The sequence below is a fragment of the Clupea harengus genome, chromosome 2, assembly GCF_900700415.2.
Source record: "Clupea harengus chromosome 2, Ch_v2.0.2, whole genome shotgun sequence".
Classification (NCBI taxonomy): Eukaryota; Metazoa; Chordata; class Actinopteri; order Clupeiformes; family Clupeidae; genus Clupea; species Clupea harengus.
Window position 1 is genome coordinate 16,805,829 of NC_045153.1, and position 141,774 is coordinate 16,947,602.

At 42.1% G+C, this 141,774-nt stretch overlaps 3 protein-coding genes across 3 annotated transcripts in view; 1 reads left to right on the forward strand and 2 right to left on the reverse strand.

Moving 5' to 3' along the window:
• uxs1 (UDP-glucuronate decarboxylase 1) overlaps positions 1 to 14,377 on the reverse strand; it is a 50,313-nt gene extending 35,936 nt beyond the window's left edge. The window contains exons 1-3 of the mRNA XM_012819727.3: positions 13,297 to 14,377; positions 4,648 to 4,675; positions 3,842 to 3,890 (exon numbers count right to left, since the gene is read on the reverse strand). Coding sequence (XP_012675181.1) covers positions 3,842 to 3,890; positions 4,648 to 4,675; positions 13,297 to 13,387 — 168 coding nt within the window. The 5' untranslated portion in view covers positions 13,388 to 14,377. The remainder of the gene's footprint in view (positions 1 to 3,841; positions 3,891 to 4,647; positions 4,676 to 13,296) is intronic.
• A 33,343-nt stretch (positions 14,378 to 47,720) lies between these two features.
• Positions 47,721 to 83,359, forward strand: tmtops2b (teleost multiple tissue opsin 2b). The gene is made up of 4 exons (XM_031584852.2): positions 47,721 to 48,840; positions 64,485 to 64,810; positions 73,906 to 74,139; positions 80,146 to 83,359. The coding sequence occupies exons 1-4, from the start codon at positions 48,462 to 48,464 to the stop codon at positions 80,365 to 80,367; spliced, it is 1,161 nt and encodes a 386-aa protein (XP_031440712.1). The 5' UTR covers positions 47,721 to 48,461; the 3' UTR covers positions 80,368 to 83,359.
• st6gal2a (ST6 beta-galactosamide alpha-2,6-sialyltranferase 2a) lies at positions 75,610 to 121,646 on the reverse strand. Its single transcript, XM_031584848.1, has 7 exons — positions 120,824 to 121,646; positions 101,826 to 101,882; positions 99,844 to 100,930; positions 91,660 to 91,757; positions 89,032 to 89,133; positions 84,838 to 85,012; positions 75,610 to 79,067 (listed from the first exon to the last, which is right to left on the reverse strand). Exons 3-7 carry the CDS (start codon positions 100,901 to 100,903, stop codon positions 78,820 to 78,822), a joined length of 1,683 nt encoding a protein of 560 aa, XP_031440708.1. The 5' UTR covers positions 100,904 to 100,930; positions 101,826 to 101,882; positions 120,824 to 121,646; the 3' UTR covers positions 75,610 to 78,819.
• Positions 121,647 to 141,774: the final 20,128 nt, after the last annotated feature.

Genomic DNA, 141,774 nt, shown 5'->3' on the forward strand with positions numbered 1-141,774 from the left:
TGACTGGTGGACAGAAACTTCATTACAAACAAGGAACAAATGTTGAGGAGGGAAAACCATGAGGGGATACAGATCGAACTGCAATATTGTGTTTGAGAAAAACAAACGGAAGGGAAAAAGAAAGAACGACGTGCAAATGAACATGAAATGAAAAAAGGTGAAATCAGGGAATAGAAGATTTAAACAACATGAGAGGGGCCTGCTTGAGACTCATGAGAAGAGTCACATGGGGCTTCCTCTGAAAAGACCTATTCAAAATCACAACATATACTTCAGCCTGCAACAATTTTCAACCTCCCAAAACTCAGCTTAGAGAGGAAAAAATTAAGCAATTGAGAGGGAGAGGCACAGAAAAGACACAAGGATGAATGGAGCCTTTCACCAAGCGCTGAGAAGAAACACAGCACAGCACAGTTCGCACTGACAATTTAGACTGTACTGAAAGTAAGCAGCTTTGCAACGAGGCAAACACAACAACACTTAAATCACTCAATATGATGGCATAAATAATAAACAAAACATGCCAAATCTTTGATAGACACGCAGTCAAACGAGGCCAGCAGAGAAAAAAAAAAACACACTCTCTTGAGCAGAGATACCTTGACAACATCCCAAACATTTGGTGCTTTTTGACACTGGTTAATGAAATATCAAATGTCTGTGGTAGGAAAGGAAGACAAATGTCACCGCATTCCCTCAAACCTTCCTTAGGTGCCTGCAAATAAACCTCAGAATGTTCCGACATACTTTCAACCATAAGGTCATAGAGATAGTGGTAAAGGCTGGGTCTAATGAGTTTTTGGCTCTATTGATAAGCAGGTGTTTGGTCTTGGGTAATGAGCTGATAATCACCAATGATGAGGCTTTTCATCTAACTGTACATGTGTGTGTTTGCATGTTTGTGTGTGTGTGTGTGTGTGTGTGTGTGTGTGTGTGTGTGTGTGTGTGTGTGTGTGTGTGTGTGTGTGTGTGTGTGTGTATGTATATGTGTGTATCAGGGTTTCTGCTAGGAGTTTTTCTTTACGGTTCAGAAATAATGTATTTTACCAGACACATCTGAAACGTAATGGTCATGTTTCAATAGCAGTCTATGTAACAAACGCAAAATTTAACATACCTCTAAGTTAACGAAAAAGGATGACAACGGCATAGGTACTTTGTCATATTTGACTTGAGTATTTCCATTTTATGCAACTTCATACTTCCAGTCCGCTACATTTCAAAGGGAATTATTATACCTTCCACTCCACATTTATTTGACAGCTTCAGGTACTAATTTATTTTAAGATGAAGATTTTACACAATGGATGATATAACAACCTTTTGAAACACAATTCTTTGTTAAAGATTAAACCAGAGGTTTACAAACTTTTTGGCTTCTGACATCTTACAAAAAGCTGTGTGTAGTTGGGGTCACATTTCAGATGTCTGAGTTATTAACAGCTCCCCGAAATAGTGATTTTCCCTCTAAAAGTGTTCAAGTGATCCAATACCTCACTAAAAATCATATTAGAGGAAAGAATTCAAATTCAGATTTGCGATTTGTTTTTTCATCTTTCCTCTCCCATTAATCATCTCACAACCCCTCAGATTAATCTGTTGTCCCTGTATATATAACTGTAAATTAAGTAGTTCAAACTAGCTCCACCTCCAGCAGTAACATACTTTTTTTTTCAATACATTTTTACTTCAATACATTCAATACTACATTTTGCTGTAAGTACTTTTACTGAAGTAGAATGTTTCACGAGGGACTTTTACTTTTATTGGAGCATTTTCATATTGCTGTATTGGTACTTTTACTTAAATAAAGGATTTGAATACTTCTGCCACCACTAATATTTTAGTTTCTCCTTTTCATTGTGGTAAAGTCCTCTGCCACTGACTTGAAATCAAATGTGTCCAACATGTATTTTCAACCTGCAATGTGCATTAGCTGCATCACTCCTACAAGGACTTTGCAGTGTCGTCTTGATTTAGTTCTGCAGAGAGGAGCCATCCTGCTGGTGTGCTTGTCATGGGCAGAACACAGGAGACTTTAGCCAGTGTAGCCCAGTGGAGGTACAGCTTGTCATGGGCAGAACACAGGAGACTTTAGCCAGTGTAGCCCAGTGGAGGTACAGCTTGTCATGGGCAGAACACAGGAGACTTTAGCCTGTGTAGCCCAGTGGAGGTACAGCTTGCTGAACTCATAAATAAGCACTTGAGAGGTGTGGCTGCTGAATAAGTCGCACCCCTTTGGGGGAAAAACATACTTTAGGCTGCTAATAGTCTGTTTCGCTGTTGTTACGCCTCTCTACACCCTCACTGGCTTTGCAGTGCAACAGCCTTTGGGTGGTGAATGGGCATAATCAGCTTGATTGTCCACACCTGAGGAGATGTGGATACAAGCCATGCTGTTTGTCCTCAGGAGGCTGGCATTCTCACCATGCTTTGGAGGCTGGTGAACAACATGAGTTTGATTAGCTGGAGTTACGCATTCACTATTTTATCCACTATTTTTGTGTTATAGAAATAAATACTATTTTTGTACATTCTGTGGTCTGTCTCCAATTTATGTTGCGGCTCACGAGCCGGGTCGTCAAAACACAAATGGTCCATATTTTTGGATAATCTTGGCTACGTTTAGTTTTTTGCATTATTACCAGACATTTTGACCGACAAGTTTTAAATGTACTGTTTTTATTTTATTTTACCAGGCAAAACCCCGTTAATACCAGCTGTGTACTAGATGTGTTTGCATGTTTGTGTGCGTGCCTGTACATGTGACTGTGTGAAGGACATAAAAGATTAATTTCGAACTAACTGGGTAATGCATCCTATGCATTCATTCGACTGCATGAGACTAAATTAACATTTTCCTAATTAAAACTCCAGCAGAGGGTCTTGGAGCTTTGGGTGTGTGTGTACATACTAAAAGAAAGAACACAGTCCATGTTTTTTTTTTCCGCTGCTGGTACCGCTCTCTGAGTTGTGGGCACCCTGCCACGTCTTTTAATAGTTTTGACATAAAAAGAAAAGAAAAAAGTGACAACAATTACTAAAAAGAAATACACAACCGTGCAACCAAAAAAAAAAACCATAGTAAGAAAAAAAACGTATCTGCTATTCTGGAGTCCTGGCCCCGACTGTGAGTCTTAATTAGTGAGAAGTAATTATATTGAGCTCCCGGGCTGTCATGGCGTAGGCTGGGGAAACAGAGTGCGTCCACTATGAGCGAGCGAACAACGAGACTGGTTAGTAGACTCTCGGAGGAGATGAGAGAAGTAGAGATTGGGAGGAGATGAGGAAGCGAGAGAGGATGCAAAGAGGAAAAAAAAAATAATAAAAAAAAATGTTGGTTGAGTGGTCGAATGACAGACAGACCGAGCGACAGGGAGGGAGAGAGATGTGTGTGACGACCCCGCCTCTATGGTTGCTGGGAGAGCTACTTGTCTTTGTCAGTGTCTTTGTATTACAGATGCCCCGCAGGTGTGGCCAGCTCATTCGTTATTGGGAACACCTGGGTCTGCTACTATAAGAGCACCGCCCACGGATTTCATGGTAGATTCGGAGAGAGAGAGAGATCGCGTGGAAACCTTGCTCCCTACTGCTCGTCTTGCGCAATGATCATCGCTCCGTACCTGCTGAGATACAACATTCCATCTACTGCCCTAGCATGCACACCTACACTACAACCTTACTGACTCACTGACTGCCCCATCTCACCGTAGTCTGGCCTGGTACTATACCCTAGTCGCTAAATAAAAGCATACTGTTTGGCGTTAAATCCTGTGTGACTCTTTTATTTGGCGTGCCTGTGAGCCGGGCATGACATGTGCGAAATGCATGTTCCACCAACCTCATCAATCTTCTCCTTAATCCGCACCTCTCCTTGCTCCTGTATGGACCTGCAAGCAGCAGAAGGTAAAAGACAGAGGATGAGAGGGGGGGTATGGGCAGAGTGTGAGGGGATGAAGAGCAGAGGAAGAAGAGGATGGAGCGAGACAGCTGATGGCTTTAGCTGGAGTGCGCATGGACACTACCACGCTCTTCCAGAGCAAACAACATGGCAGACGGCTTCAGGGACAAGTCAACAAGCACCACATGTTGCCATGTTGACAGAGGAGCTGTAGCCGTGACGGCACGCATCCTCTCCCCGGTGACAGATCACACCCAAACTCTTCTCTTCCAACTGCCAACCACCGACCCCCCCACAACCACCACCACACACACACACACAGAGCTCCCAACGTATAGGCAGAAAAAATGGCTCCTAATCCTCTATTCAACATACACAAAGCAGAACAACATTTGCTAAACACACAACAAACAAACTCATGGCTGGAAGCAAGATTAAACCAGCACGGGTCTGTCAAAACTCTCCTGCTAAAAAAATTTGAACAAACCGCTTTTATGCGGTAATACAGATGGTGACGCACAGCAAAAACACACTGGCACCCTGTGTCTATCAAAACAAATGGACATCAGTTGGTATTGTGTTTATGTCTGAATAATTAATATGTCCAAGTCACAGCCAACTACCCCTGTGGAGATAGAGATATATGTATAATATATCTGCGTCAAGGTCTAAAACATGCTAATGACGCAACTGGATGAAAAAGAAAAAAACCTATAAAAAGAATAAATAAATAAATCATACTCTACCTCATATTTGTGTAGGTTCCCCAGACAGCTGAAAGAGAGATGAGAGAATGTGAGCACAAATGTCTCAATGCTGTTACGTACTCTAGTCCCTACAGAGCAGGAGGTCATCCTCTGGCTGATGAAAATGCTCAACTCTATTAACTTGTTTTGGGAACAAGCAACTGGGGTGGTGACTTTGTAAGAGAGGATAGAAAACGTGTGGCTCATGTTACCATACATCTCCATTTGGGAATAAGGATGCAGCTCAATACATCTCCAAGGCAACAAGTAAAAGGTCAATGTCAATCATGTTACATGTTGAGGAATTTGCAGAAAGTGGGATTTCAAGTGGCATTATGTTTAGATCTGAAGAAACTCGATTTTCCTTCCACTATCCTGCATGGTGTACCCTGTGTTATGTCCAATACACACCTATTATGAGCTGTGGAACATGGTGCGAGGAGGAGCAATGTATAGCATTCCTTTGACCTTGTACTACACTGCTAGTTCACCGTGTTCCGGAAAAGGTTTCCACCACAGTGACGCACTTGACAACTTTCTGGCCTTCCTGACTGATACCATGAGCGTCTATGATCTTCGCCCCCACATGGACATACATACTAGAGGGAACGGAAATGTTTTTTTTTTATGAGCATGAGAAAAATGGAAGGACACTAACGTAAACAACAATAAAATAATCCGTCCTGGAAAAGAGAATTAGGACTCTGCGTATTATCCACTGTCCTGAAATATGGAGTCCACTTCATTCAAATTCATGGGCAGGAATTCTGTGGCTTGTTAGCTGGAGCATCTAAAGGTGGCCCTCTAAAGTTACCAAGGAAACAGCACCTCATCATCATTCAGGACCGTGGAGGCCAAATGCCTGTGGGAAATCCGCTCAGAAAAAAATGTAAAGGACTTTGTTGACTCACTGATCACAGGCCTTCACCAACAAGCCATCTGCAGCAGGGCAACTCACCATGCAGCCTGCATTGCTTTTTCAGCAGCACTTGGATCAGGTTTCTGTTATGGTCTTCGTTGCAGTTGCACGCAATACTCTAGCGACAACAACAGATGCTCAGAGCCTTTCTACAGGTTGTGCAACAAATCAACACAAATCAAATCTTCATCCAAAAAAGAACAATTATTTTCTTTGGTTTACTTGCGTTCAAAAATGTAATGATAACTTGTGCCCTTCTTATTTGCATACACCAAATTGAAGTGATGCCCAGTTCTGTACTGTATCTCTGTTCCTTTTGCCTTGGTTTAATTTTTTTAGCCTATAAGTTTCATTTTTATAATGACAATAAATAAATAAATGAACAAATAGGAAGTTATGCAACATTTCCCTTAGACAAGAAAAGGTTAATTTTTTAAATTGTAAAGATTTTTTTAAGGGAAAAATAAGCCTGTGTGTCTTATGAACCTGCATGATGCAATACTGACTTAAATATACATTTTGATTTAGACCTCAAATTTGTGAGCCTAGCAAACAGTCTTGCATATAAGATACAAACAAACTGTGAACTTTCAAACACCTAAGAAAATGGAAATTCTCATGGATCATAATCCAGATCCTTGGAAATTCTCATGGATCATAATCCAGATCCTTTGGCCTTTGTCCCGAGTGAATAGCTGTCCAGCAGGCAGTCCAGTTCTCAGGGGCAGCTGTCAACACATACTCAGCCACAGTCCGCTTGCCAAGGATGGGTCTTAACACGTAAGCTAGCACACAAGCTACATGTGGCAAACAACCATTGATCTAATTTGGTAACCCTTTTAAAATCATTTAAAATCAATACGTCCCAGGTGAGTTCCTGTGTATACACATTGATTAGATCCATGTTAAATAAAGAATTAGTATTTTACCATTACTGTCAATAATGGTGATTTCACATATGGATAGCCTATTTCATGAATGAAGCACAGTGCACATATCAGTCTCATATATAAGGGTGAGGGTGTCATGGGAGTTTTGTTTTGATGTCAGGGCTTTCATGGGCAGCCTTTGTCTTCATCTTTGACATAGGGGGGGGGGGAAAGTGTGTGCCTAAAGTGTTAGTCTAAAAATGTCAAGGTTAGAGATGAAGGAGCTGAAAACCATCAAATCCACCCGTCACACACACATATAGACAGACAGGCACAGACAGGCACACGCATGCACACACACACACACACACACACACACACACACACACACACACACACACACACACACACACACACACAACACACACACACGGACCTCTCATCTGGAAATTGTGCTTTGAATCAAAGAAACAGGGAGTGAGATAGGGAGCGAGGAAGCAAACAAGCGGGTAAAGGAAGGTAGGCAGAGACGGAGGAAGAGATGCACTAAAGAGGTCAAGGCTGAGTGTTTCCTGAACTCCCCCCGGTGTAAACGACAGCAGGGTTGGTGTGTGTGCATGTGTGCGTGTGTGCATGTGTGTGTGCGTGTGTGTGTGCGTGTGTTGTGGTTATGCAAATCAGCTTGTTCCCAATCTGTCTCTCTCCTCCACAGGTGTTGCCGCAGCAGCAGCCTATTCCTGTACCTGAGAGACACCCCGAGAGCCTTTCTCCCTCTTTCCATCTGCAAATGAATTCATGTGCTGGGAAATGCATTCTGAAGGCACTTTCTATGTACAGCACCACTGTTCTATGTACTGACACACTACCACCGTATCCCTCTGTTTCTATGTTATGTTGGTATCTAAACACACACAACTAAGGCTACATATGATCGTCTTTGTGCTTATTTGTGAGCAAACTGACTACCGACACCTTGGCCTGAGACTTGTTGATATCATAAAAGCTGGAGGCTTTGTTATGTTCTTCATTGTGTTCTTCACACCACCACCATGCCGTAGTCTAGGCACCACAGCGGCTGCTATTATTACATTATGTGACATTCCTTGTGCTCTGAAGCGGCTTGGGAATCCACCACCAAGGTCACTCGCTCAACATGTTCTCACTCGGAGAGCCTGGGGGGGCTTTAGGGACCACCAACAGAATTGGGACGCCCCTTTATCTTGCAGAAACCACCCCCTTACCCAAATAAAAATCTTTTGTTCGCTCGATCTAGCAAAGCCACTCCGCAATGTCGCCCCAATTCTTCATCTCCTTATCACCCCTCCACAGCTTTGTGTGTTTGTGTGTGTGTGTGCGTTCTCAGTTCTCCAAAGGCTGAAAGTCTGGTGCTCGACTTCAACTAGGCCAAGTGGTGCATCTATACTATATATAAAGGGTGTGGTGGTTGGGTGCTTTTAAAGGCCAAACTTCATCACTACTGATGTGGGGGGCTAAAAGATGGCAACCTCAGTAGATGTGCAACCTCAATAAATGTACAACCTCAGTAGATGTACACAAAGTAACACCTTGATGGGCAACCGTGAGCATGGACCATCAGCAGTGGCTCTAAAATCAGACCAATTGCACCTTGCTTGGCCTTAGCATTTAGTGTCATGACAAGTTACTTAGATAAATGTGTGGTCTGATTTCTTAATCCGTGAGGGGAGAGTTTTTTTTCCTCCCTCTGTGGAGGACATGGCATCGATGGACAGACATAAGCTGCAATCGGCTTTAGATTCCTGTGATGGTCCATTTGGTAATTAAAGCCAACACTCATGGTAATTAGTAGATATTGGACCTTGGCGTCGATTCAGGCCACATCAGAGAGGATTATCTAGGGAGAAACACGGGGGGCTATAGAGTGGCAGCCAAAGGCCACATCATCCTGAGAGAGACTAAGCCGAGACTTGCGTGTCTATGCGTGTCACATATTTGTGTAATTGCTGGTAGCGCCGATTAACAATTAATCAGATAAATTACATAATTAGAAAATCCTGCTACACCAGGACACATGAAAGAAGAGGCAAAACAAATATTTCTCAACAGCCTCTCCTGCTCTGGACAGTACATTTTTGAGAACATTTGGATGGTCCACACAATTCAGGTGTTCTTAAAAGAACAGCGGCAGCCACCGTAATTCACTGATGTCAATACCACCTCAATCTCTGACCTGTCGGAATGCAAAGATAATGCTCCACAATTTGTATCCAAACAAGACATTGCAGCATGATTGGTTTTTCTCTCGCCGTTTCTCTGGCTGTGGCTATAAATCATGATTGATTCTCACTGAGCTGCTCAGTCGGAGGATCCCAGTTTTAATCCCGCCTGTTCTCTCTATGGATGCCTGCCACCTATATCTACGCCCGACTCTCTCTGTTCCACTTACACATCGCTCTCAGGACGAAATAATCAGGCTGCAACACATCTCTAGTGTTCTCTGGTGTTCATAGGCTATTCCCTGTGAACTGTGGACATTACTGTTGGATGTCTCATACTAGACCGTCTTGATGCATGCTGAAGGCATTCTCTGACCGGTTGGCAAAGGTGCAGTCAGGAACAAATACGATACATTTGTTCCAAGCATCTTGCTATCCCTACTCCTCATTTCAGCGTTGTTGTGGTCACTGTGAACGACTCCACACTGTAGATGACAACAGGATTTTGCTGGCTTTCGTGGTTGCCACAAAACAAAACGACAGAGATTATTCTTATGCTTTCTATTCCAATCAGCATCTTTCAACTACGGCACAGCACATGCCAGATGGGCGAGACCTACACAGGATACACCAGACCTAATTGTGTGAGGAATGCCAAGTGTGGGAGCATGTTAATCACAAAAAAATGTGACAGACACGAATCTGACTGTCCATGTGTCCTATTTCAGCGAAGAAACCTCTGACTTGTTACATATGTTCTTGTGATGAAACACACTGCACTGTTACTCTGCCTTATAACTTTTAATTAACGTGACTGAGGTTTGGGGATTCAGAATCCTGACCATCAATGAGGACAGTGTAACTAAGTATATGATTATGCCATCTGAAAGCTATAAATGGGGGGGGGGGGGTGTCCCATCAACAAGTGTCTGTTGAGGCAACAGAAGAAGCAAGCGGTTAGTCTACAATTTATTACTAAAATAATATTTAAATAAATGTAAAAAGACATAACATAAAAAATGAATATTAGGGCAGCGACAATAACTCCATCACCACCATACCGCAGTATCAGGAGGTGTACCACAGTGTTGAGCCATCACCACCATTACCATCATAAAAGCTTTTTTTCCCCCCCACCTTATCTGAGAGTGTGGCCATCCTCATGTAGCCCTTGGCTTGGCCTATGGCCTTATCTACACATCTGCGGATAGAGATGGAGAAAACCATTCTAAAACGCCCAGACCTCTGCACTGAGCATACACTTCAGCAAGCCCATCACGCCATTGTAACCTTCTGATCGACACCTAAATCATTCACAAATTATGTAAATATTGTTTTCAAATCAATGTGAATATGACATGACATGTAACTAAGTGGCCACTACGCTAGTAACCCTATTGGGACATTATTGTAGCAGAATGATTTGCAAATGTGTGTGGAGAGTTGTGTAACTGCATCTCAATCTGTGAGTGTCAGTCAGTAAAAGTGTGAAGAAATCTCTAAATGTGTAATGAGATTTGAAAGTGTATTGGGATTTGTACATGTGTAGACAAATCTTTAAATGCTTACATATATTAATGGCTAAAAAAACGTATTTTGCTCCAAGAGCTAGAAATACAGACAAGTCTCAGGTGGGCCTCTCAATTGTCTATTGTGATTTTTGCTACACTTCTGCCGAGGTTTACCATGTTTATTGGTATTGCTTTGTTCTGAAAAATGCATCAGAAAAGAAGTGCCCATTTGGCTATGTACTCCATTCAGCTTCCAAAAAGATGGAGAGAAAAAAGTCTCTTCCAAAAAAGCACCTCCAATCAAAATACTGCCTATGACCATGTCTAACTGCTTTTGAGCTATATGACGATAACCGCATTACCACAATACTGCGGTCATGGGATGCCTACAACAGGGTTGAGCTCTGTACTGTCAGCACCGCAATTTTTATATCGTTTATTTTTTGGTATTTCATAATTTTTTTGCTGGTGAAAGTGACAGGAGGGCATGTGGTGTGTAATATGAAATATAAACACAATAATCAGAGTTTAGTAGTCATCATTGACTGTCACTAGCCGTGATTCTTCTTTCGGCCGTTAGTAGCAGTTGAGTTAGGCATCATCAGTAGTACTTTCATTATATTGTGAATGTTTGGGTAGATGTCCACTGTCTCCCTTAGGATGGTGCAAAGATCAGAATCAGTTCCCAGCTGCAAGGTTATGCAGTTGTTGTCCAGACTGGGCATCACTATGGTAACTCAGTGATGGCCAAGTTAGGCTCCACCGTCTGCTTGTTTTTTGCATTAAAAAGTTAAATTAAACTACATTGCTTTCCTTTTTGTATTTTAAACATTTCAACGTTATTTCAATTTACTTTCATGTTATTACATTTTGCTTCTACCAATTCTGCTTCAAGACCACTGCCTTCAATATGCTACTAATCAAAACAAAACTGCCAGCCCGTCCTGTGCCACTTCTAGGGTACGCAGTGTTTCAATTTTGATATTCCTCTCGCCAGCAACTGACCACAATTGGTTAGGCAGGAGAACTTGTCCCTCTGATTGTATCCTGATTAGCAGAGTGGGATTGATTGGAACATTCTCTATATTCCAAAGCAACTGTTCTGAACATCTAAGCTGCTGATTGGAGTGGCCTAGAAGCGCCTGCACAGGATTGGTTATGCACAAGTGGGACTACAGGCCATATCTTCCCCTGATAGTCTTGCCTGTCAAACTAGGCTGCCTCATCAAGCTACCTTGAACGTGAAATTCTGAAATGTTCTGATTCTGAAGATTATATTGACACAACAACTTTTTTTTAAAGAAAAATTATTTCGTGCACAGTACACAGTCTGGCATTAGATTTGCCTGTATTTGGACCACTGCTTCCTCACACATATTCTGAAAAGTTCTTTATAACATGTAAGATAGGCCTAAAAAATTGAATTCCAATTCCTGTTTACTGGAAATTAACTTTTTTGCTCCGCTTAATTATCTCTTGGTTAATGGTTAATTGGTTCAGTATTAATACCATTTTGTTGTTAATGGGACAACAAAGTAAAAACTCCTAAGACTCAATCTAAACGAACGGCGCGCAAAAGACGACAACCCAAAATGTTTAAAGCCCTGCAGTGACGTAACACAAATAACCATTAAAACGGCAAAATGAGCTCAAATGCACATGCACAAAGACGGACAATAATAGCCTATATTGTCACACTACCATAATACCCAGACTATTTAATCTATCTCTTTTAAACTAGGCCAAATAATGAGTTTACGTGTTCAGTGGCACAAGTTCATACCATACTGGAATATGCTTTTGTTGAGGTAATCATTTTCTTTACAATAGCTGTAATTAGGGTTATTAGGGAGACAAAACCCTTCAGAGAATGCTGTTGGCTGAAAAGGTCATATGGATAACTGGAAAACAGCAACTGCCTGAGCAAATGGAGGGGCTGTTGTGATGAGTCAGTCAACCCCCCCCAACACAAACTCTGCTCTTCTGCACTTAGTATTTAACCATGACTCACCACTCATAGTCACATGTCTCAGAAACACAGCCAGTCTGACAGTTAACACTAGCTGTACACGACTCTGTAGTACATCACATATGACACTGGTGGCCAGCTTCTATATGTTTGACTTCTTATAACGGCAGAGCCAGGATTAATCATATATGCTGGTTCAGGTGTTTTTTGGCGGGAAGAATGTACCAAAGCGTGTGTGTTGTTGGGGAGTTAGCAATTGCATTGCATTAGATTTGATCAACTATTTCTAGGCCAATAGTATACCATTTCTGGGTATTAAAAGGATAAAACAGCTAGCTGGACTTTGTGAGGCATACATCGTGATTTACACTCACTCAGTTTCTGCGGAAGTGGAAGCACTGGAAAGTTTTATACAAGAGGCACGAGGTCTCATATCTCCCCTGTCCTCTGTGAACTGCACTTAAGTAGCCTACAAGGTTACACTGATCATGTTAAAAGTGCTTCTTGCCCCATCTTGCTGATGTGCTTTAGACAAATCTCAGGCCCACCTCAGCTGATCCTTGTGGTTCCTGTAACTATACTTTCTCAGAGTTTATCCTGAAGCAATGGAACTCTTCCCCCTCTCTCTGTAATACAGAATTATATATACCTGCTGGCTTCACCTTAAAAAAAAACCTCTGAAACATTAGTCACCTTATTTTCCATCCATCTAATCATCATTTCCCTTCTGATATAGCTTTAAACACGGTACCACAAGCGCAATTGCCGACATGCTAAATGTTTACATGAGATCAAGAACTTCATCTTTGGACCTACAAACATTATTTTTTGAACTGACAACATGAATCATATTTTCTGGACACCAAGGCCAGTGGAGGTTAAAGTCATTCAGATAATACCATGTTGTAAACAATTTAACCAATTCGAGATGTAGACTATTTTGTCAACAAGTTCTACACAACACGTTGCTGAATTTGTTTGTGATGCACTGCAACTGGCCTTATCCTGGGCAACAAAATGCATCAGAGGGGACTGCTTTGCAACATTACATGAAGGTGGGCGGGTACACAGGGGTATTCTATTTAAAGATGGGTATCAAGAAAATGTTGGCTGGTTATACACAACATGATACTACAGTGCATTTTGACATTTAAGCTTTCACATCTGAGGCTATGTTTGTACTCACAGGCAATGTAGGCAATCAAGGCAAGGGCGACAAGGAGTTTCATCATTCGTCGATTAATTCCTGATATCAGCCAGGTCAACCGCATCATCATCCACAGAACAGCAACATCGAACCCGGAAGCACATGTGCTCCGTTATAGCCGCATCGTTAATGAGAATCAATGTGCAACTTCTAGAAGCGATTTTGGCACTTTAAAATGTTATCTGACATATAAATGAAATTTGTAAAAGTCTCAACAACACGCCAAAGAAACTATGTCTGAAGTTCAAAGTGCAAAAATGAAAGTCCATATGGTAACTGGCAGTTCAGGATTAGCTAATTGAGATACGTCGTTTTGATAAACGCTTACGTAACAAACAACCTGCTGGTAAGCATAAAAAAAGTGGCAGTGTATATTGGTTGGCTAACTTAGTACGAGCAAACTTGCAGAGGTTACAATAGTGTCGGTGAACTCCTAAGCTTCCCGGCTAGGTAATGTTAGCAAAAGGGCTAACATGAAAGTACCTAACGTTAGCTACACAGCTCCTTATTTTCTACTAAAATAAAACACGTAGGGCCTATCGTTCACACTCTTGGTTTACGACGCCCTGTTTTTTAAGCACATTAAAGACAAATATTGGCATTGATCGACTGCAACGATTGACAAGTCATGCTTGCCATCTTCCTGAAGGCCAGGTAACGTTAACTAGCTTGCTAGCTAACTATCAGCTTACGTTAGCTGAGAAATGGTCAGGCACAATCGTTCCAGTTTATGGACATCATTATGTTCACTAGCTACCGGCCGTCTATAAACAAATAAGTCATTGTACGAAAAATAACCTAGGCTAGTTCCACATTCATCTTAAAGTCAAAATAAAACAAGCAAACACTCATCCGAGTCACATTCCTCTCATTACACCCATAGAAAACAAAAGCGAGTATATCTGTTATCAATTGAGAAGCCTGCCGCGATTGCAAAAATACAGAGGATTCCGACTCATCTAGTAAAATGCAACCCATAACCTACACAGAAAGTAAATAAAACCCACACAAACTAATATGACGTTTTAATAATCAACTTAACTCTTTGATAAAAATGAAAAGGGGATACATATAACACTTTTATAATGAACCTGAACCCAATGCGTTAAGAAGCCTAAGTTAATCGATGCTAGATACGTTAACCATCAGAACAGACAGTCATTCATTCAACGCTGGGAAAACAGAACAGAGCTTGCACTATGTGATCATTCTGTGAATTTCCACTGGACATCACTGCCCCTTCTGTCTGTATTCTCTGCCCGAGTAGTCTCCTTTGTATCGCACCCTTTTCTGTCTATCATTGGATTTAATATGGTGAGCACCACAGTTTAGTAGCTTATTAGTCAATTGGCAATTGTGAAACAATTTCACTGATGTTTCACAATTGCCTAACCATGGATAACCCACACATCCAGGTGGAATACAGGTTACTCCATCTCCTTGAACCAATAGAAAAGCTACTGTAATGATTCATCTTACTTTTTCTACTTTCAATTCAACAAAATGGGCCTCCATGACATCAAATTCTTACAGTGTGTTTAGACACAGTGTTTACAAGAAATTGTATTGCGTTTAATTTGGGATCATATGGCTGTGTGTATGACATCTGTTAAAATCAGTGAGTTTATTTGAAAAGATCTTAGCTCCCACATGTTATATACTGGTTTATTTTACCATCTCCTTTGTGCCAAACATCTTTTGTTTCCTCTCTAATGTATGGCTAGCATCCTAAAGTCAAAGCTGTCAGCCTTGTCTAGACGTTCAGTTAATTTTTTAACAAATGGGTCACCTTGTTGAAAACTACATTGGTAAGTCCACGTTACACTACTAAAGAACTGGACACGGGTGGATTTTTTGGCATATATTTAGTAATGTATCAGTACCATCACACATCAATTGGCTGTAAGCAGCAACAAAACTATCCATATTGGATTTTGGAATGTTGAGAAGTAAAAAAGGTAAGAGGATGTTGTAGGCAGGTGTGGTTGGTACTGTCGAATTCATTTCATCGGATATCTAACTTGGCTTCTGAAAATTGCTTATGCTTATGTATATAATGTAAGGCTTTGTTGGTCACTAGAATCATATCTGAGGTGAAAAGTAGTTTCAGCCTTGATGCAATGATATAGATAGAAAGACAGTCTTTATTGCCCTAGAGGGATATTTGTGTTCACAAATCTGTGCATGCATGTTCCATGCATATGACGTATAACATGAATGCCCTACCCCAACAGGTGTACATGTCCCATACAAAACACATGGATAATCACGTCACATCAAATAACATACAACAATAATGCAAGTGATTCTGGATCTTTCCATCAGTGCGATGGCAGAGGGGACAAAACTTCTGCTAAAATGAGCTCCTTTCCGTCTTAATACCCTGGGTCTGCAACCAGATGGAAGCAGTGTGAAGAATTGATTTAGAATGTTATGAACACAATGGGGCACATGTGAAGAATTATTCTGTCCAATTCTGTGTTTAGTATGAGTTGTTGAAGACATCTGGAGTTAGAAAAAAATGAAACTCTTGTCATTCATTGAAACGAATGTCCCTGAAGCCTTAATCACATTACCTCTTCTGCCTTGACTGTAATACATTATAGTGTTCATGAATCATTCAATGAATGTATGGTTAATTTGATCATGTCTACTGTTCATTACAGTAAGAATATCTTCTTAAAATGTTTTCAGCTGTTTACTTCACATAATTTTGCAAAAGTTTTAGCCAGTGCATACCCCGCCCCCTAACAGATTGGTGTGTGCATCCAGTTAAGGAATTTGTAGTTAGAGCTCTGTAAAATAGAATTACTGAATCCTTTAACTGCCCATAGTGGGGAGGAGAGCTAACATTTACTTAAGCAGCATAGACTTCAACAGAGATGTTTTACAACTTGTTCTCAGTTTATTCCTCTCATCTCTCACAGCAGTTATTTAGTCACAAGACGTGGTCAAATACAAGAGGGCTACACTGTTGGGATAGTACCGGACTGTTTTTTGCTTAAATCTGTATATTTCTTAAAATTCAACAAGGTAACAAATCCTTTTATTTCATTTCATTCAGTTCATTTTCCAGGCCACCTCAATGTGGGTCTTGGCTGTTGTTACTGAGGTGAATGATTTGAGATTTATGGGATGCCTATATAAGAGGGTGTTTGGAGATCATTCATACCTACGATAATTGGCTTTCATAAATCCATAGAACTGGGATCAAGCCCCAGCTTTGCCAGTACCGCAATCAAATACTGCAGGAAATGAAGTGAGCGCAGATGAAACGGAGGGTTTGACTCTCAGCATCCTCTGCCTCTGTGTTTGGGAGCATGCTGTATTTGTGCTTTTGCCAGACAAAACAGCAAATCTGTCACTGCCGCAGACAGCCAACCTGCATCCCTTTGCACAGAGTCCAGCTGTGACTGAGTGCAAAATGACTTGGAATGATCAATGAGTTTTCTCCACGGTTAGCCATGGATTTGAACTTGAACTTTGGATGAAACTCGGTATCCTGCTATTTGTATGGTTATCGCACATTTTGTTGAGTCCATGTAAAATATATAAAATAATATCAATTATATGTAAAATATCTATTTAGCAGTTGGTCTTTATCTATTGTCCTATGCAATCTTTTATTTGGTTTGCTGGAGTCACTTGTAGAGACTGCACAACCGAGAAAAGATCCATGTTAGGTTTTGTGGCCAGAGTTTAGAGGGTAAAATATAGAAGTCAGATCAAAGAAACAAGCTATGCTTACAAGAGGCCAAGAAGTTTGCTGTCATTTTTCCGCTAGGGTTAGGGTTAGGGTTACTGACACATATCTGGGGCTCTCAAAACGGACACACTCAGTCATTATCAGTTTCTGTTAATTGCCCCCTGGTGGTTGAGGAGATATCGGTTTCAGCTTGGTGAATAGATCCATATCAGTTTCTGTTTGCTTCATTGTTAGCCTGTGCTCATGCCTGTCTGGGCAGACTTACTAATATCATCAGTAGAGGGTCAAAATTGGCCACACGTTAGCTATGGGCCTGGAACCTTGTCTTACAGGATAGGAGATGGTTATAAGGATAAGGATAACCCCCAATGCTTGCAAGTGGGAGCTGAGGTTCTCAAGGATAATAGGAAATTGATGATAAAAGTTGATTAGCATGACCTGGCCAACCACCACAAGTAGGATACAGCAAAGGTCAAGTGTAATGAAACAATGGCAAAGTCTCAGCCAAGAGAATTTAAAGTTAATTTGCATGTAATCCCAAACTAATTAGAGTGGGGGTGACTGAATAAAGGTGTCAGAACATCCAATAGCACTGTCTGCATGCACACAATACTCTGAACTCTCATTATCATCAGGTAGGTGTTACACTTGAAGACACTTGAAAATCTGTGGGTGTTATCCCAAACACAGTTTCTGATTCAAACTTAAGTCACATCTTGTGTTGTACATGCTAGCAAGGTACAGTAGATGACGTACAACTTTGCCTTGGTCATATTTTTAACTAATGTGGTATACATTTTAATGGTGTACAAATAACTTTGTCTGTGAAGTGTTGTCATGGAGATAGGGAGGGGAGGTTTTTGAGATTTTGACTGTGTGTTTATTAGCTGTATGTAGTTATTTTATATGTTTTGTTGTCAAATCTTTAAAATACTTCTGGACCAACAACAATTATATAATTTTAAATGAACAGTAAAATGTCCATATGTTCAGTAATAGCTCCATGCATTCTGTACATCCTAATCAGTTTTTCAGTCATGCCTGCAGAACTGTATCATCATGATTGAGCTGGATGTATTTTCATGTTTGACAGACGGTTCCAACTGGATCATTAGTTGAAAGAGCCACGGCATGTTACTGTTGTGTTTTAATGCTGTATTTTTCAGTCACAATGATGCACTGAGATTAGCATGTCTATAAAGCCATTTTGAATCTCAAAGCAGTAGTCAGTGAATATCAGTGCTAAGGCAGTTTCCTCCGATGACTCATATCTTTCTTGAATTCTACCAAGCTACTAATTGGACAATTTTCTCATCACTTCTGTCTTTCTCATTTATTATTATCACTATTATTATTCATGACTGGTCGTCAAGTGACATCTCTGTTCCGTGGAAGAGCTTTTAATCAGAATAAGAGTCAAATTTGTGCATTCAGTATTTAAGAATGATACATTTTTGAAATATTTAATGTCCATGCAAAACAATTGAAGAGTGTAGAATGGTGACAGTGTTGAATTCTTCACTGATTATTTCCCCAGAGCACAGAAACGTTAATATTTAACTTGTTTAGTGCCTCAAATTCATCTAAATGCGTTTGTGCTCTTTGCATCTATTTAATGTCTTTGATACCAGGTCTATACAGGACTGCATGCATTTTAATGTTTCTGTAACGCACCCTAAAAGGGGCTGTACAGGCTCGGACGTAAAGACCAGAGTAACTAACGTGCAAGAGAAACCACAACACCGTGTTTATCACAAAAATATATTTATTTATAGCTACTCCATGGACAAGTGATAGAAAACATTTAAAATGCGCTTAAGTTAATATAAAAGTAGTGCCAGCACTCATCAATTCAAGGGTCTGTCTGGGGTGTCAAAGTAGGTCCGTCATGTTCAAGTGCTGTGTGCGTCAGTCCTGTTCCCTCGGGACACGGACAGGCAGGGCACTCTTCTGCCTCTCTGGTCAGTCACCCACAGCTTGGTCAGGGTCAATGGCCTGCAGTCACCAAGCAACCCTCTCGTACTGGACCCATAGGCAAGGATCCCAGGGGGGACGTGGCCCTGCATGTGAAAAATATGTCAAAGCTAGGAACAATGTGAGAGGAACAACCTAGAGAGAGGAGTGGCATAGTACTATATTTAAGACCTTTGTCAGGCTTTTAATGGCACACACGACACACTGGAACACACACGTGCATATATGGAGGCGACACAGGACACACACACACACACGCAGGTAGGCCTGAGGTCGCGGTGAATTTATGAATTTATGAATTTATGAATTTACTACGCACCTGTGATATATTAGTGATTATGCTACACGCGTGCGGCAGAAAAGGTTTGTGTCAAGTGCTCATTAAGAGTGTGCCAATTACCACTACAATCACTGTGAAACACCACACGTCACTCAGAACATACTGTGAACCACTGCAAGCCACCCTCAGGCCAAAAATACCATGTCACATTTCCATTTAAAAAGGGTAATGCTCACAAAATGGATCCTTATTTTGTGCACTCACTTTTATTGCGTAACACAAATATGTATTTTATTGTGTCAAAAAATTACGTTAGTTATTCTGGCACCATTTCATTTGTCCACTTATATTATTCACACACATGTTGCTTAAGGCCACCGAAGATACAATATATATTTTTTCGATATCAAAGGAGCACTTACCAGTTTTTATTCTGTAGTGTGAACAACACAACTGCATATTCTTCAGATGTTACCTGTTCAGCATGTGCATGATGTGCAGCTTCAAACAGCACAACTCTTGACTAGCATGTCTTTTGAAAATGTGATGTAATACCCCGTTTACATCACTTCGTATAATCTCCTTCATAGTCCAACCATCTCCCTTGACTGTCTCTGATCTGAACTTTGATTGACATTCTCTTTGATAAAGCCTGTGCTAATTATTTATTTATTTTAAGACAGATTTCATGTTTACTAGGTTCTATCATATTTATAAATCAATAATTCCTCTTTAAGCCAAGAATGTTTATAACATTACCATAGTTTTCATCTCTTGGAACTTCCCAACCATGCTGTTCATGGTAAACTTTAGTATGTATTATGCTTTTGTCACTTCCCATGCTGCTTTGTAAAGCATTGCCTGTTAGATATAACAAAATGGCATGAATCATAAAATCATTTCCTCATTCATAGTCTTTGGCCAGTAGTGTTGATATGATGACAGTATCACTAGGAGTAAACAAAACTGATATCTTCCTAGATACAGAAATGGTAGCGTAACCTGTGAAGGAGGAGAAATGTGGATATATACACTTGACTGACACTCTGTTGTTTTATACCAAGCAAAGAAAAATAGCCACAGTCAGAGCAAAACGTAAAATCAACTGTGCTTAAACAGTACAGATATTAAGTGAGATTTAATATGATATATGTAAGACAACAGAGTGAGGGAAGTCTATATTTTCTTCCTAATAAAACATACAAGCACCAAGTCTGTGAAAATGATCAACCCTGGTGTTTTAACTTTACAGACTGAATCATATCTTATATATAAGTATCAGACAGTGAATATGTAACAAAAAAATCCATTGGAAAATTCACACATTGGACTTTTTGTTAACCGGTCTGAAATGAGAAAACATTTCTTTGCTCTAGAAGCAACACCCAGCCAGGGACCCTAGAGATCACCAGTGGAAGCAATTTATAGCTGGACTATATTTCTCCCAAGAGACACAGCACCCTTCAGGCACTGCTTTTAAAGACCCAGGGGGATTACGCATAATGAATCCTGAAATCTTTTAAAGTGGACTCAGGCCTTGAAATCCTTTCAAATGTAGAGGAAATGCTTTTGCACCACTTAAATCTCATTTTAAAGGCATGTTTATAGTTTGATGTGTTTAGAGAGGCCTAATACCAAATAGCTAATTCCATGTGATATGTGCATTTGTATGGACGAGGTCAGATCTTTATATCTCAATGTGTTTTCATCATTATGAAAAGAGATAGGTATATTTGGCCTTTAAAGAAGCCCAGTCGATTGCATTGTCCTGTTCTGAGTCATTCAACACTTCCTAAAATATATTTGTATTCTCTATTACAGAAAGTAAATTCTCATCATACCCAATGTGGGTACAGTGACAATTTCAAATAACTGCTGTAGAATGATGAATGCAGATCTATACAGAACAAGAAACATAACAGAAGATAGCATATGGCACCCCATGTTTAAACTGATTGAACTGCTGCAGCAGCTGAAATCTTCATAGGAAGAACATGAATACTATGCATACCTGTAAGCGTATAAACTCAAACTACTGAATACAAAATACACAATCCCTTACTGGGAGCACATTATGTTGGACAATTTTAGCAATAAGGCCTTAGAGACCAGACAAAAACATGATGTACACCAAATTAAATTATTTGTTTGTCCTGATGTAAAAAAGGGCAGTTTAAACCTATATCATCATAGTCATGTCATCCACACATTCTTTCCATATCCTGCTTTTTTAGATCAGAAGTTAAAATGTTAAATGTTAAACAGGATATTTTTGCTATATATTTGCTTTTCATTTTGTCAGGCTTGTCAGAGCAGGTGTTTATGTTTAGTCCAAACGGAATATATCTCAAGCCAAGGACATCTTTAGTAAGCTTGTCTATGAACCAAATGCGAAGGTAGTGTATGAGGCAGAAATATATTGAGTAGCCCTAGGCTACTTCCCAGGAAAGTGCTAGACACTACGGATGTTGGATATATTATATTATATTCAGTGCCTACATAAGGAAAGGAGAGATGACGTTTTCCTGACAGACTATTTTTAAGTCATTGAAAAACTTCATGCTGAATGTCAACTGGTCTGTATAATGCATTATGTAGTTACATGATGCTTTTCCAAAACGTGTGCCACAAACCCATTTCATGTCTCATGTCATTCATTTATTATACATGGATCCCATTAACAGTTTTAACTGCTATTCATGTAAGCACAATATTATTTGAAACAGACAGAAAATATTCCATGGGAGGATGCCTCGACAATAGCAGGGTTAGCTTTGGGACACAGGAATGACAATAACATAAGTAACAATAACAAGAAAATCTTCTGTTTGTGAATGAAGAATGTGTTATAGACAACAGAGAACTAAATCAATCCTTAAGATATGATGGCATATGGCCAGGCACGTGCACAGACATTTTGGGGGGCAGGTGCTCAAACCAAAAAAAGGGCACCCATCGCCAAAATTATTAATGAAATTAAAACAAATAATAATACATAAATAAATAAAAAAACACAGTAGGATATTCTCAACTTAAATATTTCTTTTTGTTAACAAACTAACTCAAATTATCTCCTGAACATAACTCAGTCCTACACTCATCCATGATGGGCTCCTCTGAACCAGGTAGGATTACTGATTCTCCCTTATTTGTTTTACTAGTTGATGGCCTGATCCAAGATAAAAGAGAGCTGCTACCCTGAGCTGCTTGCTGCAGTTCGCTGTCCTTCTACTTTTGGAGTCTCTCTTTTCTTGGCATTATGCTGCACATTTTGTAAATGAGATAAATCAATGTTGTGCATAATGATCAAGAGTGACTTACATTAACTCTCTAAAGCTGACAACACAGTACACACACATTTTGTTTCATTTTTTACTGTTTTCTGACTGATTTGAAGCATAAGCAGCATTACACTAATAATATACCACAATATACCTCACCAGACTGTCATGAACCTCAACTTAAGACCTACCTTTCATTTCAATATTACGATTTTAAATGAAACAAAACTAGTGAACTTGTCTAATTTGTAGAACCGTAAAGCTGCCTTTAAATTATCTCCCTGTCTGTCTGTCTGCCTGCCTGTATCTCTCTCCCTCTCTCTCTTCATTAAACATGACAAACGTCACTAAACAGCTGGACAAGGCTTGTTTGTTTATTTTTTTAGGAAACGTCGGACCAGTTGCGACGTAATGTTTTCAGCGGCACTAATGTTGTGGTTCATTTATCACCAAACAATGTCGGGGGATTGCACGAACACCGTCATTACCTGTTTGTCTGATGCTGCGGGTCAGAGAAGAAGTAGGGCTGAAACACACAAAACGCGTTTTTAAAACGGCAGACGCTTCAAAAACGTCTTGGCAAAGTGCGGCGGGCAAAACAGCCGCAGGGGCACCAGGCTGTTTTGCCCGGCGCCTGGGAAGCGGAGCTGCGTGCGCAACCTGCCTGGGCCGAGTGTGACATTGATGAGCGGTGCGCCTCCGCGCCTTGCGCTGGAAAGTTAAGAATAGTTCAACTTTTAAGCGCTTCTAAAAAACGCCTCTCAAAGTCCAACCCTAACGTCCTTGTCGTGAGAGGTGGAAACAGGTAATGCTGGCCAATAGGGCACTGGTGAAGCTCATAGGCCAATCCCCTGTGAAGTGGATAAAAATGATTACTGAAACATTGATGAAGAAAAAGAAACCCCGCAACCTGGGAGATGAAGACTCTCCAACCATACAGGCTGAAGAGGAAATGAAGACGCATTTCGAAAACCACACGGAGAGGGTGCGTCAGAATCTTCTATCTCCCAGGCAACCCACTAACATTGCAACCTGGAACATCAGGACCATGTACACAGCAGGAAAAACGTCAGTCATAGCAAGTGAGATGAGGAGATACAAGATCTCTATCCTCGGTCTGTGCGAAACCAGATGGCTCCAGACAGGAGAGGTGAAACTGGCCAGCGGTGAGTCCATACTCTATTCTGGACATCCGGATGATAAAGCACCACATACAGAGGGAGTGGCCTTTATGCTCTCCAAAGAAGCACAGAGGGCCCTCATCAGCTGGGAACCCATTAATTCCAGGCTTATTACAGCAAGATTCAAAACTACCCATAAAAGAATCAACCTACAACTCATACAGTGTTATGCACCCACCAACAACACAGAAGAGGAAACGAAAGACATTTTCTATAACCAACTACAACAGCTGCTCCAGGCCAGGAAAGAAAAAGACATCACTATACTCATGGGCGACATGAACGCAAAGGTGGGAAACGACAACAGTGGATACCAACTGGTGATGGGGAAACATGGAATCGGCTGCATGAATGAAAACGGCGAGAGATTTGCAGACACCTGTGCTGACTACAATCTGGTCATAGGAGGGACAGTCTTTCCACATAAAACCATCCACAAAGCCACCTGGATGTCACCTGATCACACTATCGAAAATCAAATCGACCACATATGCATAAACAGGAAGTTCAGGCGCTCTCTCCTAGATGTCCGTGTGAAGAGGGGGGCAGACGCTGGGTCAGACCACCACCTACTGGCTGCAAAACTCCAGCTCAAGCTGAAGCGATGCAACAACCCCACCAACACAAGAACAAAGTTCAACACCCAGCTCTTCCAGGACATAGGAACAACTGAACTGTACCAAACCACCTTACAGAACAGGTTCCAAGCCCTGCAAGAAGAACAACACAAATCAGTGGAAGAGCACTGGAGCAACCTGAAAAACATATGGAAGGAGGCGTGCCTAGAAGTAGTGGGGAGAAAAGCAACAAACCATAAACCTTGGTTGTCAACAAACACACTGAAGAAAATTGAAGAAAGGAGGACAAAAAAAGACACACTAAACAAAAGCAAAACCCGAGCAAAAAAGGCAGCAGCTCACAAAGAATATGAAACAGCAAATAAAGAAGTGAAGAAAAGTGCAAAATGTGACAAGCGGAATTACATTGAGAATTTGGCACGGGAAGCAGAGGAAGCAGCTGGAAAAAACAACATCAAAGAACTCTACATGACCACCAAGAAACTAGCTGGTAAGTTTAGACAGACAAACACCCAGATCAGGGATAAACAGGGACGACTTCTCACCACCAAAGAAGAACAACATCGAAGGTGGACAGAACACTTTAAGGAGCTGCTCAACAGACAGCCCCCTGCCCAAAAGGTAGAGATCCCACCAGCCACACACACGCTGGACATCAACTGTGGCCCCCCAACAAGATCTGAGGTGAGGAAGGCCATCAAGGAATTGCGACGTGGCAAAGCAGCAGGGCCAGATGACATCCCATCAGAGGCTCTACAAGCAGATCTCGACACCTCAACTACCATGCTCCACCAGCTAATAAAGACCATATGGTTGGAAGAAGGAAACATACCAACAGACTGGAAGGACGGGCTCATTGCTGTCATACCAAAGAAAGGAAACCTCAGGGATTGCAACAGCTACCGAGGGATCATGTTGCTATCAACACCAGGCAAAGTGTTCAGCCGCATCATCTTGGAGAGACTTCGTAAGGGGGTTGATGATGAACTGAGAGAAAACCAAGCTGGTTTCAGGAACAAAAGATCGTGCACCGACCAAATTGCTAGCCTCAGGATCATCATTGAGCAGTCTATAGAATGGCGAACACCTGTTCATGTCAATTTCATAGACTTTGCAAAGGCATTTGACAGTGTAGACCGTGAAATGCTATGGAAACTCATGGCACACTATGGAATCCCCACAAAGTATACCAACATCATCAAGAACATGTACTGGGACATGCAATGCAACGTACTCTTCCAGGGATGCGCACAAGAAAAATTCAAAGTACTCACTGGCGTGAAACAGGGCTGCCTGCTTTCCCCTTTCCTCTTCCTTCTGTGCATTGACTGGATCATGGTACAATCAACCCACAATAAAAAGACTGGCATCCAGTGGAGTCTAACAGAACATCTGGAGGACCTCGACTTTGCGGATGACATCGCACTACTCTCCCATAGCCACCAACAGATGCAGGACAAATCCGAACTGCTAGAAAAAACAGCAGCTGGACTTGGACTCAAAATAAATGGTCCAAAAACCAAAGTAATGCGGATAAACACCAAGAACACGGACCCAATAACCATCGGGGACCAGACGCTGGAAGATGTCGACAAATTCACCTACCTGGGAAGTGTGATAGCTGTTGATGGTGGGACAGAGGATGACGTGAAGACAAGAATTGGGAAAGCAAGAACAGCATTTAACATCTTAAACAAAATTTGGAAAAGTAAAAACATCTCCCTCAAGACGAAGCTTCAAATCTTCAACTCCAACATCAAAACCGTGCTGCTCTATGGCTCCGAAACCTGGAGAACTACCACCAACATCACAAACAAACTACAAACCTTCATAAACCACTGTCTAAGACGCATCCTTGGAGTCTTCTGGCCAAACACAATAAGCAACATCAACCTATGGGAATGCACAAAACAAGAAACAGTAGATATACAGCTGTTAAGGAGAAAATGGAGCTGGATTGGACACACACTACGAAGAAACACAACAGCAATAACAAAACAGGCACTGACATGGAACCCACAAGGCAAACGGGGTAGAGGACGACCCAAAAACACCTGGAGAAGGAGCACAGAGCAGGAATTCAAGAAGAAGGGGCTGACGTGGAAACAGCTGGAGAGGATGGCTCAGGACAGACGAGGGTGGAAACAATTCATCAATGGCCTATGTTCCGAGAGGAATACAAAGGCTTAACTAAAAAACGCTAGAAAGACGCAAGAAAAGGAGAAAAGGCGCACACGCAAGGCGCGCCGTACCATAGGAAACAATGCATTTGCTAGCGTCCCGTTTTTAAAAACGCGTTTGGTGTGTTTCGGCCCGTAGGCTGCAGGCGTTTGGCCTGGCGCTCAGCACTGCATGGAGTGGAGGAGGAGGAGGAGGAGGAGGGAGGGGCGCGTGGGGCTTGTGAGCGCCGCGGAGCATGTCGGGGCGAAATAAATGCCCCGTCATATATCAAAACACATTTGGGGGGAATTGATGACAGAGTAATTTTTATTCTTAAATATTGATGAATGAAGAAAAAAATTGGCTCCAGCAGAAGGGGCACTTTTCTCATCCAGGGCAAAAGGGCAGGTGCTTGAGAACCACTAGGGGTCTATCTGTGCACGTGCCTGCATATGGCCACTTCAGGCCTTGTAAAGAGAGCAATTTGAAAGACATTTCATATGTTTATGAGATTATCTAGTATTTGACAGTTGTGTTAAATGCTAAAGAGATGGCATCATGTACAACAATATTACTAGGCAATATATTTCTTAATTAAACTGAAGACAACCTGATAAGCATGCCCTATGCTGCATTCATGACACAAGCTCTGACTCAGATTTTTGCTCAGAAACTCACGCAGAAAATCAGTGCCTCAATTTACCCATCTTGACATCACCAATAATTACAATTATGGCGTCCTCGGTCATGACAGTAATGTTGGAATCGCTATCTAATTACTTTTAACAACCCATTTACTAATACAACGGGTAAAATAAGTATTGAACACGTCACCATTTTTCTCAGTAAATACATTTCCAAAGGTGCTATTGAAATGTCAAATACGTTCAGAAATTAAGTTACTGTATGTAAAATGACACAGGGAAAATGTATTGAACACATGAAGAAAGGGAGGTGCAAAAAGGCATGGAAAGCCAAGACAACAGCTGAAATCTATCAGTAATTAGAAAGAAATCCGGCCCCTTGTCAGTGAAAGGTCAGTGGTTCAGTCCCAACTGATGGCCGATAAAAAGGTGTCTCATTACCAAGGTATCAGACAAGAAACATCTCATGATGGGTAAAAGCAAAAAGCTCTCTCAAGACCTTCGCAACCTTATTGTTTGCAATAAGGCATTTGCATTTGCATTTCTAAACGTTCCAGTTAGCACTGTTGGGGCCATAATCCGGAATTGGAAAGAATATAATTTCACCATAAACTGGCCACGACCAGGTGCTCCTCGCAAGATTTCTAAAAGAGGAGTGAAAAGAATTATCAGAATAGTTGTCCAAGAGCCAAGGACCACTTGCGGAGAGCTTAAAAAAGACCTGGAATTAGCAGGTACAGTTGTTTCAAAGAAAACAATAAGTAATGCACTCAACCGCCATGGCCTGTATGTACACTCACCACGAAAGACTCCATTGCTGAAGAAAAAGCATGTTGAAGATTGTTTTCTGCACAACATCTACACAAGCCTGTGAAATACTGGGAGAATATAGTCTGGTCAGATGAGAGCAAAATGTAACTCTTTGGATGTCATAATACACACCATGTTTGGAGGACAAATGGCACTGCACATCACAATAAAATCATCAGTTTGGAGGTGGGAACATCATGGTGTGGGGCTGCTTTTCAGCATGCGGTACTGGCAAACTTCACATAATTGAACATGATTGACTATTGATGTGGTTTAAACATACTAATGTAAGGTTAACTTCAGAAGCCATGCAGGTGAGACAATAGATGTTGCTACGGACATCCATATGGTTTTCCGAATTGATCAGGTGAACGCACATTTTCCAAAAGTCGGAAGCTCCCAAGTTGGCTAAAAGATGCTTAATAGTCAAGTCACCAGTAATGCATGAGGATGTTTCAGAAAATCGACTTGTTTTAATTCCCTCCTGTTTCTTTCAATCTGTCTTTCTGATGATTATCTCTATTGCTTAATGACTGTAGACTGTTATTGTATTCTGTCTCTTATGGCTTCAAAGCTGATGAGCCAACTTCCTCCAGAAGACTGTGATTTATTCTTGGAATTGTCATCATGTGTCATAGGCTGAATACAATTTTATGATACTGATTCATGTTATAAACCAAGTTGGCTTTTTTTTAATAAGCTATTCACATTTGTACTGTCCTAACACACTAATCCTTTACAGGGGGTTATGAAATCTAGGTTGGCATCCCCAACAAATTGAGGACTGCAAAGTGTAGTGTGTTGCTCATCATTTCCATCTTCAAACTGTTATGGTGAAAGAAAGGACTCGAGCACAGGCTGATGCCAAAATGATAACGTATTAAACTGAAATGCATTTACAATTTTTTTTAATTACAAACAAAGAATACACACAGTCAGCAAATAGACACACCTAAGATTAAGGTGCAGACACCTCCCTCCTCAAACTGATTACATTTCCAGTTCAGTCTGACAGAGGGGCGGGATTTTTTAACAAATAAATATCTAAGGTATAATTTGCTCCAATGAGTCATAAGATAACGGTTCTGTGCTGTAATGATTCAGTATTGACCCAAAAACATTATAAGCGTACTAGAGATCCCATTATGCCTTGTAGCCATCATTGTTGTTGATGCACAAACACTGGTGCAAGACAGCACTGCAATCACATGTCATTTCCACTCAAAGCATTTGATCTTCTTTGTTCACTTGAATGCAAAAGTACCACTTCAACAGTAAATCACCAGAACATATTGACATATTTGGCGACATACACAGAGGTAACATTAAAAGGGTCACAGACTCATAAATTCTCTTATTCATAGGTGAGAGGTAACAACTGATGTATTTTGTATAGTCCAGTCAGGTTTGTGAGAGTGTGACAAGTGAGACAAATATTGTTTTGTCAAATCACAACAGAGTGCTCAGTAGGGTGCATCAAAATACACAACTCCAGCATATTGATCTGTCTGGGCGCTCAAAGTGTTACCATCCATGCAAAAACAATAAATGCAAAATATTTTTGCGATACGTGGTGTTCTAGAGGTGGAACAGCACATCAGCTTTTACCCATTGGGGGAGCCATGATAAAGCGGCAATTTTTGATATCGTTCTCTGGTGCCACTTTGGGCTTTGGTTTCAATGTTTGGTTTCAAGAAGAACTAGAATATGCATGTCCTGAAGGAAATACCAGTGAAAAAAATGCAAAATTTAAGAAAAAAAAAAAGAAAAAAGGCCCATTTTCATATTTTTTACATGCTGTGTTCCACCTCTAAATCTCAATGAATTTCCCCAAAACTTTGCAAAAGTCATTTTTATGTGTGTCCGAACGAAATGCAACCCCAGATGGTTTGATATGTTGTGATTTAATTTTTGCATTGCAATGTGATGCACCCTAGTGCTCAGTCTCCATGACGAATAAACAGCCGAACGAGGCAACATCAAAGAGGGTTTATGCTCTGGATTTGTCCTCTTCGCACACAAAGAACAAAAGAAATACAAATGATCACCTTTGCTGATACAAACAGAGATGGATAAAGAAACCAAGTCAAGTCAATTACACTGTTTAGCTGGATAACAATGATCTGACTGCTCAGACCACAAAAAACTCTACCAGAGGGCATCAGCCATGCTTCCTTAGTACTGAGGGCAGTGTCCAAAATACAGGGTTGTTTTACTGTGAGTCTTTTTAAACTAAAGGGTAAGAAGCAGACCTGGAGGGAGACAATATCAATACTTGCTTCGCCCTGTACGTGACGTAGACCACTGTAGTCCGAGAAGCAATCGCCTTCACCCGCCAGCATAGCCTACTGAAGCAAGGCTAGTGATGTCATTATGGGACATAACAGCATCTCAAGTCGAGCTGGCCAAGGTCTTGTAAGTATGCCTCCTTTCAAGGTAATTCTCCATTCCTGGTGGCTTTCTTTGGCCATCACACCATTTGCTTGAAGGTAGTTAATGGACACAGGAGGTGGAGAAAGCTCAATCCTTTTGCACTTTAGTGTTGCCTGTTTAAATTGATATATCTGAGTTTATTCCGTTTCTGACGTTTGCCATGTCTTTCAATAATTATTTATGGCTGAAAGGAACAAGGCATGTGAAAGCTTACAGAGTGTCTCCAGCTTACTCCTGTGGTGATTTATGTCAAAAAGAAATCCCATTTGTGTCAGAAAATGGTGAGGATGAAGACTGTTGATTAGATTTGCCTATTTAACATGACTCACTTGAGCTTTGAAGAAATCTTCCCTTTTAGACAGGAAAGAGGACTGGTGACGTATTGAAGAAACTTTCACTGCTTAGTTTTATTTACAATTTTGCAATTATATTGGTGCCCTGAAATGACCTTATTAGTTATGTCCCTGTCTTTCAGTTCATTGTTACTGTTGCTGTGTGACATGAGCTAACATGGGAAGGACATGTCACATGTTTGAGACCTTATCAACTCTGACATGCATGATGTGAACGTGCCATTCAAACACACTGTATTGTGAGACTTTCCTCTTATTCTTATCCTTATCCATGTTACATGAGGGGCTTTCACAACTAATTCAAAATACTTTCATGAAGAGTTTCAAGATCAACTTTAATGTGGTGAAAACGAGTGGGCAGATGTCCAAAAGGCACCTTGTTGGAGGAAATTATACCAGATCATTTGATTAGCGCAACAGTAAACTTGTTCAGTGCCAAGGTAGTGGCACCTGTGGCCTGTCCAGCCTTGAAGATAATTGAAGGTCTGAGTTGATCCAGTGGTGAAATGAGGCAGAAATGTATACTGATGGTAAAAAGCTGTGCTGTATATCTAATCATGAACATATTTCCCAGCCCAATGATACCACAAATGTGCTTTGGGTGTGCACACTGTGGCTCCAATAACCCTCCCTTACATGTACCTGCTTGTCAAGCTCATGACAAAACCTACCAATAACTGAGACACATCACTAAGTGGAATCAGTCCACTTTACTGTCATTTCCAGTGCCCTTGTGTGACGGCGCACCTGCGTGACCCGCCACTGCAGCCTGTAGGCTGCTGCCTTTACTTGACTGGGTGCTGGGGCCCGTTCGTCGTAGGGTTGAAGCTAAGTTAATCAATTGGCCTTTTAGCCCGTTAAGATTAGCGAGCTGATTGAGAACAGCAAATATCGGTTCGTTAACGGCTGATCCGCATCCAAATCATGTGGTTAATTTCAACCAGGCTAAAGTTATCATGGCATTTGCGCGTGCACGTCCTACTTCAAAGGCAGAAAAGGTCGATCACCAAAACCATGATTTTCTAACGGTATAATGGTTCTAAACTCAAAGAAAAGGGCTCTTTTTGTCTCCGCTGGCGAGTAGGAGATGAACATGAACGCTTATGAAGAATACAAGACCATTATCATGGCAAAATTCAACAACACCACCACCGATGTGAGAGCAAGGTGTGTTGGGATGTTTATAGGGTGAATACCTGACGGCAAGTGTCAACTAGTACAGAGGATCCCTCTACCGGTTCGGAACTGCAAGGTTGCTAGTTTGAATCCCCTTCCTTCCTCGATGTAGTTCTACATTTCCTTTTGAATAAAAGCGTCTGTTAAATGACTAAATGTATTAATAACAAATGTAATAAATTGAAGCAGTGAAAATAAATTGTCTGTATTTCTCTCTATTCTTATCATGAGTCCACCTTAATCATTTTCTACAATAATGATATGCTATGGTGTACTAATAACGCTCATATAATTATGAGTGCTTTGTTCTCCGCATCACCGACACTACAAAAATGTACCACTCGCAAAAAAGCGCAAGACAGTCAATGTTCGACTGTGGTGTTTGCAATAAATGACTCGAGAAGGTCTTGTAAATGAATGATTCCTTGTCGGCTGAATCGGTAGCGCTCATACAAGAATAATTGATCTTGGCGATTGCAAAGAACCCTCTCCCTCCGCTAATCTTATTAACTATCTAATATCAGTCCTTGGTCAATGGGATCCCTCCTTTTTCCGGGGGTGTGGCAAGCTTATCCAGCTACACTTAAGTTAGCCTGCCCTGGAGCAGGTTAGTGCTAATCGATATGTAACTATGGTGATTTATCAAAAGTTGCTTCCACGAACCAAAAAGAGGGGCGTTTTTTATCTTAGCCTGAAAATTAGCTCGCTAAACCGCTTAGCGAGCTACGACGAATACCCCCCAGGAGAGGTATCGTGTTTAATAAGGCGTAAGCCTTACGAGCTCTCACTTTTGACCAGGAGAGGTATCGTGTTTAATAAGGCGTAAACCTTACGAGCTCTCACTGACCAGCTAATGTGGTCCTTTTAACATAGTCGACTATTTATTGTGCATATTTGTATTGAGGCTATGATGCCCATTTATTTGTCTTTGAAAAAGCTTAATTTCTATTGCTTTATTTTTGTGTTTAGTAATGTCCTTGTTTTCCTGCCTTATGTGAGGAAATAAAAACCTCATCTTGCTAACATCATCTACCTCCTGAGTCCTCCATGAGTTTCCATCTAGCTCTAACTGCGACGGCTATCTCGACCTTTCACACCTTGTCATTGTCATTGGTGGCTTCACTGTCATTAGAGTCAGAACTAAACCAGCATAGCACTCTCTTGTATTGTCTTGTCATATTGTCAGAATAAATTGGACTGGAGGAAATTAAGGTTTTTTTGGAGTAAATACTGTTCCCTAGCATCTTTTTGATGTGGAAGTAGTGAAGGTGATGTGCCTATGTAATATGGTCCGCTCCATGTTCTGCCTGGACTCTGGTTTCCTTGTGTGCTCTGCTGCTGGTGCACCTGAGACTCATTAAATTATTATATATTATAATATATTATAATATTATATCATTACTCAGGGATTCAAACCTTGCAAAATGATCCTGCCATCCAGCCAAGGTGTGTGCATGTTGTTCCTTGTGTCATTTACTCTGTTTTTGGACTCTGTATTGTTGGATTCACTATAATCTTGGACTCTTTAAGTTCTGGGATTTTTCTGTTTTTGTATCACTGGTTCATACGTTGTGATTTCCTGATTCATGAGTGCAGCTTTTATGCCCTGTCCTGAACCAACTCTGTTTTTGATCTCAAGTATCAGAGATCTGAGAATCCAAGTTTTCTCTCAAGAATTAAAAAATAAAGGCAAAGGCAAGGTTTACCAGGGATGTGTCTATGTAATATGGCCTGCTCCATGGTCTGCCTGGACTATTTTCTTCTTGGTTCCTCGAGAGGAAATCGTTTGCCAGGAAACTTAGCCCATATAGAACTAATCCAAGTTTTCTCTCAAGAATTAAAAAAAAAGGCAAAAGAAAGGATAACCAGGGAGAGTGCCTATAGTGAAGCCTTCAGTATTGGCTAGCTGTGCTAGGCTCCCGGTTGAAGAGATCTAGAAGCAGTCTTGCATAAAATGAAGGGCTTCTAAAAGGTAGCATGGGATAGACCACTCCAGTTGAACTGTGTGAATACTCATTCCTCTTTAACAGGCACTCCGGAAGCTCAACTTGTGCATCATGCTCACAGCAATATCTCAGGTTATGGAGACAATGTAAGCCTTCCCTTGTGGCAATTGTCTTTGTAGATAAAAGCATTCAAGTGACAGTGTTATGGCTCAGATGTGTTGCCAGCTCTAATTCCTGCTCCTTGGCATAGCTTCTGCAGGGGTGGGGCTGTCCAAGGTACTGCCAGGCTCTTTAGTCCAAGAGTGGATGCGACTTTGCTGTGCCCTCGATTTGTATAGAGAAGGCTAAAGGAGTCTGTATATTGTGTTTTGATTATGATGATGAACATTAGGTCAAGGTTAGATCTGAGAGGGTATAGGTGTCCTTGGAGTGCAATGTCTGGCAAGATTTCCTGCCTGAACCTCAAGTGTTTGTCTACATATGATGACAGAGGGTCAAGTCATCTAGCAAATACCACTGCCTGTGGAAATCCTGATGGCAGCAATACTCAAACAGCATTAGGCTATTAAAGCTACCACTATGGTAAGGGATTGCTGTCTGTAGATATTATTTTGCGCATTGTTATTGTGATCGCTGATGACAAAACAGTTAATAGCAGTGATTTTTCGTCCCTGAGTACACATTTGTGGGATTGCAGAGACACAGTAAAGATGGAATTGATGAGCGCCACACTGACAAGAATATTTCTGTATGTTCAACTCACTGTCAGATTTATCAACTGCGATGTGCGGGGGTCATTGTGAGGCAGTGCACATCGTGCTAGTATTGCCTTGTACAATTAATATCAAATTGAAAAGGCCCCAAAATACTGTGTCCGACTATTCATTGGCAGTTGTCAAAATAATGAAGAGGGGAGATGACATTTCACTATGGATAAGCTGTGGGTGAAACGCAGAGAGATTCATTTAACTTCAAATTTAAATGTATTTTGAGAGCCACATTTTTTCAGCACCTCAGAGCCATGTTAAGAGTCATGTTTTCCAGTGTGCCAGATAATATTCCTCTACTACTCTGGTTTCAGAGTAAAATGAACTGATGTGAAATTTTGTGCTCGGAATTTGATACCATCTCATTGTCTGTCAAAGTAATGTGCATCTTAGACATGAACAAGCCAACCGTCACCACATCCCATGTATGTAAAATTATATCCCACAGAAATTCAGCCATGTTTGTGAGGAACTGAATGTAGAATTATTTCCACTACTTCATTACAGATCCCGTGCAGGTGCTCATGATGTGTCACCTGATTGTGATCTCATACCTGAGAATCACATCCGATTGGGCTAGAACACTGTTCAATGATAACATTGTCAGGCGCAAAGCTAGTCTGAAGGCAAACTCAGGACAAGCTGAGTTAGAGCCCCCCTAAGGCCTATCATTTTTAATGAAAAAATCTAATCAGACTACTTATCTTCCATACCCATGCATAGTTTACACAAATCAGTCATCAGCACCCTTCAAAGCTGTGCTATGCTCTGGTTAAAGAGATCTAGAAGCAGTCTTGCATAAAATGAATGGCTTCTAAAAGGTAGCATGGGATAGACCACTCCAGTTGAACTGTGTGAATACTCATTCCTCTTTAACAGGCACTCCGGAAGCTCAACTTGTGCATCATGCTCACAGCAAAATCTCAGGTTATGGAGACAATGTAAGCCTTCCCTGGTGGCAATTGTCTTTGTAGATAAAAGCATTCAAGTGACAGTGTTATGGCTCAGATGTGTTGCCAGCTCTAATTCCTGCTCCTTGGCATAGCTTCTGCAGGGGTGGGGCTGTCCAAGGTACTGCCAGGCTCTTTAGTCCAAGAGTGGGTTCCACTTTGCTGTGCCCTCGATTTGTATAGAGAAGGCCAACGTGTGTTGTGTTTTGATTATGATGATGAACATTAGGTCAAGGTTAGATCTGAGAGGGTATAGGCGTCCTTGGAGTGCAATGTCTGGCAAGATTTCCTGCCTGAACCTCAAGTGTTTGTCTACATATGATGACAGAGGGTCAAGTCATCTAGCAAATACCTCTGCATGTGGAAATCCTGATGGCAGCAATACTCAAACAGCATTAGGCTATTAAAGCTACCACTATGGTAAGGGATTGCTGTCTGCAGATATCATTTTGCACATTGTTATTGTGATCACTGATGACAAAACAGTTAAAAGCAGTGATTAATCGTCCCTGAGTACACATTTGTGGGATTGCAGAGACACAGTAAAGATGGAATTGATGAGCGCCACACTGACAAGAATATTTCTGTATTTTCAACTCACTGTCAGATTTATCAACTGCGATGTGCGGGGGTCATTGTGAGGCAGTGCACATCGTGCTAGTATTGCCTTGTACAATTAATATCAAATTGAAAAGGCCCCAAAATACTGTGTCCGACTATTCATTGGCAGTTGTCAAAATAATGAAGAGGGGAGATGACATTCCACTATGGAGAAGCTGTGGGTGAAATGCGGAGAGATTCATTTCACTTTTAAATTTAAATTTATTTTGAGAGCAACATTTTCCAGCACCTGTGAGCCATGTTAAGAGCCATGTTTTCCTGTGTGACAGATCATTTTCCTCTGCTACTCTAGTACTGTTTACTCTGGAGTAAAGTGAACTGATGTGAAATTTTCTGCCGGGAATTTAACACCATCTCGTTGTCTGTCAAAGTAAAGTGCAGCTAAGCGATGAACAAGCCAACCGCCACCACATCCCATGTATGTAAAATTATATCCCACAGAAATTGAGCCATGTTTGTGAGAAACTGAATGAGGGGTTATTTTCACTACTTGATCTACATGTGATTGGGCTAGAACACTGTTCAAATGATTACATTGTCCAGGCGCAAAAGGGAGTCTGAAGGCAAACTCAGGACAAGCTATGAGTTAGGCCTATCATTTTGAATGAAAAACTATAATCAGACTACCTATCTTCCATACCCATGCATAGTTTACACAAATCAGTCATCAGCAGACTTCAAAGCAGAAATCTCCTCACATCATTACTATGATGTGGCATGCACTGAGCTGTCCACTGGGACCAACATGATGCTGGATAACGCTTCCTTTCACTGATGGGATGAATCCCTCAGTCACCAGTTTGTTATGCATTTACATGCAGACTGCACTCTGCCTATGTCACAATTTATGTTTTTTTTCTAGACTAATTCTTACCCCTATGGTGACAGATTGACTATGCAAAGTGGAAAGTATGGAAATATGAAAATACATCTCCTTTACACTCAGACTGGAATGCTTAATCGCAGTTGAGCATCCAGCTCAGAAAGGCCTTGTCTCACTGTGGGAGAATACCTATTGGCTTTCACCAGGTTTCTTTAATAACCTTTATTGCCATCCTTAGTTTTTTATTTCTGTTTGCGCATATACCAGCCAGTGGAGGCCAGGAAGCCAGGGGATACCAGATGCGAAAATCTCTACAACACATCTGAAAGAAACTTACATGAGACCTTTCATGTCATTTCGTACTTTTCATTTTAACCATAACTATGGTGCTGACAGGAAGGCAATTCAAAGTAATATCGTTGTAAGTCTCTCGCTTTTCAGTAGCCTAGGCTTGCATGTGCATTTCACGAGGCAGAGGGGAAAAGATTGTCTTATTAGCCAATCAGTGTTGATCATTTCACTGTTAGGAACTTCCCTAAGCAAAAAAGACTGATCCGACTGTAGCCACATAGTAAATTGCAAATGGGCGGGCGAGGCAATCCAACCTGGTGTTGTTTTTGCACCAATCAGATCAGAAACACAGTCGCGGCAGTATGACAAACTATTAAACTGTCCATTGAGTCTCGTCAGTGTACTTATTTAATTGGAATAAGTGGAACCGGGGAGACAGGAGTGGGAAAGCAGACCGCATGGATTAGGTTCATTAAATTTAGCTAAGGCTGAGGCTTAGGAGGCCACGCTTACTTGCTGTTGAAAAGGGCATCATATGCAAGCAAATTATTTTCCCTTTGACTGATTTTGCTGCTCTGCTTTAGCCTAACATTATATTTCACAGGGAAATATTGCTGATGTGCAATACACCTAGCTTAGCAAAACATTAACCTGGGATGGTATTTTGAAATGGTTTCTCTCTGTTATTGTAAAGTAAAGGTATCTGTGTGATATAGACTGTGTAACATGAAGCACAACTGTAAGTCCCTCACTATTATAGTCAACCCTCATTATCATAATCTCAATACCACCCCACTGCCTACACGTCACAAATTCATGTTGGGGCTTCCAAGGAGCCGCCACTGGTTCCATCCTCAGAATGAGAGGTTGGTTCATGGACACAGGATCCACTAATTTACTGAGGTGAATCTGTTTATTGAGAAGCTGCACAAAAGACGGTAGGGCTGAATGTGTGCTACGTCTATTCACATCTACTACACAAACAAAAGAAGAGCTGACTGAAGAAATTCAGTGCATACCATGTATGTGGGCATGCTTTGCAAGCAAACCGTATGAGATATTCAGGAGATGTGGCTTGGGCTTGGCAAAGTGATTGAACTGAGTAAAGATTGAACTGTTGATAGTGAGAATGGCTGTGATTCACGTTTTGTGTGTTGTCACTTTTCCTCCATATCAAGGCTCAGGTTGTAGCCTTCCTCTGCCTTATTTTCAGACACTGGGGTGAGGTGATTGTTATTCTGGCTCAGATATATCTGCGAAACAGATGCCTCCGGTTCGTTTTTAATGAGCCGGTAAATTATGACAGAGAACAGTTTTAACACCTTTACCTTCCCAAGGCAACTGACAACCTAGCTTTAGACCTATAGGCAAGTGTCAGGGTCTCTCCTTGAGGAGGTAGCAAGACAGATAACAAGGCAGTGATTACAGAGCTTTGTGAGAATTTTCTTCACAAACAAGCTTCACAAATTGTGTTTTGTTTTCAGTGGCTTGATAAAAAAAAAAATCACAACTCAACCCACGGCACAGATTTAAAAACCCTATCCCTAAGGATTAGTGACATGAGGAAAATGGACCTCATAGAATTGCTCCTCGCTAAAGTTTCTGCAGACACAGCTCCTGATAATGAGACAGTCAGTGTTGAGGTGCAGCTTGCTAAACTGGAAATTGAGAGGGAACATATTCGGCAGCATGCACCTCTACAGCCTGCAGTGCCGGAATGGCATTGGGAGCGCATGACACGTGATTTTGAGGGTCGGCAGAAAGAAATTAAACAAGAAAAGCAAATATTGCAGTTGGAAGAACGTAAAATAGCCAATATGGAGGTGGAGAGGACTTTTGATCTGAGTAGAAGCATTCGCCTGGTCCCTCAGTGAGAAAGCAGTAAATGTTTTATTTTAGTTTTTTGTAAAGAAAGCTATATCTCTACACTGGGAGAGCTTTAGAGGTTTATGCTGCACTGGACGCCATACAGTGATTATCTCATGATGCTGTGAAGTCTGCTGTCCGAGGTGCGTATGAGCTCTCTCCAGAGGTTTACAGACAACGTTTTCATAACCCTCAAGAAGAAAAGAAACCAAACACTCATAGAATGTGCTAGTGAAAAGGAAATAGCGTTTCATAAATGGCTCCCTTCTAGAAAACATTGGTCATGATTATGAGAAGTTGAAATGGCTGATTCTTGTAGAAGATTGCATGTGCGGTGGAAAAACGACCTAGTTCAGAATAGATTAAAACAGATCAAAAGGTTGAATACATAAAGAAAGCTGCTTTAAAGGCAGATGATTTCGAGCTCGCCCATCAGACCATTAATAGGGGTACTTAATAGGGGTACTTAATAGGGGTAAAAGGGGTAATCCCAATGTTTTTAAATCGCAGGGGGGGATGGAGGCTGATAATAGCTCCATGAAACCCTCAATGATAGCTGAAGTATCAAGAACAGATTTCCCACAGCTAGGCTCAGCACGCACAGAGGGGCAAGTGCGTTATTACTGTGGCAAAAAGGTACACAAGAAGTTAGAGGTTTTTCCTCAGTCGGTGGGATGCCACAGGGCATGAAAATGTAAACGCTGACACTTTATCAAGAGCTTGAGGGTTGATTAGGGGAGATGGTGAAATCTGCATATCTCTTCTCTTATCTTAAGATTATGAATTGCTTGACAGCATTGAACACTGAAATGACCTTGTGCCTGTAAATATATGAATAGTTAAATAAAAATAAAACACATTTTTTTTTGTTTTTTTGTTGGGGAGGTGTTACATTCATGTATGTACACAAACATGCATTCATATTTGTGTTTATTTCTTTGTTTAATTAATTAATTCACTGTCACCCAGCAGGAAGAATGGGGTGGGGGTGGGTTAAGCTTGGCTCCATGCCAAGTGTTTCTTTTTTTTTTTTTGCATTCGTTTTCTGTCTTATTTGAAGCCTTTTTTTAAAGCCAGCTAATCACCTGTAGCTACTCCGGGAGACATGACCATAATGATTCACAAGCCTTTGCCTTATAATTATATGTTATTATATGTGTATTATATGTTATATGTATATATGTTAGTATTATATGTATAGGTTGTTATATGTTTTAGCATATTGTATTGTATATTTATATTGTATACTTAGTAAGGTTATTATATGTTATTACATGTAAATTATGTTCAGAGTACTTGTACAGAATGTATGTCATGTTGTGTTATGTTATATTATGTTTGTTATGTTATGCTATGGTAGGTTGTTGTGCAGTGCCTTGTCCTAAGAATTTCAGTGCCGAGTCTGACCCTGTGTCATTCTGTGCATCTGACAATAAAAGACTTGTAACTTGTAACTTTACACAAACGACACGGGATACTGGGAAACGGAACCACCCGCCAGTTTTTATGGAAAAGAGAAACAATTGGGGCAGTCAAGCAATACAAAAATAGTGCAAATAAATACATGCATTCTGATTAATTAATTTAAATTAATCGCATATATCAATTTGCCAGATGTGCCATTGATGTGAAGTGACAACGTACTTCAACGAACGTATGTTAATGAAGAACACATTTTCTTATTCCTGATAAACCCATCTCACATTTTGTCTAAAATTAGCGAGCTAACTAACCTAGGCAACGTCAGACTACACCAACAACTAAAGCACTCAGATGAGGCATGTCAGGTGCTAGACCATCTTAGCTACAAATGTTTTGTTTTGTTTTGATACACACACACACACACACATCTACACACACACACACTACTGCCCTACTTTCCGTTATTTTTGGTATATCTAATGTTTAACAAGCTGGTAACACTATTTACGTCACTATTTAAGTCACTTTCCATAACAGCTTCTAAATGTACAGTATCTGTGAACAATAGGAGTTTTAACTTAGTGCCTTCCTATTAGCAATGCAAAACAAGGTATATAAATATGGAGGTGAATTATGAGATAAAATTTGAATGTGTCAATCAGCTTTGACAAAGAAGTCGATGTAGCTGTAGCTGTGTCTTGCACCCCTGTCTTGCAGCTGGCTGGCAAAGACCCAGCCCAAGACTTTTGATTGTTCAAGTTTTGCTTGTTTATCAAAACAGACAAAAAAAGAGGATCATCCAAAGGTCCATACTATGGTTACCATGGCTTGCAAATCTCAAGCATGGGAAAAAAGGAAACAATTCACCAGGGCATGCCAAACATCAAACATGGTAACCATGGTGAGACAGGGCCAGGCGTGCTAGACAGACAATTAACAACAGGTAGTGACTGCACTGAATTGAGGCCCTGCCTTTGACAGAGAAAGGAAAATGTGTGAAAAGTATATCTTAGAAATATATCTTGGCAGTGACAAGCCTTCCTGGAGGACTGTGAAGGTCTGTCCCACCCAAAGGCAGTAATGGTGATGATGTCAAAAGTGTCCCAGTTAAAGGAGAAAAAGGAAGTCTAGACATTTAAAAACCTCCAAAGATCAAGCAGCTCCATTAGACACTGGTTGGATGCATTAAGCATGGTGGGTACATGTTGTACAACCCACCAGGTACAAAACGGTGGAGGCTTGCCATTTGTTAAATAATCTGTTAGGGGTGACGGCACACTCAAGGGCAAAGTCTTGAAGAGCCCCCAAATCCTAATGTTGCCCAACTTCCTGAGCACCACAGCCAGGTATGTCTAGACTCCACTATGTTGGATAACTAACACAGGCTATATTAACTATGTAAACTATGCTTTCTCACTTTTTTTAAATCTCTTTTTTTTCCCAAGAGACTGTCACCCTAGACACAGTCCATCAGATGTGAAGGGAGGAATAAAATAAAGAAAATAAAGGCAATGGATAGCCGTCACACTTCAACAGACATGGGAAATACTTGAATGCAAACATGAATGTGAGACTGTACAGCCCATCGCACGTTCCTTAATCCACCCTGGCTCATCTGTTCTGAACTCCTGAGGTCAGCAGAACTGCAGTACCGGGCACACGCTCTCTAGTAAAACACATTGGAATGCATCTTTGATGCAGTATTAGAGATCGTAATGACTGCATCATCAGTATGCTCGGGTGGTAGTTTAAACTATGCAGACAAACTGGGGTGAAAGTCAATGTTGTGGAAGTCAATGTTATGAAAGCCAATGTTAAAAGCACTCTGAGATAAAATATAACGGAGGAAATGTAGTTGATCTCTTTGTGGAAGGACAGAGTCAAGGTTGCACCGCTGCATCTGAACCATTGCTTTAATTCTTCTGGTATCTCCCAAATGAGCACGAGCGATAAGAGTGATTTGCTTGTGCAGTGTGTACAAATGTTATCTTGGTGACTTAAAGTCTTATGGTTTAAAGATTCATTTCCATTTAAACATAAAAAAAAAAAGAAATTGCCAAATACACCTTTAAAGAAATAGCCCACAACAAAATGTGTGTGAGATTATTATTATTATATTATTATGCTTCTAATGTACTTTGCTGAACACTACTGTTCGTTTAGTATACGGAAACACAAGATAAAAACATAAAAAAGTACAAAGAAGAACAATTTCATCCAGAACGCATACTTTATTTTACAGTCTCTAAGTAAATGGACTACATTAGAATCCTGACCTGTTCCACCAGTCGGTTGCCCTAGGATGTCATGTAGCTGATATGGTTCTACTCTTCATATCCTTAAAGAGGATTGTCTGAAGGTTCAAAGGGAATGTAATGATATGATTAGTCTGAATTGTGATGATGATGCATCTCTTGCACCTCTCACACTTAAGAAGAAAAATCTGAAGGTGGTGTGTCAATACACCATCATAGTGTTATGGTGTGTGAGAGGTCAACACAAGCTAGGTCAAAAGACTCCCTGTTTGATAACATCTAATTTCCTGAGATCTTATCTCAATCCACTGTGGAGATTGAGTGGGAATTGTACACAGCCCAGATTCATGTGTTCACCTCACATTCTCCCCTCGGTATTCTATAAGTAAGGACTCAATTCCCTTGATCTAGATCCATCCCTAGTAAAAAAAAGGGACCATATTGGATGCTAAAAAAAATTATGCAATTTTAATATATGTTTAATAGAGTTGAAATTACTCTTCACACCAACAGTCAACATCCACACCCACACACCTATATATGATGACAAGATTATATTTTTTGCGTTATGCAATATACTATGCTTATGTTCCAATTGCACTTAGTTGTTTGGGTTGTCATGGCTACAGATGTCAATAATGAAAAGAACATCTGAATCATTGGGATAAGTGCTGCATCAATTAAATAAGTGATGTTGGCTTGGAAGTCTGGTTAAAGCCATTATTAGATGGTGGACATAACCTGTATTCAACAAGACTTCACATGAAATTACATTGCCATGGTAACATACAAATGTACTGGTCCCAGTAGTCAGGTCAAAGTTTGGAGGGTCATGGTGAGTGATGAGTCACCCTGTTCAAAACGGTGCTTATTTCGCTTTTGAACGTCTTTCACAAAAACATAAATCTTGTCAGAGATGCTTCACTCCTGACAGGAAACAAAAAACCAACCATGAATACTGAATCAACTAAGAAGGACACCATTGATTTCTGAGCATGATGGGAAAGATACAGGTGTGTGGGAAGGAAACCCCTTCACTGTGATGTAAGTACACCTGGAATTCGTCCATTGTGTTTCACTTCAATCAGTAACTTGCGTATGGTTTCACCCGGAACCTACGTAAAACTTTACCTATCATATAAGTGTAACCTGATGCAATTTTAATCACGCCCACCTAAGCGTGGACAATAGCCGCGTCTTCCCAGATGTGACTCCCTCTCTCTGCCGGCGTCTCTTTGACCTCTCCTCACCTCCAGCACCGCTTGGAGCACACCGTCTCTCCTTCCACCGTCAACTGGTGAAGAACAACTCTCTTTGTTCTCTCGCAACAAATTACGATTACATATACATTGGCCTTCACATAGCCACACATGCGAAAGTAATACTCAAACTTCGCGCTGCATATAGGCTCGTCCTTTTCCACATCACATGTATGTTCGCGTACGTGCACACACATGCACGCGGGACTGCGGTGATCAGACAAAGGAACACACACACATTCTTTCTGGCGCGCTCCTAACAGCGCAACCCTGAGCCCACAAGCTTGCACACACACACTCCCTCTCTATTACTCATACACACACTACTTCAATTCATTAGTTAGTTACATTTAGCTAGATTACATATTGTGTGTTATTTTCTCTTTTATTTTGTAAATAAATACTTTGATTATATACGCTGGTTTATTTAATGTTACACAAGAATGGACGTTGTCAACCTCTTCTATTCAGAACTCCAATGACCTTCAACCATACTATTAATAAGGTAACTTTGGTTGTAGTTATTAATTGATAGTATAATATATTTAATGAGACTGATATATTTAATAAGACTGATTTGTGGATTATCATTATTTTGACCACCGTGGAGGACACCACACTTTGTGTGGCGCCCCCTAGGTGTTCAACTTTATTGATCTGCCTTTGTGTTGAATGGTTGATGCCTGTCCAATCAGGTGAGATTACCAACATATTGTAGCTGTTGCAAGGACAGCGCCAGTGTGTCTTGGTGGCCCTCGCGAAGACGGTATCACAATTTACACACAATTGCACCCACATTCACCCGGCGCCTGCTCACAGGGTAAGGTACCTACATAGTCTGGCCCTCCCATGTGAGGCTAGTACCAATTTCACCTACAGTGATGTGGAATCTCCAGGCTTTTTTGCTACGTCATGTCATAAATTAGCATTTTGCACTTCTGCAGCTACCCTCACTATAAAAATGCAATTTGAGAATAAACTGACATTAAACTGTCTCTACACTATCTGTTCAAAATAATCAATAGGCAGGTAGAGGACCGAGGCCACACTCTTTCACAGCATGAGAAGCCACCCCTTGGGGAGTGCTTTGTGTGCTCAGGCATATGTCCAGCAATTGAATGCACCTCACATGCTGCATGTGTTCAGCAACTCATTCATTTCTCTTCCCCTTTCCCTTTTCTCTCTTCCAGGTTGGTGCCTTGAGTCACATGCTCAGCCCCTGGGGACTAGCATGTATGAATTCATTGATTTTTTTTTATGAGCCTTTTTCTACAGAACCTTCCACTTTGCACATGTGCACACTCAGACAATTGATATCCAAGCAAGGCGTCCAGCAGCTTCTCAGGACCAATTGAGTGTTTTGACAAAGGAAACTAATTTGAACCCAAACCCCTCTGGCCACAGAATGACTGCTTTTCCTCCTCAATACCTCTCATTCATATTTTGTGTTGAGTGATTGCAGATACAGCAGCAAATGAAAGACAAGTTTGTTGCTACAAAGTTTAAAATGTTTGTTGATATTTATTCTCATTAAATTGTGAACGGAATGCTTTTGTGGAGTGGAGTGGAGAGGAACCTGCCAGTTGGCACAATATCACTTGGCATAAGAGTTCTTATGAAGAGCTGCAGCTGCACGCTAAAGGTCTCTTAGGTATTTGATACCATTTCGTTCAACCTTTTGTTTTGGAACTCGTTTTGATATAGATTAACGTTTCTTCTTTCTTTCTTGATAGCAATGTGCTTTTCAAATGATTTTAACTTTGGGTACGACATTCTCTGTTTTTCTGCACTAGAGGTTTACACTTAGCGTCCTGGAATAGGTAACCAGTTTACTGTCTGCATTGTTTTTGCTGCCAGATTCCTGCGGTTTGTGGGATAAAAGCAATGGCTTTCTGAGCAGCTTCACAGGTCACAGTTGTCTAGATCATGGCATTTTGCCTCCTGCTACTGTAGCCTTCTGGCTGTGTAACATACTCCGACATGAGATAATGACCCTAGTAGTCATTAGTGCCCTTTCATGCAGCTATAGGTGAAACACTTTGTTTGCTTTGATCTTCCCACAGAGTGGGTTTTCATCACTAGTGCCTGGAGTAGATTTATACAGTAGTATGAAGGCGAAACTAAGGGAAACTAGATGAAATGAAGATCTTTCTGCTACTGGTTTATTTAGTCTGTGATTGTTTTCAAACTACAAAAAGAGGAATTGTGGGTAGATTGTAAAATCCAGTCCGCAGTTCCGAGTAATCCCCCACATACTGATGCACAATAAAACATCTACTTCTTGTCTTTCTCTCCAAGACTTCACAGGCTGCAGGTGGTCCCAGAGTCTAGCAATAAATAAAAGATCCGATAATGAGGAGCTGAGGTCAAAAATACTCCAAATGTTTTCCTCCCTGAGTTACTCAAGGCAGATGGGCTGTTTTATATATTCAGCCAGGGATTGTAGACGTATGGTTTAAAAAGCTTTTTGTAACACTGCACACAGGGCCTTTTTTTTCAAACTTGAGAGCATATCAGCAAATAAGGTTCTGTCCTTCTTAAATGAAAGGCGAAGTGTGTAGGATTTAGGGGGATCTATTAACAGAATTGGAATATAGTATTCATTAATATGTTTTCATTAGTGTATAATCACATGTGACTATAAATCATTGTGCTTTCATTAGCTTAGAATGAGCCGTTCATATCTACGTAGGGAGTGAGCCTGCCATGTTGTATCGCCATGTTTCTACAGCCCAGAACGGACAACACCGGCTCCTGAGAGAGCCTTTCGTGTTTTTACGTTGAAGTAGCAGCTTGAATATGTTGGGAGAGGAAGAAGAAGAAAGACGAGGAATCAGCGATTGCTGGTGCTGACTAACCAGTTAGTGTTTGAGACGTTTAGGAACCACAATTTTGACAAATGGAGGATCATACTTATTTTTTAGTGCAAGGAAAAGCAAGGGGGCGTGAATCCTTGTTGTCAAAGAAGTGAAAACCTGAAGCAAAACCAAACTGGGACAGGTGACGTCAGAAAACAATGATAAGTACTAAACAAGGCTACAATGTCCATGGGTATAGTTACTAACACAAGTTACATTTTTCCTCTGTTACAAAATATCTTATTGCTACTAAGATTTTCATGTATGTGCCTAAACTAGAATTTATCTTTGTTATCTGGACCCAAAATACCTAGTGACCTTAGAAGAGATCAGCCCATAGCTGCTGAAAATTATTACCAATATAAGTGCAACGTCAAACAAAAAAGTTTTGGAGCTCATGTCAGCCAACTAACATAGCAAAACTTCACAATTTACAGCCCATGGACCTATAGCCTATGACATATATAGTTTTACAGACGAAATAACTAAATACAACTTCTAAGTATCTGGCAAAAGTAACCTCATCACATCACATATTATGGCTACTCAATGCAGTCGTGTAGATGATTACATCATTTTGGAGGTAGCTATTGGCACCTGAGGAACACCGTATATTCTCCTACACACTTGGAAAGGGAGGGGTATTCAGTTGGTTGCAATATTCAACCTCACTGCTAGATGTCACTAAATCCTACACATTGCACCTTTAATTTGTGCAAATGAGCAAATACATGTGTGAGATTTAGAGAGAGCGAGAGAGAGGTGGAGAGGGGAGAGTGATCAATGAGTAAAAGGGTCTTCCAATGCACAGCGACCAGCTCCCTGTACTTAGTTCCGCATGACGTCAGCGGTGCCTTTATAGCCTGCCCCTCTCAGTCGCTCAGCTCTGTGCTTGGGTATGCACAGGTGAATGCACTTCAACTTTTGGACGTATTTTGACAAAATCATATGGAATGCTATGTTTTTTTTATTTTATTTATCTGATAAAATATGTTTTGTTTCGTCGGCTGATAAAAATAATGATTCAACGCTTCTGTTGGTAAAATGTTGTCAGACTATAGTAATTGTTGCGGTTGAAATGATAATGACGGCAATAACAGCGTGCTGGTTGATGAATGTCGGGAAGAACGCCTGTAACAAAAGTTCGAAGTATTTTTGCTCGCGAGAACATTTATATAAACATACCAACGACCGCTAATAGACTGGTTGAACATACCGGGACATATAGAAAGACACAATACATGGACATTCCCAATACGTGGAGATTCTCCTTTCTCACGTTATCAACTGTACCGTGCACGAATGGGATTTTGACAATCTTTGGACCGGATTGTCAGCTAGACGAGGTTCCACATTCTGGACTTTTTTTGTAATTATCCTGAATGCGCATTCATTGATGTTTTATAGCGTTTTGTTACATTTCATCGTATAATTGTCTGAATATAGCCTAAACAGCTACTGAGAATCAACAGGTTTTCAACAATCCGATTAAAGGACCTCTGAGAACATTATGAACAGTATGAACATGTTTTCTGACTTGGCTGAATTGAATTACAGCTTTAACGTGAGTGACGGGGATTCCTTTCTGGACCACTGGAACGATATTCCAACCACACAGACACTCTCTCGTGCGGGATTCATCGTCCTTTCAGTGATATTGGGTTTTATAATGATCTTTGGGTTTCTCAACAACTTTGTAGTGTTAATCCTTTTCTGTAAATTCAAGACGTTACGGACTCCTGTGAATATCCTCCTCTTGAATATCAGCGTTAGTGACATGTTGGTTTGTCTATGCGGGACTACACTCAGCTTTGCATCCAGTATCAGGGGAAGATGGTTTCTCGGGAAACGCGGTTGTAGTTGGTACGGCTTCATCAACTCGTGTTTTGGTAAGTAGTCAATTTACGTTAAGGTGAGCTTTTTCCCACGTATAACGTTTTGTTGCCGAGGGATGTAGCGCTCTGAACCATGATACTGGGGAATCAGTCACTTTCGAGTAACTTTCGCGGACCTCAGCCTATATCTCTGGTCTGGTCAAAATCACCGATGCTGGTAAGGTACAAAAGGGGGTCTTCATGAAAAACAGTTAGATTCCCAAACCGATACACATTTTAACCGAAAGAAAAAATGCTTACAGTATGTTTCAGTCGGGTGCTGATTGGCGAAGTGCGTTTTTGCATTGTAGCCTGCACCAGGCAGGAGACACATCTTTGAAATTCCATGAAATATACTTCTTTTTACCTGAACTTTCCATTCAACAACTTGAATTTGGACCCTTAATCTGCTGGATTGTGGTAGCCCAGCACTGACAGAACTAGATTTATACAGGGGGTGGACAAGGCGACATCAGGGAGTCCATGGACCATGAAAGAAAACGAGTGTGTAACCCTAACATGGTATCTAAGGAGCAAGAATGAATCATATGATTGCTAATTAGAGGTATAAGTGATAATTAACTTAACCCAGAGGTGTTCAATGTGACAGATAGTGTGGACCACTACTTAACTAGAATTCGTTAACATCCTATGAATAGCCAGTGTCTCTATCTCCGAAGTGCAGCTCAATTTCTTACACTCACATTTTCATTTTCAGAAAATAAAGCTCAAGCCACAAAGAGATAAGATAGCATTTGTGTGTGACACAATTTGCATAGCTTATTTTTGGAAGTAGAGGTAAAAAAAAAAGAAAAAAGAAAAAAAACAGCAGAAATTTTACATGGTATGACCAACTTGTACAAACCTCTCTGACCCACCCAAGTCAAACTAAACATTTTGCACATACACAAATTACTTTCATACATAAATGGCCTAAGTAATCTGCAAATTGTGGTAATCTTTTGAGTAATGTTAAAATTTTGATAATCTAACGAAAATTGTAATGTCATTTAAACTATTCTAACTGTCAACAGTCATTTTCCATTTTTTTTTTGTTTACAGTTATTGAGGTAAACAGGCACATGTCTATGGCTGTAGGGATCCTTTCCATGTTGTCAGACACTTATAATAACATTAACAAGCCTGTCAGTGGCTAAAACAAGTGGTTTACTCTGACGTGCCTGCTTGCTCCATCAGTGGCGTAAGGTTGTTACGACGGGCCCAGGTGCAGGCTTTTATGACGGGCCCTAGTGAACGCTAATTACTATCGTAGCGTTCCCTTCTTCCGTCCCCGCGTCTAAGAAAACGCTAAACAAAGATGTTTGTTGTCGATATAAATAGTGTTTAATTAATCAACCTTACATATTTCAGAAGTGACCGGTGTGCTAGCTGGGGGGTCGTCCGTGGCGGACTCCTTGGGCTAGCGACTGTTTGTTAAAAAGCCAAAATAATCTAATTTAGGCAGCTTTGCCACCTTCTTCTCCTGTTCTTTTCTCTCTTGCCTTTTCCTACTGCCACTTTTAGGCTTAAAACGCATTGTTACGCTTGCAGGTGTGCTGTGCTCAATTCACTTGCTTGTCTTGACCTTCGAATTTGTTTAACCTGCTGTATCGTATTGTATCGTCACATGATCAAATAGCGACTTGACATTGGACAACAACATACCTGTTACCCAGCAATCATCATTGCAAATCTGAATATGACAAAAATACCAAAGAAAATAAGAACTTAAGAACATAACTTAAGAACATAAGCATTTTGTGGAAAAATGCTATAAAGTGGGGGTAATTCACATACAGTAGTAGCTAAAGCCACATGGTTCAGTCTCACCTAAAAAAAAATCTGAAAACTCAGCTGCACAAGAAATTTGTCCAGAAATTTGTCCAACAAACAGGCCTTCGTCTTTCATTTTGCCCAAGAATTGTATCCAGAACTTCAATCATTCTTTGCACAGGATTCCACACCGATTCTAGATTCATTTATTTGAAGTAGGCCTACTGGTTCCAGCAATGTAGCTCAGATCAACACATCTTTTCTCAATGTCATGGCGGCGGAGGAAGATGTGGATGTCTCGGATAACCACAATTTCAGTTCCCAGGTCCATCCGGATGATCCAAGGACAACCACCGGTCTGCTCCACAGCCTCCACAAATCAGCCTCCTATGACATGTGGATCACTGCTTGAGTGTGACACTTTCAACCAGATGAAAAGCCATCTATGCAACCATATATGCAAATTCCACAGGACTTTAACTTCATATGAATCAATGTGCCAAATCCAGTTTGGTCCTTGATCTCAATACTTTCCGCGGTTTAGGCCCTTGGCTCGAATGATTAAACGAGCATCCTCCTTCTTTTTTGCATTGATTTCCATTCTTCAGGCATTTATTTTGCATCCACCTGTAGCCATGTAGTATCCAAGGTCCTTCCAACTCCTGATTGATGAAGTTGACAACTTGCCCAATGTCCGCATATTGTTTGCGTTACAACCCGTGCATTTTAATCAGCCAAATTAAGTGTCTTTTGATGACACTGTCCTTAGCCGCAAGAGTTAAGGACATGAGCAGGATATCATTATATCTCATCCGAAGAATAAAATTAAATGAAATTAAATTCATCCATTCTTTATGTGTGATATTAGCCCTACGGTGCTTGTCCAGTGTTGAAGAATATTCGTGGTTTTCATATACTTTCAGCTTATATGAATTCCTCCCCACAAGGAAATATCACATTCACGCAACCTTCATTAACACACAAATGGTCAGCAAGCCCCTCCCTGTCTGCTGACATTCACAGCTTTCATATCTAGGTAGACACATCATTCTGCTCACCTTTCCTATCACGCCCCCACCTTACACCTTGAACAAGACACACCCATTATGCTAAGTTGTGTATTCTACCTTACTATAACTTGTTGGAGAAAGTACCTCATAGAGACACCAACCACTATGTGAGGTGAGAGAATGGAGCAAGGAGCATAGAGGAGACATCGCAGCCTTTGAAGACAAGGCCAACAGGGAAGAGAAACTACACTATGGACCATATCTCCTAATCTCTCCTTCTCTCTCTCCATCATAGTGCGTTGTGTGTGCTTCTGGTCTGTTACAGACAATAAACTGACACCCTACGCATTAGACCAGCAATCCATCAAGTTCTTTGCTAAAATCATTCAACTGCAACAAACGTTAGAGCTGTTATATTATAGTATATATATATATTATAGTATAACAATGTTTTCACAGGAAATCTGTCGGAACACGCCAATCTTCCATTTGGCATTTACATGCAGCCCCAACGATATATTTCGTTAGTAAGCAACAGGTTCCGTATTTTGTGGCCATACATTTTAATGGCCACCATATAGTTATTACATTCCCGCGCCTAACTAACTTGTGGTCATCAGTTGTTGACCTTGTGGTCACGCCTTAGTAACTGGTGGCCTTGCCATAGTATTTTCCCCACCTTTACCAGGGGGGCTCCGGACATCTACACATAGAATTTTACAGGACAATGTAATATTTTTGAGATTTACTGGATGATATAGTTTCATTTGTCTGTTTTTGAAGACATTGCATTCAGTCAAAATGCCCAGTCATTTGAGCTATATCAACATTCAATTATGCACATAGTACATAGCCTAATCTTCAGTTTTCTCTCATCAAATCCACGGCATTTCTAAGTCAACTACTTGTTAGTTACATTATGTGGACCAGCCCCCGAGATTAGATAAAAGTGCTGAGATTTATTGGCCATTTTGAGCCAGAGATATTCGGTTGAAATGAGATCAAGCTGTGAAGAGGTGAAGGTAGCAGAATCCAACCCCCATCACAATCCCCTCATATAGTCAGGAATGCCATGGATACAGATGAAAAAAAAAAATAACTGCAGGCTTGAAGTAACTCTGGAATACCCAACCAGCCACCACACGCAATTCACTGTAAGCTACTTCTGAAGGGTAAACCATTCCAATTTATGTTGGACACTGTCAGGTGTTCGTCATTCTGACAGCCAAGGGAAATCACATAACAGAACCACATCTGCTTTGGTAAATACCACTGGCTCTGGCCCACTTAACCAGATTTAGGTAATGCTCTGCATTTAAATCATGCTCTGTAACTGTTTCTTAGCCTGTGTTTCACTCATTATTTCACACACAAATACAAACAGACTGCCCCAGTTGGTCTTACCCCTGATTAACGTGTGTCTAAACCAAGGATCTTTTCATGGTGTGTTTGCATACAGTCCTTTCTATGAATGTTAATTTATTTTTATTCTTGTCTAAAGTTGTGATAGACACTTGGATGGGCAGGGGTTTTTTTGTAAAAAAAAAAAAAAAAAAAATATCAATATCAATCAGAAATAAAGGAGAGCAGGTGAAGTTAGTGAAGTGCAGTGAGCTAAGACTTTCATGTGCTGATGAAACAAAAACATTTTTTTCCTACAGCTGAAAGGATTCTAGGAAATATATGTTGGAAAGGATACAGAAAATCCAATTTCTGGTTGCTAAACTGTGAAGTTAAAATTCAGAAGTTAAACGGCTCTTGAATTGTTTGTCTTGTGGTCTTTTTCTTGTCTAGCTTAATATTCCCGGACTTATTTCCTCTAATTATCTCTGTTTCTTATTCTCTCCATCTCTCCCTTTCAGCCACTATCTATATTATTAAACCGAGGTAATCTGTCATTGTCTCAATCTGTCATTCGGTTACTCTCCATTCTTTTATCTCAAACTTTATTCTTGGCTCACTATCTCTCTGTCCTTTGATACATTTTTAAGTATAGGGTGTGCCACCCAAACTGCCACTAAGAAAGGGTTCAGGGGTCACAGTGCAGAGGTATGACGTCTGTAGCCAGAGGAATGTGTGTTAAGACAGGGAATACTAATCAGCTTCCAGCCATTGCGTAAACAGCGTGCCTCTCTGTTCCCCCCCACCTCCCATCCATATCCCCTCCTCTCTATTTTGACAGCACGTATACAAACTAAAGATGAAACCCTATAGACACTGTGTTAGTCCCCCAAGTCCCCTAACATGAAACAGCATGAGCTGGAATCTAACAGAAGGTCACAGTGCCTCTTTCCCACCCTTGTTGCATAACCATTTCTAAAACATTTTTTACACAACTTCCTGTGAGCCCTCTGTGTGTTCCTATATGACTAACCAAGACCACATTATGTTTCCATTCAGTGTACGATGAACATCATTTTTGTGAAAGCATATTCAATTTTACACATGCTGAGCAGAGGCTATTTTTAAAACATCAACAATGAATGAGACCATGGGTTTGGATAAGAGACATACTCCCACTGAATATCAGATGAGGTTTAGCAGTTAGACTTGCCTGTGATGGAATTGTTTCCCAGCTGTAGGCTTATGTGAATCAATATATCTGCAAAGAAAATGTACAGATCATGTGGTCTTTACCGTATGTGTAGGTCAATTGTAAGACACAGTTGTGGCTTCTCCCGTGATAGAGGATAGGCAGATAATCATGAATGTATAGAGCAAAGATGACTTATGTAGATATATTTTTCCCTGCCCTCATCTGGATTAACATAACAGTGCAAGTCACAAGCCAAATTGTAACATAACAGTGCAAGTCACAAGCAGTGAACTCTGCACATCTAAAAAAAAAAGAGCCTCTCCACCCTAAAGAGAGCCAGAGGGTCAGCCCAGGGAAACTTTATGTAAGTGATAATGGAGGACATGGCAATTGGGCAGCATAACTTGTGGTGGCCATGACACGATGCTACCTGAACTCTGTGAAGTAAATCCAACAAGTTCATTGTGAAGTTAAAATTAGCTTTTGCAATGTGACTGGACTGTGAAAGAACTGCACAGAAGAACACACTGGCTGTGTATGAATGTTTGGCTTCCATGAAAACATACAGCAAATTGTAAGTGGGCGGACGAGGGAATCCAACCTGGTATCGTCTTCATACCAATCAGATCAGAATTACTGTCATACCAAGAACTGACAAACTATTAAAATGAAGACTATTGAGTTTAGTCAGTGAACTGCCATTGTAAACATGCGTCAATAAAATAGTAATATGTTGATACATTTCTTGTTCACATCTGTATGGCCACGATGCCTTATGAATAACTGGAATAAATGACAGGGAGAAATATGGACGAGACATCAGTTGTGCAAAAAGGACAAGGTTCCTTAGGCTGCAGCTCAAGACGCTACTTAAGCTATCTTACTGTTGAAGGGGACAGCTTGAGGACATTAACAAGCCAATTAGCCTATTTGTCCAGGTCAGTTAACAAAGACAAAAAAACAAACTGGTTGATTTTTTTAATTTTTTTTTAGATTTATTTATGGCCTTTTTAGCCTTTATTTGGATAGGACAGTGAAGTATTTTGGACCGGAAGTGAGAGGATCCGGAAACGACAGCAGGCCTGAATCGAACCTGTGTCCCTGCGGGCATTGGAGCCCGTAAATGGGGGGCTTATTGACTCATGCCACAGTGCCCCCCTACTGGTTGATATTTAATCAATCTGTGTTTTAATTGTAATGCTTAGTTGCAAACAATCTTCTAGGCTAGGCTACAACTATACTGATTTTGTTGCTCTGCTAACCTTACGTTTTACAGACAAATATTGCTGTTGTGCAACACACCTGGCTCAGTAAGAAACCTGGAATAGTATTTTGTTATATACAGTTCATATATATATATACAGTATATACAGTTTCTCTTTTATTGTGGGTAAAGGGATCTGTGATAAACTACATTAATACAGTCATGACAGCACCACTACACATTCGTTGTCAATCCTCTGTATCATATAAATACAACCACCGCCTTCCCACGCCCCCATATCCAAATTCATTTTGGGGCTTCTTCAGTTTCACGTCAGGCACCTCTACTGAGGACCATTGATTTTACAAAGTTACAGTGCCTTCACATGTATGCCTTGTGTTAACGTTTGATGCTGGGTTTGGGGGTGTGTTGATAACACAGACCTTTTATAGCGAGATTGACAGGTCAACAACCAATCACACGGCTATGAATAGCTGACCACTGTGTAACTTCGCTAGCAAGCTGTTTATTTTGTGAGTAGTTACCTTGCTAACTTGATAACATTAGAAAGTTGGCTCAGATGTATTTTTTAGTTACATTAACAGGGTTTTTACATTGGTAACGTTTTAACAATCTAAGCAAAAAAATCAAAACAAATGACATACATGTACAAGTACAACCATTTCTCAACTTTCTACCTCAAGCAACGCAAGCAAAGCTGAGCAATGGAACCACAATTCAGTTGGGCAACGCATGACATCACCCCATTGGGAAGCGTTTTCATTGAAGCCTCCATTGCATACGTGTGAATGCACCGTTAAGGCTCAACAGAATGCTGGGATATGCTATCTTGGCAACGAGAGGTATGGAACTGTATTGGACTTTAACCATAGCAACCATCGATTTAGAACTAACAACTGGGCTTTGGCCATAGCAACCATCCAACTATTAACAGCAGTTTGTCCTGTAAATTAAGCAAAGACTTGATGTGTGGCAGAAAGAAGTAGTACTGCAAACAAGAAATTATGTCTGCAAATTAACTTAACTCTTAACATAGAGTGTGTAAACCCTGGTTGGTATAAGTGGGATAATGGGATTCACGGTATTCGGATAGCAGAAATGAATGCATTTCGAGGTGCATCGTGGCAGCATTACCATCTTGAACGTGTAATAATTTCTGCTCCCCGCGTGTTGTGTCATCCATTATCCCTTACTTTTATGATATATTATCAACATGGGCATTATTTTATTTCAACAACTCTGACAGGTTATTCATTAAGTGGACTGTAGCATCCACACCCAGAGCTCTTGAGAACAGTCAGTGTGTTTACATGATGGTATAATTTGAATCTTTGCTTAGTCGGACTATGCTTTCTTTCGAGGGTAGGTGCTATTATCCCAATATACATGGCAGTGAATAAATCGAATCATTGGCCGAAAGCATGTCATATCCGATACGATAGGTGGCGCTGTTTTCGTTACAACTAGTGGTGATACAGCCCTTTCCGCTTGACCTCTTCACCACTACCAATAACAACAACAGTTGATTGAGCATGAATCGCGTCTGTTCATCGGTCCAGAAATGCGTGTTGCCTCTTGGGTTGTTTGTTTGTTTGTTTGTTTCTGCCGGGCCGATGTGTTTATAAGTTACATTATTCAAAGGTGAAAGATAAAAGGCGAGAGAAACGCACGCACATTCACACACGCGCGCAAATAATGGGTTACAGCCTAAACGCATTGCCCTTCTGCCAGTTGCATCAAATTGTTTTAGTACTTCTTCGCTGTCGATTTCCAAATCTGTGTGAATATTCATGAGAGCAAGTCCAGTCAGTCTTTTCATAGATAGATACAAGACCTTCAGGACGCAATGAATGTTTGGGTAGAAATTTGCCGAACTTTCCAGGGCTTGATAAAGTTCACTGCGTAACTCATTTAGCTGTTTCCAGCTCTGTATCTGCATCGTCAACGCTGGGCATTAGTTGTCTGTACTCCGATTTTATAGTTTCCCCATTTTAATAAATATGCGTTCATGATATATTTCTTTTCTTCTCGCGTCGCGTAGCAGTGCGTACGGCTGCATGCGCCACTGGAACTCTGTGCAATTAATACAATACATAATAGGCTAATTGATACGATATCTCCTCGTTTGAGTGTGGTTGTTTGAGTGCAATGGGAGTGTATGATCGATGTTGTCTATAAAGGTATTTAGGTAAAGGTATTTACGGGAAAATATCTCGATCCACCTGTCACGTCTCTGTCTTTAGAGGGCAGCGCCAAATAACCGAACAAAACTCAACTCACGCTTGCCTCACGGGCACAATACCAAATTTCATCATATTTGATAAAATGAAGGACAAATTAGTTGTGAATAGTATCACCGAGTTTGACAGGTATTGGTCAGGTAATAGCCGAGTGACAGCTGATTTGCTTTCTGATTTGACAGTACTTATTCGTGGTTTTTTTCAGCGCCAGATAACTGAACACAACTAAACTCACGCGTGCCTCGCGGCCACAATACCAAATTTCATCATATTTGATAGAATGAAGGATATATTAGTTGTGAATAGTATCACCGAGTTTGATAGGTATTGGTCAGGTAATAGCCGAGTGACAGCTGATTTGCTTTCTGATTTGACAGTACTTATTCGTGGTTTTTTTCAGCGCCAGATAACTGAACACAACTAAACTCACGCGTGCCTCGAGGGCACAATACCAAATTTCATCATATTTGATAGAATGAAGGACATATTAGTTGTGAATAGTATCACCGAGTTTGATAGGTATTGGTCAGGTAATAGCCGAGTGACAGCTGATTTGCTTTCTGATTTGACAGTACTTATTTGTGGTTTTTTTCAGCGCCAGATAACTGAACACAACTAAACTCACGCGTGCCTCGCGGGCACAATACCAAATTTCATCATATTTGATAAAATGAAGGACAAATTAGTTGTGAATAGTATCACCGAGTTTGGCAGGTATTGGTCAGGGGAGACGGCCCAGTGTTCCGAAAGCCCGATATTCCGAAATCTCAATATTCCGAAAAATAGTCCCCCTGGCAAAATTTAGAAATATTTTAATTGGCACAAAACACTCAAAGCATTTCGTTTGCACAGCAGAGTGGAGACACTCACCGGGCTATCACGCATATAACTTTTCCTAGGCAATATTTGTTAACTTAGCCTACTCTGGTTTTGAATATGGGGTAGGCTACCACTCATGCGAAGGAAATCACCGGCAGATTGTCGCAGGACATTACGCAGATCTTGTCAAGCACTGACAAAGCATGCATGTGTTGGCAATCATACAAATATTTTTGTATCATCGCGATGCAAATGCATGTGTGTATAATAATATTCTGAATTCAAGTTAATGCTTGTGAAATAAAGGCATTTATATGTTTATGATTGTGTGATTCATTGGGATGTGCATGTGGGCAATAGTGGTTCACGTTGCTGTACTCACAATTTCGGAACAGCGGGCTGTCGGAAAAATGGGCTTTCGGAACATTGCCATGGAACCTTGGTCAGGTAATAGCCGAGTGACAGCTGATTTGACAGTACTGCTGTTGTTTTAAGCAAATAAAATGTGGAACGTCCTTATACGTGTTTAAGGAGGGGTTGTAAAGGTGCTCATATCTTCGGACCTCTTCTGTTATGTTTGTTCATAATCAACAAGAATAAGCTTGTGAGACAGTCTGCAGGATATTCATAAAAAACTGTGTCATTAGTATGAACAGTTGAGACAACTTATCCCTCTTTCGTCTTCCGGGTCACGACCTGGCAGGGAGAGAGGGAGCATGCGCAAAGACGCAAAGTCCAGTTCCTTATCCAATTCACCGTTCCATGCCGCAATAGTCGAACTATCAACTGGATCGGATCGAGTTATCCAGGGGTGTTAGTCCGACTATGTGCGGTCCGACTACGATCCGACTAAGGTGCTTACATGAAACGGATAATGCGATTTCAGTCCGTTCAGTGTTTGAATGTTTCTGAGGATCAATAATCAGGATCAATAATGTCCATCAGAGCCCCTCTGCCTTTTGGTTCTCTATGACCTTTGCCTTTTCGGTTCTGCTTTTTTTTTCTGTTTCATCTACCTGTCCATCTATCTGCTCCGTCAGTAGATTTATCATGCCTTCACTGCTAAATGAGACACGCCATCTCACGGCTCCCTGTCTTTTTGCTAATGACATATTTTGTCATTCAGCCACATAGTTTGACATTAAATAAAATGCCAGTGTAAACACGGCCACCGAGGGATACACACACACACACACACACCCCCCCACACACACACACACACACACACAGATACACACACACACATACAAGACAGGCCGAGACAGAGAGAGAGCCCAACTCCCCCATGGCAGTGATAAAGTAAAACTACACTGTTGGCAATAGAAAGCTTGTTTGGACCAAGGACCAATATCCTGGTTTATAGGTATTGGCCCATTGATTTTTAAATGTGTGTGTGTGTGTCTGTCTGTCTATCATGTGATATATTCCCATTTATCAGTTTTGACAACGTGCTGTGTTTAGTAAATGCTGCTCATACATCATCAGAGTGACACCTGTGAGAAAAAGGTAGTCTGCCAAGTAGTCTGGCCAGCAGCACGGATCTCTTTCAACTGGTAGAGGACAACTCTAATGTACCCATAACTCTGGGGGGCTTTTTAATACTTGTCTGTATTGGGGGATTAAGTTAGCAGCATCAAATGTGTGAGAGCGACTTTAAATGAAGCTGCCTGAGGTGTTCATAATGGCTACTTGCCAAATAACAAAGAAAAAATTGTTTCAATTTGTGAGTAATTCATTTCTTGTTTAATAATGCATTCAAGTATTTGACTTTTCTCAAATTTTTCAAAATGTATCTTAGAAGAGTAAAGAAAGGGAAAGCAGTTGCTAAACCTACCAGAACAGCATGTGGCTACACAGTCTACACAGTACTGACAGTTTTACAGCCTTTTCATCCTCCTTTGCCGGGGGTGCATGGGAACATGCTTCTGAAACAAAGAAGACTCTCAATAGGATTCTTAATAGGAATGTCAGGCCTGTCAGAATTGATCCAGTATAAGCTCTGGTAACACCTGACCTAGATGTGTTTTATTTCTATGATCCAGAGCATACCTACACCGTGAGAATGTGTGTACCTATTCGGCGGTGCAGGTGCTAGGCAAACAAATCCAGCAAACATATAGCTAACATAAGGTACATCTAAAAATAGGATCTGTTTTTTTTTCCTGGTGCGTTTGTTAGGCCCTAAAACAAATGACCGCTTTCATCACCTGCTCAAAACACACACACACACACACACACACACACACACACACACACACACACACACACACACACACACACACACACACACACTAAATACTGTACACTAAATTGCATTTCAGAATTCACTACTATCAAGCCACAGTCTAAGATGGGTCACACTGTGAAAAACACAAATCCGTAGCTCTGGTGATCAATTAATTGATTTCCCAAAAGCTTGTTTATCAGCTGTGCCACAGCTGTCTTGGGTCTCTCTGTGTTGTGGCAGAGATAAGGGACATTTGTGCCCTACATAAGAATAGAAGATGTGGAACTGCACTTAACCTTTTGGTCAAGCTTGAAAAAGCCCATTTGGGTAATTTGGCCAGGTTAGGTGGAGCACCATAGCCTCAGAACTGTCAGCCAGTGAAAGGCAAGACATTTCCTCTGAGCTCCAGGATAATTTTTTGCACCTGGAGGTTGTGAATGGTTTACACAGTCAAAGGGGGGAAATGAATGATGGGGCTAACAGCGTTTTCTTCCATGAGTTGTGCACCCAGTAATTCAAGTGCTTGCAATCAGGACAAGGTGTGTGTGTGTGTGTGTGTGTATCTCTCTCTCACTCTCTCTGCATGTGTGTGTTTGAGAGAGAGAGAGAGAGAGAGAGAGAGAGAGAGAGAGAGAGAATCTGCATGTGAGAAGAAGGTAGAATAACCCATCATACGGGAATTTTCTGTGGTGAAGTCTCTGTGTTATCAGAGGAAGTCTAAAAGGATTTTTATTTGCTTGTTGGAGCAAAACATTACTGCCCTGCTGATACAATTTACCAGTCTTCGTGCCTCATTTAGCATGGGTAAGGGAAAGAGGCAAGAGTGAGGAAAACTCTCTCCCTCCCTCTGTGTGTTTGTGTGTGAATTTTAAGGACATTACCAGAGCAAAATCTATCCCATCAGGTGTGCCCGTCTCTATGTTTTGCGATATTCATTCTTGTCATCCTTGTGTAACATAAGTGCCTCGTTGTCTTCTTGCATCATGCATCCCACCGACTCACCCCATCAGGATCAGTAGCCTATTAATACACCCACCGCTGGTATGAACTTAATGGCTTCTGAGGGTGGACTGATCTATCAACCCCAGAGATTTCCCAGCAGGCACTTAAACCACAGGACGCAGGTGAGCTCATTGTGGCACTAGTTGCCACCGTCTGAAAGGAAGAGAGCCTCTCTTATCCTGCTCCTATTTTATTATTATTTTTGTACCACTTCCACATCTTCATGTTTCTCCCTCCCCCTCTGCCCCCCTCGAACTACTATTTTATTTAATGTGTCTTCCTGTGTTGTGGTCTCTTGATGGCGAAATGAAACATCCTTGGTCTACTTTGACAACTCTGCGGAGACTGCCTTGGAGGGGTTCTGTAATGTTATATTGATGCGGGGCAATTTGCTCATCCTACGCTGCGGTACGGGGTCGTCTCCTTCAGCCCGGTGTCCTGGGACAGGAAGGGAAACTCATGTTTTCCTCCGATTGGGGGCCTGAACCTATTAAGTCTGGTCTGAACATCTCATTGCCCCCAATTGCATAATAGCGTAACTGGAAAGTCATTCAGTTCATATGTGTCAGTGTATGTGTGGTGCGAGAAGAGCCCATGAAGACTGATCTCACATAATGAGGGCTGTTAGAGATGTGGGCACTGAAATCCAAGTATGGACTCCAGATGACATTGGTTTTTTTTCATTTTGGTTATTATGTCTTGAATGATATCTTGAAAGTAATGTGTTAGTACAAGTACATACTAGTAATGTGTTATAATCCAGCCCATATCCAGACCAAGTCCAGAACAACACTGGACTCTGCGCGGAGATTTCTCTTTTACTGGGCAAACTATGTTTAGCCCACTACAGAGGTTAATGGACTGGAGAAACTGGAGAATTGTGAAGTCATTTGTACCATCCAGCTGGGTGTGTTTTTGAGTGCAGAGAATGCGGAGGGGAGTAAGAGGATAAGAAAGGTCACGGCTTGTGGAGGAAGTCAGGTGTTCTTGGTAGTACAAAAATGTGTCCACTGTAGCAGTTCAGTCCCGTGGTGATGAATGGGAATCTTTTTTTTTTTTTACTTTTGTACTTTTTTTACTTCTCTGTAACAACTTATCTTACATACTGAGAGGCCACTGGATCGGGAGCATGGGGCACTTATATAACAGCCTAGCTGTACCTAAACACAAATACATGTGTATGTACACATACAGTCACATAATGCCATGAGACTACTCATCCAAGTAGTCTGGCCAGTGATTAAATGGGGTATTGTGGGTGGTTACAAATTACAACTGCGTCAGTAGCTTGTGCCCCCCATCATGGGTTAGTGTGCAAGCTGACCATAGATCATTTTTTGTCTGGCATTTTGTGTTTGTGTGATATAAAATGGTTGCAAAAAAGGATCCGTATTTCATCTGTGAGTAATGCATTGTCATTTTGCAGTATTGCATCTATGATTCTTAAACAAGATTCTAAGACAGAGGCCAATTGATCAACGGTGGTTATGTAAAAGCTTTTAGAGCACAATATTACCATGTGTGTATTCCTATTACATGTATACATATACATACACTCTTAGATTTATACATATACGTATACATTTGTACATACACATACCATAATTTGCTGACTACTTACCGGATTATAAATGGATTTTGTAAAATGTCTGCATCTCTGCAGTTAATACTTGGGTGCGTTCTATACATGGGAATGCATTTTATCACCTGTAAGTTAGTAACACGCACAGTAACTCTGCCAGGTAGAATGGGTCTCTTTCTCTCTTTCGCATACGAATCCCACTAATGTATCAGGTAAAAAACAACATGGGATGGAACACATTTTCATTCACACTCAGTCTTTCGTAATGATAAAAAAACTGGTGTGTGTGTATCTCCACCTAACTGTAGCCTATTTAACTGGATGTCACAGAGCTCGAACCTCCGCCAGAGGTATGTAAATCATGAAAGTTGCTAGTTGCCAGCGTGTGAACAAATTTTAATATGAAGTGAAAATTAATTCATGTTAATTTGAAGCTGCACAGTCACCCAGAGGGTTTCGACCTATCGTAGCTTTTTTAACCATATCTATCTCGTGCTTATGGAACCATCTTCACAGTTGGCAACTGCTAGCATGTGTTGATATGAACTCATGTTAACATGAACTCGTGTGAAAAGCTGCTCAGGCACCCTGAGGGTTTCTACCTTTTCCGACTGTAATTTTGAGGAGATTGTAACATCACATAGACATTAATCAATCCTGAGAGAAATAATGGGACATCAGTGGAGCAAGGGTTTGCTCTGATACCAATGTAGTGAACATGTTCATTCAGTGGTTCCCATGGGAACTATCAATGATTGGACTGAAACATTTAGTGTCCATACCCACACAACATCATCACAACACTTAAATCAATGCTTAATTAATGCATGGTTTTCACTGTAAGTGGAAATGAGGTGTGTGTGTACATACTAGGAGAGGATGAAGCATTTTTGCTTGTGTGTGTGTGCTTGAAATGCCCATCCGATGAAACTTTAAATGGCTAGTAGCGCTCGCACTACAACTACATGGCATTCAGTTTTACTTAACAGGATGATGTAACATTGAATAAACTGGTAAATACACGGGTGCGGTCAATACACGGGTTTGTTTTGTAAAAATCACATAAAATGCTGTAATGTGGTTTATCTATATGCGGTTTATAGTCGGGAAAATACAGTACTCCTCTCACATTTATAGGCTGCATATGCATATACATATGATATATATATATATATATCTATATATATATCTATATATAAAGATACTCCTCTGACATTTCCCAACCATGTTTTTCTCTTCCATCAGGCATTGTGTCATTGATATCACTGGTGGTGCTCTCCTACGACCGCTACAGCACATTGACAGTCTACCACAAGCGGGGGCCCAACTACCGCAGGCCGCTGCTGGCTGTTGGAGGAATCTGGCTCTACTCTCTCTTCTGGACAGTGCCTCCTTTACTCGGGTGGAGTAGTTATGGTCTTGAGGGAGCAGGAACCAGCTGTTCTGTGTCATGGACGCTACGTACAACAGCGTCGCATTCCTACATCATATGCCTGTTCATTTTCTGCCTCGGACTGCCTGTGTTGATCATGGTGTACTGCTACAGTAGGCTGCTGCATGCTGTCAAGCAGGTAAGTCTGTATGTGTGTGTGTGTGTGTGTGTGTGTGTTTGTGTCTTGGATCCAGTTTGTTGATCCAAAGCACTGGTAGTCAGAGTGAATTTGCAGGTAATACAGTGAATACAGTGAGGGATTTCTCAACAGCACAGTACTTATGGACAAAATGTTTAGCCAGAACCAGTATCAATAGTTAATCAATAGGTCTGTTTACATTTGTTGTCACAAAATTTTGAAATGGGACCACATACCTCAACTGAAGGGTAGACAGATCAGTGTTTTTTTTTTCTGGTGTACAACAAGACCATGATAATTTTTTTTTGTGATCTCAAGATAATGCAACTGACCTCTCTAGCCTTCTGTACCTTGAGTAGCATGTTTTTTTTAACGGATTGCAGTGCTTCTGCAAGATCATGTGATGATCAAGGTAAAGGGGTCTATTTCTTGAAATGTTGTTGGCCTGTGGCCAAAATCATTTAAGTTCATAAAAGGGATATTACTACTGTTATACGATAGTTTGAGCTCAAATTAGTTGATGAGTAGTCTGTGGGGATGTATTTTAAGCAACTTCCTGTCTATCAAGTAGAGCACTCAAAGGTCCACTTAACAATGTAGTTTGACCACTTTTGCCTCTGCGATGCCCTCTCTACTTAGACGCTGCCAGCTGCGCTCACTCAAGTGTGCTGAGATGCTCATTTTAGCCAAATGACCAACCTGAAATGGCCTAATGAGTCGGCAAATAGCTCACATTTTCTTCTAATCCCTAGCTTGTGGTCAGAGACGCTAAACATGTCCAAGCCTGTTTTTTTTTCTTTGTACGCTTATTCCTCTTTGATGTAGTTGCATAAGAGGTGGTGTTACGTGGATCAGGCAGAATAATCTAGAACCGTAGCTCAGGTCAGTAGTCAGCTTTGCCCTGGCTTCCTCTTTCTGGTGCAAATGTCTCAGCATCAGAAGCTAAAGCTAACTTGTTTGGTTGTTGTTGGTAGTGAAAGGTCTACCTTAGCAACAGATGGGGAATGCAGTTTTGCTGTATTGTTTAGTTCTATTGTATAGAATCTTTTTTTGTGAGTTTGAGGCCTGAACAGAGTTAATTCATTAATGAGTCTGAGGTGGTCGTCCGGGCAACAAATTAAACACAACACCACTGGTCTCAGGATTCTTTGCATGACATTTTACGGGTGAATATTAAAATCTCTGTGGAAAGACATGAACTTCTGTACTCATTGTCATAACTCAAATATGTTACTTTTCTACTGTTGGATTTACTTTAATTTGTTCAAAATGGATTGAAAGGTTCAACACTGTCTTATCAGTTCTGATGGTGTCCAAAAGCTGGAAAATGTGCTAAAAGAGGGAACACAGAACTGAAATGACAATGATATTTAACTTTCTATTTAATCATGATGTGGTCCAATGAAGATTGTCAGTTGACAATGTTTCATTGTAATCCAATATTTAATCATAATTTCTATCCTCCTCTGTTGGACATGGACAGTGATGGACACAAATAAAGTCTTAAATTTACAAGTGTACAAATGGAACAGTTTGAGGGAAATTCCTTAATAAACTAATGATTTGTCAGTCTTGGACTCCTGAGTCTTATGATACAGTATTAATTCAGTTTGATGCTGTGGAGAACATCAAACAAGAGACAGAATTAAAAACATCTGAAGTTATTCACAATATCGAGTCTGATATCAATCAGTCTCCCTTATTCAGTTGCACACATATGGAGCCTCCAGAATCAATTTAAATTTTTTTGGCTGGAAATCATTGGTTTTCCTTTGACTTTGCGGGACATCTGATAACAACCACTAACCTGCTCTGTAGGGTGACTAGCCCAGTATTTATCTTCACAGACTACCATCAGCCCCCTGTCGCCACCTAATGCACTTGGGGTTAGATCTACTGATCCTACCTTCACTCTCTTTACGTTAGCTGAAATCCTCCCCTTCCTCGTAAAAGAACCTCTCTCTGGGGAGTTGTATCTATTACACTTTTCCTGTTGTCAAGTTGACAGTGTTTATGTCATCGCAACTGTGAGATTTTGGGTCAAATTCAAGTCAGATTTTGGGTTTAATTAAATGTAGTAATTTGCTGTCGCTAAGAAATATACCATGGCTGCTAGCTTGTATGAAATGTTGTCATTGTGGGCCATGGACGTTAAGAAGGTTAAGAAGCAGGGCTGCTTTTGAATGTGTTGTGCAGTTGCTATATAGCTAAAAACCTAATGGCAAACCATACATACTTTGTAAACCCTCATCACTGCTATATTTAAGGTCACCAAACACAGGGTCAAGAGTTTAGGCACAAGCTGCCTCAGACACAACAGCTGCTTCATAGACTTACTGTATGTTTGTAAATATGCTTCGTTAATTTGTTCAGCAGTCACTTTCGTCTCACCATTTTTTGTACTCATAGTGTAGGTGTGCCAGTAGACAGGTTCAGGACTTCAGTTCTTCACCTAACCTCAGTTGTTTGTGCAGCACCATTGCTTTTGCAATAGTATTGTTCTTAAATGATGTGCTTTCACTGGAGAATGGAATATTAGCTTACCATCTATTGTGCATCCAGATACAAATCTATTGCTATTAAAGACATTTTAGAATATGGTAACTGTAATATTAGGACATGCCCCTGAAGTACGTAATTTAGTCTGTTGGCAAGGTTACTATGCAATAAGGATATGCATTTTGGTTAGACTAGCCCTGTAGCCCTTGCTTCAGACTCAGCCCTTATAATTAGACTTCAGACAAGAAGATCTACCCCAATTAGGTTGTTATTGTAACATTCTCACAACAATACACCCTTGGGTTAGATTTTATGACTTAACATTCCTTGCTGAAGAGCATATGTTCCTCTGGTCACACAGGCCATATTAGCACAGTTACCTATTATTTCATGTTCTTTTTCACTTTCTGAACTGTGATTTTAATGCATTCAGTCTCGTTCGAGTGTGCATACCTATGTAAGCCTACACTGATATACGATATTCCTTTTTCATGTAGAAGTAGTATACATGTTGCCAAGTTGCTCTATGTGTACATTAACAAAATAAAAGTGTTGAATATACCACAGGAATGTAACTGGTGGCCAACAGCATTTTAAAATATGCTCACACTGTTTTACTTTTTGCTTTTGATATCTTGTCGGAAAATAGCTTAGAGCCACATGTTTGCTCTGAGGTGTTAAGAATAACAAGTAGCAAACATCCTTATTTACCTGTCTCCTCTGTATGATAAGGAGATGCAATTTATGATGGGGTAGAGTAAGTGAAGTAACATGCTCTAAATGCATAGCTGGAGTATTTCTCTGATGTAGTGGATTATCTTGTGGGACAGGGATCAGTCAACTAAAAGGAACGGTGGACATTAGTCATCGAGGTGCAGAGAGATTTGAAAGAGAAGGGTGTGCATTTGTATTATTTGTAATTCATTTCAGACTATTTCTACAGAAAGACGATTCTACAATGTGTAGTGTGGTCTCATCTGTAACAAAATCCCTTATGGTGCTAGGAGTTGGTATGCACAGTGTGGAGGCATTTTCTTTCGAAAGCTGAACGAAAGGTCTATTTAATTGCTAATGTTTTTAAGAACGATACATGAACATGAAAAAAAAAATCATTATGATACGTGTTTGTGTTGTTTTGACATCTTATTATCCTGCCTATATTCTACCATCACTGATAGAGGAAACTAGTCTGACTGATAAATCTGTTGAATTTATCATTTGTTTTAGGGAACTGGCCTTAGTAAATTATATTAGTTTTTTTAAGTAGGTCGTGTCATGCAAATAGCAATAGTAATAGTGTATGTCTTGCTTAGACATATGCGGACATAAGCTGAAGTTTACTAGATATTATCAGATAGTGGTCTGAATGATATATGAGATGGTGTTTACAAAAAACATGAATCAGCATACGTCACTGAGGTAGTGGAAAATGTTTCTCATAAAGTCTTAAATCTTGATGAAACTCTAAAGAATTATGAGGTTATTAAAGAAACCTGCATTAAATGACCAATTTCATGAAAGAAAGGGAGCCATAAATAAGAGCAGAGCGATAGAGAGAGCAGAATAATGAAGAAAAGCTGAAAGACATGACAGAACCTCCTTTAATTCCTGATTGTTATCACACACACACACACGCACGCACACACACTCACACACGCACGCGAGCGCACTCACACGCACTCACACACACACACGCACACACACAAACACATTCACCAACCGAATACAAATGATCTGGCTCTCACCCCTGGTTCATCCCCCATTCATACCCAAGCGTATGAGGCAACACGTAGGAGACCTTTGGGAGCAGCATCTCCAATGGTGGATGACGTGTTTGTCTACCTGCGTGCCCTTGAATTGGAAGTCATGTGTTGATTTTTTTTATACTAACACTCTGGGTGAAATCACAGGAGGATACTGCAGGACATTAAAACTGCATGCCTTGGATTGCCACTTTGAACGCGTGACTGGATGTACTCTTGGAGCACTTGACTGGCCTATTACACATTCTCGCAGTATCAGAGACGTGCTCCGGAATTTATATTTGACCTGCCTAGTCATTCATGGATGACGACTGAATACGATACACACACAAACTCACCTTCATCACCAACGTGATCTCCAAAACCTGTTCGCACATATGTATACGAAAATCTTGAAGATACAAATTCGTAACAATTCTTACTAAATCAAGTGAAATTTTGGTATGGCATTATTAACCACGCCCATAATACAACGTGAGTCAACGTCTGTCTCCTCCATATTCCGCCATATTGGATTTTTTTATCTCCCATTCAGTTCCATTGTACCAAAATGTTTGTAATAACTTGTGTTCTGCGTCATGAAATGCAGTTTTTCTGTTATATTCTTACAATTTAACATTGATTTCTCGTTAAAAATGCAATCATAACACGTTTATTTTACATCGTTTGACTTCACGAAGTGTGTTTCTTCTGTCTCAGTCATATTGGAGTTTTTGAGTTCCCCATCCACTTGCATTGTATCAAAATGTAGGTAAAAACCTGTGTTCTGCTTCCTGAAATACAGTTTTTCTGTTATATTCTTACAATTTAACATTGATTTCTCGTTAAAAATGCAATCATAACACATTTTACATCATTAGACTTCACGAAGTATGTTTAATCACCATTCACTTTGAATGGGGTGACGTCATCCGTTTTGTTGTACCAAAATATGTGTAATTAATTGTGTTCTGCTTCATGAAATACTGTTTTTCTGTTATATTCTTACAATTTAACATTGATTTCTCGGTAAAAATGCAATCATAACACGTTTATTTGACATCGTTAGACTTCACGAAGCATGTTTAAGATCAGCATTCACCTCCTCATTCACTTTGAATGGGGTGACGTCATCAGTGACCTTCGACCTTTTTCTGCTTAGATTTTTTTTTAAACTTACCGAGAAGTAGACACTGCACACTGTAAACCTCGTTATTGTAACTGAATAATATGTCTTAGGGGATTTGCGAGGTGTATGGGCCCATAGACATATATATATATGTCTATGTATGGGCCAGCTATGTTAGCTGCGTGATTGGTTGTTGACCTGTCAATCTCACTTTAAACGTTTCCGTAACCACCATAGACAGACGCCCCATTGACTTGCTAGCGACGTACACGCGTTTTTACGCCATTTTGTACAGGTAAAGACTGGCCTGTAACAAGGAGAAGGAGGAGGAGCTGTGTGTTTTTCTGAATAAAAAACACTAGCGTTTACATTTCTCACCCGATTTCACTGAGTCCTTTTTATATTCAGAGGTTTATGGTCTACGTGAAGTAGCAGAAAAAGTTTTGTCTCCATGTTACTTAGAATCTCGATAGTAAGCTATAATCGCCATGGATACTGTATAAACATACATGCATGTCTATGATAATCGCTGCTAGACGCTCACTGTTTTTCATTCACTTGGAAATACTGAAAATAAATCTAAACTAGCGAAATAGTGCATTTTTAACTACTATTATTTGACCATCATTGAGGAAAAAATTTAACAAAATCTGCTAATTTTATTATTATGACTATGAGGAATAATAATACACAAGAAGCATGTTACGTGGTCATGTGCACTACTATGTCCTTTTTCGATAGGGTTACAGTTTTTTTTTCGAGAGGTTAGATTTGATATTGATATTGGCTTGATATTGACTTGTGATATTGATATATGCACATAAAAGCATCATCATTTCAACCTCTTCTTCATATGAATGATTCCTTCACTGACCAAGGCTGTTAAACCACTGACTACAATTCAATAAATTTATATAGTGCAAGAACAATACAATTGTCTCCTTAGAGGTGGTAATAGGGGAGGGGAAACAATCAGGAACACGGCAGAAAAAATGGTCAGACCAGGTGAGATCATTGCTGATATTCACCCCCAGGAACCTGAAGCAGCTGAACTTTTCCACTTCAGATCCGTTGATGTGTAGGGGGGTGCATGCTCCACCTCCTGCCGCCTCCTAAAGTCCACAATCATCTCCTTAGTCTTGCTGATGTTAAGAGTGAGGTTACTATCCTGACACCATGTTGTCAGGGTATCAACCTCCCCTCTGTAGGCTGACTCGTCCCTCTCAGTGATGAGGCCCACTTAACGATGAGATTGGAACGGTGCGTTGCCGCACGTGGGAGAGTGCGGTGTGTACGGTGGGGAAGATGGCACCGGTCCAACAGGTCTTCAGACTATGCCATCTTCCCCACCGTACACACCGCACTCTCCCACCTGGACAAAGGGAATACGTATGTGAGGATGCTGTTTATTGACTACAGTTCAGCATTCAGCACCATCATCCCCTCCAGACTCGTCTCCAAGCTCGTGGACCTGGGACTTAACATCTCCCTGTGCAAGTGGATCTTCGACTTCCTGACGGGGAGGCCACAGGTGGTGAGAATCGGTGACCGTACCTCAGCCACAGTGATCACCAACACAGGCACCCCCCAGGGCTGTGTGCTCAGCCCCCTCCTGTTCTCCTTGTTCACACATGATGTTCACACATGACGTGCGGCAACGCACCGTTCCAATCTCATCGTTAAGTGGGCCTCATCACTGAGAGAGAAGTAACATGGAGACAAAACTTTTTCTGCTACTTCACGTAGACCATAAACCTCTGAATATAAAAAGGACTCAGTGAAATCGGGTGAGAAATGTAAACGCTAGTGTTTTTTATTCAGAAAAACACACAGCTCCTCCTCCTTCTCCTTGTTACAGGCCAGTCTTTACCTGTACAAAATGGCGTAAAAACGCGTGTACGTCGCTAGCAAGTCAATGGGGCGTCTGTCTATGGTGGTTACGGAAACGTTTAAAGTGAGATTGACAGGTCAACAACCAATCACGCAGCTAACATAGCTGGCCCATACATAGACATATATATATATGTCTATGGGCCCATACACCTCGCAAATCCCCTAAGACATATTATTCAGTTACAATAACGAGGTTTACAGTGTGCAGTGTCTACTTCTCGGTAAGTTTAAAAAAAAATCTAAGCAGAAAAAGGTCGAAGGTCACTGATGACGTCACCCCATTCAAAGTGAATGAGGAGGTGAATGCTGATCTTAAACATGCTTCGTGAAGTCTAACGATGTCAAATAAACGTGTTATGATTGCATTTTTACCGAGAAATCAATGTTAAATTGTAAGAATATAACAGAAAAACAGTATTTCATGAAGCAGAACACAATTAATTACACATATTTTGGTACAACAAAACGGATGACGTCACCCCATTCAAAGTGAATGGTGATTAAACATACTTCGTGAAGTCTAACGATGTAAAATAAATGTGTTATGATTGCATTTTTAACGAGAAATCAATGTTAAATTGTAAGAATATAACAGAAAAACTGTATTTCAGGAAGCAGAACACAGGTTTTTACCTACATTTTGATACAATGCAAGTGGATGGGGAACTCAAAAACTCCAATATGACTGAGACAGAAGAAACACACTTCGTGAAGTCAAACGATGTAAAATAAACGTGTTATGATTGCATTTTTAACGAGAAATCAATGTTAAATTGTAAGAATATAACAGAAAAACTGCATTTCATGACGCAGAACACAAGTTATTACAAACATTTTGGTACAATGGAACTGAATGGGAGATAAAAAAATCCAATATGGCGGAATATGGAGGAGACAGACGTTGACTCACGTTGTATTATGGGCGTGGTTAATAATGCCATACCAAAATTTCACTTGATTTAGTAAGAATTGTTACGAATTTGTATCTTCAAGATTTTCGTATACATATGTACGACGGCTGATTGAGACCAGGCTGTCATCACACACACACACACACACACACACACACACACACACAAATACATGTGAGTCTTGATGCCGACCAATGATTCACACCTTCACACGCTTGCTGATGCTTTCATGAATCATGTAGACACATAATGATGAAAATCAGGATAACTTTGTATGGGTTTCATTGAAGGGTAGGTGGCATGCTTAAAGTGACACAAAAGCTGGCATACATTGTAACAAGAGGCCCTAATAAACAATGCCACCTTAATCATTAAAGCTCAAGCTTTTCATAGCAAAGTAATATTTAATTAATGTGTCATTAATGATCATTACATTGACACTCCTTCAAAAAAACTGTTCTAATTAATAGTCTATATTGCAAATATGGCACACAATTCATGTATTCTTAATTCAATTCACAGTTCATGTATTACACTGCCAGCATTTGTGTCAGGACAACAGGGAGGCACTGTGATCAGTAGAGATCAGAACTGTACTGTGTTAAGGCCTACTAACCCTCCTGTGATCAAGCATAACCAGGGTGCTCCTGCAATTATGCCTTTTGCCAGACCTGAATTCACACAAACTTGCAAAATGATGTGCTGTATTTTCTATAACTCTTATGTTCTGCAGGAATGTTGTATTTGTGTTGTGTGAGTGCTGCATACCTGCTGTAGACATGAAAAGAGTCTACAGAGAAAAATAAATAGATGAGAGCTTCATACAACGGGGCTATAACTCATGTTGCATGTTCTTTTGTGAAGCTCGTCTCTCACGCTGACATTCATAAAATGTCTTCTCTGACATCTCCTCTTGCTCAGGTGGGGAAAATCCGAAAGAATGCCGCCCGGAAGCGGGAGTACCACGTGCTCTTCCTGGTGTTAACCACGGTGGTGTGCTATATGCTGTGCTGGATGCCCTATGGAGTGGTGGCCATGATGGCTACGTTTGGCCGACCTGGCATCATCACACCCATTGCTAGTGTGGTGCCCTCACTCCTGGCAAAGTCCAGCACCGTTATCAACCCTCTCATCTATATACTCATGAACAAGCAGGTAAGGCCGTACTATTCTGAACTACTCTTGTATACTATTCATACTACTCTGGTAATACAGAGAAATTAGAGGTAGTAGTAGTAATAGTAGTAGTAGTAGTAGTAGTAGTAGTAGTAGTAGTAGTAATATGGATGCTTTGCCAATCATGAACAGGAAACTTTCAAGTTGCACAATGTACAATAAATTGCTAGATGAGTGAGGAGTGGATTTTGGTAGAGGAAACTGATGTTATAAGTATATATTCTGTATAAGTGACATGTTTTGAGTGGATTAACAACAGTCAGCAACAAGGGTATCGTTTTAATCCCTTTGATATAATAATATAACAAAATAAAGATCATAACAAGCATAATACACATTAAAAAGTCTTAATTGGGGCATCATCACACTTCTGAGGCTTACACCCCGTGGATGAAGCAATAGAAAACACTTAGAGTGAGGCGAGAGGACACAGCACGTATTGCTCAACTCAAATCTCACTGGGATTTTCTGTTGAGAGGGTTGTTGGAAAGGCCAAGCAGTCGAGAAGTGTCCCTCTGTCAGACCTAAAAACCTGGTCAGAGTGGCCCCACAGTACGTAGGGGAGGGTGGAGGTTATGGCTGCGGTGCATCCTGTCAGGCCTACAGGGGCCTGCACATTCTCCCCCTGTATCCTCCCACATTCTCTCCATCTATCTTCCCACATTCTCTCCTAATTCATCTTGCCACAACACCAACAAGAGTGTGGACACACTTTTCAACTGCAATTACTGGGCCACATGGAGTATGAATGATGCAAATGTGATGCACTCAGGGCAATTAGGGAGATTTGATTATTGCCTCTCTAAAGCTCTCCCTAGGTGTAGATATGAGAAAGGTGACATCTGGTCTGCCTAATGGCGTGCATGTAGTCTGAATAAAATATGCCATTGAGAAAACCAGAGAGACAGCCAATTCTGTAACTGTGTCTAATCATGCATTTTAATATCAGAAATGGTCATGATTATTGTCAACCTGTTGGAGCAAATTGAAAATGACTGAATAAATGATTACAGATGAATTTTCAGAGGCCTTAGGGGTAAGGTCTATAGTGCCATGGAAAAAAAGCTAAATTCAGCTTTCATAAACTCATGAACATCAAACTCTTCACACAGAATCACCCATTCATTGCACAAACTCTCCCGCTTTAGTGTCCAGTACTTTGCCATCACCCAACAAACGAAAATATAGCTTGGTCCTCGTGACTTAAGAATAGTGAGTTTTTGTACTATCAATATAGGACCCACTTAACAATTAGTCATTAGGCTTGGATTTAGACTTTTTTTTAATAGTCACGGGATAGGATATTACAAAAAAAAAAAATCTTACACCTTCCTGTAGCACATTTAAGAACATTATAACAGATTGCATAATTGTTCACAGACATGGTGCCTAAAACATGGTTATGGTGACTATTCTCGAGGACGGACAGTAAATAATTAAGGAGCCTGCTTTTCAATGTGCAATCCCTTTATTTACATAATATAAAACAACAAACAAATACACAAACATCATCAGGAACGAAGAAAAATCAAAGCCCTGAAAATGATTAATTACAAACTGATTCAAGTCTAACAAAAGAGAAGTTCATCAATCAAACAAAACAACAACATCAACAGAAGATGCCATGGCTTTACAGTGTGGACTGCCTTGTATTTGTTTCATCAACATGTAAGCTCAGGAAAAGAAAGTTTAAGGAAGTTTAAAGAAACTTTAAGGAAAATAATTTTCAAAGGCTAAGTGGTGCTGAGAGAGAGAGAGAGAAAGACAGTGTGAGAGAGAGAGACAGAGAGACCTGTACATAAGATGTAGATACAATGGCCAACATGGGCAGTGACCTTCCACGTGTCACCTCTTCATGAGCTCACAAGTGTTCCACAGCTGGCAGTTGGCCCAAGCCACTACAGTATCACAGCACCTTATTCACTGCAAAACAAAACAGCTGATCAAAATAATCGATTTGGCACAGTATCAGGATTTCATCGCCATCGCTCTGCCTAGAGGCATTGGGTTTGATAAAGTGTGTTTCTGGCTGTATGTCTGGAGCTACATCCCTTGTCCTGTCCAGAAAGGGAAATCTCCAAGGAGATTCGGAGGATCAACTGTTATCCGATCTAGTGCAATGCATCCTGGTTTGATGAAGTCTCGTAGCTGTCCTGTGCTACAATCGGTTTTGAAAATGCGGCAAACCCAACAGCAGTTTACCCGGTGTCAGTTGAGTCCGAATGTGGCAAACAGATAGAAAAAAATTAGACCCAGGACCCAGTGTGAAGACACAGCTGATAATAAAACGCATGAGGCACTGTAAGGCACAGTGCTACCCTAGTTGGGTAATGGTTCTGTGGAAGCCGTGATGTGGATTCTATGCCTTGTCTGGCCACTTTAAGGTTTGTCATGTGAAAGTACTTCTACAATAAGATTATGTTTCCACACAGCAAGAACACTGATCGAGAAGTTACTTTAAACCCCCTTCCTAACAATTGCATGCTCTCTGCATTATACTATGATTATGAATTCAATGAATTTCATTTTTTTCTTTTCTTCTTTTTTTTCCTTCTTTTCTTACAAAACGTTGTTTTATCCATCACAACAATGCTATTAACATTAATGGGAGAAAAAAAACCCAGCAATTTAATTGGTAACTTCTTAAGTCTCAAAACACACATCCAAATTTGTATTACCTACAAAACAGTTTGGAGTACATCTTTAAGAGATCTCTTATCTGAACTTTCACTTATGCTAAACTTCCTAAATCTGAGTTAATGACTGGGTTCTGTAAGGTGATCATTGCTGAAATTTGTATAAAAAGCCTATGTATGCGGTTACAGGTATTTGCTACTAAGTTACAATTAGCAGTCTACGAAAATGTCAGTAAGTGATATACAGGACTTTCTGTAATGACTTTGCATTGTTTTCACGGGACACCAATTTCGACATCAACCCCTCTTGCGTGTCCCCTCTGGCGTGTCCCCTCTCAGCGGTAGCTGCATAGCAGCGGAGGTTTAGGTGTCACGCAGCAGCTCCAAACCGTTTCAATCATTTCATTCAATCAAAACAAAATTTCACTGAAGTGCACATGACCATTGTATTGTAATGTAAAACGTGTCTCATTTTTAAAAAAACAAACAAACAAACCAAAAACATAACTACATTAGTAAAGCTGGTGTCGGTGCCTTCTCACTGAACACACCTGATCCAACCTCAGGTGGAAAACGCCATGTGGCACAGGCACTGGTTCGGCCAGGGCACATAGGAAGGCTGAAGATTTCTCTACTGTTTTTATTGTCAGCCCCACCTCTTCTTTTTTCAAAAAGGGGTGATTGTGAGGAAAAGGGGGAAGAAAACATCTGGCACGTCATAATCAAGGTTGAGCTGTGCTGTGATTTGTACACCTGAGTGAAGGCTTACAAGAACTGTTATATACATCTGCAATACAAAAAAAATCCACTTGATCCCCCCCTCCTATCTCCAAACACCTACAAACAAATACAGCTTTCCTCAGAGGCAGACACTTCACAGTACACTGATAACACTTCAGGTGGATGGGTAGACTTAAGCTTTACACTATTTTTTAAAAATATTTACATCACTCATGGAGGACATTCAGTGAAAGAGAATCCTATCGTTCCAATTGCAATTTTCAATATAACAAGACATACAATTGCTTGTGAGCCTTCATAACATATTAGCAAAGTTCACAAAACCTTGTTTTAAGTCAACAGAGGAACCTGTCTTGATTGATTTTTAGGACAGGGTTGTGGTCACCAAAGTCTCGAGACGTTTCACCCTTGCTCTCACACACACATATGTGTCTCTCTAAATTGACTAGACTACAATTCACACAAAGCGCTATCTTAACCAGCTGGAAGATGGCCAGCTGCACTTTCAAACCAAGGCGGCCATAATTCACTCTGACCCTTCTGCAAGTCAGTGAGCTATCAGACATGGAGATTGTGCATGTATTTTAAAAGACACAGCCTATGTGGCAGGTACAACAAAAGATGAAATGTATCAGGCTGCAGTCTTATGTAAGACTTTGTTAGGAGGCCTCTGGCAAGTTCCATATTTTTTGCTCAAAGCATTGTGTAGTGTGTGTGTGTGTGTGTGTGTGTGTTGCTGAGACATTCAGTTTGAAATACCACAAATGCCCATCCCTGGCACACCGTGGTAACCAGACTCTATTTGAGGACAGGTCTGAGCAACAATATCAGACTTATCAGCTGTGGTATGCTGCCTTTGGTCATCACAAACCCTTAATCCGTTCAATCTCACAGGACACAGACACAACAGCAAAACACCAAATTAAGGAACAAAACACTTGCTTAACCACAACTCTATTGCTAACCTAAAATGAAAGTTTCACTTCCCCTTCCCTGATCAGTTCAGTAGATGTAACCAGTAAGGAAAAAATTACTACCTACGTCCTTCATGTGGAAGCAGACCATTCCATTTCTCTCTGCCTTTCAAGTCAGCGGATGTCATAGTCCCTGTCATTAGCCTAATCTCTGTCTCGAAGAGTCCCTCCACTTCTTGTGGTCGGGTATTGCACCTCATTTAAAACATCTCTCTATTCCTTGTGTCTGGCAGAGAGGGATGGCGTTTAAAAAAAAAAAAAATTAAAAAAAGAAAGATTTGACCAGGAAGCATACAAAGCCAAAGAGTTCAGGGGTCACACTGGACGGTGCTGAATCCGGGGAGTGTGACCTTGCCCTTTGTCCTGAGGTCGCGTGCGGGGCCGGTGTTGATGCGCTGCACCAGCATCTTCTCGTAGAGCAGTGGGTGGTAGGCGCCGAGCGTGCAGGCGGCATCGAAGTAGCGCTCGTGGTAGTGGCACAGGTCCGTCTGGCGCACCGATGGGATGTACTCATACACATGGACCTCCTCACACAGCGCCATCATCACGAGGATGCCTGCATTACAAACAAACAAACAAACAAACACAGACTTAGTTCTCAGCAATCATACGTACCCTTTTATACACTGACACTTCGATTCAGACAAACGCAAGGTTGATGTTGTTAGCCTTCATAGTTATACACAATTCAATAAAGCCATTTTTCAATGGTTATGGAATTATTGCAGAATTGTAATTGAAAAGGCTGACAAATCCCATGAATGTCAAGATCTTGACACTAACATGAATAATCCGGAACTAGTAAGAACATTGACATCACCGCCATTGAATCTGACAAGACACCATTTAATTGCTGTCTAGTCTCTGTGACAGTCTGGTGGATGTGGGCCCTGACACATTGTGTTCTTTCGGATGAACTATACAAATACTGCCCATTCACCCACACCCACACAGCAGCATGATTTGTTAGAAGGGTTTTGACGGAGGCTGGCAAGGCAGTGAAAGGAAGTAATCGAGAGCAGCAACTGTGCACAGATGAGATTTCGGAGGAAAATCACACCCAAACCACTCTTGAGCCTGAGCACACAAAGACAGATGGATGTAGTGATAAAGGGATCAAGACGACCCTGATTCACATGCCTTCTTCTGGTCCCCTGTGACACAAGTCTGAGAGATCAAGGCAACCCATAGTCCTAATATTTGGTTGGGCTGTCTTCAACTACCCCCACACCAGACTATAATAAGAAGACAACAGATTTGGCATCTTATAAGTATTCAAAGTTCTCCATTCTTAATTGTCTGAGTCGGCAGGAGAGCAAAATAAACAGCTCTATTGATATTCCCCCATACAGACCAGAGAGTTGAAAGAATCCCACATGTGTTGTGTAAACCAATTACTTTATTTCCTGTTGACTCTCTTCATCCCCGTTCCTTCCTCCTTTCTTCTCCCTCCCTCTCCATTTTATCCCCATACTTTCAACTTAACTCGTGTTCTCTCCATCTGTTCTCTCTCTGTGGTTTCGGATCTGCGGCGTTCTTGTTCTTCACTGTTTTTCCACCCCACCCCACCCCTATCATCCCACTCTTTGTTTCCGTACCACCCCTCACTTCCTCTTCCTCTCTCTCCTCTCTAGTTCAAAAGGTGTTTTCTTATCCTGATTGGCTGCAAACGAACACAGATGGAAAACGGCCTCTCGTCCATGCCCTCCAAGACCACGGCCATCCACCTCAACCGCCGTATGTACAGCAAGACGGCGCCACAGCTCTCCATTCCGCAGGTTTCCTCCAGCCTGCCCATTCACGGCTTCAGCACTCCGATAACGGACCGGAGCAACCCGCCCAATGTCACTTCCTGAAAGTCGTTGCACTCGTGTCATAAGGGTGGTGCTGTTGAGTGTTGAATAGCGCTACAAGACTGTACAACTGTACAAAAAGGCCTATGAATTCCCGTCTGAAGTACCAGAAGCACTCATGCAGCATTCCATGACAGCTCTCATAACTAAGGTGGCTCATTGTACAGTCATCTCCAAACCAAACAACTTGAAGATTGAGGGTAGTGATTTGGTGGTGATGGGCTAATTGGTGGTGGTATTCCAATAATACAAGCTGCTGCTGGAACTATGCGCAACCATCACCATGCTTCATCACTGGCATCCACCTGCTCCGTTGAGGGGCCCTTCAACTGTTGATCGCGACCCACATGGTGCCAAGATGAAGGGGTCGTGGGATTCGAGGAGAATGAAGAGTAGCATGTTTTTGTGTATGTGAGATGTCATCCAAAAGACAAGTCTTTCTCATGTCTATTTGCAGTGTGTGTGTTTACGGCGTGTAATTTTTTTTGGAGATTACAAAATAGAAGCTCTAGCAATGCAATGCATGCTCGTGTCAGTGTTTCCGTTAGTCGGTAATTACCGTTTTTTTTTGCCTGATAAAATTGACAAATAAACGATAAATTAAAAACTTGCAGGTCAAAATAGTTATAATGCTCATACAAAACAACAGCATATTTTTATACAGAACATTTGTGTTTTAACTACGTTTAAAGCGTATCTTGTTGTAGCCTATATGTTATTGAGTTATTGATTACTGTAATGTGAAATGCGACCGCTTCATACTCAGTGTCACGTTTCATTCTTTGTGAGGCTTCAGTATGAGCTCCGCCCTCCAAAGCCTTCACCACGTCCTCAGTGGCAATGAAGAGAAAATGTGATTTTGATTGTCAGACACATGATGGCGATTAGCTAATCAAATTGTTTTATAAATGTATATATATGAGGAAGGCGTAATCTATAGAAAACATCAGCGGCCAAAGTCTTCTCTGGGTTTGTTTGATTTAACGCACATGACGGTAAATGGCAGCAGTGCTAAGTAGGCCTTGATTCACTTCACAGGGGCAGATCTTATTTCCCAAACCACGTTTTGCTGACAAATAAACGATTTATAGGATTTAACCCGTCTCATAGCGCCACTGCTTTGACAATAATCTTGAGTAGTTGTAGGAAAGTTGTAAGAAATAAAGTTTCACAATGACCTAGTTACCAGCAGTAAACAATGCATTTCTGTGGTCTTATATAGCTTTTAAACACACACTTTTTCACACGAAAAGGACCACCGAAATTACATCCTGGTAGCAGATTTGAGGACGCTGTCATTCGTTTGTCAGCCTAGGTGTACATTATATAAGCTACATTATATTTGAGTTTTTCAAACATCTGCTGGTAAGTTTCAAATTTGTCTGGCAAAATCTGGCAAAATCAGACACTGGACTGGCAAGAAACAAATCCTAGCGGAAACCCTGGTATGTGTGTGATTTTGTGCCGGTGAGTGTGTATGAGAGAGAGTATGTGTGTCCGTATGTCTGTGTGTATGCATCTTTGCTTTTTATGGGCGTAATCTGTTGACAAACCACTTGTCATGTATCTTTTCCCAATGTGTGCTAATGTGTTGGCTTCCGGTGTGCATACCAGCCGACTTTCTTCACGAGTCTTATGTTTTCTCTTTATCAGGCAAGCACACTCTTGTATGTATTGTTCCTATGCCAGTTTGTCAATGCTTGATTTTTCTCTCTGTTCCTCCTGCTTGCTCTGTGGAGTAATACGTTGTATCAAACGCTCTATGTTGTTCTTTACTGTGAAGATGAGATTGTTCCTGATTTGAAACAAGTGCAATAAGTTGAGCTGACTTTTAGTTTTAGATACTGGAAATGCTTTGGTTCTGTCAGAAGAAAAGAAAAGAAAGGAAGAAAAATTGTGACTCGTCAGGAAATGTCAGTGTTCGCTGTAACGAACACACTCTTTCCTTGCTCCATGTCCTATTGCAAAACCTGTATAAAGAACAATGCCAAACAGGACAAAAAGGCTTCAGTTGCTGAGTCAATGTGTACATTGTACATTTTCTGTTGTGGTGTGTTTTTAATGCTTAACAGTCAGTGACGGACATATAAAGACACACACAATCACACAAGGTCGTTGAGGAGTGGAGCCAGTCAGGTGGGTCATGGGCAAAATCACATGGTTTTCTGGGTGCCCAACAAATCAGGTCTGCATATCTCTGTCTCCCTGTCTTGTCTGTCTGCCTGTCTGTCTGTCTCTCTCTCACAAAGCCACATACACTGATTATCAAGCTCAAGGGGAAATGTAGAGAAAATCAGCACAGGGCAGAATGACTTCCCCTTATTTAACATTCCATGTCCAAACACAGACACAGACACAGACACAGACGCACGCACGCACGCACGCACGCACGCACGCACGCACGCACACACACACACAAACAGAAACAGAAAATGTCAGCACCAAATAACAGTCTTTAAAGTGCAGATAATTGTGAGATGACAGCATCTTCTGTCCCCATTAAGAACTAACCACAGGCTTTGCTGTGACATGAGGATAAAAACATTTGATTATGTACATGAAAAGACACACATACAGACACACATACAAAAGAAGGACCCAACAGTCCACAACCCTGGCACTCCAGAACACAGAGTGCTTTATTTCCTCTGGTGTATGTGGTCAGGACACCAATATGTTTGGCCTTCCATTAGCTACACAATTATGTTGTCATGTGAACAAATCCACCCCATACACAAAGCATCTAGTTTACAGCACAGGCTCTGTCTGGCAAGTGAACGTCTATGAACGTCAGATCATACCTGGCATTAGAATACGCCCACACGAGTGACCACTTGTGAACGTATCTCAGTCCCCCGCTTTATCCCCCCGTATAAACACGAATAATTTCCGTTAAGAAAGACCAAATGCATTGTTGTATTTAACAAGTGGGAGGCAGCAGTGCACTTCCTGTGCCTAGCCTGCCGGTAATTAAACGAAGAAGAAAAAAAATTTACTTATAATACATCTATGCGAACCTTTCAAAATTAAATAAATAAAAATGAAAGGGAAAGAATATTCAGTATAACGCCATTGGTTCATGTACGGACTTCTGCCTACGCAGAGAATTTCAGTTGAATAGGCGGTCCTTCAATGTGGCCAAGGACAAAGGACTAAACACAAAATTATCTCAGGACCAAATGCAATGTCAACTTCAACATCAAATGCATCTCGCAACATTTTAGCTAAATTTGCGGAGACGTGCCGTGAGTCGAATCCGCTCCAAAATGACAAACTAACAAACTGCCCCCGAAAGCATAACCTCCTTGGCAGAGGTAGTAATGAAAGCAGTGGGAATATTTTAATAAGATTTGCAGCCCTATTTGGTGGTTACTGACTCGTGGTTTTGTCACCTCATGGGGGAAAAAAAGAACCGCGTTACAAATTCCCCTCCCCTCCCCTCACACATTTCAGCAGCAAAGCTCTATGAAACATCACAGAGAGAAACTGAAACTAATTGACACAGACACCCTATCTGGCTCTCCCTAGTTGGATCTCCAGAGCAAGTGAAACCTTCCTCACTGTAGTAGAGACAGAAACAGTCATGCTGCCATTTTTCTGAATAGAATTTGTCTATAGGCAAAATAAATAGTAACTGCGCCGTTACCGTGGCCCAAAAACCATGACAAACTAAAATTGTACTCAGGATAAATAAAGTATCCATCTATCTATCTATCTATCAAACACAGAACCGTGGGCCAACTGTAGCGCTGCATCCCTACTGCATGCATGCCTGTGCGTAGAGCTGTCCACTTGTGATCGGATCACCCAAAGACGCATAGAAATGGCAGGTGTTCACATATTAATGCCACTCATCAATTGCATCGAAATTATGTGATTATACAAATGATGTATTTGTCCCCTCAAAAAGGATGAACAGATGATTATTTGAACACCAAGCACGGAGGTGGGACACTAACACACTGCTTGTAGGGCGAAAAGATCATTTCACCGGCCGGATTAATTAAAGGAGCCTGTTGTTTTCATCTCGGTTTAAAAAATGATTTTAGTTTGTTGCAGCAGTCACTGTGATTATCTGAGGACTGTGGCAGCACAGTATTTGCAATATTTGGAAAGATCAGAGTACAGCAAGTTAATATTAGGCTCTTCTAAATGTCAAACAGCTGCATGTGAAAGGTAAGGGGAGTGCGAGAGACAGGAAGTGAGGAAAGTGTGAGGTTAAATGTCAAGTGAGTTGGTTTGATGAACGCATCACTAGGGTTACTATCAAATTATCAGAGAGATGCACAGCCATAGAGAAAAAACACTGAGAAGGAGGCAAACCTCCATTGATCCACCCCCCCCCCCCCTCCTCCCCTCTCTCTTCCTCTTCTCATCCCTCACAGGCTTTAACAGTTTCTTCCTCCCTGATGATTACATGATTACACACACACACAGGCAGACAACGTGTGAATGAGTGCGTAGAGGTCTCACCGATGAAGCCGGAGGAGGGAGGGTTGGGCTGGATGTTCTCCAGGGTGTTGCCTTGGATCACATCCCACAGCTGCCAGATGAAGCGGGGATGCAGGATGTAGAAGGGCTGTGCGGGGAAGCGTTTCCGGTGCTCCACGTACGGCGAGAACAGGTTGTAGTCTGGGCTCATATACCACTGTGGAACAGATGCAGGTGGAATAGAATCATTATCATGCTCACAGCTATGATACATCTAAATGCATCTGGTTATGTGATATTCATGGTTACACTCACATACACACATTTGTACACAATTTGAATTAGACCATCCTTACAGCAAATATGTTTATGAAAATTTGCCTGTGTATGTAATTATGTCAGCGTGATACTTGTTCAAGCTTTCTAAAAAGAAAATGATACGGTTACTCATTTAAAACAGCAATAGTTTTGAAAACTAGCAATGCAACTACTGAAAAGGCCTACAAACCCTACAAACATCAACAACAGCACAGTCAGCACTGATAAAAGGCTAACTGATATAGCTGGTGCTGTGAAAGCTTTTTTTTACACTTTTGCGGTTGGTCCGACCCAGACCACCGAACTCCACAGTCCATAGCCTGTGTTTATCGGTCCTTCACATAACCGTACACCATGAACATTTATTTTAAGAGGATACCTTTGTAGTTGCCTATAAAAACATACTTAAAAAAGTGGCAACTTGTTGCATATTGTCTCTATCTGCAAGGAGAATCCAGGGGTTCCCATGTTCTTCGTCACCATGCATGTTTACCTTCCATTTCTGTTATAAAAGTACTAGACTGCAACAGATCTATTAAACTCTTAGTGAATGTGATTAATACATCAACCTATCCTTACTACCTGAACCTGCGTTATAATTAAGACCTTTGTTTTTTATAATTAAGATCTTTGTCAGGTTTTTAATGGCACACACGACACACTGGAACACACACGTGCATATATGGAGGCGACACAGGACACACACACACACACACAGGTAGGCCTGAGGTCACGGTGAATTTATTTTCTGCTTTTTCCCATCCTGGACCGTCCTTCCTCAAGGACCCCCCAGGAGCAGTGGGCAGCTTGTAGCGCCCGGGGACCAAGTGAAGTGAACTGTCCATCTTTGGTCAGGGATGGATATGTGTTCTGTTATTTTGCATGTTTTTTCTGTTGGGGTCCTTAGTGGAGGAAACCCCTTGTGAACACGTTATGGATGTCCAAGTACCAGTGTGCTTCAAACGACTTCTAACTTACTCACTGGATGACATTCATCCATGTCAGGACATCAAGTGAACACTTTTATATAATGTATTTGTATCTGCCTTCAAACAGACATGGACCTGGACAGGACCTCTGCAATGCTCTAGCTGATCAAGCTCTCATCACTTGGATGATTCAGAACTCAGTGGTGGGTCCATGTCCTTAATCAACTATTAAATGTGCGTATCACACTTCTTTTCATTCTGCTGTACTTCACTGGCTCCCAAGCCCTTGATGTTTGCCTTCAGAGAAGCAAACAGGCGAACCTGTTTGAACACCCCCTCTGGCTGACCTTAAGTGTGTGTCTCCCCACACATACGCAGAGCGAAAAGACTGTGAGAAATCGTTGTCTAGCTCAGATAGTTAGATGGTGAAAAAGCTTCAAGGCATTTTGTTGAATCGTTGAGTCTGAGGCTCAAACCAGAGCCCTCTCCTAATACAGAGCTCTGACTCTTCTGCTCCGGCTATACTCATATGCATGTTTACTCTTCCACTCGGGGAAAAACATAATTCTCTCTCTTTAGTTTGTGAATGTCAAACATTAGCCCAAGAACAAAATAAATGAGCAAAGAATAACATTGCACAAAGAGCATGAGAGAGAAAAACCACTAATGTCGTTCCGACAGTGTTCAGGTCAACCCTTCGCTTTTTTAGCAGCTCAGAACCCAAATTTCAGAACCCAAATAGAACTAGAAAATAAAATAGAAGCAAACATTGTGACCAAAACCCTGAGAGAAGAAAGATAAAGGGGAAAAAAAGATGGAATTGCGCCATCCACCATACCAGGGGTCGGCGGGCTAAAAACAGAGCCAGCGTCACCGCCGAGACACTCCATCAACACAAGGCGGAGGTTAATGGAACAATGTCGTGTGGGGAGTGCCACCGACCAGGCAAGGGGGAAAAATCATGGCTCCTTATCTGAGACAAAACATCAAATTGGTGAGGGGGGAAATGCTAAAGCATAAAAGAAATCAAAAGCAGAGAGGGGAAAATAAACTAGGTGGATGAAGCTGCAGTAGCATTGCCACTCATTTCATTCCCCCAGTCTCTCTCTCTACCCTGATTCCCTCAGTTCCATTCAGTGGTATAGTGGGGACACTGAATTCAAGGTACTTGAATAGATACGTACATTTCTATGACTTATTGGGTTTCTTCTGTGAATCTGTTAACATCAATAGACACAAAAAGAGTAAAGAAACGCAACTGACTGATTCTAAGCTGTCAGACGGTGATGCTATATTATGTCATTGTGTTAAGCTCACAAACCCCGTCAACTTTAGGGATCAGAACAGGTTGCAATCAGAAGCTAAAAGAAAGGCCTCATGCAAGAAAGACACATAAATGACAGTCCAGTGAGAAAATAGATGGTGACAAAGACCCCTCTCAAAGACCATTCTCAGTTCTCCTAGCTGGTAGTTAAGGCTAAGAACACGCATAACTACAAATTATTCGGCCTGTTCATTCACTGGCACACAAGTTAAATGCACTGTCAACGTCAAAAGACAATGCATTGGATGCAGCTGCTTCAGTGGCAAGCTAAAATGGTCTACTGAGTTCTTACGACTGACTGAAATGGACAAAGAAAAAATGACACAAGCTGTATCGATTCATTTGTTGTGTTGTAGCATTATGCTTTAAGGTTTCTGGTAGAACTGACAGTACCCGGCAACGCTCACATGGTGCAATGTGTTTTGAAACGCAAGGAAATGCCCGCTTTTCGACATCTTATTTAAATTCTACATACATTTTCACTGAGGCTCGACATGTTATTGTGTCATGACCATGAGACCATCTCTCTGTGCTCCATCACAATAGTATTGGACTCTTCATTACAGACCAGATGGAAGAGAAGAGGTACACACACAAGGTGCATACACAATTTCAGAGGCAATTTCAGTGCATACACAATCTCCACTCACTGCTTCTGTACCTAAGAGTAGGTTTCTTATAGAGGTTTCTTCTATTACTCTGTTTTGCTTCATGAGTAATAAAATAAAAGAGGAAATTCATCCTAATCTAGCATCACATCTCATTTCCAGGCAAAGATCATTGTTTCTTTTGGAATAAATTAGGATTTCCCTCGCAGACAACAAGGAGACAGGTTGAAGCTCAATAAGATGTTGTTTGTCAAAGGAGAGATGTGGATTATTTTTAATTTATGTTAAAATCGTATCAAATCGGGGAGAACTTGCCCAAGCTCTTGATTCTGATATATTGCCCACTAACCCTGACTTAGCGAGCTATTTGTATCCAGTTTATGAATGGCTTGCTAGCCAACATGAAGCTCCTCAGCAGTTTCAATAAATTTCCCTTTGAAAGAAATTATGGGAGCTAAGCCCCCGGTTGCTTTTGGGGGAAAAAAGCTCACTCTCAGTTGTATTTACCCTATGGAGCAGACTGGAGCAGGAACATTGATGATCGTGACTGACAATGGACTATGTGACTCATGAATGAAAAATTACTTTTTAACAAGATCCTTGTCCGTTTCCTTGACATCCCCTTTAGAACATTTCTTTGAGTAACTAAAAGATGTAAATATCGACAGAGAGATGCGCTCTGTGTCCGTGTGGTAACACAGACACAGCCTACCGTTTAGCCTCCTCTTTGACAATTCTAATTTCAATCGGTGATTGGTGTAAAATATTTCAGTACAAAATAAAAGATTGCATTTAGGCAACCGTAATGACGGCATGGGGAAATAACTGATGATTTCTTCGAATGTATTTGTGTACATGTGCATGTCTGTGTGGAGACGAAAAAAGGCAAGATCCAATAGTGATCATTATGTACAAATGAAATCATTCCAAGATGGTTTGCAAAGAAAATGCTTTTAGGTTAGTTAAATGTTCATCAGAATGATCATTGCAACATACATACAGTCTAATATTTGTCTGGTGTTTGTTAGCATGTTGTTGGATAATTTCGCATGTATACCTTGTGTAGATTGACTGCATATGGGGCGGGGTCCCAAGCCACCAGCGTGACATTCTTGTACAGCGAGCTGCTGTTAAAGTGATGCTTGGGGTTGGCAAGGATCTGTGGAGGAGAAGCACACACATATATATCAAAAGGATCCGAGGAATGGTGGCATGATAAATATCAGTCTACAAACATACAATTTCACTGACGCTCACACACATGTACACAGACACACACAAAACACACACAAGTCTATGAATTCTCTTGGAGTCGCACAATAATATGAAGCCAAGCTCTATGAAACTCTATCTTCTGAGGCGAGACACACACATATATATCATGATATTAAAGCATGATGAAGGCGGATCCAGTCCACAAAACTATTTTACTGATGCTCACACGCATGCACACACAAATCTATGTGTTGGAGTCACACAATAACACAAAGCCCAGCTCTATCTTATGGTTCCTACACAGAAAGCCAAGGTTAGTCCTTCAGTCTGGTTTCTGCAGTGGTTATGAAGGAAACTTGATGAGATTGCATTACACGGAGGCGTCAAATCCCCCCCCCCCCCCCACTGCAAATCCTGCGAAAGACTTGGTATGATTCACACCATGGCTGAGTTGAGAAGACACTGTGCAAATGACTCCTGGACAGGTACCAGCAAGCGATATGTGGTCATGGGCTGATAATAATGACTGTAATAATAATGATCTGCACCACAGTTAGTTCCAGCCTTACACCCCGAATTGGCTGAGAGACCATGTAATGAATACCAATATCTCGAGATACCACACTATCATCCACTTAGTACTTTGTGTTCTGCAGGTTGCAACTGCTGTAACCTAGCAGTTGCTGCTACTAGCCTCCATCATTTCACTTGCCAGACCACATGAACTCAGTAAGCCGGATATTCTCATTTAAGGTAAATCCGACCCCACGGGAAATGGAGGGATTACTCTGGCTACTACCTAGTGGTGGGAAAAATGAGGCTTTGTGATACACTGAAACGTTCGAAGCAGTTGTGCCGGAAATTGTATAAAAGGCTGAAACAATCCGACATCTCCGTGGTGACACCTACTGGCTACAACTCAGACCAGCCTTGACAAATTCTAAAGTACTTAGTGTTCTGGTGGGTTATGCCTGGCTTTGAATACATATGATCAATACATAAGATCAATACATACGTATTTCCGAGAAATCCCCATACATCACACAAAGAAACAAAAGCCTTCAGATTGTCAGACAGCAAGTTGGGACTGCAATGAACTGTGTGTCTATGTTTTTTCTGTTGTGTTGTGTTTATGAACATCTGGGAGACTATTTCAATTGCTTAGTATTTCAGTTTCATGTGTAAGATATGGCATTTAGGAAGATGTTTGTTGGGATAAATAAGCACATGGGTTTAGTGGGTTTGAGTGTAATCCGTAGCCTAAGAAGTATAGGACCCTTTAATGTGCTTGATTTTTGGAACATGATTCATCTACAGTGGATTGAAGTGTGTGTGAATGTAGCTAATTACACTCATAGAAAATGAAGATCAATGAGGGAAAATTATGGAACAATGTATCACATTTGTTATCTGTATTTAGCAGATGCTTTTGTCCAAAACATCTTAGAAAGGCGTGCTGCACCGACCGGGAATCAAAACCGGATCAACAGCTTGAATGGCATCACTGCTCACCATTCTACTACCAGCACCGCATACGTCAAGGTTTTATTAAAAGATACTTGTTCTGCTGTTTTGAGGATGAGTCAGATCCTTTTGTTACAAATGACCTCCCCAGCCATGAACAAAAATAATTCACACGGAACACTTTTTCGCCATCGTATGAAGGTGCGGATATACAGCGCATCGCTCCTGCCAGTAGACCAGAGGATCATGGGAGAAAATCTCTCTCCTCTCACATAAGCCCTCCAGGCTGGGACGTATTTGCTGATCAGTCATCAACACACCAAAGCTTCACTTAGCCACGGTCACGATCGATTCGGAAGAATTTGAAAAAGCAATTAGTCGATCAAATGATATTTTTGCAAACCCCTACTTGCAGAGATATTTTGTACCAGATTGGCTCAGTAATAAAACTAGGACTGTGCTATAATGTGAGGTATTGGTATTCATTTTTGGTTATGTGAATACAACCACGACAGACTGGTGCCAATATCCCCCGTCTGCTTTTTATATAAGGTGTCAAGATCCCTCTTGTATCCTGTGTTATTGCACAAGTAAGATATATAAGCCCCCCTACTACTGCTACTGTAGGCCATTTCTGGTTGCCTAATGATTCCGAGAGTCTGGTAGCCATTCATTCCTATTACATGTTACAGCGCTATCCTACCTTCATTCGGTAAGCAGATAGATAAGGTCCAATACCAGACGATTTCAAACAACTGTATCAGATAAAAAGTCATAACGCACGCATACACACATACGTACACCTCTTCACGGAACACCATGGTACTTTCATAATGGTACACTTCCATTACGGTACACTTTTTGTGTGCTGTGCTTCTGCATGGCTGAGGAGCTGCACAATTGGTGCAACACATGTTCCCATTCAAAAACAACACCGAAAGGACACACACACACACACACACACACACACACACACACACACACACACACACACACACAACCCTACCTGTGAATTGATGATTCGTATAGTGGTTTTGTTCCCCACGTCTCGCTCGTAGCCTTCTGAGGGGGCAGCGTTAAACCGCAGAACGGCATCATGGGAATCTGCAAAGGAGAACGACAGAATGCAAGATTGTAGATCAAGTCTGTGAAGCAGAGTTTGAGGCCTCGATCAGAGGTCTTGGTCCAAACACCCCATATGTCATCAATGGAACGGAAAGAATGGTATTCACTGGCCGATCTTCAATGCAAAATACACTCCACAAACACATCCCTGAAGGCCGCTTCATAATTTTCCATTGCAGCTTTTATCTTCACACCATCGGAAACATTTCCTGTCGATTTACACCACAACAACTTCAGGGTTGAACTTCAGGGAGGCCGACTCTCCCACTCTAAACCCACTCACCATCTACATAATCACACACAGCTCTACTGCCTTCTTGAGAGCTCGGCTTGCCCTTCGGGCCAATTCAGAAAGGTACAACCGTAAATAAAAGTCTACAGCAAGGGCACTGCACATCAGGAGGGGCATACCAAGGTTCAAGGACCACCTCACGCTGTCCTGTGAATTAACAAACTCATTTTGTAGAAGGCACCACTTGCTGCCAGGGCTGAAGCAGTCCCATCATAAGCAGTCATGGCAACCACGTCTGAAGAGCTTCAGGCAATATCTGTGAAGTGTGAGGATCAGCACGCCATGCTCCTCATTCTCAAGAGACGTGGGGGGATGTGACTACTCACTCTGTGAGGCTGTGAGATTGAGGCCCTGGGGAGGAGGCTACATGGTCAGTGTACCGATGCACTCCAGGTATTGGCAACGGTACTGGTCCATACATCAGCAGTACATGACAAGAATCTCACCAGCAGATTAAACTGGAGAGGCAGAGCCGACGTGAACCAGCCAAGAGCGGTGCCGAGATATACGGATGAGCACCAGCCCACTTTCATTTCAATCTGCATGCCGTAGCCTTGACACGAGTGCGGCTTATCGCGACAAAGTCTCGGCTCTAGCAGAGAATCAACGGTGTGGAACATTGGTGTGGAGAGGCCTAGCAGAGAGAGAGAGAGAGGCAGGCAGAGAGAGAGAGATAGAGAGAGGCAGGCAGAGAGAGAGAGAGGCAGGCAGAGAGAGAGAGAGGCAGGCAGAGAGACAGAGAGGAGACTGGCTGAGTTCCATGAATCCACACACTACAGGCAGCTCACACACATCGGGTCATTTGAACGGCACCCAAAACCCAGCATCATCTTTTTTTGCCTTTCGCATGGAACCCCAAGCCTGGCAAACACAGGGAGGCGTTAGATGCTCAGACACGCCAGATGGATCAGCGGCTGCCCAATCAAGAGATTTATTCTTGGATGGTGCATGATCCCCATCGCCTTCCCATGCAGAGAGCTTAGGAGACCAGTAGCAATGTCTCTATATGCAATGGTGTGTGTGTGTGTGTGTGTGTGTGTGTGTGTGTGCTTATATATATTATATATTCCGATTTTACAGAGGGGGGAAACTGGAGCCTCCAATGTAGGAGTAGCAGAACTCCATACTAATTGGCACTTGAGTACATACTGAGGACTTACCATCAGGCTATATGAACGCCGGGTAATCTCATGAAAAATGTCTACTGAACTTCAAATAATTAAAACCATATTACTACCACACCATATTCAAAATGTAATGTAGTGAAGCGCAGGGACATCCTCTGAAAAGGATAGTGTCTGATCAAAATAACATAAACACAAACTAAGATGACTGTGGTAATGCAATGGAATCCATTGGCTATGACTTCCTGTGATTGTAAATACAGTGCAGATGACACCTTGCATGAAAACCAAAGACAGTTAAGCACGTGCCCCTTCAATCATGCATCATCTGACACCTCAGTAATAGTCTGTTGTCGAAGGGAATGAGCAATTAAAAGCCAAGGTACGCAACTATTTCCAGGTAAACCATCCTCCGTGTGGAATTCTCTCGGTCTCACCGCCCTGTCCTTGCACCAGCCTGAAAGCCTCAAGGGCTAGAATAAATCATTCAAACACAATACACACATCGCCAGGTAATGTTAACCCATATAATAATGGATACAAATGCGGCCAATGGCTGCTGTTTGGAACAGAAATACTGCCCTCTAGTGATAAAGTTGGGCTATAACATTAAGGGTTGAACACAGGTGTCTGTGACACATCCTTGCACAGTTCACTCAGTCTACACTAACACACACACACAAACATGGCACGCACACACTCTACTTCAACATGACTCATCGGCATGACCGCTCTTGTTCAGCTGGATCGATCAGTACACATCCCGCAGGTCATGCAATGTGATGGAGGTGAAAGATGCTTCTGAAGAGGAGCGATAAATCACAGAGATCTCATTGCTTGTTTATTGGCAGTTATCAAATGGCCATCTTTTTCCCCCTCGCTGAAGAAATGTTGTCTTTGACATTGTAAGAGTCTCCAATGCCGGCCTTCCAAGATCATCATCCATCATGTTTCTGCACCCTCAAAATAGACAAACTAATTCTTCACTAAAGTCAATACTTGAGCAATTACTTGACCATTTCTCCCCCCTAAAATAGGTGAGGCCATGTCTCTTTCATAGTTTGATCAGTTATGACTGCAATGTCACAGGTTCTTAAGTTCTGGTTTTAGTATCAGTTTGGCTTTCAGCTAAAGAGTTAAAGTGACTGAAATCAGTTGGTCAACCCTGATACCCAGAATGGCCTATGAGCTTGGACCCATTTAAAAATAAATAAATAAATAAAAACCTCAACTAATTTAAACAACAGTTGGGGTGAAAGTGATGAACAGTTTGCTAGTGTTTTTGTCCTCAGTCTTTGGGGAGATTGCAGGACCTTTTCAATGAACCTGAGCACTGGACCAAATAGAGCCATTACCCCGGTGAATCCCCTACAGATCTACACTCCACTGCCTTTCCCACTCACTGGAGCAGAGGCTGATTCCCTGCAGCACAATGTGTTCAATTACAGAGGGAAAGGGCACTAAATGAATAAAACAACCCTTGAGGAGACACTTCTTAAACAGCTAATAAAGTGCTATGTCCTCTTGACCGCAGCTTACACGTAACTGTTATATTTTTCTCTTTCAAGGATACCAATAGAAAATAATGGGAGTATTTCCATCTATCGAAACATCCGAGGTCACTCTTGGCGCCTGCCATCATGTGTATTAGCCTTCTACTCGATGTTTGTTGATTGGCCATCCCCTACCTACGGCACAGAGATTTTAACATCTTCCTGTGTATGTCCTAAATAGATTATATTAAATTAGTATGATATGTTAATAATTGTGTCTTTTTTTTACCTGAAACAAATGTTGTCTTTTCCCTTTATTTTCTTCTTGGAGTATACCAGACTGTTTCATTTACAGGTTAAAATAAAAAAAATAAAAAGAATGATGGGGGGATGCCCCCAGACCCCCCTACAAGGTTTTGGTTTGTCAGCTTTTTCAGCCCTTCTGAGTTTGCAGGTATGTATAGCACAATTAATGTTAATGTTAATGTTCATTTGGTACAAATATGCAATACATTACAATGTAATGGGGAATGACCTAACATGAACCTTTGGTTTCATGGACCCCTGACCTAGGGTCTGCTACACTATTAGAACCATGTCTTATATTGAATCGTGATGTGGTTTGTTTTCTTGGAGCAGAGAGGCTGGTGAAACACATTCTAGGTAACTAGGTCAACATTTCATAGTTGTAAAAGGTCCTGGTCCACTTGTCACTGAATGCTTTCACAAGCTGAGAGAAATCTATTGAGGTTGCTTAATCCCTAAATACTTCTTTAACGTACATGAAGGAACACCCTACATACCATCCTCCTCTTTAAATGTCCTTATCGTTGGACATAATACCAACTAAATTATCCACACTTGTAAACCCCAATTGTAAGTTTCAGCATGTACCCTCCCACTCTCAACCAAGCTTCAGTAAAACTGCAATTCCAATAAGTCACCAGAGGGGGGAGACAAAAGACTATGCAGGAGATTTTGAACGTGATTCTAAAGGCACCAACAGGACTCTCATTAATAAACAGATGTGTGAGCATTGTGAGGCATGCTATGAGAACAGGCAGTTTAAAACCAAACTCATCTTCAGATTATCACATAAAAGCAATGTGCGTATTGTATGGCACATTATCTTGTTAACTAGCCATCTAGCGCATAGAAAGCATTGGAATTCATAGAGAAGAGGAAAAATACAACAAGCGTACAGGCTTACTGTAAATAATCATCAAACACTAAAGATTATGCAACATTAAAATGCCTTAATGGAAATATCATTTCAATTACAGCTTCTAATTTGATTTAGCATGCAGTGCTCAATCTATTATGAGGTTAAGCTTATTTCAGTCACCAGGGAAGGGCTATTGATGAATTATTCCACGAGAGAAACTCACAGTACATGCAGAGAGAGAGAGAGAGAGAGAGAGAGAGAGAGAGAGAGAGAGAGAGAGAGAGCGCGATAAATAAAGAATGTTTGCTAAGCTGCCTCTCCAAATATTTACAGGACACCTGACTAAGGTTACTTTCTTCACTATTTCTTCCTCTTGCACCCCCACTGTTGCATGGAGGTGCGTATTATAAGGCACATAAACCCTTGCTATCGGTGTCAAGAAATACAGCAATAATGCTGTTGCCATACGCCCCCATTACCATGTATGAAACAATCCACTTCAGTTTGTAATCAACATGCATCTTCATCGGTCATAGGCTTCAGATATTTTTATTTAAATTTCTTTTAAGTGCTTTAGAAACGATCGCGTGATTACAGGGGTGCAGGTTTCCCAGGATGCCAGGGCCAACTTCCAGCGAGATGAACAAGAGGGCAAAGTTACCACTCTTCCCCAGTCTAGATACATATCTCCATGATGCAACGTATGCGGTCAATATTTTTTGGGGGAAAAGATGAATGATTCTTATCTTTCTTGAAATAGCTATATATCATAGCACAAACAATACAATACATTTTCAGTGCATATTTACACGTCACGCCAAGAAACTGGCCATCACTCCATTCTAAATTGTTACTGTGAGGTATGCTAATGCCTTTACCGAAACTGAATTTCTGGCAGATGATGCAGTGTGCAGGTCTTTCTTTCACACAAAAGATGAGTGTTAACACACTATTTCACGCTGATGCACACTTCACCCATCTGTAACGTGCCGTCTGGTCGCCGGCGGGTGCAAATAGCAGCTGGTTCCCCGGGACTACCGGCTGTGGCGGACGCAGACTCGCTGGGGGATAAACTTCATTAGCGACGTGGCATGAACGACCTCTCCTCCTCAGACCCGCTCCCCTTTCCTGTTTTTCTTTCGCGTTGTCCCTTTTTGCAGTTGGGCCTACTCTGAGTGCGTGTGTTACTCCCACACGGTAGGCAAATCAAGCACCTAATGTACATATCAAGCACCTGCAATAACCAAAACGCACACAAAACCAGTGGCGTGTCCCCTGCATCACATGCATGACAGTCTACCTAACACAGAGCTAATGTTGTGAGTTTGTACTAGGGCTGAACGATTAATTGCATTTGCGATTTAATCGCGATATGATAGAACGCGATTTTCTAACCGCAACGTTGGCGATTAAAAACGTGGTCTAAAAAAAAAAAAGGAATATTTTTTTCTTTTTCTTAAGATGGTACATTTTGCACACAGTGTTTAAAAAGTGCATGCCTTGTGTTTATTCTTACAATGACTTTGTTTAAATTACTTAAATGCACAGTGGCAAAGCCACCGATTTGTTGTTCTTGATTCTGTAATGAGCAGTTAAATAAAAATGTAAATTGTGGGAAATAATATTTTACACTAAATGTATCTAATATTGTGTTGGTCATATTTAAATCATTCATTACGATTTGTTGGGGAAAAAATTAGGATAAAATAAAAAAATCGCATTAAATCGCAATCGCAATATTTTGGGGGAAAATCGCAATTAGATTATTTTCCCAAATCGTTCAGCCCTAGTTTGTACATCGGCAAGCAACGCTCCACAACAAACAAGGGCAATTGATTACCATTATGACACACCGACTCTGGTGGATCAATGGTGTGGATGTGATCAGCTAAGCGCCCCTTTTTCAGCGGCACAAAACAACTAAAGCACTGATTAAAACGCCACTTCAGCCACGCCAGGCAATCAATGCAGCGCTTCAGCAACACGGAGCGACCAAACCACTCGAAATCATTGCACCACGCCACTGGGGTTTTCTCCCCCGTCCATCTGTGTTTTGGCAAAAACAAGGGAGTGTAAAGAATAAACTGATGAGCAGCATAGGACTGGCAGGCCGGTCCTATGAGTATCTGACCCCGGCGCAAACGGCTAAGCCTGGGCAAATGTGAAAAACCATCTGATAACCCACTGTAATGCCCATCCACTTTGGCACTATTTGGGTATCATTTGTATTGTTTTTTTTTTTTTTGTCACCACTTTAGGCTGATACTTTTAATGCTTTCAAAAAAAGGGGGGGCATCGAGCTCTCACGACCCTAAACACAGTTCGACCTATTCAACGACACTGGGCAACGGGTGTTCCCATGGCAACAACAAAATAGTGCTGGCATTGTCGGAGTAGCTTGATGGAGCTGGGTGCCAGATTGCCCGAGGAGATTCTGTAATCTTGCCTGCACAAAATCTCAGTAAGCAGAATGGAAACCGCCGACTTTTTCCATTGCCGTTGTGTTGACACAATAAAAAGGCATGGCTGAAGTACAATGATGCCTTTGTCATGGTCACAGCCTTGTCACATGCAAAACCTGTTTTCATGAAGTATTTGCATCCACACATGGGTACATGTTTACACACGTCTACCTGTAAAATGTCAAAAGTAAAAAAGCTACGTTTTGAATCCCTGCATTCCCCATCAAAGATTCCCTTTCAAACACATCAGCATCACTAGTGGTGAAGGCAGAAGGCATCACTGAAAAATGTCTCATTTTTCTGAGAGGAGGACAGGGGCAGCTCTAGAGCAACTGTCCCAGGGGAGCCAGGCCGGGGCCGGTTGTTTTGGTAGAGGGGCCAGGCAGAAGCCAGGTCCTAGCTAGGTCGTTTTGAAGCCATAGACTATTTCTTGCATAACCAATAGGTCTACTCAAAGTTACAGCCTACAACTACACATATGCCTGAGTATGCATAATTAAGAAACACCAATGGGATATCTACACTGATAGATCAATGACTTGAGGGCGAATTTGATTCATCTCAATCATAAGACTACGGACTTCTACATGTTCGCACCATATGAACTGTATTTACAAGAAGGCACATATTTGTTTCCCCATCACAATCCTGATGGTCTAGTGCTTGTGAATGCACATGTGTCCTCTGTCTGTGTGTCACCCTCAGCCCCACTCTGGGGAACTTCATCTGTCTCTCCTTCCTGCTCGTTTGTCTCTCCTTCCTGCTCGTTTGTCTCTCCTTCCTGCTCGTCTGTCTCTCCTTCCTGCTCGTCTGTCACTCCTTCCTGCTCGTCTGTCACTCCTTCCTGCTCGTCTGTCTCTCCTTCCTGCTCGTCTGTCTCTCCTTCCTGCTCGTCTGTCTCTTCTTCCTGCTCGTCTGTCTCTCCTTCCTGCTCGTCTGTCTCTCCTTCCTGCTCGTCTGTCTCTACTTCCTGCATGTCTGTCTCTCCTTCCTGCTCATCTGTCTCTCTCTCCTGCTCATCTGTCTCTCCTTCCTGCTTTGTGCCCTCACTTTGAAAACCAGCCTCTCCAACTAACAAGTCCTCTGGCTTTAGCAGAGGGATGGCAATTGTATTGCACAGAATCGAATGTGGGGTCTCTCAAGCAGTTATTTAATTACCATGGGTGTTATTTTGTTGATTTTCCAAAACAAAACACTTTTGTCATAGGATTTTTTTTTTTTTTTAATTATTTTTTTTTTTGCGAAAAATGTTTGGGGGTTTGAATGGTGAGCGGCCCATCACCACTTTGGTGACCTAAAGCAACGCCAGTGGTAGTGTACCACTCTAAGGGATCAAACTAGAATGTTGAGCCACATTTGTTCCACCTTTCACATAGCTGCCTGTGGAGGAGGATGATGATCTCAGATTACAGTGTCATTTAACAAGCCAAATCAACAAACAACCAGCCCAACCAGTTCAGTAAGCAGGATATGCACTCCATGTCAGGTCACACACACACAGCATGCTGGGAGATTTGCTCATGACTCACCGATCTCTTTGCCCAGGCCTGAGTGGAGGATGGCCCCGGCGGAGGTGACCACGGCACAGGAGCCGAAGCCCGAGCCGTACAGGCGCTCCAGGGAGCGGCCGGGCACCAGCGAGCGCCAGCCCAGGCTGGAGAAGGGCGGCTCGGAGCCGTCGAGCGTTTGCACGCGCACGTGTCGCTTGAGTTGGCACAGGAGCTGCTTGGCACTGCGCTGTGCCTGCCGCGGGCCACTGTAGGCCACGCGGTGCTTGTTGGCGCCCAGGTAGTCTTTCATGGCCTTCTGCAGGCGTGGGCTGAGCATGCCGGCGGACACGCGGCCCTGCCACAGGCGCTGCACCACCGACTTGGACTTGGAGAAGTAGTACTCCTCCAGGTCGTCCGAGTTCTCCCAGCGACCGGCGGCGTGGGCTGGGGCCGCCGTGGTTCTCCTCCTCCTCCTCGACCCCACCACCTCCGCCTCCTCTTCCTCCTCTTCCACCTCCTCTCCGCCAGCCTCCCCTGCTGCGGCCAGTTCCTCCTCTTGCAGTCGCCGCTGCTGCTCGTCCTCCTCCTCCTCCTCGGGGATGCGGTTCTCCCTGCTGCGCATCGCCCCCGTGCCGTCCGACCTGGAGGCCACGTCCTGGGTGCCGAACGCCGACCACGCGGCCAGGCTCTGTGGGTCCGGGGAGTAGACGGCCTCCTGGCTCAGCTCCTCCTGGCTGGGCTCGCCTGGCTCCAGACTGGGGCCTGGCCTCTGCTCCATGGAGGCATTATCATCAGCAGCAGCGGCGGCGGCGGTGGTGGTGGTGGCGAGGGAGACTCTCGCGGCCGACGAGGTGGCCCTCGGGACAGCCGGAGCCTGGGGCTGGCGCTCGAGGTGTGGGGAGCCCATGATGGCGCGCTGGTGGTTGCTGACGACGGAGGCCAGGCGCCGGCTCTCGGCGTGGCCGTGCAGGGCAGAGGCGGCGCGCGGCTCCTCCACGTGCGAGTCCATGAAGTAGGAGAAGAGTGCCAGGAAGAGCAGCACCCAGGCCAGCATGAGCCACAGCGCCAGGCGCCGCCACTGCTTCAGGCTGGACTTCATGCCCACGGGCCACCGGTCCGGCTCAGCCTGAAAAGGTCACAGCAAAGGGCACAGTTGGGGTCAGGTGCTGATCTACATGTAGTGACGAACAGCACTTTGCAAAAGGGCCTCATACATAAAACGGAATTGAATTCAGTTGATTTACTTTGTATAACATGTACAATATACTCAACAAATACATTATATTGCACAGTGTTCATACTGTATAATCCTTGTTCATATATTCACTTTTCTACTTCCCAGAGTATTTAAAAGCAAGTTTTTGAGGAATATCCAGTCTGAAACTACACGCTCGAGAGATGTTTGCCATCACTGCGGTGCGCTTTTGCTCTGAGCAGACTTGACAAGCGCAAGCCGCGCGCTCAGCGTCAGCCTGGCAGATTAAGGATCTCACAGTGACTTGCCTCGAATGTAATGCGTGTCTTCCGATTTCCATTCTCTGATCCCCTTCTGCACAGACACACACACACACACACCTCCTATCTGCCAAACCCCTCCACCACCCCCCACTCCCAAAAAAGTCCCTGCAGGAGAGGCATCTAATTTGGGACTGAGCAAGAAGCGTTGTGTGAGTGGTCTGGGACAGAGAAGAGGGTCCCATTTAAAGGGTGTGTAATGCGAGAAAAGGAGAAAGGGCATCTGAGTATTTTTGGTGAGTGAGTGAGTTCAACCTGAACAACTGCATGTGACAGGGAGCCCTCATTGCAAACTGTAATAACTACAGGAACAGGAAACATTACATAATCAATGCAGTGGTGGCTTCTGATTTGTGTGACATGAACTACAAGCCTTCTGAGTATGGTTTAGGATATAGTATAAAACAAATACTATTATGCCAATATTATTTTGGCGTTCATTCATCTTAGATGGGAAGGAGATGTGACAGTAGAGAGAAGAGCAGAAGATTGACAAGGAGACCTACCTCAACTGCTTCCACTATTTATCGTCATCCATTTATACTGAAGAACACAATGGGGCCCTGTGAAAACAAAAGGAGAGCTCATTAGTTCATTACTGGGAGCCAAATAATTACAGCACACAAACAACACAATCACTCAAACTCAACAGAGCCATTGTCACAGTAAAAGTCATTTCCACAGTTTTGAAGTTTGGTTTATTTTCATTTTTTGTACCGTAATGCCCTATTTTTAAATGAAAAGGATTTTTAATTGGACGGTTGTTGCCATCAACTGGCAAGAAGAAATCTTCCAACATGCTGCTCAACCCTTAAAACAAATGTACTCTATTAATACAACTCGCACATATGGTATCTTTCATTTATGAACCTCATTCTTAAAACATAAGGGGTCAATCGTTAAGAGCACTTTCAGTTTCCTGCCTGCTTTAATGTTATTACCCCCTGGCTGTGCGGCTCCGAGTCGAGCCAAACCTTAACCGTGGCCCTGCTGCCTCTCCAGACCTCCCACATCACACCCGGAAAGGCCTCACACAGCAGATACCACACTGAGACCGTACCACACGACATACAGTTCGTGAGTGTGCTCTCGATGGTACAGCGGTAGAAGTTCACCACTCTCCAGGGACACAGGTGAGCTTTCTTTTTCGGCTTTTTATGCCTTCATTTGGATAGGACAGTGAAGTTATGACAGGAAGCGAGGCGGAGAAGAGGTAGGGAGAGGATTGGGAAATGACATCAGGCCAGACTTGAACCTGTGTCCCCTCGGGCAATGAAGCCCATAAGTGGGGAGCTTAATCGGCTTGCGCCACCTTGCCCCCCCCCCCAGGTGAGCTCTCTTAAGGCTCCACAGGATGTAGCGGCGCCGGCACGCCTTTTTGATCAGAATGGAGGCATTCAGGGACCAGGTGAGACTGTCAGAGATGTGAACGTCAAGGAATTTGAAGATTGATACATGCTCCATTACAGCTCCGTTGATGTAGATGGGGACGTGTGCGTAGCTACTAGCTCGCCTGGAGTCCACAAAGATTTCCCCGGGTTTCTGGACGTTAATGGCCAGGCTGCTGTCGGCAAAACACGTGGCCAGGTGCTGGACCTTGTCCCTGTAGGCAATCTCATCCCCTCTCAACAGGCCTACATACAAGGAGTCATGTGGAAACTTTATTATGGTGTTATTATGGTGTTAGAGCATGTACAGGAACGCAGTCATGGGTGAAGGAGGAGGAGAGGTTGTCTAACCTAACAGATTGGCTCTGTTAGGCAGAAGGTCCAAAGTCCAGTTGCAGTGGGATGTACTAATACCGAGCTGGCTAAGCTTGGAGATCAGCTTGGAGGGGGATCACAGTGTTGAATGCTAAACTATAGTCAAATCATTCTGACGTAGGAGTTGGAACTGTCCAGGTGGGTCAGGGCAGAGAGGAGTGCCATGGAGATAGCGTCCTCTGGTGCGGTAGGCAAACTGATGGGGGTCCAGGGCAGTGGGCAGACAGGATTTCAGCTGTGATCGAACCAGCTTCTCAAAGCACTTTGCCATGATGGGGGTGAGTGCAACTGGGCGGATGTCATTCAGGGCCATAGCTGTGGAGTGCTTCTACATTGGCATGATGGTGGTGGCGGTCTTGTGGGGACAACAGCCCACTGATTGAACATGTCCATGAACACCCCGGCCAGCTGCTCTGCACAGGCTGTCAGCAGGCGGCCAGGTATTCCATCTGGGCCAGCTGCCTTCTGTGCATTCACCCTGCTCATGGTGGTGCGAACATCAGAGCTGGAAAGCGAGTGGCGGTTCACCATGTGGGAGATACACTTTGAGGGGTTTCCCCGGTCAAAGCGAGTGTAGAAGTAGTCCATCAGGGAGAGAGAGAGCAAAACTGGATGGGGGTACAGTACTGGGTGGTTTGAAGTATGTTATGGTCTGTATGCCTTGCCACATGCGCCGGGGGTGGGGAGTTGAAGTGCTCTTCGATCCTCTGTTTGTATGTGTGCTTAGCCTTGGAGATTCCACCTCCTCAGGTTGACCCTGGCTGATCTTGTAAGCCTCCCGCTCTCCAGACCTGAAGGCTGCATCTTTGGCTTTGAGCGGGAGGCGAACCTCTCTGCTCATCCAGGGTTTCAGATTGGAGATTTCAGATTTGTCTCGGTCCACACACTTGTTGATGCATTCCAGGACAGAGTTGGTATATGAGTCAATGTCAGGCTCTGTGGTGGCGTGGGCAGCACACACACTCCAGTCTGTGTGCTGGAATTAGTGCTGAAGAGCAGAGTCAGCACCCTCCAGCCAGATCTTAATGGTCCTCATTGTGGGTTTCAATGACCAGGCTGTACTTGGGAAGCAGGAACAACGAAAGATGGTCAGGCTGTCTCAGGTGGGGGAGGGGAGTAAATAATATATGTATTGTCTGGCATTTGTCAGATGGTATTTGTCACAAAGTCTCTAATCCCATGTGTTGTAATTTTTACCCCATTCTTATTTTCCCTAGAGAAGGCGATCACCATGTGAAAACTTCAGATTGGGACAAAAGGCTTAAAAACGTATGGAGTTTTAAATATAATGTATGTGTAGTAAGGAAAGTAAGTATATGTGTCTAATGAGCTTCAGTTGCTCACTAATTATGAAGGAACATTGTAGTACAAAACTAACAACTCTAATTACCCGAGACAAATCTAACTATGTAGATCCTCTCCTTATTGTGTAGCCGTGATCCACGGTTCTATGTCCATTTGTGGTGCATAAGACATTTTGGTCAAATCTTGGAAGCACACTATGACAACAATGGTTGTCCCCAGCAACAGTAAAGGCCCCGTCTGGATGCAATCTCTGCAGCTTGTCAATAACGGCACTGAGATCTTTCCTGGCTACTGGGGCATTTGCATCCGGTGGTACATAAACTGCGGCAGGAATGATGCGTATACACTCTTGTGGTAGAAAACGGGTCTGTGCTTAATAATCAGGTATTCTCGATCAGCAGAAGTGTCAGCAAGGGCAGAGTCTGTGTGCACACATGATGATTTCTACACGTACATAGATGCATAAACCACCGCTCCTCCACGTGTCACATAGGACAGAATGCTGGCCCTCAAGGGCTTTATCATGCCGTCATGAACATACATGTCATACTTCCCTCACTTGGGATAAACATCACATCCTTTTGTGTGGAGACATGCTTATGGGAAGGGACGCCTTGAGTAAAGAGTATGCAGATTTTGAACGCTTGGTACACATGACCTTGATTTGAACCTACAGCTTGCGTAACACGCACACAGACACCCTTGACTGGGCCCTTCAGCACCTGAACAAGGTCAGCATCCAATGTGTTTTCCACCGAGGGCACCAAGGATGTATGTCCTGCTGTATTCAGGAAAGCCTTGTATCGGGTATCTGGGAAAGCCTGCCACCCACGATAGATGGCCGTCATTTAGCGCTGCTCTCTGTTTGTGCAGGTTAATATCAGGCTTGAGGAAACAAATGAGCCTTCCATAGCAGGTGCCCTGCCAGGAAACGTCCGATAAGCAGAACAAATGATTCAAAGGGAGCTGGGGGAGGAATTAATCATACGCCTTGTGCTGCGAAATAGCCCACTGCAGCTCCCATGGAACACAACACAACACAACACACACATAAACACACACACACACACACACACACACACACACATAAACACAACCCCTTCCTTCAGACTCTCATGTTGCACGCACGCACACACACAAACACAACCACTTCCTTCAGACTCGCATGTTGCACGCACACATACAGGCACACACGCACACACACACACACAGAGATATAGAGCACAGTGCATTTTCTTGTCTGAAATTTCATATGTTCCCTTCATCCAGAGAAAGCAGCTCGCCTGTACAACTGCTTATTGTGTTGCCTGATTGTCATGGCAATGTCATTCTTTCCGATGACTAACAAAGGCCTCTCTGTTTCTGTGCCGCCTAATCACATAGCTGCAATCACCAGTCTTGCTCCACTGGCCAAAGGCTTTAAGGAAGTGAACCACATAAGGAAAAAGGAGAAGATATGTCATGATAATCTGAAATTCCACAAAGTAATAAATAAAAAGAAACAACTATTAACATTACAAAACAGAACAGTGGCATGTAGCTTTCAAGTATTGAAAAAAAACAATCTTGGGCTTTATTACAAACAATCAACTTTTTATAAAGGCTTTCATCTGAAAACTTCCTTGTTACTGTTTGCATAGTGTTTTTTGCAAATGTATTATTAATCCCTGATGAGCCGCCTTGAGTGCAAAACTCTTCCATACACAGCTTTTTCCTATCGCCTAGTCAAGGTGGAGCTGTCATCATCTTCCACGTGTTCTTCCCTGCTGGTAGGCATTCCTCTTCTTCCTTTGGCATTTACCAACAGACTAGAACACATGTGGGTGTATATGATGCCCCCGTCAGCTCTTGAAGATCTGCCTTCCCCAATACCTTCAACGTCACCTTTTCAGAATTTTGGCATCGACTTCGTACCGAATCATCGGTTCTCGTGACATCTCTAAAAAAAAAGAGTCATCTAAAGTAACGACTCCGGAACAGATCTGGGCCTTACATGGCACGGATCCACTAGACAAGAGTCAGACTTAAGCCAGGTCCATCTAGCTGTCGTCAGCTATATGGCTTTTAATGGGCCAATACCTGAGAACCACCACGTGAAGCACTAAATTATGCACCATTATGTGAAAATACCTCCCAAATGGGGTCAACGGCTCTTATAAATGTAGGGCACATCTTTCCATCTCTACAAAGAGGAAGCCTTTGAACGTGTCCGGCTAACGCAGCACATTGCCCCTCTCTCAGAATGCACTGGCTCCACAGGACTTTCCCCCTGACCTGCTTTGATGCTCCAGACTACTTAAGGCAGATATTCGAAGCAAGCAACACCCTTGGAGAGGCAATGAGGCAAACACTCTGAGACAGAGGAGAGAAAGGGTAATGAGAGACAGAAGGGAGGGGGAGAGAGGGAAAGAAAGAAGGTAAAGAAGGTTGGACTGAGGGAGGGAATGAGCAGCAGGAGGAGAGGGTGAGAAAGCGTAGAAATAGGGAGGGAAGGAAGGAGAGAGAGAGAGAGAGAGATGGGAAGAGAGAGTGATGGAGAGAGAGCGCACATGAACAGCAGGAGAAGAGAGTAAAAGAGATAGAGGGGGGAGGAAAAGAAAAAAAGCGAAAGAGAGAGAGAGAGAGAAACTGAACAGCAGGAGGAGCAGTCTTAAGTGGTATCAGAGCCTTGGCCCTGGGGGGGTTAATTATGTGGTCACTGATGAACTATGGGAGAGGAGAGCAGACAGAGCATCTCCTCTGACACAGCCACTCTACACACAGGCAGAGAGGAGAGGAGGAGGAGAGAAGAAAAGAGGAGAGAAGAAAAGAGAAGAAGGGGGGGATGTGCCTCTGCTGGGGCTGGACCACAGACCTCGGTGTCAGAGACAAGCTTACCTCAACACACTTGATTAGAGCGAGGGGGATATATTCACCAAAGGTTGAAGGGAAATCAATAAAACAGAAGCTACTGGTAAAGATGTGCGGGACATAATGTGCTATAGTGTGATGCTGGACATACGGCTGAATGACTCTCTCTCTCTCTGTGTGTGTGTGTGTGTGTGTGTGTGTGTGTGTGTGTGTGTGTGTGTGTGTGTGTGTGTGTGTGTGTGTGTGTGTGTTTGCACTGAAAAAAGGCAGGCAACAAAAGATCTTCAATAAAGAGTTGTAAAGAAAAGTAAAGAAAACTGAAACCACGACAAATCATATAATCCAGATATAATCACACCACTTTTCCATCTTGTTAAGGGTATCATTTAGAAGTGGCCGAAGGAAAGACAGCTGGGGTGTTAGTCTGACGGTGACACTGCCTGTGCAGCATGGCTGGTACAGGGGAGGGGGGGGGACAGGAAGCAAATGCAAACATCATTAGAATGAACTAAAGCCAGGATAAATGAGGGATATAAATGAGTGTGAGAGAGAGAGAGAGAGAGAGAGAGACTGAGAAAGATGAGACATCAGTAGCAGACACAACACGACTCTGAGAGCAAGCGCCTGAAGACTAAACAGCCACGATGAGAGAGAGGATGTAAAGGAGTGAGTGAGTGAGAGAGTGAGATTGAGAGCGAGAGAGAGAGGGAAGAGTGCAGACTCTCACTGAACCGTGTTACACAGCACATTCACTGCATTATTCAAGAGCCCTGCAGTAGTCACTCACCGCCCACCCGCCCACCCCATCCCCCACCACATCACTCCGAGTGACTTTGTGCCTGTTCACCTCATTATGCAAGTCAGTCCCTCTCACTCTCTCTCTCTCTCACACACACACACGCACACACACATACATGCACACACACATACACACATACACGCGCGAGCAGAGAGCACAGGGCAAGAAACCCATAATCCACTCCCTGACCACTTGAGTGTCAGGAACACCTTCAGTGTTAAAGACATGGAGAGTCACAACCCGACACAAGCCCTGTTTACTCCTGACCCAGTCAAGAGGATTGGGTTTCCCCACAGACCCCAACAGGGCCACAGCTAACAACAACGACAACCTAACAGTTACATTTCAGTCAATAGTTCTTTGTAAGTTGGGGGAAAAAGTATATCATCCCATTTCACAGATATTGTTCTTGTCGGCATAGGGTTCCCTGTGTTTTTAAAGAAAACGAAGTACTAGCCACGCCTGTTAGTGCAGGTAAATATTAGGCTTGTGGAAACAGATGAGTCTCCTAAAGCAGGAAACGCCTGAACAAATAAGCAGAACAAATGCTTCAAAGGTACCTAGGGGAGGAAGTAATCGTGTTAATCACATATTAACCACGTCTCAAAGTTTGAGGCTCAAACACTAACTAGTCAGTTAGCGAGGTGAAAGATATTTAACCCCAACTCAAAACACTGACTCATTCCTACACATTCTCAAGACACTGTGCCAGCCCAGTTTAACATTTACATCAAATCAGTCACCGCCACGCACTTCACTGCAATCTCACATTGGAATATTCACCAAAAAAAGAAGGGGCTCTTCACTAGAGATGGAAGGCATGCAAAGGTTGATGAGTAATCTGTATGACACCGTGCACGCATGTTCAAAATCTGCACCATACCGATACACGATACACCCACCTTTCACCACATCCTTATGCAACAAAACCACAGTACGTGATTTTCAACTCGTAACACACCCGGAGACAGGCTAGGCATAACTCATTTGCACTGGGAAGGTGGACAATGCAATTCAGTCATATGCCCTTGCCCTCCACCACCATCTATGCATAGATTTATAGATTGGATATATAGATTATTTTTTACTCAGGCAGAAGATCTATGGGGAATATGAAGGTGGCGCATATTCACCAACACTCCACAATCCAGGCCTTCAATCTCACTTAAATGGCCATGAGTGAGGTACAGTCATCCAGTTGCTGATAAATCATCATGCTGTAAATCCTCAGGTCCTGTTACACATCCTGTGTAATGCACTTCCACTTAATCAGCCAATCGCATACGTCACCTACGTCACACAAGTGGCGATCATCGTAGCTACGTAAGTCATCCACAGAAACAGGTGTACTTAGTAAAGCCTGGGTCAATGAGTCAGCCGAGGGTGTCCGAACTCAGACTTCAAAGTCCACTGCACGTACACCGTATGACGCCACACTTTCCAAAGAATATTATACTCTGATGCCCCAAAGATAGATCGAGATAACTGTGTGGGTTGCTGGTTTAAAGGTGCAATCGGCAGCACTGCTTTCAAGAAAAAGATAAAAAAGAATGTAGTGGGCATGTTTTTCAAACTGTATGATTAGACAAGAGATAGTGAGAATAATACACAAGCAGGCACATCCCAAACATCTTGAAATTCATTTATTTTAAGCACAATAGTAGTGGCCTTCATTTGCACAGAGATATTTATTTTTAAAGATGTGGTTTGTCCTAGCCATATCTTGAGAAAAAAGGGCTACATATGTTATATCTCTCTGTGTTTTTCTCCCCTCAAAGGCAACGCTGCCTATTGCACCTTTAACACTGTTTAAGGACCAGCAGTAATGAGGGCGACTTCAGAGGAGGGATGGAGTAGCGCAAGTCTCCAGTGGGCTCTCTCCCCATCATTAATTTGCACTGGCGCGGTCTGAAAATCCAATTCAGTGCCGTGCTCGCCACCCGAAAACCAACAGGCTTCAATCGGATAGCTGTTCTCTCTTTTTTTTTTTTACCCTGCAATGTGTCTAAGACAGAGAGACTCTGTGGGGAATGCAATAGATGGAAGTGCTGTGTCTTCCACCAACACCTCAGATTGACCTTTGCCTTCAGTCCTCCTCAACGCGCAGCCCAAGCACCAGCCCAAGCTAAGCCGAGCCAAGCCAGGCCGGGCCACAGAGGGAGTGTTCAGCCCACTTAAACGCACACGAGTGAGGGGAGGTCCTTGAGTATCTTTCAAACGCAACTGCCTGCAGTGGACTGGAAAAATGTCTTAAATAAACCAACACAGATTTCAGCGGGCGAGGAGGAACGAGGCAGCCATCTGTACTGGCACAGGAGCAAGAAAGAGACAGATAGAAGTAAGGAAGGAGAGGAAAGAGAGAAGCGAGAGAAGAGGGAGACACAGATCGAGCAAAAGAAATGTAGCAACACCTCCCCCCCTTCATCTTCTTCATGCAAAAAAAAAACCAACCATCTTTGTTGGCTTTCGAGACAGGGAAAAGGAGAGACAAACAAATGAGATGTCCAAAATAAACAGGCTGTGAAAAGGAAAGAAAAAGTGGCTTCTTTTTCTGTACCGGGGGGGTGGAGACAAGCGTCAGAGACTGGTGCCAGCCCCTGTGGATGAATTCACACCTCCCTTAGCAACGCAGACCCCGTTCCCAGCGATACATTATTCATCTCCACTGTCTGACACTTCAGTCGAATGAATCTATGCTAAGCAGTAGCGGTATTAGCATAGATGAGTTAGTTGGGCCAGTTATCCTCCGATGATACCCCTCCCATCACTCACTCTCTCTCTCTCTCTCTCTCTCTCTCTCTCTCTTCCCCCTGTTCCCTCCCTCCCTTTCTTTGCATTGCAGCCCTGACTAATGCGACTTTAAAAAGGAGGGTGAGTCGAGGGGATGAATACATTTGATTCACCTGAGCAGCGGATGCTGAGAGCTAGCATGGAGAAAATGTAAGCGAACACCACTTCCCCATAACTACCACCCCCCCACCCCCCGCCATTTTATCGCTGATGAAAGGATGTGTGAAGCATCCATTTAAAAGAGCTTAATCGGCTGGCTGGCTTGTCCTGTGTGCGCCTGCTCAGAGAGAGACACATTCTCTCCATTGCTTTTAAAGAGGTCTTCAAAACAGGAATGTTAGCCTCTGGCATCAATAGCCCACTCTTGATTGATGTGATAAAATACCTGGTGTGAGTGTATGTGTGTGTGTGTGTGTGTGTGTGTGTGTGTGTGTGCGCACGTGTGTGTGTGTGTGTGAGTGTATGTGTGTGTGTGTGTGTGTGTGTGTGTGTGTGTGTGTGCGCACGTGTGCGTGTGTTTGTGGTTCCGTGAGCTGCATCCAGGTATGTGGCAAAACCATTTCTTATCAGATGATCTCACCTGGATACTTTTCAAAGAGCCCAGACGACCTTGAAATAATGCAGCCCATTATAGCTATGGGGCTTTTACAGCACTGCTTGGATGGGAACTATTAGCAGCATTGAAATTCACCCCAGACCACTGGAAGTACAACGCAAGGAGGAATAATTAAAACTCCCAGAGCACAAGGTGTTTCATTAGAGGCCAACTTTGTGTGTGTGTGTGTGTGTATGTGTGAGTGAGAGAGAGAGGAGAGAGAGAACAAGACAGAGTGTGCCAGTGCATATAGGCACAAATTCCTCCTCTTCCTTTTCTTCTGCACACAAAAGCAAAAACTTGAAGGCAACACATTTGCACAGTGCACACCAAAGCAAGAAATGCACCCTCCAGACACCAAGACATCAGGAAAAATAAACTTCACCTTGGCATATGTTTTGCAGCATACCCCAAAATATTTACAAGCAAAATAAAACTAGCTAAACAAACACAAGACCCTTGCGCTTAATCCTGGATAAGAAGGCACACAGGGCATTCTGGGTCTCCATCTGTTACTGTGCGACCCCCCCCCCCCCCCCCCACACCCCACCCCACCCCAAACAGCCTGCAGAGAACCACAGGTAAACACCACATCTCGTCTCAAACAGCCCAATAACTAATCAGCCATAACAGGCTAAGTATCTATCTGCATGTATAAATAATATGTGTATAGATCTGTATCTATACACATGCCATTATGCTTGGCTAGAGTAACGGGCGAGGGCAATGCCAACCGACTGATTGCGCCTGTAACAGGATAACCCCAGAAATCTTGGAGTTATTTGCGACCCAACCTGACCTCAACAAAGAGGAGATAAGAAAGACCTACCATGGCAAATTGTTGTTTGCTGACTTTCACAGGAAGCTGAGGGACATTTTAGCAGGGAGCAGTGACCACATACCACTAAGTGCTCAGACCCCACAGACCTCCCAATGAGATGCCAATCAAAGACAACTCGCTTCAAAAGCTGCCAAACACTAAAATGGGAGGGGGGGGGGGGGTCAGACACAAAGAGCTTTTTGCAGTTGTTTTACTTCGTTATTGTTCAGTGGCATATTTGTTTCTATTTCTGGAGGACTCAATGTGTCACTCGCGAGTACAAATTCCCAGTCTAAGATTTTCTATTATGGTGATATATTTTCAAGCGCTGCATTTTCAGACACTGTGGAGGCACTGATATGTGGCGCGCAAACACCAAAAACAAAGACACACACACACAAATAAGTGACTCCACATCATCAAGCTTTCAAGTCTCCACAAGCCTCTCCATAACAGTGGAGTGCAAAACCAAAAGGTGCCTGAAGAAGCCAAACTGACACGTACTATCCAAAGACCTGGCTCCTCTCAGTGTCTGGGATGAAAGGGCATAGCAATACAATTACAGCAGGTGATGAGACTCACACATCTGAGGGATATCATCACAATGTTTATTTCTGTCAGAGTTGTCATAACAGACTGTTTAATGTTGGTTTTTATAAGGCATCTGTAAGGCTTTGTGATATAACTGCAATTCATTACAGTGAATGTGAATATTCATTGCAAACCAAAGAACCAAAGTAAGAGTCGTCCTACAGCATCGATACAGAAAGACTAGCAAAAATGTAAAATGAAGGTGAGATCGGTTTAGTTGTAATGAGAGGAAAGAGAGGAAAAAGGGCAAATATGAAGTGCATGAGAAGACAAATCAATGTAACAAAACACACGCTGAATGAAAATCGAGCTCTCCTCCACATATTTCCACAAGTGAAATCTCCCAAAGCATCCGTCCTCGGAGGGAAAAAAAACGAAGGAGAAAACTCCTCTGCGAAAAGATCAACCCTATCCAGAAGTAATTACCACTGTTTACGCACCTACTGCATTCAGCACTCCGCGGAAGGCCACCGCGGAAGGCCACCGCAGAACGTCCACCGAGGCCAGTGGCCAATTAAGCCTTCTGCCGACGCAGTCCCAGCGAGGTTTCCAAGTAGTGTCAGTACGCGGCATACAGTGCACGGCGGGGCAAAAAATTAATTGAACTGGCACCGAAAAAAGCAAATTTCTGTGGTAGTCCTCTGGGACGCTCTTTAATGGCTTAGACATCAAAGAAGAAGTGAGAACTGCACCTTCTTGATTCTGCTGTCAACAGGGATTCTTAATGGGGAAGTCATCCAGCACTTTTCAGTGGAGGGCTAGCAGATATGCTGTCGGTTGGACTGGATGTTAACAGCACTGCCTACGTCAATACAGGCTTTGCCAATATGGTGCATCAATACCAACCGACCCACACAACAATGGACCCTGGAACAGGTCTGAACCAGTCTGGGTTCAAAGGGAACTATGAGTTCCTTACCCTAACACTATCCCTAACCCTAGGAAAGGGAACCAAAACATTTCAACTTCCTTCTCTGGAGCTAACAGGATACTTAATCTTTTGGAATTATTTTACAACTTCCTGGTCAGCACTTGTTTTTGTACTAGATTGCCCACATGTACAGTTTTTCATAGACAACATTCCCCCACAGGCTGCTTGTCCTCCTCTGCCATGCTTGAACAACTATGCAAAGGGAGCAATAAAATGAATGGTTTTTTGGTGGGGGATTTTGGAGGACTGTGTTGCATGTGAAAGGCAACTGGAGAGTATGGGGTTGTGTAGCCCAGCCAAAATGGGTTTGAGATGTGCACTGATATGGGCTCGCATTCATTCAGAGAGTCAAGCTGATATCTGTTCAGTGCAGAGGGCTGCATTCTCTCGACCCGACATCAGACATGCGTTCTGGCACTTGTACTTCAGCCAACGGGAAAGGAGAGCTCGTTTCAGCCATCACAGGCCCTGTCAATCACACGCATAATCCAAAACCTCAAGCAAGGCTATGTAAACACACACACACACATACACCTACTTGTAACGCGTTGACAAGGTTTTCAGCGTGTTGCTATATAAACTTTATGTATAGCACATCCACAAACAGCAAAAGGCACATAATCACACTCAGGCTTTATTCCCTTTTGCCCTGCTTTGGAGCCCTCCCAACATGGCAGCTTTGCATATCTCCTGTGAAGGCAGTCATCCACTCTTCCTGGCCAACATCTCCAACCTTGCCGGAATGTGAAAGCAGAGAGGATTAGAGAGTAAGGGTGCACCAAATCTCTCTCAACCAGATGGGCCCTTCTGTCAGGGCTCCCTGACACCAGAGAAAATGACATCATCTGTCATATTACAGAATCGCCTAGACCGCACATACTGGCCACAGTATCACAGAACTGTAGAATGTACAGATTCTATACCACTCACCTACTTCTACGTCATGCAATGTGCTGACGTTCTCACACCGGACAGTCAAACAGGAAGGCACGTGTCCCTCACCAGTGACAGTAAAAACACGCCAGGCCTATTGTTCAACTCATGATTGACTGTTACAAAGGTGCTGCTGAATCAGACCTCAAGAGGAAATGTTTGGACTACTTTTCACCACGTCTGTTTTCATGTCTGTTTCCCAAAGCCTGCAGCACACAGATCTCACTTCTGCTCTTTATTGCAGAGGAGGTGTTTATGCTCACTGTCTACCCCACATCCTCCTCTCACACACACACACACACACACACACAGCCCCCTCGTACCTGCACTCATGTTGCACTCCCATCTGTTCTACAGGATTTGTTGCCCAAACTTTGACCCCCAAAGACGAGTGTCCGAAGCCTGTCATCCTGGTGTGACATCTTCCATGTGGCCCATAGAAAAGCTGGCCTCCACCTGGTGTAATAACGGCAGGGCCACACACCCACACAGACACAGACACAGACACAGACACAGACACAGACACAGACACACACACACACACACACACACACAGACACACACACACACACACACACACACACACACACACACACACACACACACACACACACACACACACACACACACACACACACACACACACACACACCTCCACCAGACGCAGGGCTTATTATAGCAGCCACCTGGACGTGGAGAGTCGAGTGGTGGCTGGCTCCCTCCCCACCCTGCCTCAGCCTCAGCTTTGAGGTTCAGGAGCAGGGTCTGTAATTACAGGAGCACCGGACACGTCTCAACTCACTCCGCGACAAGCCTGGGCATGGCTGGCCCAGCCCAGAGGAGGAGTAGCGTGCTAAACCACCTCATGTCCCTCGACATATCCGATCCAACGCTATCAGATACAGAGCAAGTCTACTGTCAAATGTTCTCTCGTTTGACTGCGAATGAAAACTCCGTGGACAGCAAAGAGTAGCTTTCATTCAATTGGTACAAAGTGGTTCGCTAATGCTCATAATGAATGTAACCTTCAAGTAGGCACAGACACATCACTGAGGGAGAGATAACCAACACAAACACACTGGAACGACATGCAGAGTTTTTGGAGTTGGTGCAATACAAAGAAAATAAAACTCAGGAGCAGACCTCTGTTCTGCACAAAAAAATATCCAGCTTCTGCTGTCAAGTTTTGAACAATAGAGCCACACAATGAAAATGCCACTGTGAGGGATGGCTTGACCGCTCGGGAACACTGACACGATGGGAAATCTTTGCACAGCGTACAATTGTGACGAGAGAAGACATGCTAGTGTCGGCGAGTGCTGGGTGGAAATTGCAGACAACGATGCGGAGCCTGACCTTCATGGTCGCATCTTCCTCTGATAAATTACCCAAAGGCCCCGGCTCAATGACACTCTTTCAATTCGGCTAACAGAGGGTATAAACACCTTAAAATGGAATCTCAGCGAGGTCCGTCCGTGAGAAAAGCCCATTTACAAAGGCAAGCCTGTAGCCTCAGTGAGAGAGAGAGAAAAAATACTGAAAGCACACACAGAGACTCTGACACAGTCAAGGATGTCATTTCAAAGGAAATTACCATCATTAGAGCTGCCGACGTTTTTTTTTTAAATCAGATAAGTGCAAAGTTTTGCTGAAGAGTCAAATGCATAACTTTTGACATCAAGATAAAGCAAGCCGGAGAGATGACTGTGCCTTCACTTTTCTACAGAAATCCAACATCTCAGAGACTGTAGAAGAATCAGCTGGCAGTAGGGGAAAAACTGTCCATCATGATTTATTTTATCGACCATCCACACAGCTATTGTTTATGTTCAAGTATAAGATATAAAATGTACATCCCATCCAGGTAATCTAAATTTGTCCAGTACAAGCAATGAACATGGTGCCATTTTATAATACAATTCATTCTTTCTTTCTGTACGGAACAAGGTTTAAGTCTGGACTGCTTTTTTACTGCCTGAGCAAGTCATTTAATTGTATGGATTGCCGGTTGCACTCGCAAGCAAACAAATAAAATCATTCTCGCTGTGAAAACACAGGCTTAATAAGCCCAGCCGTATGCTGGACTGAGTGGCAAACAGGATTAGGGATAATTAGCTTTGAGCTCTTAGCATGTGCTTAGAACACTTGTTGCAGCCATCAGCCTGCCCAGGGCAAGAGGCACTGTGGGCGATGTTTGCCTCTCTTTAAAAAGGAACTGTGTTGGCTCAAAGACAGCGTTGAGCCACTTGGGTTGGGTTTTTCGGACAACTATGAACTGTTAAGGGCAGGGGTGTCAATGTAATTTTCACCCTGGGCCACATCAGCATTACGGTTGCCCTCAAAGTGCCGGTTGTAACTGTAAGACTGTATAAATGTAACTACTCCCTAACATATTATTAAATAACTGTCTCTGCATTTGATTATTGTTTGTTTAAGTGTAAAAATATTGTTCATGCATTTAAAACTAAACATAAACTTTAGGGTGAGATTAAGGGTGACTAATGCCACACCTGTGTAACACTTTAAAAACTAGGTCCAAACAATGTAATTACGGCTTTTGAACTTCACTAACTGAAACGCGCTCTCTTTCTCTTTCCCTCTCATTTCCAGGTAGGGGATGGGAAAAAACAACTTCAAAGCCTCCATCCCCACGCCTCCTCCATGCAGGATGGTTCTCTACTTCCGTGTGTTGAAGGTGAATGACTGGTAACTCTTCTCTCCTGATGTTTTAAATGTTCACAGCAACGCACACACACACAGACACACACACACACACACACGCAGAGACGTACGTCAAACACACCCGTCAACTGAAATTACGCCCCCTACCTCCTGGGGAGAGTTCCGGAGAAGCCGAGCCCTGCAGACACTTGACAGGCCATAAATGCAGTGGCGGTTGGTGACGCGTGTATCCACCGCTCTACTGGACAGCCATTTTTCATACAGAGCAGACGTACCAGTGCCACTCGCCCATTGAGTACGGGACAAAGCGGTGACAGAGGGGAGACTGATAGCATGAGAATTACAGTCTGACTGTGTGTGTGTGTGTGTGTATGTCTGTGTACGTGTGTGTGTGTGTATGAGAAAGACCCAGAGATGAAGTGTGAGAGGGTGTTTGCATTGTGAGTATGTGTGTTTGTGAGTGAGTGAATGAGAGTTAGCAGTGACTGGCCAAGTGAATACAACATTTAAAAACAGTATTCTTTTACCTCAGATAGTGTTCCAAATTTGGGGGCTTCATATCAGCAGAAATACTCTATACTACTATGCATTTTCTCAACTAAAACCTGGATAAAACATGATTTTGATGAAACATATGTTTTTGGATGTAAAATTAGTGGCATCTGATATATACCAATAACCTGACCAATAACCCCAATGTGTGAAACAGTGCAAACTCCACTCATGATATCAGCCAATACAGTCTTGGATTACTAAAACTGGAGCTAATTTAAAAATATGTCATGAAATGTAAGTCAATTATCTGAGTTACACTGCTAAGAACGAGTCGACTGACGGAGTTGATCTGTTTTAGGTGGAGTTCGCAAGATCGCAAGTAAGCAGTGAGGTGAAGGGCCTTAAATCACACATTTAATCACACATTATTTCAGCATTTAAATGCCATCACAATGTCTAAAGGTGGGGTCAAATGTAAAGCACACTTATGTGTGCTGTGCATGAAAGGAATGGATGAAGAAAAACAGGTAGGGCGAAGTGTGAAGATGAGAAATGACAGCTGCATTCAGCATAATGACAAAGACACGACATTCAAACTTACACTAAGCACTATTGTGAAACATGACGTAGGGTTTCATGACAGAGCATACTGATGGGTTTGTCTGAATAAGACAATCCAGATATGGATAAATTGTATTAAATGATTATTGTGAAGAAATGGCTTCAGGTTCTGAGAAGCACTTATGTGCTTCAAAAAAATGCTTCTCAGGGTAAATGATGAAATGAAGAGCAGATAAAATGATACGAAGACTGCATGAAATATTTTTTTGTGGTATGCTATGAATTGACAAGCACAACCCAACGTTGGGGGGGTGATGGTTAGATGGCGATTAGATGTCCTGAAATTAGACTTTGCAGTTGTCATAAATTTCTGTGTGCGTCTCAAAAGAAGAACTGAATGTAACACCATGTATTCTGATCTCATCTATCCAGAACTGCCTATTTATTGTGCCATGAGCCATGACCACCTTTCCTGTCTACATGGTGAGTCAGGCATGAAATTACCAAAACACTTATTGCAAAGTCCTGAATCAAATTCATGAATAAAGCAGCACCTTTTCTGCACAACCCGCAACTTAATTACAACTTATGTTTACATTTGTCTCATCAACTTGACAGGTACCAACCTGTGTAGTCAATGAGTACTTGTATAATTTGAATTTAACGCAGGAGAACAAGTCTAGGAAGTAAATTACATTTAAAGCAGACATTAATATTTTGGACCACTGCAATTACATCACGACTCATTGCCAGATCTGTTCTGTCCAAATCTGATCAAAGATGTGAGTCTTAAAAATGGCCATTTTTTTCTGATAGATACGAAATGGACCATGGACAGCTTCACTTGCAGAGTATGTTGACACATACAAGGAATTTGTTCCTGGTCATTGGTGTCTCTCAAGGACAAAGGCTATATGTAGACATATTGAAAATCCCAATGGTTAATTTTTCAACATTGTCTCTGAGAAGAACAGCGGGAAGCTACATTTCACAGGCAGTATATTCATTAAAGGCATGCTGTCAAAAACTCCTTGGTTAACTCACTGTCAAAACTACTCCACCATTAGATGTCAGTTACTGACTGTAGGCTACAATGTTGAAACCCACACACCAGACATAGTTTGCAACGTGTCATGGGGAAAACACAACAGAGTGAACAATAATATTCAGCCAGTACCTGAAAACCTGAAAAGTAGAGCGCTGTCCTCACGTATCAAGGGAAAACACATTACTAAACTAATTGAATGGGGGAAAAAACACCAATTTGACTGAAAGGAAATAAGATACAGATCAGAGGACATGAAAGGAAATACGATTAAAATGTATCTACGGGAACACAGGGAACAGCTCTCTCTCTCTGGTTTGTTTCACACGTCAAGCACAACAATTTCAAGAAAGATAAGTATATATCCTACTCGTGCCACTTACACTTAGGAGTAGGCCTACAGTAAACTGCCAATGTATTGAAATATCAAGGGAGAGTGTGGCGCTTTGACACTGTCATCGTAAAAGAGTAAAATTTACGAATAACCATGGTGACGGGATTACAGGAAATAGTCACTAATCCCAATACTAAAACGTGCAAAGAGCTAGGCTCATTACGACCTCTACGTAGTCCACAGGCTACATGAATCTGAAAAGGCCATTGAATGCAGGACAACAAAGGTATGCCTCGTGGTAATTTGAAAGGACATTACTTATAACCTGGTTGCCCCTCTTTGGGAGTTCGTATCTAAACCCTGTGCAATTGCGGCTGAGCGCCCGAGTGGCTTGAGCGTGTAGGCTACTCTACTCCATACCCGCGATTCGCGCCACAGACAAACTAATTCAAGCGTTTCTTCACCCGCGCGTAGCCTACTGTTATATCTGATGTTTGTTGAATGCGATAGGCAGTGTCCTTGAAGCCGAGATAATGATTCTCATTTATTTCGGCATTGTACTTGTAATTTTGATTTCTATAACGAGTTCTAACCTGATACGGAAACAATAATGACAAAGGTTGGTCCTCATTTCATGAACAGCCGGTTGCAGAATCCCAAGCAATGTCTGTAGAGGAGGGGGCTGCTATATGAACCTTTGAAAAAGCTTTCTCGGTGTACGTTCACAACATGATAGAGCGACGCAATGCTTTATCACAAATGCAGATATACCATTTGATGAAACCAATGCATCCTTAGTGGAAACGTTCACCTCATCTTAACAGAAGAAATCAATAGATACAGAAATTGATTTCATTGTTTTTTTTTAATCACATGATCCAGTTTTGTACATCCAGCATAGTTAACATCAAAGCGGTCAAAGGCGGATTTCTATCTGTAACATCTTGAAATCTGAAGACAGAGAACAATGAAATACCGTCTCTGAGGAGAAAAAAAGAAAAGGATGTTACCTGCGAAAATTAGACCGCCATCACCGTTCCGATGAAGCGTTGGAGTAGCTGCAAATTATTGTCCGTGTTTATGGACTGCATGCAAAAGGCATGCCTCCACGTTGATCCTTTTGATGGCTAAAACACCGCAAGTAGTAGCACACACACTCTCTCAGCATTGTCACATTGTTGTTAGCCTTTTCTTCCAGCAGCCTGTGCTGCGTGTGTTATTGTGGGCGGAGCTAGATGAGCCGCACTCGCAACCGCGTTACAACTGGGCAAGAGAGGGTTGCAAACTTAACCGTTGCAAACGATGTATTGCTCGTTTAATGATCAAGGAGATCCATTGTACATCATGGGCAGATATAGGCTTCAGTGCCCGGGTGTGTCCTAGGATTCCTTTTGGAAATTCGATAAATGGAGTGGGCTGCTACTACCAGAATCAGTAACGTTACTGTTTTTTTTGTCATCGTGCCCCCCTCCCTAATTTAATCTGAGAAAAGGTACCTTGCAATATACCCGTGAAAGGTAGCCTTGAGACCATGCCTGCGCACACACACCACAGAGGGTGATGTGTTCACTGACATTTCTAAATAGAGTTGATGTGAATCGGTGTTTCTTGCTATATATTTTAAATAATACTGTCTTGGCGTTTATCTAAGCACTCAAGTGTTAAGAGAACTAATATGGAAGGCAGACAGCTATGTTATACTCTCCACACTACACTACACACTAGGTGGGCAAAATACGCTAACAGAGAACTACACACACTTTATTACGCATAGTACACAGACTCAAGCAGGACAACAGAAATGCAGGCTAACATGAACACAGGCTAAAAACAGTAGTAGGAACAATAACCACAAAGTTAAACATCAACATTCTCACAAGCACCCACACACAGCATTATGGAGTGAACTATTACACACATAATATAACAGAAGCGCACAACTCCCCTTGCATGCTACAATACAGTCCAATATATTTCGTAAAATGGGTGAGGAGTAATCAGATGTGTTTTCTGAAACACCTTTGTGCCACCTTGTGAATCACGCTCATCAGAACATATGACAAGAGCAATGGGCGTCGCTAGGCCTGTGCGTCTGGCGTTACAGCCCCAGATGTTTTATGAATAGCCCTGGATCTCAATGTAATACTTTTTTCTACAAGAATAATACAGAAATAGCCCCGGATCTATTCATATGTCATTCCGATCATGCATTAAAGCCCTCAAAGAAATATGATACTGTTGATCAACAATGCAAGAACGTTGGGTCCTCTGTGTGTTATTGAAACAGCAGATCTACTTCCACACTATTTGGCACGAGCGCATTTTGTGTGAGCACAAGAGAGAAAAAGAGACTGGACAGGTTACAGGGCTTGGTATCTGGTGGTAGCTAACTGACTAATTCACTATGGCAAGACTTGAAGGCTATGGATATAAGAAACTTTTTCAAACAGAAAGGATGAAGGCAACGAGGTGCAGACGAAGCTAGAGGAGGTGGAGGAAGAGTTATCTCCTGTTGCTGACCATTTGGGCAAGATCAAAGGTTAAAGATAATGAAGTGATGAGAACCATTTATAGCTTGTATGTCTTCCGGATCTCCAGACAGAACTTTTTATGGGCCTATCAAAAGGCTGACATTGTGTTTTCTGATAATCAAACCGTGTGACCTTTGTCTATCAAATGTAATTTCTGTCAAAAGAAACCCGTAAACCTTTTCTCTGTTAACAATGTGAGTGTATGGGTAGGATAATCTGGCGATGTCCATGTCATGTGTCATCAGTGTGACCTAGCATAAAAGTGTTTTCATGTAGTCAAGCAATGTGATATAATGGACGGGGTAATATTTATGTGAGTCAGACAGACAACAGGCCCTGTACGCCATGGACTGTCTTTAGGCTTACTTCTTCTTACTTCTTCTTGTATCTGTAAACTCCCCACTCCTTGTGTACATGTTTATGTGATTGATGTACATATGTATGAATGTACTTTTTTAGACTTCTTGGAGTGTTAGACCATTGCACTGTTGTATTGTTTTGTGTTGTGATGTATATTCTGTGTAATATGGTTAAGCACACTGAGAGCACTTTACCAAGACAAATTCCTTGTTTGTGCAAACTTACTTGCCAATAAAACCTGATTTTGATTCTGATGTCTGTGAGTTGTATAAGTGTATAAGCTACTTGATGACCTAAATTTCCCTCGGGATTAATAAAGTATCCATCTATCTATCTATCTATCCATCTATCTTTCTACTGTTTCTGTCTCAGACTGCATAAAAACGGTGCATTTAGCAGCCATAATTTAAAAAAAAAAAATGCCCCTGGACGCCCCTACAGGTCTGGACTAAACCTTAGAGTGTCAAACTGGCTATTGGGGCAGCATCTGAATATTTTTAGATTAACCATAAGATTTACAATGTACGTACGTGTAGTCTGTCATAACACAAGTCTTGTAAACGGAAACCAGAAGGTAATCTTTCCTTAAAGGGAAACTTCAGGATTTTTCAACATGGGCCCTTTTTTTAGTTCATTTTGGGTCAACATTTTCACTAGGGACAATAAACGATCGAAATCCGATTGATTAGATCAACACAAAGAATCTGAGAACATTTGGGTCTTAAGTCTACATTTTAAACTGGATACAGTTTAAGACGACTTCGGGGATGTATGACGTCTTAGAATTGAGTCCAATTACGGCGATATAGTAATAGTAAATCAAATTCAATAACCTCAGGAGCACAGTCTGCTCACTCTCAATTTTATATAGCACAAGGCCTGATCTAGGACTGTGGCCTCTCTCTCTCTCTCTCTCTCTCTCTCTTTCACTCTCTCTCTATGCAAGCCTGTGTTTGTTGTAGTGTCTGGCACACAAAGTGTTTGTACATGCACCATATCGTATGAATGTTGCGTTTGGAAACAGGAACCTACTCCAAGCAGCAGTGTGTGTACCTCTCTGGTATGCATCTGTGCGTGAAAGTACAGTACGGCTGAGAGGTGTTGAGTCAAGGGCATGGAGCTGTGATGAAAGGAGGCTAGGTTATCTCTGGGCCCCACTTATCAGGTAGCCACAGGTGCCTTGCCAACATCCACTGTTCAGGTTGGAATGTCAAAGTCCAGGAACAAAGCAGCACGTCTGTCTCCATTGACTCATAAAGCTGTCTGTGGAATATTTCCCTTTGGGGACACGTTGCGATACTTGTGTGGGCATGTGTTCATGAGATCTGATCTGTGGTGTCTTGCAATGTGCATTTTGCATGTCACTGTTTTGTTACTTTTGTTATGCTGTTCCTTTTTTACTTTTACCTTTGAAAACATCCAAGTGTTGGGATTTATTTAAATAGACACATACAGACCAATAAAGACACAACATCAAGTCAAAAAAAGTAAAGCCACAAGACAAATGCAACGCAATGTAATTCCCAGCTGAGAGGCAGAAAGGCCGGCGGTCCCTAGTAAGAAGCCTCTCTTCTGCTGCATCAGAACCTTGGTGTTTTGATCCTCTTCTTCACCTGGGCCAGGGAGAGGGTCTTGTGCTATCTTTTCCCAACACACCTGTCTGAGTCGGCCATCTTTTGTCATATTTTCCCTTGTGTTGATTCTCATCAACGACAGCGACAAACGCTAGCATCCAGGTTTGTCTGAGGTTGCAATTTTACGAGTCCACTGCGGGACTGTGCTCGTCTACACAACGCAGGTAGACACACCTGCACTCTCACTGGGAGAGCCGTCAGAAACTCATCTGAACCAGAGGATGAAACCTGCTCTGGGCTCCACCACCTTGTTGTCCCTGAAATCACTTCACAGAGCATGCCATTGCTTTCTCACATTCTCACACATTCACATTACACAATTCATATTTGTTGCATAATGGTATTTGTTGCATAACAAATGCATCTTTGAGCATTCATAAACAGGGCAGCATTTGAGGACTGTGTAAGACAGAAAACGCTCTAAAAATGATCAAATCTACACAATGGACTCACAGACTTCTATAGTCTGTCCAGAGGGCCAAATGGCATCTTACCAGAGGACCTCTTTCTACCTTCTCAAGACTTCCATTGTGTGTATTCACAGCAACCCCAAAGCATTGAGTGCCATGAGACACAGAATGGCCTGGCCACAGTTGAACTAATTACCATAATCTGCATTCTGTTAACACTTGGGTGCTTGCTACAGTCTCCCCCCATTTGCAATTTCCAAGTGATGTGGAAATGTATCTGAATGTAGTACATTCATGTTTAGTCTTTTAATTGATCCTTGTGATGGGTCAGCCATCTGAACACTCTCCCCATCTCATCTCTTTATCTTATTCACTCATTCTGGTTGGGTTTCATTACTTTACATTTGATGCATTCATGGCTTATAAGGTTTATTCAGTTATTCAAATGTATTTGGTTTAATTGACAACCAACCTGTTCATTCGAATAGTTATTATTTAGTTGTACTTATCCATTTGTTTTTTACTTGGTTTGACTTGTAACATTTAAGCTTACCGTTCATTTAACTTGTACTGTGCAACTAGCTTATGTACTGCCTGGTAATATTGGAGGTTGAATAAAAATTTCATGAAGTCATATTTTCCGCAACACTCTAATGCATTCTTCTGTCCCATAACGTTCAAATGCGCTTAAGCCTTGCAGCCAGGTGTTTTTCCACCATTTCTGGCTGTCTTGCAAGTGGAGCACAGTAAATGAGTCATAGGTTAGTTCATATGTTACATTAGACTTTAAGTATCAGGCACCACAAAGTGCTATCCACCCAGGAAAGCTAAAGTTTTACTGTATATGGTTATCTTAATTGTTTTGGGATCTGTGAGTTTGTTCCCTTGTGTCTCTTGTGTGTCTGTATGTTTTTGACTGCAAAACGTGTGTGTGCGTCTGTTTCCTTGTGTCTACATGTGTGTGTGTGTGTGTGTGTGTGTGTGTGTGTCTCCTTGTGTCTACATGTGTGTGTGTGTGTGTGTGTGTGTGTGTGTGTGTGTGTGTGTGTGTGTGTGTGTGTGTGTGTCTGCTGCTCCCCTGAAGTGGCCTCTACTTTCCCATATGTTGTCCTTTGGCATGCGGAGGTTGTGTTTGTGTGGCCTGTGAACTGTGGCCAGCTCAGATACTGGGCACCAAGCTGAGCTTCATTATCCCTGCCACTACTGGAGGCACTCTGCCAGCCATGGGCACAGCCCTCTCAATCACAACACTACACCCATTTCACCCATCTCTCTCTCTCTCTCTCTCTCTCTCTCTAGCTCTCTATCTAACCATCTTTTCCACACACACACCCACCCCACCCTCTTCCGAATGTAACTATATCGACCTCTCTGTCTACTGTATGTTCCTCTGTCTACCTCTCTCTATCTCTCTTTCTTTCTGTCTCTGTGTGTATACAATAGCTCTATTGCATACACAGGAATAACATTCCTGCCCTTAAATACACCCACTTCCTATTAGCATCTTCATCAAACCAGTTTCACCATTACATCTTCAGCAGTAACCTACATCAGCCATGGATGTCACTGTTAATCAATGTCATCCTCGTTCACTGCCTCCTTCCTCTCCTCCCCTCTCCTCCAACCTCATCACCCCTTTCGCTTTCTCTTATTCATCCTGTCTTTGGCATCCCCACAAGGGAGAGGGATGGTTGATGGGGAGGGAGGAAGTCATGCCAGCACGAACACCAAACACACACACACACACACACACACACCTCCCCCGCAACATCTGGCCAGTGATCTGCTTAACTCCAGTTTGTTGTTTGAGAGGCTAATTTTTAGAGCATTTAGCAAGCAGAACAGTAACCATGGGGATGGGGAGCAAAGTGTCTGTCGTCGCTGCGGCTGTGTTGGTGGGACTGTGGCGGCCATCTTGCCAAATTGCTTAGCCTCTCTCCCATGTTTTGAATTAACTCAGAGGAAGTTCACAATGGCGCTAAAAATGGCAGTGTGAAAAGTCGATCTACATAACATTAAGCAAAGGTCAGGCTTGAGTAAATATTATCTGTGCTTCTTGGCTTCCTTGTTATCACAATTAATTGGTTTGATCTCAAACAAACAGTTAGGTTTATCTCAAACACACAAAAAGGCCTGTCGTTAATGGACTTCCTGCCATGAATATCTCCCATTAGCATGGCATTCTCCACTGATTTGCTTTGAACTAGGAGTGGACATACCTACAGCACTTTTCCGCACACCGCACACACACACATACAGTACACACACCAGAAGGTTTAGGACTCAGATTCCGTTCACAGGAAACTGGAGTGAGAGACTTGCAAAAAAAAAAAAAAACAGTTTTTCTTCCTTAGAAATCCTCTTTTTCTCTGCGTGTCTTTCTGTGTCTTCTCTTCCTCCCGAGGTCTCTTCTCTCCCTCTTTTTTGTCTCCCCATCGCCGTCCCACAGCCGTGTGAAAACTAGCTCATTGAGTCGAGCTTTCACACCAGCAGGCTGAAGCTCCCTGATGTTTCAGGCACCTCTCTTCACACTTTACCTGTCATCCTGCATTTCCGTTCACTCACCCCTCCTTCCTCTCCTCTCTTCACCCCTCCTTCCCATCCTCTCTTCTCCACCCCTCCCCCACCATCACTTCACTCGTTTTCCTCTGCGGCACAGTGTGCCACCCCCTTTCATCCTGTTCTGCCGTTCCCCATCTTTCAACATTAACTGGTGCTCCTGTTCCTCTTTTCAGAGTCTGTCATCCCTCTATTTGACTGTCCCCTATACTCTCTGTTGTTCTGCCCCTTTCTCTCGTGCACATATTTTTTCACCACCAGACAAACTGCTGGCTTTCTATGTCACACTCATATTCCCTGGGTGAAAAACATTGGGCGATAGCCCATATGCACTGACATGTTTGGGCACACACACACACACACACACACACACACACACACACACACACACACACACACACACACACACACACACACATACACACAAACACGTTGTCCTCCCCAGCTTTCATGAATGAAGTATTGAGCTGCAGTTCAGAGAAGTGATATAATAGTATTTGGTCCTAATGCCTGGAAGCTAATGCCAATTGTTTTTCGATCAGCCTATTTATGTAGGTTTTGCTAGCTCTGTTGAGCACATTTCTCCACAACAGTCTCCTGTGCTGCAAGCGAAATGTGATGGAAATGTTGCAAATTACCCATTAGCCAAAATATACAGTAATGTATCATTAGCCTTTTGAGATTTAGCACTTGCAATTGAAGTTGCAGTGCTGGATTATGGCATCTTAATGCATCGTTAGAAATGTATGAACGCAGATTTCGTCTGATGATGTATGGTTTTGCATTGGTAATTGCTTTGCCTACATGCCATAATCACTGGTAATGAAATTTCCGTTTCAGTCAGCTGAACCAGGCGGTCCGGGCGGTCTAAGCCTTAAGACCCAACAGAGTCGGTCACCAAGTCTCAATCACTTACGTAGGGTGGGGTCAGGGGTCAGGGGTCAAACTATGCTCATCTGACCACCAAAAGTGCTGTTCTTACCTTCATGTAGCCTGCAGGAGTCCCTCCAACTATATGCCATTATACGTTACAAATTCATAGCCCATCTAGGGTCACATTACTAAGTGGATGACTTGAGTATGAAATACTTTTGTTTGTACACCACATCATATCACATTGGCAGACTCTTCACTGGGCAATTATACAGTAAATCATCACAATGGCTGATGGGATTAGTTGATTTTATGCTCTTGCCAAGAACTGCAGCATTACTTTCGGGTACTGGAGAACAGAGACACACTTCTGTACCACTAGCCTATTTGTGGCCTGCCGAGAACCACACAGTTATATTCATAGACATATATATGTCTATGGCAAGAGCCTCTCTCCTCGTGTGTCCTATTTGTGGTGTGAATATTAGGGCTGTATATTGGCAAGAATAGGTATCAAAATGGTATGGTATGGTATGGTATGGTATGGTATGGTATGGGGAGCCTGGATAAAGTGTTTGTGTGTGTGTGTGTGCCCAAACATGTCAGTGCATATGGGCTATCGCCCAATGTTTTTCACCCAGGGGATATGAGTGTGACATAGAAAGCCAGCAGGAATAGGTAGGAATAGCAATACGATAGGTATCATGGTACATGGGTCAATATTCAATATATTGCAATATATAGCGATACTGTAAGCAAGTTAATATATTACAGATATCATTTTTTTTCAATCTTATTTCAGGAAAACTGTCATAGTATAAAGAACATACTTCCACGTGCAAAACTTCTCAATACAAAAAAAAGTGAACTTATGTAATAACTAACATGTTACCTTATGCAACTTTATGCAATCGGAACAGGGGTATCTGCATTTGCATTTATCACAGTCCCTGTAGATTACAGCACTGCTATTTAGTGGTCAGGGGTTTAAACACAGCACAGAATGGGCCGCTATCTGCCACAAATCTTTGCTTGTAAACTATTACTTAAAACTGGACACAGTGTTTTTTTGAGAATCAATGCAGTATCACAAAATGACTCAAACCTGCCAAGAACTGCACGATTACATTCAGTGAGTGAGAACCACATAATTACATTCAGTATTCAGTGAGTAGCCTACTGCTACCGAGTCACTCACTCAATAGCCAGGCTCCCCATACCATTTCTTTATAGCGTGCATGGTATTCTGAAATAAGTTCACCTACACAAAAGACTACAAAGAGGACATCAAATGGCAAAAGTCTACCGCTCTGAGTCATGGGTGGCTATTGTGGCCTGACGGTTCTCACGCACCTCTTTCCGCTTTGATACTGTGTTTTGTGCCATACTCACAGTATGTAGAGCAATACCACCACAGGCAGTAGAGGCACCAGTGGACCAGAAGACTAGATAAATACCACAGAAGAAATGGGCTTTCTGCCAGGACATTATTAGCGAAGGTACTATCTTAGGATATGTATATGCTCCATACTGGGATAGACAATGATAGAAAAACGACATACATTTGACAAAAATTTGACCGGCGCAGTGAAATAACCAGGTTCAATGAGTCAGGTTCTGTCTGTCAACACTAACAAACTTAGGGAGGACTACATTCATTTGCTAAACCATTTGGACATTTTTTTTGTACCTTGCCTTTTTATAGGAGACATCCAGTGGACAAGAGAAGCATTACTCATATGGCCAGGTAGCCATTGCTTCAGTGTTCTGCATCCATTATGCATTGTGTAGTCAGTTCAGACTAAAATCAGTCTTTGTCAGAGGGCGAGATGTAGGGAAGCATTTCAGCGCGACACACAGGGCTGGCACAGCACTGGAACAGTGTTTACACTTCCATTACACGCACCAGCCTGCTTGCCCAATTGCCAGCCCAGAACTAGGTTGTTTCCATGGCAACAATGACGATGATGGACAGAGCTGTGTGTGTGTGTGTGTGTGTGTGTGTGTGTGTGTGTGTGTGTGTGTAATAGTGTGCTAAGTGTTTGCCCAACACAGCTGAGTTGTGGATGAGAATTCCAATCAGTAGGAGCAGTAATTAGGACTTCCTCATTCCAAACAAATGTGTGTACTACAGGGCAGCAAATGCATATTCATATTCACACACAAACACACACTGAGAGAGAAAGGGAGATGTCTTTTCATTTTTTTATTTTCACAAAATAATGTGGTAATTAGCCTATGTGTTACGATGGACAACATTACATGACACTAAGTATTTCTTGTGTGTGAATGGTTAAAAAACACACTGCCTTCATAATGCAGGTAATTCAAATTGTTGTTGTGTTGTTTTAAGCACCTTACCTCGCTTCAGGAGTTCAAATTAAGAAACCATAATTGAATGGTTACTACAGAATACCTGAGCAGAGGATTTGTAGCCTATACTTGTATTGTTACTGTAGGGCAAAACAAAGGTATTGTTTTGCAAAAATGTTCTCACATGATGCTTCTCATACCTTTATCAACAGCACCAGGTCAATGTTTACTTTGGGTCTAAACGTATAATTTCACCCACATATATCAAAGACACTTGGTTGGTCCTTATTCTCATCCCATTGTATATGTACCTTGCCAATGTGAAGCACTGTTAAAGGAACAGCACATTTAGTAATTTCACTATACATGCGATTCCTCAAACATCAGCACCTCTCAGTCTGTCCACTGTCTCTGTCCTGGCAGACTCCTGTGCGCTCCATCTGTGGGGGAAGTGTGTGACCCCCAAATGATAGCCTTTTGCGATCGTGGCAGTGTTTCCCTAATGGGGTACTTATTGTTAGTGCTGTCAATTCCCACAATTATTTACTGGCAAATCAGCCGAGAGATGCAGTCGTGGGCATGCAGGATGAGACCTTAACAGTCAGTGTGCTTCGGTAGGAACCCAATATGACAGAAAGCAACTGTGACATGTTGTGAAATGTTTTTTTTTTTCCTGCAAATTGAGCAAAACTAACAGCAAGTTTCTACACAATCCAAATCTGATGCAATATATTTTGCAAACTAAGATCAGTATTTTGGCAACACCTTCACCAGGGCAATCACTCAGTCATTACAACACTTTGTACATCTACTTTTTAAATCCATTCATTTCAAAATCACCTGATGATTGTGTCTACCGGTAGTTCTGTTATTATATCTACAACATGAGCTGCTAAAGCATAGAAAAGAATGCTCTTTCATCCAATGGTGTTATTGAGCTCTGTTGTATGATAAACCAAGTTGATTCATACTTGGCACATCATGCTAAGTAAAGGACAGAGGTTGGCTGTCATCAACAGACTCAGGTCAGGTCGTCTCCATGGATCATAATAGGAACAATTAGCACAGTGGCTTTCAGGGGAAACGGTTCTGAAGGAAATTAGGGCTTACAAACACTGTCCAAACCAGTGGTGACATAATTACTGTAATTATATGCAAGAGATGGTTCAGTCCTCTTATCTGCATTTGTAAACCAATGGATAGAAGCACTAACCACCATGCTAAATAATATGCCGCCAAAGCCTTTATTTAAATCAGTGAATCACCACTTAATTATATCTTAGGCTGGAAAAGAAATGAAGGTCTGCTTGAATTTTTCTCTGTGGAGGCCAAGGGATCATTTGGAAAAGCCTATAGTCTAATCAATCGCAAAAGGCACAAAAACGCTGCACCTACCAGACACAAAATCTAAAAGGAACAAGTTTATTTGTTTCCCTGTCACTTGAATGGAACTTCAAGCGTAAAGGAATGTGAAAGTGAATGGGCTTGTGTTCAGCAACTGCCAGCCGTGCCACTTTCTCTCTAGGGTTTGGCCTGAACGATTATGAGTGGGTCCTCTCAAAAAACCCACAATTGCTCCCAGGCTAAATTAATAAGTGTCTCTGCTGTAGGAGATAAATTGGTGGTTCATCTGCAAAAGTATTAAAATAGCTCTGCAGACACATACGCAGACAGTAAAAGGATGGGCTGGGTTGGCAGGTTGTACAGGCTAGTCATGCTTATCTTGGCTTATGACAAATAATTACATTGTAAACACTCCAGCATATGTCATATTTTTAAATGTTCCTGACAGATGCTGACATGTATATGACACCACGGTTTACAGCCATGTCTCAATCTTGATTTCAGAGACAACTGCAAATGGGTTGCTGCCTCTCTGAACGGTTGTTTTCATCGTTAAGTTAATTAAAGTCATGTAAAAACATGTTGAAGAGTTGAGAGAAACTAGTGCGCTGTGAAAAGGTGAGGGAGCATTAAATGGGTGTGTTGTTCTTTGTGTGTGTGTTTGTGTGTGTGTGTGTGTTCGTTTGTGTGTGTTTGTGAATGTGTGTGTGTGTGTGTGTGTGTGTGTGTGTGTGTGTGTGTGTGTGTGTGTGTGTGTGCATGTTTGTGTGTGTGTTTGTGTGTGTATGTTTGTGTGTATGTTTGTGTGTGTGTGTCCTCATTCCCTCTAATTTTTCTCAAGATGTATTTTAACATCCTTGTGTAATTACTGTATGTACACACATATAAACGTCCCCAAGTGACAACACCTGCTCGTTGTGTGGTACAAACACTGGCCACTGAAACATAACAACAAAAAAAGGCGCCTTTGCATGACACAGACGTGCAACATGAGGAAATTGTCGGTGATGTGTTGCAGCACATTCTGTGCAGGGTGGAGGGACATGAAATATGCATGCGGTAACCATTAACCTGGTAGTGCTGTGGTGTCTCAGAGTCTAAGTCGTACACAGCGACTCCCCTGAAGTGGCACGTTCATTAGACTCACCTCACGTTGTTTCCGAGCCAGCTAGGGGCACGTTCATTAGACTCACCTCATGTTGTTTTAGAGCAATCTAGGGGCACGTTCATTAGACTCACCTCATGTTGTTTCAAAGCCAGCCAGGGGCACGTTCATTAGACTCACCTCATGTTGTTTTAGAGCAATCTAGGGGCACGTTCATTAGACTCACCTCATGTTGTTTCAAAGCCAGCCAGCTCATAGATGAGAATGTGGCCATGTGTTTCCCTTTCGTGGTTTGGAAGAGTGAAAGAATGCTCTGTGCAGGTATGCATACCATGGCTAACTGCGAAAAAGATATCTTACAGATAACTGCAAATAAGTCTGCCTTTAGGTTATTATAGGTATATTATAGATAGATAGACTTCTAATACATCAACCAATAATATTGCAACTTAAAATATGGGTGCAGTAGCACATTGTTGTGACGTGACGTGACATGTGCCAGAGGTTGGTGTAGAATGCATTTGTGTGTATCAGGGTCAGTGGAGAACGAGAATTCAAACCACATATAATATATCATATATCCATAAATGAAAACCATTACTGAGACTGAAAAGCTTCATCTTAAGTGTAGGTATAAAGTTCTGAGAACTCAGTGTTAATGCACCCTGACCTTACTCCCAGCAAGCAGTTTATTTTTTTTTCAGATAATAAAGTTGTTTAAAAAAAAAAAAAAACAGTTAGCACACTTAATATTTTTAAAAAGTACAGCTTTGTTGTTATTCTTGAAGATATGAAAAACTCTGACTTGATTTCCATTCAGAAATGATCAAGCATCTGCTAAGTCTCAGCCAGTAATCTCTACGAGGGATGACTTCATTAGGGATGTTTAAAATGGATTTTTACCCCTCATCCACTCTCGTAGTGAACTTTAACCTCAACTTTGACAAATCCTTGTCTGTCCCTGCAGTCATAAGCACCCATTCACATCCACTACACTTACCAAACTCTGTTTTGGGTATGTGTAAAATCTTTCTTGAGTCTTCTAATACCTCGGAAACGCCACACTCCCTCTTCTCTCTCTGCAAAAAGGGTGTCCTCTCACCTGGCTTGACTCATGTAAATCTGACCTTGACCGCAGCACTCGCTAATCCACCGGAATCTCTATCTGGAGCTGTAGGGCAAGGGTTCCCCACACAAAGCTCTCCATAATGGTAAGGGTTAGACCTATCGCTAATCATAGCTATTTTAGAAACCTTCCAGCTGAGCATTGGGATGGAATGGACACACCCACGCACACACACAAACTAAAATATGCAAATATATGCATACATTCACACCCACCTACACACCCACCTACATGTACATACACACTAGAAATCAAAGTACAGGAATGGACATAAAAAGGTACAAGTACTTTGTCGCTCCAACTGCACCCTATCAGGGTAGGAGCTATGTGTCTATGATTGGTTAATTTTTGTATTTTCTTGCCTGTACCTCAAAAATAAAAACATTCCGCCACTCCTAGTGACAAAAATGTAATTATGTCCTGGTGATGTAGCCATTGGAAAGGTACAATGGGTACCTAATGAGGTACAGCTGGAGCAAAACATACACTCAAGGCGAAAACATACCCTTTAATTCAGAGAGAAAAACATTTACAATTATTCACACACATTTATTCAAAGAACTAACAGTTAGTTTACATATTTTAACAAATACAATTTTGTACATATTCTGATTGCTTGCTTTATTTTCCAGTGGCATCACTTCACATGGTCCTTTTTATAAAAGTGCTGCGTAAAAGTTCACCTCATCTTTCGTTGGGGTGGGGGACAACTTTAAATCCTCCAAACAAGGACAGTTCTTTTTGAGTAGGGTACTTTCTGTACTGCTAGTTGACACCCCCCACTTGTGGCTTTGTAGGCCTCCATCAGCTTGGCTTCATGATGACCACCTTTTCATCAGTTTCACTCTCATCATTGGTCATTAGGCGTGTAGCTGTTTCCTGTAAAGCTGCAATATAAGTAAGCATTGTTTAAAAATCAGGCCTTATATGTTAAAACCAACTAATAAACATATTACACAGTTCAGGTAAGAGTTTGAGGGCTGCAATCACTAATCTTTCAACTAAACCTGTATTGGAACTGGGCATTTGTTTTGGGAGCCAATGATGTCTTGTCATTTTTTGAAGATTAAATTTTTTCATTATATCATATCATTTCAAGACATAATGTTTATATTTGATTCTTACATCTTTAGAGACCTAGGTTGGACTGGTGGGAAAGTCATGTAGGATTCATGATATGGATGTGGCACTCAGGGGCGGAACTTGCCTTGTGTGCAAATGATGAGTCGGTGGAACTAGTGGCTTTTCTGTTTCCTGTCCCTGACAGACTGCTAAGTCTGCTAAACCTGTTTGCACACTGTAGAGGAGACCATCTCAAGACCACAGCTGTCCTAATTAGGTTGTGTTTAGTTTAGTTGTGTTTGTCTGGTGGAAAAATTAAATGAATTTGGTTAGTGAATGATATATAGCTTATTCTGTCCATATGCGTGTGAACTCATATGCTACTGCACACACTGTAGCCACAACCATCAAGCCAAGCGCACATTTGTATTTATTATTACACCTTAATTGTAGAAATACATTGTATTAACAAACAGCATTTCAAAGCATATTTAAAGTATTCAAGTACAGAAGCATATTAGGGCCAACTATGGGGTAATATTTCTTTTTTCTGTATGCATGCGGGGGACTGAGACTAAAGTCAGAACTTCTTAGATTAAGGTCAGAATTTCTGATAAAAAGGTTAAGGCTAGTGTTTATTTGAGCTATCTGTTAAATGATCGCGAAATGGGACTTTTGGTCATGTTTTTTCTAGGCCATGTAATTTCCTCACAGGAAGAGAGATGATGTGAAGACAGCAGTCTGGTAGCCAGGGGAATTCCAGAACGTAAATGCTCTGGCAAGGAAACACTACTGAATACACAAATCCAAAGAGTCAAGAGAGTGAATATTTTTTAGGCATATACAGTTTAAAGTTATTGACATGTATTTGCAGTCCTTTTAAAGATACTTGTTTTGTGTGTGACAAGTTTTCTTGTCATGTCTGTAGCAGGGGACTGCGCCATGTGTGAGGGACCAGCTGAGCTTGGTGACAGGGACAGAGGAGGGGACAGAGAGATTAGGTGATTCAGATTCACCACCTGCAAAAAACCTGCACACCACCTACAGTTTATGGTTTAGCAGAATCGAGCTGACTATGTGTACCTGTATCTTTTCAGCAAAAGTGGTTTGGAAATTTCCCCTGACTACACAGTGCAACTTTAAACGGGGTTTTTATCTTTCCACTGTGCCAAAGTCTATTAGAAAAAAGTCACCATCTGCTAGCAAGTCAGACCCCGCCTTTGCGAGAGTGGGCTTTAGAAATTGGAGTCTGTTGAGAAGTTTACAGCTAATGCTCTTCCAATCAAATTACAGTTTTTGCTCAAGAAGAGAACACTGTAGCTTCACAACCCTCCTCAGTTGTACCCAGACAACTGGGTGAAGAAAGGCATGCATTGCATTGCTTGTAGGCTCCATCAAGTGTTTAGCCCAACAAGGTGCAACTTTAAAAGGGCCATGTTGAAGAGAAGGGAAACCTGTCCCAACTGTCCTTCAAAAGTGGTTGGAGACACACACACACACACACACACACACACACACACACACGCGCGCTCACACACACACACACACACACACACACACACACACACACACACACACACCACACACAAGATTATAGCAGTCATCTCACACAGGGCGAAATACAAGGCTTAATGAGCGATGACATCATCAGAGAAATAGCTGATGATGGTTTTAGATGTACTTTGTAGATTAAATTTGCCGCTATCTGCATATTACGTGACCAGACATATAATGTCACTGCTGCCAATATGTCTGTCAAGTACTGTGGTGCACTCTTATCAGACAGATACAGCCCTTAGCAGAAAGATACAGCCCTTAGCAGAAAGATACGGCCCTTAGCAGAAAGATACAGCCCTTAGCTTTGTGTGCACACGGTGGAGCACATTGTGTAAACTTGGTTACACAAAAAAGGCATGCACAGCTTCCAGAGCGATGCCAGACGCACTAGACTGGGTTAATCGGTTGGGAACTTTGTTTGGACGTTCAGGTCAATTCAAAGAGCTGTTTCATCAGACTGCTAGATCCAATCATGGGACCTCAAGGGCACTCAAGCCTCTCTGCCAGACTAGATTGCTAGACACAATGCCATCCGGTCTGTCCTCAGAACAGTGTGACTCTTTCCTCACTTCCTTGGAGGAAATGGCGGAAAGCAAATCTCCTACTGCAGCCACTGCTAATGGGCTGCAACAACAGCTAATAGAAGGGAACACTGTGCCGCGTCTTGTGGTGGCAAGACGCTGTGATGGGAGAGCTGGAATGTCTCAATTATTCGCTCCAAAGAAAAACACAAACACGTCTCTGGCATGCAGGCTGTTGTTTGATGTGTCCAATCCAACCTGAAAGGCAAAAGAAATGATGATGCTTTCCAAAAGTCTTTTTTTTAGAAGGCATCTTCCATTGTGAATTCTTTAGACTTGGAGCCCATCATAGTGCCACACATTAGACAACCACCCACACATTTAAGTGGAGAAGCAAATGGTTACAAACCCCAAACTCCCATGGAAAACTACAGAGTGTTTTTAGAAGGTGCTTGACTATTGCTGACACACAGCGTAAGGACCGTTTAGTCTTTTACAGAAACTAGAGAACACCCTGCTCACTGGCATAATGGATTCTATGGTAGGTACATATCTGGAAATGAACACAGCTGCTTGGAGTTCAGCTACCTATGGCCCCGTGCACACGGAGTCTAGTTTGCCTGAACCCGGAGCGAAATGTCTCCGGATAGCCCTATCGTGCACACAAACCCATTGTATCCGCACACCTTCGAATCGGGGGTCCAAAGTGAGTAAACTAGAATCTGTCCGCGGGTTGGTGTTCGTGTGCACGCCCTATCCGCAACCCTTTCTAATCTGATGATGTCATTGCCCCACGTGATCGCCTCGCAACCTCAGGCTGAACCCGTATTAACCCCACTGCTTCACTTCATAACAGCAACAACATAAACGAAATGTAGATAGATAGATAGATAGATGGATACTTTATTAATCCCGAGGGAAATTTAGGAAAGTATGTATGACGTGGCTCCTTCTTCGTGACTTACATTTCGTGACTTAGTTGTTTGTATTGGGATAGTGTGCTGCTCTACCTACATGTGGATAGTTTTTCGTGGTCTTACTTAACCAGTTGGACGTAATTTTTGAGACCAACCAGAACAACGGACACGACCGGCATTATTTAATAACTAAATGGGTGGCCATGGCGCAGCAAGTGAGGCAGCCTGTCGTAGCAGCCCTCCAGCTTAAAAAATAATAATAATAATAAAAATCTTCCTATTACCTTGCTGCTATTACACGTAAATTTGCCCAACGGGATTAATACAAGCTTATCTATCTATCTATCTAAATCGATGTTGTTAGGAAAGGGGTGACATTAACAAGCCACACTTTAATATATCACTGTTTAATCTATTTGCATCAGACCATTTTACAAAACCGTTTTTTAAAAGTCTCAGCAACAGCCTGACGTGAAAAGATTTTTATTATAGACGGAAGTTTCAAAACGGTCTGTAATAAAGATGAATGTTATGTAAGCTTTAGTCCTATCAGACAACGATAGCTACTAGACAGCGTTAACGTTACTTCAGAGGTACAGAACATGAAGGACAAAGCCCTCAACAATAGCCTACATTTGTTGTTAGTAATAAAACCATGAAATTGGAAGCAATTGTAAACCATGAAACATTCAGGATACACACCACTTGCATTGTGGTCTCTCGCGCTGAAGCTCAGCATCTCCATAAAGCAAAGGCATTTAAACAACTCATGTCATGTTGCACATTGCTTTGTTGCACTATTCTAAACTCTTTATTATCAATACAAAATATAATTATTTTTCGCTTAACCTAGTCTGCTCTGACCGCTGATTTTATTAACCACCATAATGTGTTACTGTGCAGATTAAATGTAGGCTATGCGGCTAGGCTAAACGTTGCTAGTTGGATCTCGACTACTGTCATATGTCACTTTATTAGCATGCTCCTGTCTTCTTCTCCGTTTTCTTCAGTTGTCTGTAGCACCGTTAAAGCGCCACCAACAGGCGTGGGGGATGTACTACAGCGGATTCAATCCGATTCGCTGGGTTCATGTGCACGCACATTTTTTTTTTTTCTTTACCCGGCTCCGCGTGCATGCGATTAAAAAGTGGATCCGTGTGAAAAATGAATCCGGGTTCAGACAAACTAGACTACGTGTGCACGGGGTCTAAGCTACCATTCGGTTCAGTAGAGAGATAAAGAGATAAATTGTCTGGGTAAACGCTGAGCTGTTAGTTTACTGTAAATAAACACACACATACACACACACACACACACAAACAAAGGCCTACACAGCAAGAGATCAAAAGTGCTGATAAAAGTTGAACTGTTGGTTTAAACTGTCTATTTGTCAACTATGTTTTTCAGGCCAGGTCAGGTCCTCTCCGTGGATCATATATCAGGAATCATTAGCACAACGGCTTTCAGGGGAAATCATTCTGAAGGAAATCTGGGCTTACAAACATAGTCCAAACCAGTGGTGACATAATAACTGTAATTATATGCAAGAAATGGTTCAGTCCTCTTATCTGCATTTGTAAATCAATGGATAAAAGCACTCATCACCATGCTTAATAATGCTTATCCTTTTTCATGGGCTTGTTTCGTGTCACAGATGAGAGTGAGTGAAGACTAGGTAAATTGAGTGTGCTATTCTTGAAGAATTAAATTAACCCTATCTATCTATCTATCTATCAATCAATCTATCTATCTATGTATCTGTCTATTTATCTTTGAGGATCTCAGCACAATGTGATGTTACTTCATGTGGGTTTATTACAGACACTCCCCACAATCTGTCTGTCTGATTCCAGGCACTCTCTCCCTCTCTCTCTCCACTTCCACATGCAGACTTTTATCTATAAATATCCATCCTCAGCTGGTGAAGTGTGTGTGTGTGTGTGTGTGTGTGTGTGTATGTGTGAATGTGTGTGTAAGAGAGAGAGTCTGTTCTGTGTGGGCCTATGTCTGGGGGGTGGGGGGCTGTGGGTGGGTGTGAGAGAGACAGAGAGAAAGAGCAAGAAAGAGAATGAGTGGAGCTCTCTTCACACAGGTCAGTTCTTTGAAATGAGCATTTATTGCCTAGGCACGTCTTGTCTTTCTGATGCATCCACGCCTTAATCACACAATCTTTTTGACTGTATACTTTGGCTTCAGACATCAATAATTCTAACCTTGAATGCAAATATGGTAGAGCATTGTTATTCATTTATTTATTTATTGCACGTCATTATGCAATCAAAGAAATTAGGAATCAAAGATCAATTATGCATCATAAACATAGAACATTTATACAAAAACCCTTACGGTGAGTTTGAAAACAGATTTGAGGTACCCATTCCAATAATCTTGTCCCAGTTTTTCCCAAAATGAAAAGATCAAAAGATACCACCAGCTCCATAGGGAAAGAGAGAATCTGCAGCCTTAGGTGCTAAAATACCAAGCAGCATGGTGTTATGACAGGGATATGAGAGCGATGGACCAGTGGCCCATGGCTAAGGATGGTGGCCTCTGTGATAATGTTGATCCCTTATAGACGAGACCTGAGCTCCGATGACGCAGCATATTGTCTTCACCACCTGGCAAGGGCAGAGTGGCTGCGTGACCATGGCGTTACCATGGGGATGCTATCCACTGGGCATCGCTAGAGGTTTGGATGCCATGTCAGATTTCCTGTGTCTCCAATGAGTACCAAAGTCTCTGTCAGACCTTGACAGAACACTGACGAATATCCCCCAACGCTTTCCACAGACTCGTACACTGACAGACACGGCCTGTTTTATGTCCTAACATCTGTCATCCGTTTGATGGATTTGTCCACAGGCTGTGATCAGAACACCACACAATGAGGCCTTCAGCCTAATTCCTCTATACGGATTCAAAGTTTGTGATCAGCAGTCTAGCCCCAGTTTCTGAGGGTAGTGTGTGGTCCTGGTTCATTTTAGCGCATTTTTGACCACAGATCTGGTTTGATTGCGTTGAAAGTGAGGAGAGAATATTGATTTAGGGTTAGGTTTAGGGTCAGGTGTTAGGGTGAATGCCAAAGGCCAGAGTAGGGTCAATGAGAGGCGAGGGTCGGATGACAGTTTGTTGATAGGAGGTTGAAAGTTACGGCTTCTTATAATAATTTGTGTCCCATCCACATACAGTTTGACCCTTAGCCTGAAACATTGCTTGGGAGTTTTCATGGTAATAAATGTGAAACTGTTTCCATAAAATGTTATGTCATCCTTGTGGATGTTTGCCTTTTAGTTTTGACGATTGATTAATACGTTTTGTTATGATGACTTCAATACATACACTACGGATAAAACTATTTGTTTTTACTGACACGGAAGATAAGGAATGTAACAACAATAATGAACAGTATGGCAACTGTTATGACCGCAATAATGCTCAAACAAATAAGGGACATTGGTGGTTGTTTGGATGGATGGGCTGTTCCATATTTGTCTTTTATAGTACTCCTCCCCCTCACACAGCTGGTGGGCCCACTTATCCTGCTTTGGAACAGGATATCAGGGAGGATGTTTCCGACATCCGGGGTTGGGTGTCGCATGGTGTCTGATATTGTGTGCTTTCATGTCTGACAGGGAGAGGGCAGACAGCT

Bases quoted from the DNA above. Each gene is read 5' to 3' on its own strand.
- tmtops2b (XM_031584852.2), top strand. From the start codon at position 48,462: ATGAACAGTATGAACATGTTTTCTGACTTGGCTGAATTGAATTACAGC. The intron at 48,841-64,484 runs GTAAGTAGTCAA...CTCTTCCATCAG, and splicing joins CTTCATCAACTCGTGTTTTG to GCATTGTGTCATTGATATCA. The intron at 74,140-80,145 runs GTAAGGCCGTAC...TCTCCTCTCTAG, and splicing joins ATATACTCATGAACAAGCAG to TTCAAAAGGTGTTTTCTTAT.
- st6gal2a (XM_031584848.1), bottom strand. From the start codon at position 100,903: ATGAAGTCCAGCCTGAAGCAGTGGCGGCGCCTGGCGCTGTGGCTCATG. The intron at 91,758-99,843 runs GTGAGTCATGAG...TCTCCTTTGCAG, and splicing joins AGGCCTGGGCAAAGAGATCG to ATTCCCATGATGCCGTTCTG. The intron at 85,013-89,031 runs GTATACATGCGA...TCTGTTCCACAG, and splicing joins ATGCAGTCAATCTACACAAG to TGGTATATGAGCCCAGACTA.